Consider the following 105,674-nt stretch of genomic DNA (forward strand, 5'->3'; position numbering starts at 1 on the left):
GGGCTCCTAACTTTAAAATTGCTGGAAAAGTAAAAGTTCTTTCCTTTTGCTTCTAAGGCTTTTCCTGCAGCTGTCCTGGGTTTAGAGAAAGAAGTGGGTTTTTCCGGGACACAACTGGGTTCCAACACTGGCTCCGTCCTTAACGTGCTATGCCGGTCTCTTCCCGTCTCTGAGCCTCTATTACCACACCTACCACCACCAGCTGTGTGTCCCCGAGGTAATGACTGCCCCATTCTGTGTGTGTTTCCCCATCTTACACTGGAGGTCACCAGCTCTGACGTTCTACGAGCTGTGCAAACCCGCAACGCCAGGCCGACACAGCCTGACTCCTCCCCTCCTTCCCAAGGTCCTGTCCAGTCGGATCCAGCCGACGCACCCTTAAGGCCAAGGCCGCCGCCACACGAACTGCCCCTTCCCGGCCACCGTCCAGCTCCATAAGTACGGTCTCCTCCCCTGCCTTGCTCTTTAGGCCCCCGCTGGGACAATCTGCGCAAGCGCATTGGATCGCATGGCGACCCCGCCCCCTGAACCTCGGGTAACGGCGCGAGGGGCTTGAGTACGGCGCGCGGCGGGACCAAGGCCAAGTAGGTTGGGGGAGTGGCAACGGCGGCCGGCAAGGGTCACGATTCCTCCAGGGGAAGGATGTGAGGGAGGGGAGGGGGCTGGCGAGCGACTGGCACCCTGGAGGTCAGGAGATCCTGTAGATCAAACTCAATGGCAGGAACGGGGAAACTGGTGTCCAGTGAGGGGGTTGGGCTGGTGCGTGTCGATCTCACGATTCCCAGATCTTCTGACTTCAGATGGGGCCGCTGTCGGAAACATGGTGCCGGTGAGACTAGATCCCGAATTTTTAAAAAAGAAGTGGGAGCGATTAGGACCAAACTTTGTCCAGGGTGGGAGCCAGCGAGCCCGTGAAGTGGGGCAGGCCTGGGCAGGAGACCTTGTTGTTAACCCCGGGATTCACACAGGCACGGGCCCCGCCCTCGGGGTAAGGTCCAACCGGGTTTCAGTGTGGGCGTTGTAACGCTTTTGGTGATCTTGCCCCAGTCTGTCATTCATTCACCATTCTTTCATTTAACATCAATTGACTACAGTAGTAGGTGCTGGAGGTAGAGAAGTGAACAAGACAGACTCGGTGCAGGGAAAGTAGTGGGCTGTAGAAGCCCTGGGTGGAGAAGAACAAGGCTTCTAAAACAAAGTCAGGAACCTGATTAGGAGTGGCAGGGAGTGTTCCAAAGAGAGCGAACAGCACGTGCCAATACCTGGAGGCGGAACAAAGGCTGGTGTTTGCTCTTCACTGAAGCTATCTCCCTCGGAATCTATTTAGTGCTCAGGGTGTTTAGTGCTAGGCTCCTAATAGTCCACATGCAGAGAAATCAAGGAATTCAAAGGACTAATATTTAGATAGACTCCACAGGATTTGGGGAGAACAGGGTGTAGAAGTATATACAAAGCTTGGGTGCCTGGGTGGGGTTCATCAGAGGAGGAGCAGATTTGTGGGGAGGCAACAAATTCTACCCTAGTTCTGTGAAGACTCACAGTAAGGGTTTGGATATTGTATTTTGAAAGTCAGCAAAGCACTGCTGTAAAGGTACAGATTTGAGTGGCACCAGCAAAACAAATACAGCCACAAGAACGGTTGAGTCTATAGAAGGAGAAAAGCAAAGGGCCCAACTGGCACTTTTCATAGTGATTATTTTTATGCCTTATCTTTCTCTGTGTCTTCAATACCTACACAAGGGCCTGGCATTAGGTGCCAGTGAGTGTTTGCCAACTAAACAAAAGCCCAACAGCAGTCAGAGTTGATGGAATCCCAGAGTTGTAGAGAGATGAGGGATAACGGAGGGTTCCATTGCTCTAATGTCTAAGTCGCGGTTCCTAGTCCTGGCTCTGCGACCAGACTGCTGTGTTACCTCTGACAAGTCCCCCACCCGTAGAGTGGGTACAGCCAAAAAAGAAGCTCCCATGTCTAGAGTTCCAAATGCTGCTAAGGAATTGTACACAGATTTTTCTCATTAAAGCCACACTGACCTTATTTGTAAAGGGAGTAATATTATGGACTCAAACTCAGGTCGGACTAACCTCAGAGCTTTGTTCTTTACTGTGACAGCCCTTATCTGTCTCTCACCCAAGGCGGGTGTTGCCAGGACCCTCTTGAAATCACATGCCCATTCTTTCAAAACTTTGTGCTGAGGCTGGCAGACTTTCACAGTTGATCTAGCACCAGTCCTGTCATGGGGACGGGGTGGAGCTGAATGTGATAGAGGTTACTTGTCATTTTTTAGCTCTCTTCCTGGCGATCACTGAACTGGGCAGCCATGTTCTGTTCCTAAAATCAAATGACAGTCAGGCAGACCAAAATTAATGAGTGGTGTTTCTAGATTTTTATCCAGATCTTAAACCCTTAGGGCCTGATGCAAAATGAATGAATCTGAATCTACCTTCTCTGCATTTCATAGTATTTCACAAAGGCCTCCATCGCACCTTCCCACGCCCATGTAATTTACTTGAGAACTGCTGATGTGGATTGTTGGGGCTAGAAGGGAGATTATAATGTATTGCAGTGGCTCCCATCCCAGGAAAACTTGTTAAAGATACAGAGTTTCAGCCCCTTCCTCCTCAGACTTTTTGAATCAGAATCTCTGAGTAGGGCTCAGGAATTTGTGTTTTCTCCCAAGCCACTCGCCACCCCAAATATTCAGCCCGATTTAGAAACCACTGGTCTACTCCATCCCCCTTGTTTCATATGTAGAGAATCTGCAGTTTGGGAAGGGAAGGAACTTAACCCAGTCACATAGGACATTGGTGCCTCTTTCTCCAATGAAAAGCATTGAGTGGAGTCTAGAGACCTGGATTCAAATCCAGGTTTTACCAGTGATTAACTTGAACAAGTCATTTCACCTCTCAACCTCTGCTTCCTTACTGTGAGAACAATGCCATTATTCTAGGAATCAAAAGAGAAAGTGGCAGTGGAATTGCTTTGTCAATCTTTCTGTTTTGTGCTCCTGGAAGTTGATAAGAGCTGCCAGCCATTGTCTCCCCTGCACCACACTGCCAGTTTCAGTGGTTTCTGGCTATCTGTCACCAAGTTCTTCTCTTTCCTGTTTCAGGTTGGGATGGCCAACAGCTGGGGAAGCCTCTTGCAGGATGAGCAGCAGCTGGAGGAGCTGGCACGGCAGGCTGTGGACCGGGCCCTGGCTGAGGGAGTGTTGCTCAGGACCTCGCAAGAGCCCAGCTCCTCAGATGTAAGCCCCCAGCCCCTCCAAGAGAATATGATGAGTGCCATAGCACTGGGTCCTTCTACCCATTATCTGGCCTCTGCCAGGCTGGAGGCAACTTCTTTGAGTCAGAGATCACATTTTTCTCTATTTTATTTTTTTGTGTGTATTTTTAAAAATTTTATTTATTAATTTTATTTATTAATTTTTAGAGGGGGGGAGGGAGAGAGGGAGAGATGCACATATAATGCATATGTAAAAATGCATTTATATATAAAAATATAGTTTTTTAGAAACACAAGTCGGGTGATACATATTATCCTGTGATGTGTTTGTTTATTTTTAATTTAACAGTATGTCTTAGAACTCTTTCCAACTTCCTCTATTAGGGTCAGTTTCATTCTGCTGTATAGTATTCCAGGTTTAACTTTCACAGTTTAACTTTCTTCTACTGTTATTTAGGTGATTTCCAATGTTTTATGACTAAAAACAGTACGACAGGGAACATCACTCTACAGGCCTGTTTGGACACCTATATGAGTGCTTCTCTACGGTTGCTACATAATAGTATTATAGAGCTGTTGAGTCCAAACCACATCTATAAAAAAAAAAAAAATCATCCTTTAAAACAAAACAGAGCAAAACAAAAAACCCTTTTTATTTTGTGACTAGGTAAGACTTTTTCATGCTTCAAAATTTAAAGTGTATAAGAGTTTACACATTAACTCTGCCTCTCACATTCCTTAGCTACCCAGATCTCCTGCTTTGAAGGTAACCTCTGTTTTATACGCGTAAAGAAAACATTTATTCTTGTTTATTTTTTCAGATGGCTTAGTCATAAAGAAAAATATGTATGTATTCCTTTTTCCCACTTTTTACACAAAGAAGGATACTAGACAAGCTCTTCTGTGCTTTACTTTTTTTTACTTAACATTATTCTTATCACTATCCAGATTAGTAACTAAAGAGCTGCCACCGCCATATTTTACTAAGACACTCGTTTGTCTCTGTGCATCCAGAACCTAGTTAGGGGCCTGGTGGAGAGTCCAGACTTAATAAGTGTTTGCTGAGATCCGAGTCAATGAGAATGGCTCTCACCAAAAGTCACTTGATACTGTGAAAGGTATGCTTCTGGCTTTAGGAATCTCATTGCTTGGTTTGTGAAGCTGAGATTTTGTGAACTACTTGTCTGAACCCAAGGTGTAGCATTTTCTCTTCCAAGATTTTGTTTCTTCTATTAATCAACAGGTGTTACCTCGAAAAGGCATAGTCCTCAATTTTACAACCGAAGACTCGAAGTGTGTCTTTTTCACTTTGAAATCAGTGACTCATTTAATCATAGGCCCAGAGAGGCTATGTATATGTAGATGTATACATAGACATTTCCAAGGCCCAAAGAGGTTAAGTAACTTGCTCCAAATCATTTAGATGTGGTGTAATTGGCAGAGCCAGGATTCAAACTCAGAGTTTGCCTCCCCGAGTTCATTCTCTGAATTTCCATGTGTTAGTTACTGCCTCTCCCTGGATACTACAGAGGACACGTGGAGGAAGGAGCAGTTTATTAGTGGTATTTGAACTAGATCCTAAAAGACAAATGGAAGGCTATACTTTCAGGGATTATTTCTATAATTCGTTAAAAGACAGATGGGGGAAAGAAACAGCATAGCAAAGGCCCCAAAGCAGGAAAAGGCAAAAAAATGTTTAAAAGAATTCAGCTGACTGCAGGGCACGTAAGTGGATAGAGTGGGAAAGACGGCAGGCCAAAGTCAGACAGCACGAGGCTTTGAATACTGGGTGGAAGAAGAGTCTGAACTTTGTTCTGTAGATCAGGGCCGCAAACTAGCCATGTGCAGAGTGAATGCTTGGCTCCTACAGTGTTTAAGGTGCTAATTCCTTTTTTAAAAAATACACTTGAATAGGATACAAAGTCCAAAAAAGTATTCAGTATACAATGTCTCCTTCCTCCAGCTACTGTTTTCCCTCCCTAGAAGCAAGCATTGTGTACAGTTCTGGGGGTTTGTTGTTGTTGTTGTTGTTGTTGTTGTTGTTGTTTTTTATAAGAACATCTTTTAAAAAGCCAGAGCCAACATTTTTTTTTTAAATCACGAAATTAAAAGAGAAATCTAGATACCCAGCTTGTCTTAAAAAATCAAATCAGCTGTTAACCCTGGCTGACTTTCCTGCATGCCAACAATTTGCTAGAGCAGAGCTCTCCCTGCCCCCTTAAATAGGATGGGAGTTCTTCCCATCACTCTCTTGTTTCCCTGACTCTGAAGCAGAGTGTTAACTGTCAGGCATGTGCTATAGTTCTTACAGTAGAAGAATATTACTCTTTGTTTTTCTATCAAAAGTACAAAAACTGTGTTTCAGCCTTTAGACTATGGACAGCGAGGAATAGCCTTATACTGTTGATCCCAAATTCAAGTGGGCATAACAAGTCCTAGCAGAAAAACTTCTGGGGAGTTTTTCAGACCAAATGGGATTTGTTGGAAGAGGCAGAGTTGTGAGATTTAAAGCCAAGGAAATGCGCCTGTGGTCGTCACACGTGCACTCAGGGAATTAGGTCACCCCTTATGTAATCTTCAGTCATTCACACTCGTAAAAGCTTCAGGCTGAAAAAATCTGACTCTCACAAACACTGCCTCAGTTTCGTCTTAAAATAGATACTGAGGAGGGCAATTTGGGAATTATCTACCAAAATTTTCAATGGATTCACCCTAATTACCTGACATTTCCACTTTTAGAAACTTATCGTCTCGTGCACAAAATACCTAGAATGTGTATCATAGGATACTCATTGAAGCATTGATTATAATGGTGGGAAGAAGGAAACCCCTGAAATGTTCATAATAAAAGGCTAGATTCAATGAATCGTGGTCTATCCAAAGAATGGAATACTATACAGCCATTAAAAAGAATGAAAGTGCTCTATTTGGATGTATATGGAGGTGTCTCTGAAGTATTTATAAAGCAAAGGTCAGAACAATATATATATCATGTGTTTTGGTGCATGTAAAAAATGAGGAAATGTATATGTATACATCTACATTAGTCTTGGGGGATATGTGAGACACTAGCATACCATTTGCCTCTGGGAAGGAGAACTAGGTCATCGGGGTCAGGGTGGGAGTGAAACATACTTTTCACTATGTATCCTCCTGTTTCTTTTGACTTTTGTGTCATGTGTTTTTATTATCTATTCAAAACAATATTTTTAAAATAAGTATTTAAATGCGAAGTTCTAACACCATAAACTCATACTACCATTAACAGCAAACCGGTATTAATTCAGAGGTTATATTCAAGAATGTTTCATAAATAAGCCACCAGGTCGTGTTATCCTCTCTTACCCAAAGTCTAGTTTTTTTGTTGTTAGGAATCTCGGATGGTACATGGGTTTCCTGGCTCTGCCCAAGTTCAACGAATCGAGAATGCAGCTGAGCTCTAGGCCTGGCACCCTGAGTCACATCGCCAGCCCTGGGGGGACGCACTTTCCATGGGGTCACATTTAGAGGAAGACAGCCCACTCACAGGCATTCTACCCCCGCTCGCTCTCTCCTCCATCAGGTGGTGAGCTATGCCCCATTCACGCTCTTCCCCTCACTGGTCCCCGGTGCCCTGCTGGAGCAGGCCTATGCTGTGCAGATGGACTTCAACCTGCTGGTGGATGCCGTCAGCCAGAACGCTGCCTTTCTGGAGCAAACTCTCTCCAGGTGCTCGGTGCTGGGACATTGGGAGGCCGGGAATTGCTGGAACCAAGGGACTAGGAGACTGGGGAGCCATGAGGTGTTGCCCTGGCATCTGACTTGGTGGAGTGAGGCACAAGAAACCCCCAGAGAAACAAAAAGTAGTCGAATAGAAGTCAGGAGAGCTGGCTTCTAATCCTGGCTCCACCACTTATTGAAAAATATGGCCTCAAGCCATATGTATATTTTTTTAATCTGGGCCTCAATTTCTTCATCTGTAGAATGGGGAGGTTTGCCTAAATCTAAGGTCCCTTCCAATATTGATATTGTGTGATTCTCTGATTCATGATCCCCTGCTTTGAAGACTGAAATTTCCATTTGGAATTAGACAAGGTCGTCATGGTTTTAGAGAAAACAGGGGGCAAGTGAGGTTATTGGGTTTAAAGTCGTATTTCCTACTTCTCCTAACTAGTGACCCTTTCTTGTTCTTCAAGGTCTCTCATCTCTGGGTGGGATGGGGTGCAGACTGGCAACGAGGATAAAGAACACCTGAAATGACTTACCCCATCCACCCCTTTCTATCTCTTTTCCCTGGATCATTTTTTTCCTTTCGGGCCTTTGGGCAAGAGAATTACTTTAGAATTACATTCTTTATTTAGAATTAAATATATATAAATATATATTTCTGTGTGTGTGTGTAAGAGGAAGACTAAACATATATATGTAATTGCATGTCTGATTCATTTTTCAAAAGAAAACCCTTATTTTGTTAGAGACAAAATATTTTTAAAATGGGTACATTGGCGTGAGGATAAATATGACAAGGGATCATATGATAAGAAGTTTGGAAACTATTGGCTTGCAGCTAAAAGCACAATGAGTCATGAATGTACAAACCCTACCACTACTGTCTTTCTTGGGATGGGCCTGGCTTTTTTCCCTCTGCTTCTTGATTATGGGAAATACGAGCAGTCTGATTTATGACCTTCACCCTAAAGCAGCGATTATGTGGGGGACCTTCCCTGCAGCCTGTCTCTGCACCCCCGTTCTCCTCACCTCTGAAATACGTACAAACTCTAGCTTGAAGGGAGAAGAGCCCCAGGAGCGCATGTGGGAGTGTAGTCCCCTAGAGCCTGGGGTTGAAGGGAAGCACCTCTCTGGAAGTGGGAAAATGTGTCCCAGCTTTCCTGGAGGCTGAAGTCCAGCTGGGGACTCTACTCCTCTCCAAGGGCTGGGAAGCCCTATGAGAGAGCTGGCTGGGGAGCAGATGAACTTCAGGGCAGGCCTGAGCTGCTTGGGTTCAGTGGGGTCCCTGTAACAAGATGAGCCTGCAAGTCAGGCCTGGGCAGGCAGGCAGGCAGGCAGAGACTGTCCTGAATCTTAAGACACAGCAAGTGTGGTATTAGTTACCTGTGGGTGCCTCTTCCTGAGGCTCCAGAAAACATACTGGATGGGCTCCTACCATATGCCACAGCAGCACCCTGGGCCACGATGATGAGCCAGCACAGATGCGGTCTCCACCCTCATGTGGTTTATAGTCAAATAGGAGAGACAATGCTAATCATCACACAAATAAAATGGAAAACTGCACTGCAGTCAGTACAATAAAGGAGAGGTCCGCGGTGCTATGAAATCCCATAGCGGGGGGGGGGGGGGGGGCCAGACAGGGAAGGCTTTCCTGAGGAAATCACATCACATGAGGACGGGTTGAAGGAAAAATTAGGATATTTAGCTTGAGTTGAAAAACTCGGGGCCCAGGGTATAAGTGTTGTCTTCTAATATCTGAGAGCTTTCCTGGAAGAGGAAGAGAAGACCTGTTGTGGGAGGTCCCAGAGTGTAGGGGAAAGTACAGAGAGTTAATGTTAAGTCAACCAGAAAGCTTAGAACCGTCAGAGCTATTTAAGTATAGAATGGTTATATCATGCCATTTTTGAGTTCTTGGGACCAGATGCTACATTCAATTCTGTACATGAAATATTTTATTTACTCTTTACTGCAACCCTGTGATATAAATGTAATTGTTTTTCTCTTCATTTTACATTTGAGCAAACAGATACAGAGAGGTACAATGATTCTCTAAGGCTGCCTACTACTAAGTGGTAGAGCTGGGATTTCAACCCAGGTCACCTGGCTCTGGAGCTGGGTTCTAACCGCTGTTCTCTAGCAGGTGTTCAGGTTTGGGTCAGTAGAACCCAGAGAGGATTCAGGAATCAGTAGATGGGGATGGAACTCCTTGACCTTTAAGTTTCCATGTAACCTAGAAAATGTTGTTTCCTCCTCTAGCACCATCAAAAGGGACGCCTTTACTGCTCGTCTCTTTGACATCCACAAGCAAGTCCTGAAAGAGGGCATTGCCCAGGTAACCAACCACGCCTTACTTCACTCCAGTCTGGGACCTGCCCCTTCAGCCACCCCTCACCTTTTTTCTTTCTTTTTTTTTTTTAACCAGAAGAATTTAGCCCAGGTCCTGAACTCATGGGAGTCTGCCTCTCATTCATTCCCACTGGGTTTGAACCTCACTGGCCAATCCTGGGATGACCATAACAGTGTTTAGGAGTGTTAGCCAGCGCCTCTAATCTCTTTCTACGTAGTGTTCATGGCACCTGTCTGCTCTGTGGCTAGGCCCTCAGAGTCAGACCGTGGGCAAATGTCCTTAGCCTTTAGTTTCCCCCCACAGAGTGTGTTCCTGGGCCTGAATCGCTCAGACTACATGTTCCAGCGCAATGCAGATGGCTTCCCAGCCCTGAAGCAGATTGAAATCAACACCATCTCTGCTAGCTTTGGGGGCCTGGCCTCCCGGACCCCAGCTGTGCACCGGTAGGTCCCTTGGGCAGCCCAGTGGGTAACAGCCTGATTAGCCTATTTGTCAGGTGGGAACAGATATCTCCAACTCTTCAACTCACTATGCCTTCCTGGGCCCTGGGTCATGTGTCCTTCTCCCCACAACCCCCTGGGCCAGTAACACAGTTTCTGCTTGTAATTAGATCTTGGTATTTCAGGTAGAAAAGAGACCTCACAGTTCATCTAGTCCCACCCCCTTATTGTACAAGTTAGTATTCCAGGCAAGGGGAACAGTATCTGCAAGGGTCCTGAGCTGAGAAAGGGCTCATACGTTTGAAGGTCTGAAAGGAGGTCAGAATCCAAGGCAGAGAGGGATGCAGAGGCTTCCCATCTCAGGGTCGGACCCTAATAGCATCTACTTCTGGCCAGCAGTGACGTTCCCGGTTGCTGTAATTCAGATGTCTACAGCAGGGTTCCAGGAAGGGCCTGGAGCTCAAGGAAAGGGGTTGCAGTTCATTGGGAGGCTGGTGTGAAGTGGAAACACAGGGTCTCAGGGCTTCTCTGTGCATATATACCAGGGGCCAGGGTTAAGGCAGCCCAGCATATTCTAGCCTAAGGTGGGTCCTATAGGAATATGATGGTAAGATGCTTTTTAATGCTCAGCTGGTTCTCAGAATGAGGTTCCTATAAGTGTCTCTGAGTCACAGACAGAGGGGGTGTTTCAGGTCCATCCGATTACTTAACAGACATTTCTCCTCCAACAGACATGTTCTCAATGTGCTGGGTAAGACCAAAGAAGCTGCCAAGATCCTCTCCAATAATCCCAGCAAGGGACTGGCCCTGGGGATCGCCAAAGCCTGGGAGCTCTACGGCTCAGCCAAGTAAGGGGGAGGAAAAGTGGCAGACGAATCCTGCTTTTGATTCAGCCTTCATGGGTGCGGCAACTTCTTCATGAGACATTATTAGGGAATGAGCGAATTGTTCTAGAAATAGAGAAGCTTAACACTTTTAAGGGCCAAAATAATTGTAATGGAGGTTTGAACTTCCTTCTTAAATCAAAGATACTGGCGGTAATTTAATCTTTCCATGCAGGCTCAAGGTCATCATTATGATTGTCAGTGATTGCATCTTGATGTAATACAGGGTTAGAGGGAGGCTGCGAGGCTGTCTGCCTGCACTAATGGCCCCAACTCTTCAGCTCTGAGCTCTCCTTTTACTTCATAATTTTCCTCTCTATCTCACTGTTATCAGTGTGCTTGAACTGGGAAGCTGCCACCCCCATCGCTATACCTCCTTTCCGAATTGCTGTGGTTTGTTCAGAAAAGCAAATATTAAACGAGTGTGAGGGTTTCTTTGATGAATAAATGCATAGGCTTTGATTTACGGATTTTAGTGTCTGTTTTAACTGCTTAGAGGCCGTCTGTGCTTTCTTCCTATTTCTCAGCCATGTTCCAAATGTGTGAAGATGCTAGGTAAGTGGCTTCTGGGCGAGGGGCCGCCGTACCAACAGTTCCAGCAGTGTTAGTGAGCTCTCACTAGTGCCATACTTTGTGCTAGTGCTTTGCATACAAGGTCTCACTGAATCCTCATATCACACACTATGGGGTAGATACTCTTCCTCTCCCCCATTTTGCAGATGAAGAAAGTGAGGTTCAGAGAAGTTAAATAACTTAACTTTGAGAGTCGGTGATAGAGCCCAGAGTCCACCTTCCTCCAGAACCTGCATTCATAATCACTCTCTTGTCTCCAGGAGAGTCCCTCTGGGCTTGCTAAGCCTTGCTAAGACTCAAGAAACCACAGACTGTGGACGTTTAGGAGTCATCAGATGAGTACTTTGTCAAGTAGAACCCTTGGCTTGGTTGTATTTTAAGAGCGTAAAGCCAGGAGATGGATCAGCGGGGGGACTGATGTTGGACCAGTGCTACAGAGGGTTTCTCCAGCCCGGCTGTAAATAACATGGAGAGAGAAGACTTGTGTGCCCAAAACTGGGCGTTGGTGGGTAGGAGCTACGGGGCATCTGAGCTGAGGCTGTGTTCTCATTTCGAGAGTCAAATAGATACTTCTGCTGACCTAGCTCATGACCTTTGCTAAGTCTGTTCTTTTCTCTGTGTCAGTTTCTTCATTTGTAAAATGAGTGTAATGACAATACCTAAAAGGGTGGTAGTGAGAATTAAATGAAATCATGGATCTGAAAAATTCTTTTAAAAACTCAAGGATCCTTATGTGAGGCTTTTAATATTAATAATAATAACTAATTTTAAGGACTATTAGTTTTATTTTACAGAAGAGCAAACTGAGGGCTTCTCAGAGGTTGAATAACTTGCCCAAAGTCACACAGCTGGTAATTTTAGAATTCATGCCTATCTGCCTCTAAAGCCTGTGTTCTCTCTACTACCTTGTTCTGCCTCTAAGACGAATGGTCCCATTGTATAGATTGTAAAACTGAGGATTAAGCATTTGTAGAAGAGATGGATTTTCATCATTTACCTCATACTTTGCAAGAATTTTTTAAAAGGCAGGCTGGAAAATTATGATTTCAATTTAGACATGTATTCAAACTCTTTCAAAATATAGTATCTGTGACTGGAATGAATACAGATAGGAAAGGGGGATCTTTGGTATAAAAGGTTGGGAACTATGATCTATTTAACACCCTTACTTTATACGTGAGGAAATCAGGGCTCAAGGAAAGAAACTGACTTGCACAAGGCCTAGTGATACCGCAGGTCACTGACAGAGCCAGGACTGTGACTCAGGAGTCCTCACCCCCAGCCAGAATGTCACTGCTCCTTCACCTTCCTTAGCTGACAACTTTTCTAGTCCTTATCCTGATGGACTGCTCAGAACTGAAGGCAGGAGGAGGATCATATGGTGTCTGAGTCTGGCTCCGATTATTTAGCAGGGAGCAGGCTGACTTCATTAACCAGGGCATGTAGTTTCAGTTTAACCTACAGCCTCTGACCTCCTTTCTCTGCCTCTTCCTAGATGTGGGCCAGCCTGGGCCAAGGTGCCATCTTCCCACCTGTGACCAAGGCAGATCAGACTGCCAAGTGAAAAGCAAGATCATTGGCCCTTGGGACTCTCTCAGAGCAGAATGGCTTGCGGGAGCACCATTTCTAGCTTGACTCTCAGACACCAAGCTGAGCCAAGACTCTGGTTAATGTCAGGCAGCCCAGGAGAGGCTGTGTACTAGGACCTGTATTTCAGCTAAGTAGAAAGGAGCCAGGCGGAGGGAGGGAGAAGCAGAGAAAAACAGACAAGAGGCCAAGTGCAGGAGGTCAGGAATCCACACTTAGAACCCTGAGCCAAAGTCTGGCCGTCCAAGTGTCTTAGCAAGAAGCCATGGGCACAGAGCAGTACAGTTATAGCAAAAAGGGAGTTTGATAACTGCTGAACCTTGGCTCTAAGAGAGTCCTGTGGGGGTCTGGACCTGCCTTTGACAACCAAAAACAGCATGGTTGGTAGCCAAACAGGCAATTCTCTGGCATTAGCTTTTCGCTGAGCCCTTAAGGTCTTGTTTTGTTAAGAAACATGTGAATAAGTAGAGAGTAAGAGGCCAAGTAAACCCCAGTGGTTCCGTGAATACTGTGGGATCAAAAGTGGCCCTGTATATATCAAAAAAATGTTGGGAGGCCTCAGGAGGAGATAATGCCTTATTTATAGTTGGTGCTATAGTGTTTCTGTAGGATTCCATTCTATTCTAGTGTTTCATGCCAAGAATCAAAAACTATTTGATTATATACTTGACAGTCTAGTAATAGGGTCATTAGTCCCAATCCCCAGCATTGTACTATACAAAATATTCTTTAGTACTTTCGCCTGTTTGTTCTTTCAGAAAGATTTTAGAATCATGTTCTAAGAAAGAGTCCTCTTGGATTTTTGAGATTTTTTCATTGTTATTCTATTACAGTTGTCCCAATTTTCCCCCTTTGTCCTCCTCTGCCCAGCCCACCCCATAGAGATGGTTTTAAATCTGAATTTTAATTTGCACAGAAAGTTGACATCATTGCAATATTTCACCTGCCTGCTAGAGAAGGGGCGGAGACATCTTTATTTTTTCAAGTTTCCTATTTTCAGGAAATAATGTGCTGTAGCCTCAGGTATCATGTCCGAGGCAGTCCTGAATTGAGTAATAGCTACTCTTCCAGGGAAGCTGTGCTCTTTCTCACTCCTGAAGGGGGTGGCATGGTGGGAGTATAAGCTTTGTAGCCACTGCAGGCCACCTGTTCTCTTTCCCCAGAGCTCTGGTGCTACTGATTGCTCAGGAGAAGGAAAGGAACATATTTGACCAGCGTGCCATAGAGAATGAGCTACTGGCCAGGTAAGGAGGGGAGACCTCCAGATGTGGCCCCAGGATTGGCGAGAGCCACTCAGAACAGAGCATCCAATCCCTATGACTCTGGCCCATCTTTCCCAGGAACATTCATGTGATCCGGCGAAGGTTTGAAGATGTCTCTGAAAAGGGATCTTTGGACAAAGACCGAAAGCTGTTTGTGTAAGTGCTGAGGGAACATCCCCCACGGGTCCAATAGAGGGCTGGTTTTGGAAACTCATCCTTTCACCCACTCGCCCCACATGATCCTTTCTTCTGGGAGATGTGATAGCTTACTTCCTTCTCTCTGAATATTCGGGGTGAACTCTGAAATATCCCATCATTCCAGGAAATTTTGGAGAAGGCTAGCCAAGTTCCACTTCTAAAGGGCCATATCAGAGCTACTGATATCCTGGATAAGTGCCCTCTTAAAATAACCTTGGTTTTCATATGCTCTTGTGCTTCCAAAAGTTTCTTGTCCCTCTTGGTGGCTAGTCAAGTCAGGCCTGGGCAGTTGGGCTGGGCAGCCAGGGAAAGAGAGGAGTAGCTGGCTTATTCTGTGATTGATCTGGTACCTGCTCTCTGAGCTCAGGCAAGACCTTAAGGGGCCTGGATTTGTGCTCAAAGGCAGGCCCTGCAATTCCCTCCAGAAGCCACCATCAGGTGACTTTGGTACCTCATTTTTTGGATAGTACTGCTTGCAGCACACATACTTAGACCTGAAACTTTAAGATTCTTAAAATTAAGAACCTCCATGGAATTTTACTATTATTTATTATTTTCAAATATACTCCTATCATAACAAAGTCATCAATTTACCTTCCAGATAAACCAGAAAATATTAAATAAATCAAAGAAAAGGGGAAACAGTTCAAAAGTCAGTCTTTTTTCTATTAATTAATAAATTTTCATCCTCACTGAAGGACATGCTTTTTAGTTTTAGAGAGAGAGACAGGAATAGCCAAACCTGCAACCCAGTCATATGCCCTGACCAGGAATCAAATACCTGGGTTTACAGGCCATTGCTCCAACCAACTGAGCCACACCAGCCAGGGTGACAGTCTGTGTCTTAACTAGACACATACTGTCTAAATTACCTGAGTTAATTAACTCATAAATTAACTCATAATTTTGCATCTCCCCACCATCACTCCTGCCATTAAAAAAAAAAACAAAAAACTCAGTCTGCCCTGGCTGGTGTGGCCCAGTTGGCTGGAGTGTCATTTTGTTCATCAAAAGATCTCAGGTCGATTCCCTGTCAGGGTACATACCTAGGTTGTGGATTTGGTCCAACCCCAGTCACGGCAAGTGTGAGAGGTAACCAATCAATGTTTCTTTCTCACATTGATATTTCCCTCTCTCTCTAAAATCAATAAGTATATCCTTGGGAGAGGTGAGAGTTGAACCAGTGACCCTTCAGTTTGCAGGTGATGCCCAACCAACTGGGCCACACCAGTCACGGCACAAGTGGATTTTTCTAAGCATGGCAATATGATTCTGCTGCTTGGTAATTTTGAGCCCAGTTTTTAAAAATTTACCTAATTTGATTCTAGTTGCCTTCTTCTTTCCTTCTGGCCTTCCTAGAATGACTCTAGGTCTGAAATATTCTAAACCATTCCTTACTGAACACTGTGCTTTTAGTGGAAGCAGTGGTGTGTGGGTATCTACTCTCACTGGTTCCAATGAAACCCCGTCCAGGCTGCCCCTTTGGACTTTCAAAATAGCCCAATTCATTTTGATGCATCCTGAAGTAGATTGAACCACTGAACACATCAGCTATAATTTAACACAGCAGCTTTCTCCATCCTGTGTTCTAGGGATGGCCAGGAAATTGCTGTGGTTTACTTCCGGGATGGCTACATGCCGAGTCAGTACAATCTGCAGGTTGGTATTTTCTGTTCAGCCATTCTTCGCCTCCTGGGATGTACTGTCATTCCTTAGAGACCCAACTCAGGTGTCACAACAATATGGGTTTTTTTCCTTAACTCTGGATTCAGTACTCCCTTGGGGAACTTGCTGCTGGAACTTCCTATCCTATAAACTTTTTGCTCCCTCTCACTCTCTACAAACACACTGTCTTCTAGAATCTGAATCCTCAGGAACCTATAGTGCTTTAGACATGCATACTGTTTCTGAGGATATGCCGGTAATGTTTAACAATCATTTTTCTGGAGGGATAGTCCCAATATGTAGCATTTGCTGATTTCTATGGTGTAAATATTCCCCATTATGGCCAGTTTCAAGCTACCCAATTTAGTATCTCTAAACACAGAGTTGGGAAAAGATGAGTGCAGTCCCATCTTTTTTGTGTGTGTGGTGAACTAAACTGAGGCAGGCTGATGAAACTGATGCAAACCAGTTTCACCACACCACTGACTCTTTCCTTCCTGCCAACTCGGACTACTCCAATGTGCATCAGGAAGTTTTTATCACCCACCCATTCTTGTTAATGACAGTAATGATATCACCTTATCTTGTAATCTCTACCATGTACCTTCAAAATTATTTTTGACATCCATTATTTCATTGAATCCTTACAACAACCCTGTGAGGCATATAATTATTCCCACTATACAAATGGAGAAATGAAGGTTTGGAGACATGCAAGGGCTTGTTGAAGGTCCCATAGGGAGTTCCCAGGCTTTGTGACTCTCAGGCTAATGGCATTCCCAGTATGTCATTCCCCCAGCCCCTCACCCACAGCTTGGAGAAGCAAAAAAGCCTCGATTTCAGTTGGGAGAAGGTAAAGGAGGAAATAAGTTAGGAAATACCATTAGGGGTCATGAGACTTTGGCTCTGCCTCTGTGTCCTCATGGGTAGATTCCTGACCCTTTCTGGGCTGTTTCTATAAGCTGAGGGAACTACACTAGAAAACGGAGGAAGCTCCTTCTAGATCTGTTGTTCTTTGAATATAGGATTCTCCCTAAGGCCCAGGTGTATAGGGAGCAGCTTTACAAAAGGTCTATTCTTCTAAAAAGTGGTTAGCAGTGGTGGGAACTCACTGACTAGAAAAGGGAGAAACCGTCTATTTGGAAAATGAATCCAGGTTTCAGAACAGGAGGTTTGGGGGAAGGAGACAAATAAAACTTTAAAAAAGAAGGAAGTCAAGCTAATAAGGAAGGAGATTAGTGCATCAGGAGGATGTCTGAAGGGAACTGAGAAGCTCAGACCAGGTTTAGAACATAGAGGTAAGTCTGCAAGGCTTAGTAAATTGCTAAGTCGACCCTGAGCAGCCCCCTGCTCACAGCTGAGTTTTGCTTTCTGCTTCTGACATAACGGTACTTATCTGGGCTTATTTCTGATGTTCTGGGCACCTGTAACTGCCTGGAACACTGGCCTAGTCGTTAGGTGCCTTGGGTTATTGGTGAAGACCAGCCAAAGGTCCTGCAGGTGGATGACTATATCAAAGGAAGGAGAGCATTGGCAAGGGTTGGTGTGGGATGGGGAGGTAGGGGTATTGTTCCTCAGGCCGTAGCCTTGATCCTGCTGTGGGCGGTTTGATATTGTCTGGCATCAAGGACAGACTGTTTCACTAGTTCCTGAGAATGGGGGGACTAGAGCGGGGAGACATGACCCTCTGTCTTTCTCTGCCTCTCACACCTTAAACTCCTGGCACATTGGACCTTTTATCCTGTGATTAACCATCTGTAGGCCTTCACTTATATTATTCTGTTAACCTGAGTACAGCAGGTCCTTGAATAGTGTCATTTCATTATAATGTTGATGAAAAAAAATTTATTCCCAGCTGGGGGGACTGTCTCTGGAGTTTGCACATTCTCCCCATTGCTGCATGGGTTTTCTCCTGGTATTGCTGTTTCCTCCTGCATTCCAAAGATGTGCACATTAGGTAAACTGGCATGTCTAAGTTGTCCCAATCTGAATGAGAGTGAGGGTGTGTGCATGCCTTGTAATGGAAGGATGTGCTGTCCAGGATTAGTTCTGGCCTGGCACTCGGAGCTGCTGGGATAGGCTCCTCCACCCGCAACCCTGCACTGGACTAAGGCAGTTGGAAAGTCATTATCTTACTTGTTCTCATTAATCTTTCTTAAATGTATGCATAACTCACATTTATTTCAGTGTTTAATATTAGAAATGTTTGGGTCTTTATTTAGAAGTTTGGTGATGTTTTTGCAACCAGAAATATGCCAGAGGAACTTAACTCTTGTTTATATCAATTAGCCTATGCTAAAATTGGTTTTGTTATACATTGTTTTGCTTAGTCATGGTTTCCAAGACTATCAACAAGTTAAGTGGACGCTTGCTGTACTTCTTCCCTATGGAGTCTCACCTGTCTGACTCTACCTGTCACTCAGATTTCATATTATTAAACAACAATAACTCACAAAGTGCCAAGCACTGTGTTAGAACCCCTCAGAACTCTGCAAGAACTGTGTTAGACACTGGGGGTACAACAGGAAATAAAGACAGACAACAAGGGTCTGGTCCTTATGGAGTCACTGTCTGGTCAGGCAGATGAACATCAAAAAGGAAACAAAAATAGAAAAAATATTTCCTAGTTGGGAGAAACTCTCTGAATGAAAAAACAGGGTGAAAAGATAGAGAATTATGGGGAAACCTGTATTATATAGGGTGATTTGAGAAGATGACTTTGAGGCAAGACTTAGGGATGAGAAGGATCCAACCATTCTTTGGAAAAGTCAAAAGGAAGAGAATTGCAGGCAGAGGTAAAGGCAGCAAATGCAAAGGCCCTGAGACAGGAATGATGTTTGTGTGTCTGAGGGTGTGGCTAGAATGTGGGAGTGGGGTAGAGTGTTGGCATAGAATGAGGTTGAGGAGGGAGTTTGGATTTTATTTGGAGTGCAGTGGGAAACAAGTGTCCCATCCCTTTCAGACCTCTTCATCAATTTTTTTGCACCCTTAGACCTTTTGTCATTTTCCCTTTTAATTATAGTCGTGTATCATTGAGCTAAACTGTGAGCTCCCTGAGGGCAAGAATTCTGCAGATTGGGAGGGGCCACGCCTGCCTCACAAGGATGTTGCAGTGACCCTGGGAGACAATGAATGTGAGGATAGAAAGCACAGTACCTGGCACCTGCTGGACCCTTGATGTACTATAAAATAAAATTCCTCATTTCCTCTCTGCAGAACTGGGAAGCACGCCTCCTGCTGGAGAGGTCACGTGCTGTCAAGTGCCCAGATATTGCCACTCAGTTGGCCGGAACTAAGAAGGTGCAGCAGGAGCTGAGCAGAGTGGGCGTGCTGGAGGCGTTGCTCCCTGGCCAGCCTGAGGCTGTGGCCCGCCTCCGTGCCACTTTTGCTGGCCTCTACTCACTGGACATGGTGGGTAGGCAGCCCATTTCCTGTACCATAGGCCTCCTTGGTCGCAAGGACCCAGAGCCCAATGTGTTGGGGAGGCTGGAGCTGGTACTGGGCTGGACTTGGGTCAGTGATGCTCTGTGAGAACCCCTGCGGAGGAGGGCTGGAATCCACTGTAAACTCTCGGCAAAGGCAGACTTGGGAATGGTAGCCAGAGGGAGAGAATGAGGCAGAGAGCGAGAGTTAGGGAATATCTGTACCTGCTTTCCAGGCCTTCTGCTACAGACCCCTGAATTGTTGCCAGAGAAAGCTTGTTCTCTTGTACTTCCTGCTCCAGAGGTCTTTTGCAAGGCAGGGGTGCAGGGGGAGGATGGGGAGTTACATCCATATAGCTTATGGCTCTTCCCTCAATTGCACTTCTGATGCTGCTCTGCGCAACCTGCAGGATCTCAGCTCTTGCCTCTTTGGCCTAAAACTCCTGATAACTGCTTTTTTACTTCCTGCCAGGGTGAAGAAGGAGACCAGGCAATTGCTGAGGCCCTTGCTGCTCCTAGCCGGTTTGTGCTAAAGCCCCAGAGAGAAGGTGGAGGTAGGAGGATCCCCCTTTGCAGGGCTGCTCAGTAAAAAGGGACTAGCAGGCTATCACCAGTGCTGACCAGCACTTGCTATGGGCACAGTCCTAGGCTCTAAGAGATAAAAGAGAACTGACACAGGCCTTCACCTTGAACAGTGACCCAGGAGACTCTGTGATCCAGTGCTATGGAGCACAGGGAATCTGATTAGCCAGCATTTGAGAGTTTGGACAAGTTTAGTCTGCAGTGACTGTGGGTGGATTGTGGGGAAGTGGGATGAAGATACATCAGGACTTTGGATGTCTTCCTGCCTAGATTGAACTTCTTGAGAGCAAGGATCATTTCTGCCTCACAGACTGAGAGTAAATGGTTTTTGATCTTGGTCTGAAGGGATAGATAGGATTTTCCCAGAAGGAAAAGAGAAGAGCATACCATACAGAAGGAGCAACCTTAAGCAAAAGCACTGATCCGTGAAAATGTGGTATGTTTGCAGATTAATTAGTTACTAGTGAGCCTGGACTACAACATGGGAAATGAGAGAAAGCAAGGATTTGGGCTGGAAAAGATGGTTTGGGGCCTGATTATAAAGGATGTTGAAAATATTTAGGAAATTGGATTTTATCCTAAGGGTAGTGAGAAGTCATTAGAGAGTTTTAAGGCGGGAAGAGACACATGATTGTTTCAGGACCCATGTTTCAGCTATGGTGGAGCATGTCTTTAAATGAGGGGGAACATTAATAGCAGAAAGACCATAGAGGAGGCTGCTATAGTTGTCCAGGAGAGCAATTTGGAGGCCTGGGCTAGAGCTGTGACAGTGTAGAGTACAGACTGAATAAGCACGTCTGAGTGGGTAAGGTAATGGAGAGGAAGGAGTTAAATATGACTCAGGGATGCTTTTATCTGATTGGGAGTAGGAAGGTCTAAGATGGGCAGGTTCAGGCAGAAGTAATGAATTCTGTTTGGACATGTTAAGTTTGTTTTGGGGACCCATGATGTCTAGAGCAGGGAGCTTGAGTTAAAGATTTGGGGTTAATAAGTTACAGGATGTAGGTAGAGACTTGGAAGAGATCTTCCTGGAAAAAGTATGTACATGGAGGAGAGAACAAGGGTGGATGACCAATTCCTTGGGAATCCCAACATTCAAGAGGGGCAGGAGCCAGTCAGAGAGGCTGAGAAGTAATAGCCTAACAAAGGTAGGTGGAGAACCAGGGAAGGATGGTGTGGTGGAAGGAAGGTTCTCTTTTGTGGGTCAGGGCTCTTCTGTTAAGGTAACATTCCCTCCTCGGGAGTCAGGTCTACTCTGGCTTCTCTGAACTGGTGTCAGGAACAGAGACTGTTGACTTGCCCACATGGCCCCAGAAGTGGGAGCATGGGGTAGAGAAGGTGGGTACAGAGTCCAGGGTGACTGGCCAGTGGAATTGCAGGTAACAACCTTTACGGGGAGGAGATGGTGCAGGCCCTGGAGCGGCTCAAAGACAGTGAGGAGAGAGCCTCCTACATCCTCATGGAGAAGATTGAGCCTGAGCCTTTTGGAAACTGCCTACTACGGCCTGGAAGCCCTGCCCGAGTGTCCCAGTGCATCTCAGAGCTGGGCATCTTCGGGGTCTATGTCAGGTGAGCCAATCAGGAGGGGTCCCTACTTTCTGGAGGGCCAGTCAAGAAAGCCTGGAGGGAAGCACTGGACAGGGAGCAGATCTGCCAATCCCTAGCTACATTTCCTTATCTAGTAAATCAGCCAAGGACCCAAGATCTGCCCACCTCACAGGGCTATCAGACAAAGCCCAGATGTGAAGTGTTCTGCAACTACAAAGGAAATTTCAAGTAGTAGCAAGATGGATGAGAAAATCCCTGGACTAGAAGGAGACCCCAGGGAAGAAGAGTTTGGGTCCAGATCCCAGGCTACCAGGGGTTCTGGGAAAAGGCAGGATGGGCCAGCTAGAGGATACTCAATGGCTTTGACATTCTGAGTGGCCCCTGGGTTTGGATTTGAACACTAAAGAATCAGAAAGAGAGGAAGACTTGGAAATTTATAAGGAATGGTTCCTGGTCCCTCATACCACTTTCTTCAAAGTACTCAGGGCAAAGTAGGAATACCAGATGCTACTGTGCTCCCCACCAGATCCTGCCCTCTCTCTATAATCCCCTCTAGCCATTTGCAGCATCTCTGCCTGCCTCTCCCAATCCCTTCCCAACATCCCAAACCATTCTTACCATCCCAAACCCTCCTCACCACCATAGGCATCTTAAGAGAAGTAGAGAAGGAAATTTACAACTATAGAACATGAAATATGAGCTTAGCATCATGTTATACTAAGTGTTTTTCCTGCTTTATTTAATCCTGATAACCATCTTGCAAAGTGAGAAGCATTATCCCTATTTAAAAATGAAAGAAACATATTTAAAAAAGCTGAGTAACTTGCTCAAAAACACAGAACTAGTAATTTCCAAGATAGGAGGCAAACCCAAGTCTTATTCTAAAATCCTCACACTTTCTTGGGTGTAGTTAGTGACCCGTGTACTGGTCAGCTGGGACTAGGGAAGGTCCCGGGTTTGAGGGCTGAGTCTAGGTGACAGAGTTATGTGTCTCCTGTTCCCATTTCTATAGGCAAGGAGAGATACTTGTGATGAACAAGCACGTGGGACATCTGCTTCGAACCAAAGCCATCGAACATGCAGATGGTGGTGTGGCAGCAGGAGTGGCAGTCCTGGACAACCCATACCCTATGTGAGGGCGCAGCCAGGCCCGCCCAGACTTCGCTCAAGAGGCCTTCTATCCCTCATACTTGTCATTCCTCTCCTGAGAGGTGCTTTTCTTCCCCTACCTTGGGAGGGCTGGTCTATTCTAGAGACCCCCAGGGTCTTCAAGGAAGGGTGAATGCTGTGTACCTCCTATTTGAGGACCAGAAAAGCTGTGTTTCCCTTAGGTGAGATCTAGAAGCCCCTAAATCCTAAGTGTATGGGTACAGCTGAAAGGAAGCTGATCCGAGGTAAGAGTCCATAATACTGCCACCCTCCTGCTAGTCCCATGTCAGCCTTTTCAGCAGGTCTCTGTCTGACTTGGGATAGGACTTAGGGGTAGGAAGAGTGGGGTGGAAAGGCATAGCCCTTCTCCACCTCTGCCTTAAATAAAACTACATTTCTGATTCTGTGATTCCTTGGTTTGTGCCATTAGGGGAAGGAGAATCTTTCATCTGGGCCAGCCCACTGAAGGTGGATTGGAGCAGGGGAAGTGGCTTGGCTCTAATCAGCGTCTCCCTAGCTCCAGACCCAATGACTAGGACCCTGAAGAATCCTTGGTGTCTCACTAATGCTCTCAAGGGATCATAGGGAGGAGAGAGGTCCCCTAGCAGGAGCCAGAGGGAGCCAGAGGGAAGGCAGCTGTGATGGGACACCATAGTTGTGAACTGGCTTCAGTTGCTTTCTTGTTTAGCTCAGTAGCTTGTCAAAGGGCCTATGAGTGTAGCCCTGCCTAGCTTGTCCTAACCAAAAGTTTCAGAAGGAAGATATTAAGGTATTCCTGGGAAAACCACTCCCCTTACCACCCCCACACAAATCAGAGCAGCTAGCAAGTATAGAACCTGTAAGATACGTAAGAAAACAAGTCTTGAGGTCACAGACTTTATTCCGACAACCAAAGGGCTTGAGCACAGCTAAGGCAAGAAAAGAGTTTCATCTGAGAGTGTCTATCATGGGCAGGACTGTGTTCAGATGAAGTAAGAAAAGAAGACAAGTTCCTCTGGCCCAAAGAAGCAAATGATCTAAAAATCATCTAGAAACAGCCTGCCTTCACAATCCCTGGAGCAAATGGACAGGCAAGCACTGTCATCTGGCACAAAAGACCTGGAGCAGAAGAAGCAAGTGTTTAAAAAACAATAATTGTTCCAGGACTCACAGGCAGGCCTTTCTAAGGACAAGTGCATGCCCACGATAAGTGCTGGTGTTTCCTGAGAGAGTTGACATAGGATTACAGAGCTGCTTCCCTGCTGCTTGTCTAGGCTCTCACTCGTCCTCTGAACACTGAACTTGGGCTGGGAACATGACCTTCAGTTCCCTGTTCTGGGCTCCAAGGGCTCTTTGCCAGTACAACAACCTGAGGCTGACCTGGATCCTGTCCCATCTGTCTGGCAGACACAGGAAGTTACCTCCACCCAGGGGTAAAGCTGGTCCTCAGTCCTGGACACCTGGTTGAGGGAGGTGGTATGGGTCAGCCCTGACCCTCAGCACTCTTGGATGGGGGCAGGGAGAGTAGGCAAAACTTTGGAAAGCCAAGCAGGGAGGAATCCTGGGTAAAGGGCATCTTGTTCACTGGATGGTCCGGCAACGGTGGCTGAAGAGCTGGCTGATGACAGATGGGTCAGCCATAGTAGATGTGTCCCCCAGGTTGTGGTCATTCTGGGCAATCTTCCGAAGCACTCGCCTCATGATTTTCCCTGGGGGACCACAGGCTTCTGGTTACTGGTGAATGAATGCACTGACCAACTCCAGCCCTGCCAAAGGCTTTCATCCACTCACACCCACCACCACAGGGCCTTAGCCAATCCCATTCCCAAGCCTCGAGCCTCTGAACATACCTGAGCGGGTTTTAGGCAAGGCAGGTGCATTCTGGATGTAATCTGGTGTGGCAATGGGGCCGATCTTTTCTCTAACTGTAACCAACAAATCATTAAGCATTACTTCAGAACCTTTAGCAAGCTCCCCAAAACCAAAATAGAGATGGCTTTGTTCCCCACTTACTGCCTCTTCAAGGCCCGGTCCACAGAGTCATCCTCAGGCTCACTGCCTGTCTGTCTCTCTTTCTGAAACATTGCTTACTACCTCATTTATTTATTTTTTTATTGATTTTAGAGAGGGAGAGAGAGAAACAACAATTTGTTGTTCCACCTACTTATGCATTCATTTGTTGATTCTTGTATGCGCCTTGACCAGGGATTGAACCTGCAACCTTGACATATCGGGATGACGTTCTAACCAACTGAGCTACCCAGCCAGGGCCTATCTCATTTATCTTAATGCACCTTCATGGAACTCAGGCTCTAGAATCAACCCACTACAGTTGAAATCCCACTTTTCTAGCAGCATGGCCTTGGGCAAGTGATTTAATGTCTCTGAGCCTCAATTTCTTCATCTTTATAATAAGGGTAACAATAGGATTTATTTATGGGGAGATTATATGCATTTAAAGCACTTAGCCCAGTGGTGGCACAGAGAAAAAATTCTATACATGTCAGCCATTATTATCCTAGTGGAGAGACTAATGGAGACAGAATGGAAAGAGGGCAGTCAACCCCCTAGGATCTGTTTGTGGTTTGGGGAGCAGCTCGCTCCAGCTCCTCCCTAAGAACCTGCCGTGGAAACTGGGCTGGCAGGACAAACCCTGCAGTCCCTCCCTGTCCAGGGAGGCTTCTCACTCTGCTTCTTGAGCTCCTCGGTGAGAGTAGAACTGAAAGTATAGCCATCACACAGGGTGACAAAGCAGTAGAGGCATTCGCCCTTCACGGGATGAGGGTGGCTGACCACAGCTGCCTCTGCGACAGCCTGATGGTCCACAAGTGCTGACTCCACCTCTGCAGTGCTCAGCAGGTGACCTTGTAAGTGAAAGGAAGTGTCATGAGAAAGATCCCAGCCTCTACCCCAGCCCCTGCTCCATCTGTGCCCACAGGGCAGTCCTGGTCTGGTTAAATTAGAAAGGCCCTTCATTCATTCCTCATATGATATGCTTCAGTTGCCCCACCACCCCGTTCCCCTCCTCTAGGCACATTCCAGTGTTTGTCACTCTTCCTCCAAAACCTGGCCCAGAACTGGGTGCTTCACTCCAAACATGGTCTGGCCAAAGGACATCCTGGCTCTCTCAAAAGGCTTTAGCTGGGAGTGGCTGGGAGAGCAGTGCTAATGAGAAGGGAGAATGGTCCCTGGCCCTCACCAGATACATTTAGCATGTCATCGATCCTGCCAGTGATCCAGTAATAGCCATCCTTGTCCCGCCGGCAGCCTGGGAAGTGAAGAAATGCACAATGTAATAAATAACCCTATAGAAGGATACAGGATCCACATTATCAGACTTCCCAGCAAGTCTTCTTGCTTCTGTGCTTGCCCACTGTGGTGGCCAGGCTCCGAAATGGCCACACTGATCTCCACCTCCTGGTATTCATACCCCATTGTAGGCCTTTCTCATTGTACTAGAGTTAGTCTGTATGAGCAATATAATTTGGCAGAAGTGAGGGGATGTCATTTCTGAAATTAGAGTATAGAAGACACTGTGGCTTCTATCTTGCTTGCATTATCTTGGATCACTTGCTCTGGTGGAAACCAGCTGGCACGTCATGAGTAGCCCTATAGAGAGGCTGAAGTGGCAAGGAACTGAGGGTTCCTGCCAACAGCCACATGAGTAAGTTTGGAAGTGGGTCCTCCAGGTTCAGTCAATCCTTCAGATGACTGCAGCCCTGAACAACAGCTTGATTGCAACCCTCAAGAGACCTTGAATGAGAACCACCAGCTAAGCTACTCTGTTGCTGATCCCCTGATATTGTGTGAGATAATATATTTGTTCTTTTAAGCTGCCAAATTTGGAGGTAATTTGCTCCACAATAGATAACTAATACACCCACCAAAAGTTTATTCTCCATTAATTGGCAAAGTTATTTTCTTTTTAAAAAATATTTGTTTATTTTTTTAGAGAGAGGGGAAGGGAGGGAGAGCGAGAGGGAGAGAAACATCGATGTGAGAAACACTGATTGGTTGCCTCTTGCACGTGCCCCAGTAGAGGACCAAACCCATAACCCAGGCAGGTGCCCTGACCAGGAATCGAAATGGTGACCTTTCAGTTCACAGGCCAATGCTCAACCAACTGAGCCATGCTGGTGAGGCCAGGCAAAGTTATTTTCTAAACAGTAAGTCAGTCCTCATCACATCTCTGCTCAAAACCCCTAAAAGCCTCCCACTGTGCATTGGATAAAATCAAACTTCACTATGGCACACAAGGCCTTACACTATCTTCCTCTCCAACTTCATATAACACTCTTCCTTTGCTCATTACACTGGCCACACAGGCTTCCGTCTGTTCTCAGATATTTCAAGCATGTGTCTGCACAGAACACTTACTTCACATTTTCCCATGACTGGTTCCTTCTCACCTTTCAGTTCTGTGGTCAAATGTCACTTCAGAGAAGCCTTCTCTCATCATCCCATATATGGTCATGCCTTCAGACACTCTATCCCATTACTTTATTTAGAGCATTTTTTCTTCACAGCACTCACCGCTAAGACAAGCTTATTTACTTGTTTGCTGAATTTATTGTTCATATTCCTTTAATACAAAGTAAGCCCCATGAGAGCAGAGACCTTGCCTGCCTTATTCATGGTAATATCCCCCATGCTTAGATCAGTGCCTGGACGTAGTAGATGCTCATTACATATTTGTGGGTGAATGCAGTGGTGGATGGACACATGGGCAAACACAGACTCCAGGTATGGAGATACACATGGCATAATACCACCATATGTCCCATCTTTTTCAACAGAAGAGCAATGACAACAAAAATTCATATATCAAATCTCAGATGGCACCATGCTGAGACCCATTCTGCAATACTCATCATTCCTGCTCTTACAGTCTCTGTAGCTCTGCCTCAATATTAGACACTGATACATAGGACACACTTTCTCTCCCTGTGTTTCTTCACCCTTAGTCAACTCTTCCTGAAAATGGGAGAAGATACATGTTTTGATAGGAAGAAGGGGATTGCCACGGCTCACCATCTCCTGTCACGTAGTACCCAGGGAACTTCTTAAAGTAGGTGGTCTCAAAGCGTTCATGATTCCCATAGACTGTACGCATGATCCCCGGCCAGGGCTGCTTGAATACCTGGAGAGTGAGGAAGGCACAGTGGTCACATCTGTTACGCTGTCTTACTGAAAGATAATCAAAGCTTTGCCAAATATGAGGAGAAATGGCCTGAGTGCCATTCCTGAGAAGTAGTACAAAGTACAGGCTTTGGAGATAGACAATCCTGGCTTGGAATCCCGACTGTGCCACTTACTAACTGTGTGACCTCAGGTAAGTAATTTTACCTATCTGAGCTTCAAGATCCTCATCTGTAAATCACAAAAAATAATCTGAGGATTAAATTGATAGCAGGTAGAAGATGCCTAGCACAATGTTATGTTGATGATAAGCACTTAGTAAATTTTAGTCTCCTTTTGGGAAATCCCCTTTGGAAAGCAGGTGCAGTTTGATGCAAATGAAAACAATAAAAGTATGGGACCCACTTATGAGTAAATTATTTTCCCAATCAATAACATCCTGTGGCAGAGGGATGAGATGATGGCTAACAGGCAGAAGGCCTGGCTGGATTCAAATGTTGCCCTTGTTACTAATTTGTTCTTAGTAAAAATGAAGTTGGGTGGAGAATAGTAAAAGTGAAGTGGGGTGATGATATAAGTTCTAATACAACAAACATAACAACAGCTAACACAACAATGGTTAATCAACACTCTTAGGTTCTGTGCTAAACTTCACATGGATCATCTAATTTAATCAATCCAGCAACCATAGAAGACAAAGGTACTATTATAACCCTACTTTACAATTGAGGAAATTTAGGTTCATAAGGGTTAGGTAACTTATCTGAGGTCACAGAAGAGGCAGAGCCAAGATTTGAACCCAGGCAGGTTGACTCTGGAACCTATGTGTTTTCCCACTATGTTAGGAAGCTTCCTTTCACACTAGAATGTTTGTCAAAGGAAGAGTTGAGACTAAATCTTCCAGACCCAGAAAGGTACCATCAGGAATCCCTGAGCAGAGAGCCCTTAAGAGCCTCATGAGCCAAAATGCAGAGAGGCAGGCAAAGTATCCAAAACGACTCCCTGCAGTATCTCTGCAACGGATAAACACTCAACCATGGAACTTTAGTCACAGCAGCTACTGGGTTCTAAACTCCAAAGCAAAGTACAGTATCCCTTAGTGGACCCTTTCCCCCCAACTCCTCTAAGACCCCCAAGGGGCAGGGCCTCACCAGATAGCCTTCAGCTTCACCTTCCAACTCTTCTCCAGACTCATTCAGGATTGCAGGAGCTACACCAAAGAATGGGAAGGTCTAGAAGCAAAAAGGAGACAAAAACAGGAAGGAGAGAAATGAGGCAATTCTGACTTGCTCAACCTCTCCCAACGAGATGCAGAGCCCCAAATTCACCACACATCTCAGTCCAGTCCCCCACCCTCTACCTAGGCCAAATGCCCCAAGACTATCTCTGCCTAGCCCAGGACCAGCCAAGGGAGCCTCACTCACAGCAGAACCAGGCTTCATGGGTGTTGCACCAGGGAGGGGGGTCAGCATATGGCCACCCTGTGGAACACAGAGATCCGGGGTTTGAGTCAGTCTTCGCACACTCTCCCTGAGCCCCAAATTTCTTTACCCCTTACTCACTGTCTCTGTCTGCCAGAAGGTATCCACAATGGGGCAGCGCTTGGCACCTACTACCTGGTGGTACCACAGCCAGGCCTCAGGGTTGATGGGTTCACCTACTGTGCCTAACACCTGTAAGGATGCCCGGCTGTGCCTTGGGCAGGGGAGTGGGGAAAGAGGAATCAGGAAGACATACCCAGGCTCTTCTGCCTACTCACCCCCATTCCAGGCCAGGGAGTTAGAACAGTAGCATAGAAATAACTGCACAAAGGCCAGTTGTTCTAAGGGACACCCATGGGGTAGCAGCTGGGGAGGGGTCTCACTTGATGACAGGCTTATCTCCAAACTTCATGAGCAGGCGGATAGCCGTAGGTGCTGTGTAGAACTTGGTCACCTTGTACTTGTCCACAATGCTCCACATGCGGCTCACATCCGGGTATGTGGGGATACCCTCAAACTAACCCCAGTGAAGGCTGGTCATTTCTAGTCCTTCCCAATAGTCCCTCCATCCCCCTACCATATCCCCAGGCTCAGTAATTTGCTCTTTCTGACAAACCCATTACTTCATTCCCTTACCAGACAAGACAAAAGAACTTCCCTCTCAGGATTGACAATCACCTCAGAACTGTGCAAGAACTGCATAAGTCCTACTGCCTCTAGACACGTGGCCTTAGGAGGCAGTCATCCTGAATCACCTTGTCCATCCCCTAAGTAGGCCAGGTAGCCATGGGTCCCAGCTCCCTTCTCACCAAAACACTGGTGGCACCATTGGCCAGTGGCCCATAGGTGACATAGGAATGGCCAGTGATCCAGCCGATGTCTGCTGTGCACCAGAACACATCCTCTGGATGGAAGTCAAACACGTACTTGAAGCTTGTGGCCACATAGAGCATGTAGCCTCCAACTGTGTGTACCACACCCTGGGGGAAGAAGAAGGCCTCAGGATGGGGCTTGGGCTCACCCCCCCTGAACGGCAGCACTCCTGTCACACCACCCATCTCTCTTCCATCCCCTTTTCTCCGTGTTCCCGTATCACACCTCACACTCGTGTAAAGTCAGTCCATCATTCACATGCACACCCTAAGATGGTATTTCTGAGCCACCCGCATTACTCTTACACCTGAACACTGAGTACACTCACAGATGGTGTCTCTGTTGTGCATTTGTGTGCACGTACTCAATTACACATTGACAGAGTGAGAGTGGGGAAAAAAAGACCATCTTTTCTTATTCCATCAATATCCTATCCCTAGGAAAGAGAGACCAAAATTGTGTTTCTAAAAACCCATTGAGGTATATGCCAAGCATATGGAGAAAATAATTTAGGGACGGAGCAGGTGGAAGGCAGAGTGACATCTTTCAAGTCAATGGAACAGAGTTTTCTTAAGTATTTCTGACTCTCACTGTGCCCTGAGAGAGACTAGATGTTAAAGTGTGACATGTTGAAGAAACTGAACTCCAAAAGCTGTAGGCTAGGTGCCCAAGAGGGATCCCTGTGCCCAGCCTTGGCCTTGAGTTGACAGGGCAGCTCTCCTTCAACCAAGCCATGTAGGCTTGGGCAAAAAACATCAATATAAGCCACATGGACTGATACTTTTCTCATTGTCTGGGCAATATGAAAGCCCTCACCTAAATTATCTCACCCTGGGCTTCACAATCTAGCATCTTAATTTGATTTAGAAAAAGTAATGTGACATTTCTGAAATTCAGGGTTGTAGACTAAAATTGATGTCATTAAATGCTTCCTCAGAAACTCACTTCTCACCCTTACACAGTATACACACATGGGCCACACACACACATACTTGCCTTGGGTTTGCCTGTGGAGCCACTGGTGTACAGGATGAAGAGTGGGTCCTCAGCATCACACCACTCAGGCTCACACTCATCCCCTGTGTCCTGCATGAGTTCATGCCACCACAAGTCAACATCCTCATTCCAGGAGATCTGCAGGAGAAGAAACACAGGAATGGGCAGGAAAGAACTGTGAACAGCTCAAGATGGGAGCAGCAGATACCTGGCCCGTAGAGGGGCTGAGATGGGACTGGCGGGTGGGGGTTGTGGAAAGGAGGAAGGGCTCTGCAAGGGTGGAATAGAGCAGAGAGAACAGGAATGGGACAGCAGGCTTCCTGGGTGCTCCTGGCACCCTGCTCCAGAGTTCCCCCTCACCTGGCCCTCAGGCTGAGGGGGGCCCATTGGTTGGTCCCTTCAATCCTTCAATTATTAGTTTAAATGTCAGCTTGGAAAGGCTTTCCTTGAAGAGTATCTGGAAGATATCCACCCCTAGCATCACCCTTGCTATTATTCTTGATCACTGCACCATACTTCTTTCCCGCATAGCACCACCCATCTCTCTACATAACATATTTCTAGTTATTTTAGTTGTTTGCTTGATTACTGTCTCCCCAACTAGATAGTGACCTCTGTTAGTACAGTATTATATATCTCTTTTTTCCCCACCTATATCCCCAACACTTAGCAAAATGCCTGGCACTCAAAAGGTCCTCAATAAATTTTTGTTGGATGAATGAATATGCACACACAGGCCTGCATACACACATATGTACTTATGGAACTAGTGGCTTATCAGCAGGGATGCGAACACCGCACAATTCAGAAATGCAAAATTAGTCAGAGCCCGCAGATAAGGCAGGCATCTGGCCCTGTTAGTTAGTAGTGAAAGAAGTCAACAGATCTTGATCCAAGCACCTTTTCCTGAGTGTCCAGACCTCATTCTCTACCTGGAGGGGACTACCCTTGATCTCCCACTGCCTTTACATCACTAGTACCAATCAGTTTCCCATAAAGACATTTTCTTGAGATTTCATGCATCAGGAAGCCTTGTTTTAAGTTAGTGGAGAAGGACGAAAATGGACTTTTCCCAGTGGAGGGATATCTTCCTATAACAGAGTCCCTTTGATAGCTATTTTTGGATTTGTCACCTTAAATTCCTCTAAACTTTGCTTGAAACCATTTTACTTTCCTGGTTATATCACCTTTCAAACAAACAGTTTTGCTGAATGAAGTTGGATTCCCTGAATTTGTCCAAAATTTGCATTCAATTCCAGTTCTGCCACTTCCAAGCAAGTCACTTGGGCAAGTCACTTTACCTTGTTACCCCTTTTTAAAATGGGGATAGTCATTTTTATTCCAATGGTCTCACAGGATTTGGGGAATATCAAAAGAGAAAGGTATATCCAATAGTAAACATCAAGCTTCGGGTTATCCTGGGGGGTGTGGAAAACTGATGAATATCAGGCAAGATGGAAGTTAGTTCGGTTCCCCTGAACTCCTCTAAGAGATGAATTTAAGGTTATGATGGTGGGAACTGTTTGAGGGTTGCTTTAATTGTCACAAAGCCCTTTCATACTCATTAGCCTCTTGTATGTTCAATGGCCCTGACTGACAGGTAGACATGACAGTGTAAGAGAAACCCCCATACTCCTGTTGTATGCCTATATGCTAATCTACTGTGTACATATTTAGTTAAAAAAAACCAAACCCAAAGTGTTATACATATAACTTGATAAATTAGAAAATAACTCTCTCACCACTCTCCTCTTTCTCTACTATCTACGCCTTAATCTAGAGAATTTGAGGGTTTTGGCATAAGCATTGTAAGAATGACAAGCCCAGGCCAAGTGAGGCACCATTAAAAATTTAAAAAGATAAAGAAGAGAGAGAGCTGCCAATGAGCTCAAAAACACATTGTATTTTTTAGTGGAATAGCCATGTGGGTCTACACATGCCTTGTCACATGAACACTTTTTTTCTTGCCAAATGATCTATTTTAGATGAGGTCATTAATCTATTTAAGCAGAAGTGTGTCAATACGGCTTTGGGCAAATGGTGCTGGTCTACAATACTGATGTGAGTTGTCAGAGAAAAGGCACTAGGTACATGTAGGGCAAGTTATATTGTGCCCATGAGAGGACTCCTATAATCTTATAAAACTGTTTCCTTTGTGGATGTGTGATTAAGAAGGGGGCGGGGGAAGGGACATGCTTCACGTGTGGAGCTGATAACCAGTACCAGGAAGAAGGACGAGAGTTCAGTTAGTATTGTAAACATTATTTGTGAATTAGGTGTGTGCCTATGAGGACCCAGAGCTTTGAATCAGGAAAATGTTTGCATTTTCTTAAATAGACATTGAGGAGGTGAGTTAGCATTTGTCCTTGGACAAGGATAGCCTCAGGGAGGGTACCTGCCAGGTGTTAGAGAAACATGAGGAACCTCAGAGATGACAAAGTAGAGGAGGGCATATACAAATTGTGTAGGTCCACCTGTAAAGATTGCTTAAGGATGAGTGGGTTTGGAGCTCTGGAAAGAATTCTGCAGCTTTGACTGCAATTCTTAGGCCAAGAAACCTGGACTTTGTAAGCCCGTTTTTATGGTCTTTGATTTTTCGGTAACTGTTTTCACCTCCAAGAATCTGGGAGCGTATGGCCTGAAGATCTCTGTAATTCTTGTAATTAAAGAATTACAAGAATTTTTTTTTCTGGTTTCCCTCTTGGAAATGTCAGCCTGTCTATGTTAAAAACAATAAAAGCTAATATTTATGGAGTAGTTACGATATGCTGAACACCTTGCACATATTGACAAAACCCCATCAGGTAGGTACAACTATTATCCCTATTTTACACATGGGGAAATTGAAGCACAAGAGTTTACCTAACTTGAACAAGTTCCCATAGTAGCAGGTGAAAGAGCCAGGATTTAAACCCAAGTAGTTTAGCTTCAGAGCTTATGTTTTAATCACCAGGTTTGTTGTCTACTTCAAGAGAAAAAGTCTTAGGTTCCTGCCTGAGTATCAAAAGGAAATAGTGTTATTGAGCATTATTTCATATGTCTATTGGCCATCTGTATGTCCTCTTTGGAGAAGTGTCTATTCAGGTCCTTTGCCCATTTTTTAATTGGATGGTTTGTCTTCCTGGTGTTGAGGTATATAAGTACTATATATGTTTTGGAAATTAACTTCTTATCAGAAATATCATTAGCAAACACGTTCTCCCATATAGTGGGTTCCTTTTTCATTTTGATGATGGTTTCTTTTATTGTGCAGAAGCTTTTTAGTTTGATGTAGTCCAACCTGTTTATTTTTTTTTCCTTTGTTTCCCTAGCCCTAGGAGATATATCTGAAAAAATGTTGCTATGTGAGATGTCTGAGATTTTACTGCCTAAGTTTTCTTCTAGGGTTTTCATGGTTTTGCAATTTACATTTAAGTCTTTTATCAATTTTGAGTTTATTCTTGTGTATAGTGTAAGTTGGTGGTCTAGTTTTGTTTTGTTGTTTTTGTTTTTGCATGTACCTGTCCAATTTTCCCAATACCATTTATTGAAGAGATTGTTTTTACTCCATTGTATGTTCTTGTCTCCTTTGCCAAATATTAATTGACCATAAAGGCATGGGTTGATTTCTGGGCTCTCTGTGCTGTTCCATTGATCTATATGCCTGTTCTTGTGCCGGTACCAGATTGTTTTGATTACAATGGCTTTGTAGTATAGTTTGATATCCAGTATTGTGATCCCTCCAACTTTGTTGTTCTTTCTCAAGACAAAGAACGTACATGCATAGCCCATGGACACAGACAATAGTATGGTGAAGACCAGGGGAGGAAGGGACTGGGGTTAGGTGGGCTAGGCAAAGAGTGGAAAACAGGTGATATCTGTAATAGCGTCAACAATTTTAAAAACAAGGAAACAGTGTTCCCTAGGAACAAGATCTGTTTCTACCATACTAATGAGAATAAAGAAAAGGGGGATTATGTTTACCATTAGCCTAAGAGGTTATAATCATAACAGATTTAGAGTGAGACACCCTATGAGGATGGTAAAACTCAGAGGAATTGTGAGTTTTCTGCTTTATTTTAGTAAGGAAAGTGGTTTCCTTTTAAGCATGTATCATCATCTCTCCACTACTGATAACGGAACTAAAGCCCAGAGAGCAGAGGCAACTTCTTCAAGATCATACAGCTAAAAATTGGTCTCTGGACTCCAAACCCCGCCTCTCCTCTGCTTTGAGTCCCCACTTAGGGATTTCCCTTCTTAGAACCACTTACAATGTAACTTGTTTTCAATTTAGCACTTAATTTTATCAGACTTTATGTGCAGTTTATAAATCCCAAAGTAGTATAAAAATGTATTTAAGAATCTTCTCTGCTGTCCTATATAGAACTTAGGCTTTCATTTCTAATACATATGTTTTATACATATCTACATACCCAACTTGATGGTGAATTCCCAATGTTAAGGTCTATACCTCCTCTGCTTGCTTTCCTCCTGTCTCTCCTGGCTCTGCCCCAGCCAACTGCATAGTAAAAATTTTCTGATAGGTTTCTTATCCCTCTGTCCACAAAGGTCCTGAGCAGCAGAAGAAAAATGGGTCGTCTGTTGCTACCTCCCTGAGAGCCATGCTCTATGCCAGTTCAGAGAGGTAGCAACAGGCATTTGGTTTCACAACACTTCAAAATGACGTATATGGCAAAGGACCCCAGGGCAGAGAGAAGGGGGTTAGGTCTGGCAGTCACCTCAATGGGGCAAACAAGCAGAGAGCAAATGGACACACAGACAAGCACACAGGAAAACAGTGCCCAAGGCAGTGCAGAGGAGGATACCTGGGGCCAGATGCGCTTGGGTTTCTCTTTCGGCTTACCCTGTTAAGAGCCCATGGAAAGGATGGTGAGCAGGGTCCAAGAATAGGGAAGTGAGAGGGAAGGGACAGTGCGCCCCAAACCTCTGGCTGTCTTCTTTTCTAATGAGGACCATATCTTGAGGGCCAGATCCTAGTCCTTCCATGGTGGAACTCCACAGGTAGCCCACCCCAAGCCACAGCCTAGTAATCAAGATGACTGTATTTAGTCACCCAAGCCAGCCCATTTCTAACCCAAGTCTAAGCCTGAGGGTCCCTCGTGCCCATCAGGATACCCCACCCAGTCTCTCTCACAATATCTCATGCTAAGGTCCCAAGCTGAAAAGGGCTCCTTAACTACTTTCAAGTTCAAAGTCCCCCAGATCCCAGCCAGCCCTTCCAGGGGAGGCATTCCTAGCATGGCTCTTATATCCACAGCATTATAATGAAGAAGCAAAAAAGGACATCAGGAACTTCCTGGGCAAGAAGAGGGAGTCAATTTGAGCCAAGGGGAGGGTATAGCAGTAACAGACTCACCTGCACATCTGGACATGACCTCTTAATCGGTGGGGACTGGCTGAGAGAGTCACATGTGCCCAGCTCTGATCTCCTCAGGTGCTTGACCACAATGCAACATTTCACTGAGAAACCCCTGGAGGAAAAAAAAGCCTGAAGTGGTGGTATGGTTGGCTCAAAAGAGAATTTGTTAGAACCCATCCATGTCCATCTAGGGTAGGAGAGACAAAGGGAAAATGGCACTGGGAAAAGGCCCAGTTGACCCAGTGGAGTAGCCAACTGGCCAAAAACACTTACTTCTCCCGACACTTCTCCAGGGCCTCATCAGCCAGTTCCTTCAGGTTCACAAGCTTTTCCCCCCTGTAGAAGGCATCTTTGGGGAGCAATAGACATTCCAGGACTTAGGAGGGGACCACACTCCTTGCCCCTTATTCCTAGTGAGCACAATATTCACAGAATTCTTCCTGAGTGGACCTCTTAACTTTTCTGTCTGATTTGAGCAGACAGAGGGATGGCTGAGGTAGAACCAGGAGCTAAAGAGTCAGCAATCTCTACCCTTCATGCTGAGCAGTCCCAAACTCCAAATAGCGAATTCGAACAAAGAACTAGGGGAGAGGGGTTCTGGAGAAGGGGTGAGAAAATTAGTCACCTGCAGTGATGAGAAGGCTGCAACTGGAATCCAAGATCCGTTCACATAGAGACTCTGCAGAGAAGCCTGCAAACTAAGGAAGGAAAGAAAGACGGGGAGCCCTAGCTGGGTAGCTCAGTTGGTTAGAACATCAACCTGATGCATCAAGGTTGCAGGTCTGATTTCCAGTCAGGGCACATACAAGAAGCAACCAATGAAAGCATAAATAAGTTGAACACCAAATCAATGTCTGTCTGTCTGTCTCTCTGTCTGTCTCTCCTGTTGTCCCTCTCTCTCTCTCTCAAATCAATCAAGTTTTAAAAAGACAGAGGGAGTGGGGACCCAGGGGTTAAGTGAACAAGGAAAGGAGTCACTGAAAAAAACCTTTAGGGTCTCTAAGTTAGGGTCCTAGAAGAAACTGGATAACTGATATCCTATAACAAAAACATTTCAGCCCTGGTTGTTGTGGTTCAGGTGACTGGTACATCATTCCATAGACCGAAAGTTCTCAGGTTCAATTCCCAGTCAGGGGACAGGCCTAGGTTGTGGGTCTGGTTCCTGGTTGGGGGTTGTGCAAGAGGCAACCAATAGATGTTGCTCTCTCACACCAATGTTTCTCTTCCTCTCTCTCTCTCACTCCCTCCCTCCAAGCATGTCTTTGGGTAAGGATCAAAAATAAATAAATAAACACAAAAACAAAAATATTTTGAACTCCTTAGTCTGGTTCTTAAGATCCTCTCATCTAGGTCCAATCTACTTCTTCAGAGTCCCATCCCCCAACAGGCCCCTTTTTGAGCCCAAATTCCTACCACAATGGAATGCACAGCCCCAAGGCGAGCACATGCGAGCATTGCTACCAGAAGCTTCGGTATCATAGGCATGTAGATGGCCACTCGGTCGCCCTTCCGAATGCCTGCACATAAAAGATATAACCCATGGACCTTTCCTGATGTTATCCCCTCTCTCTCATCCAGCTGCCACCATCACCACCAACCACTACCCGAGCTGACCTCTTCTAGTCCCATTACCAGATTCCGTCCATCCATTGTCTACTTCCCCCAAGTCCTCAGATACCCCAAGGCCAGGTCCTCCAGTCCCCTTCCCCCACCTCTTCACTCACCCTGTTTTCGGAGAACATTGCTGAACTGACACACTTGGACCAGAAGTTCATGGTATGTGATCTGGGTGTTCTCCTCTGGCTCATTGCCCTCCCTGAAATACATCAGAAGAAAAAAAATAGTCATTAGGGAGTATGATTTCTTCCCCCTCAAAAAATAGAAACGGTCATAAAATCCATTCAGTAACACCAAGGCCTGGGAATGTCTTGTGAGGTCGACCCATCTATTACTACACCTTGAACTGACTGGTCAGATACTTTGGCCTTTCAAAGTATGCTTTATACACAAGCTGTCTATGTCATTGAAAAATGTGTTGTTAATCTCTGAGCCCATTTAGGTTCATAAAATGGGATGATGGTCCCTTATCTTCCATCCTAGGGATGTATTAAAGAGAAATTATATCACAGGTATAAAGTGGAGTCTCCAGACCACTTGCACCCAAGTCTCCTAGGGAATTTGTTAAAATGTATATTCCTGAGCCCCTACTTAGACCTACTGAATTAGAATCAGAGGGTCCAAGTGAGGCAGGAGATAATCAGGAAGGAGGAAACTCCAGAGGTGCCCCAGGGCTAAGATAAAGAACATGGATGAAGGCTGGAGACCCTATTTTAAGACTGGTAGTTTCTGCTTTCGGGAAAAGCATTGAATCCTAGTGAATCAGGAATGCACCTATGCAGAAGATGCTACCTGACCCCTGCTTCATTATAATAGCATTATAATAAGTTAGCATTGTGGGACCCCCTTCCCGGTAGGCAATCAAGGAAATTATGGGAGACCCACCCTAAAGGAATAAAAGCCCTCTAGCCGCTGAGTTCAGGGCTGCTGTTAGGCTGTTAGGCTCTGCTCTGCTCTTCTCTGCTCCGCTCTGCTCAGAGTTAGCCTGCTCCCACGTTCTGTGTGGCTTAATAAATCTGCTTTCTCTCACTTTCTGCTATAAACTCTGTGTGTTCAGTTCAATTTTTTGTCCACGATCACCAAGAACCTGGTTACCTGTGCCCACCTGTGACACAAGAATCTACTTCTTTATTACAAGCTGTTATAAAGAATCACCAGGTGATTCTGATATAAATTTAAAGTTTGAGAATGAACAGCCTCTATCAGCTGATTTCTGTCCTCAGCCTTGCCTCCCACTCCTCCCTAGGCTTCAGCCTGGTTTTCTTTGACCATTCCTACATCTGTTCACTTGCTTATTCAATGACTACTATGCACTATATACGCATACAGAAATAAGGCATTGATGGATAAGATAAGGAAGATTCCTGACAACATGACGATTATATTCCAATGATTGTGCAAGAAATACACAAGTAACAAATACAATCAAGACAATTTCAGATTATGATAAACATTACTTGAGGAGCAATACTTTTTAAAGAGACATCTTAAGGAATTTTCATGATTATATGTAAAGATTTAAATATAAAAATCTTCCCCCTCAGTGGTTTTAATTTTTCAATTTTATTTTTTGAATAAGTAATAAATATAAATGGTACTTCATAAAAAGATGTGTGATGAGAAGTTCCCTTCCCCACATCCCATTCATCCTGCCTACTGACAACCACTGCTACCCTATGTCGTATAACTTTCCAGAAATAGTCAATACGAAGATAAGGCCACTTCTTATAGGATGGAATAGATGGGGAAATTGAATTAGTGTGGAGTGACCAAGATAATCACTTCAGAAGAAGGCTACAATTTTATCATCTTTCATAAGGTCCTTGGGATATCAGTGAAGATGGAAATCTAAAAATTGAATTTAAAAAACTGAATTTTAATGATGTTCAAAAGAAAAATAAGCACCTCACAGTCTCCAACCAAGCACAGGGCAGGTAGATGTGGGAAAGAGCTGCTATAACTATAGGACAAGCATATCAGACAAGCATAAATACATGATTTTTACAAGAATAAACATACATGGGTTTATGTTTATATATTCTCACTGTTTTCTATACAATGGTGGCATACAGTACACACTATTTCGTATTTTATCTTTTATTGAGTACAATATACATCCAATAAACTGCACAAGTCTTAAGTGCAGAGCTCAATCATCCTGCTTTTAAAAAACTTAACAATATACATTGATATTATTCTCCATCAAGATTTACTGTGCAGTTTCATTTTCTTTGTCAGCCTCAAAATGTTCTACCATTTGTATGTACCATAATTTATTTAACAAATAAATGCTTCAATTAATATCTTTATTCATTTGTCATTGAATTCACTTTCAAATACATCTGTAGGATGAATTACTAGAAGTAAAATTATTGGGTCAAAGGATATGTGCATTTTAAATATTGATAAACAATAGAGGTCAATACTTTAAATAAGATAGGCAGAGAAGGCCTCTCTCTGGGGAGGTCATATTTGAGCTAAGACCTGAGTAATGAGAAGTAGAAAACTACATAAATTCTTAGGAAGAGTATCCTGGAAGAGAGAACATTGAAATTTGGAAAGGCACTGAGGTGATAAGAAGCTTAAACTATTCAAAGAGCAGAAAGGAAGGCAGCTCAGCTGAAGCATAGTGAGCAAGAAGGCAGGTAACAATATGAGGCAGAAAGCAGCCAGATCACATAGAGCCTTCTAGGCAATGGTAAGAAGTTTGAATTTTATTCTAAATGGGTTTCTCCTGGCCTCCCTTACACACAGAGACCCACCTACACACTTTTGATCATGCCATTGCCCCTGTTCAGAATGCACCAGGACCCCATGGCTCTCCCTAAATACTACACTACCCAGAGTACTTATGGAGAAGGTAACTGAAACCCAGAGAGATGTAATAGCTTGGCCAAGGTCACACAATAATTAAGTGGCAGAGCCAAGAATAGATCCTCAAGTCTTCTGATTTCAAGTCCAGGCTCTTTCCCATCATACTGTGAAGGACAGAGGCTAGCAGAGAAGCCAGGCCTTTGGATTATCAGCCTCTTCCCACCTCCTGGCTTGATGAGTCAGTTACTATCCTCTCCTTGGCTTAGCTCCCGTGGGGTGGAGAGGAGCCAAGCAGAGAGAGCTTTCTAAAGTGAGAAGGAACAGAGAGAGAGGAAGCTGGCAAATGGCCCTGAATGACAGAGGCAAAAAAGCCATTTCCTTAACTGACCCACTGACGGGTGCCATGGGAGCTTCAGAACATCTCCAGTTATGGCTAAAGGCAAGCATATACCACGTACCCATGCACACATTTCTACATGCATACCACATACCAGCTCACCTGTGTACACTGACACGCATAATATCACATATAATAATATAAAAATACTCCAAGTATAAAAGCTGCCCATGGCTCTGATTGGTGTGGCTCAATGGATTGAGCACCAGCCTGCAAATCTAAAGGTTGCTGGTTCTATTCCCTGTCAGGGTACATGCCTGGGTTGTGGGCCAGGTTCCCCATTAGGGGCATGCGAGAGGCAACTAACTAATGTTTCTCTTGCACATCGATGTTTCTCTCCCTCTCTTTCTCCCTCCCTTCCCCCTTCTCTGAAAATAAATAAATAAATAAATAAATGCTGCCGGTATATTGGGTTGGCCAAAAAGTCTGTTTAGTTTTTTTCTGTAAAATAAAAGACACATTTTTCATTTTCACAAATAATTTTATTGATTTGGATATTTTGAGTGTGTTGGCTATCTCCTGTGTGGTATAACATTGATTGTTGTCAGTATCTCAATTTAATCCATATCAACTTCAACTGGTTTACCTAACCATGAAGCATCGTCCAACAAGAAATCTCTAGCACAAAACTTTACAAAACACTTTTGATACATTCAGTCAGTCACGGCACCTTCTCCATACACTGTACAAATCTTTTTTTTGCACTTCAGTTGTGTTTTTACCTTTCTTGAAATAATAAAGCATAGCATGACAAAAATATTGCATACCTTTTTCCATCTTCAGTATTAAAATGGTTATACAAAAATTCACCAATTTTGATAAGTTTTTTAAATGCACACTGATATGACAGCTGGCACAATAAAATCTAACAAAACTCTTTCGAATGAAGTTAGACAATGAAGCGCTACTAGAGCCATCTTATGAAAAAAACAAATGAAATTTTTGGCTGACCCAATACATATATAGGCACAAATATGCATAAATATATGGACCCAGGACACAAACATGGGCCCCTCTGCAAGTACATGCACCATATTTATGTACCCACCTATGTGCACAGCTTGCCCCCCCAGAAACTCTCTATCAAATGTTTTTGTTTCATTTTCTTCATTATTTGAAATTATCTCATGTATTTTATCTACTTGTATATTATCTGTGTCTTTCACTGGAATATAAGCTCCATGATAATGGGGACCTTGTCTGTCTTGTTCATTGGTACATCCCTCACACCTAAAATAGAGCCTGGTACATAGAGTACACAAATAAGTACAGAGAAAAGCACAAACCTATGTAAGAACAGCTTATTTGAGCTAATTTCTAGTTACACAAACATACCACAGTGTACATTCCTCTCCCTGGCTCGGGGCTCAAGTTATACATTATTGATATAGGCACCTTATTCCTTTCAGTGTCTTCTTTCTCTGACATATATACTGGGCTGGGCCCCCTTGCTGTTTGGGAGGGGGAAGGGACAGAGTACTAGCCTACTGCAACTTCCCAAGCCCTCTAAGATGTTAGAATTTTTCAAAGAATACCTAATTTAATCTCCTAACTCTGAAGATATCCAGAGAGGCCATTTTTTGTGTTTGAGGTCACATGGTAGACTAAGGCAGAACAGGCACAAGGACTCAGGGGCTGGGCCTCTTTCCTCTACATTGGGAGTTGCACACTCGAAAATCAACAGAGTCCAGGAAGATAACATAAATGAGTGAAGTAGACCATATAAAAGAAAAATTTTGATAGCCGCAAGAAATAGTTCACTTTCTTTTCAACTTTTCTCTAAGAAAACAGCAGTGCACGTACAATGACAGTTAAATGTTTTGGGGGAGAAGGAAGAGAGGCAGGGACTACAAAACTGGAGAAGGAAGCACCTACTACTTAAACTTATCTCCTATCAACTTTTGCCCTCTGGGAACAAAGGCTCAATGTTGCCATTTGTTTTTTCCAGTTTTTAAGAGACAACTGGAATCTATTTCTGAAGTATTGATGACTAATTTTATAAAGTTTTAAACACTGTGGTCAAACAAAACTATTTATAAGAGCTCTGACTGGTGTGACTCAGTGGGATAGGCATCATACCACAAATTGAATGGTTGGTTGCTGGTTCGATTCCCAGTCAGGGTACATGCCTGGGTTGCAGTTCAGGTGCCTGGTTGGGGGTATGTGAGAGGCAACTGACCAATGTTTCTCTGGTACATCGATGTTTCTCTCCCTCTCTCTCTCCCCCTCCTTTCCTCTCTCTGTAAAATAAATAAATAAAATCTTTTTCTTTAAATCCTATTAATAAGAGACTTAGCCAGGAGGCCACCAATTGGGAACCCTTGCTGTAGACCAAACTAACTTCCCCTCTGCCGGGAGGCTATGTGGTATGGGACAACCCAAGGTACACAGTCTTCTCATCTTTCTCCTCCAGGGAACCTTCTCTATCTACCTTACCCTTACACTCTCCAAATTTACTGTAATCTATTATTGATTCAAAATATAGTTGGAATTAACTATAAGGTAGACTACGTCTCTTCATATATATTTGTACCACCCTAGTCCAAAATCACCATTGGTAAGTGAGATCGTGTCACTCCTCTACTCAAAATACTCAGATATCTTCCCATACCATTTTTTTATTAATTAATTTATTTTTTCAAATACATTTGTCTCCACCTTCCCACCCCCGTACCATTTTGAGTGAAAGTCAAAGTCCTCACGGTTGCCTACTAGCTCCTGTATAATCTAGATCCTCATTACCTGTCTATCCTCATATAACTCCTATTCTCTCTTCTTCTCCCCATCAATCTGCTCCCGCCACATGGCCTCCTGTTTGGCAAAATCACCAAGCATGCTTAACCTCAGAATTTTTGCCCTCTACTTGAAGCATTCTTCCCCCAGACAGCCATATGGTTTATTCCTTATCTTTGAGTTATTGTTCAAACATTGGCTCCTCGGTCAGTTCATCCTTGAGTACGCCATATAAAAATCATTCCTTGTCTCTGCTTCCCTCAAGCCTCAGATGTTCCAAATTAACATGTTTCATGAAGTCTTCCCTAGTCTCTGTTTTTCCTCACCTACCCCAAAGCTGAAAGTTCTTTCTTCCTCCCAAGGCCCTTTATCTCACCTTCCCTATGATCTATCAGTTCTGCCTCATATTACATTAATTGGGGCTTTATCTTTCCCATTGTATCCTCTGCCAGAGCAGGGGTCATCATGTCTTCTTACCATCTGTCCCCTCCGAGCACAGTTGGCACAATAGGTACTTAAGGTTCATAGTCATATCATTGAAAAACTGATAATTGGTTAATGAAAGGGAAGACTGGGGCTCCCCCTCTCTATATGATAGATAGTGATTAGATTGGAGATTTTAGTTCCCTAGACTAACAGAAAAGTAAGGAACAGGATAGGAGGAAAGAGCAGAGGAAAAAATATGTAGGAAAAACTGGGTTCTTCACAGGAGCTTCAGCAGGTAGGATCTATCCTGGTGAGATAGGCCTTCCAGAGGAGAAACACCCAGATAAGAGAAGTCAAACTTGTTATGAGAGGAACACTGGACAGAGCTGTGTGGCATGAAGAAGAGAGGAAATTGAGAGGCATGATAAGTTTTAAATATCTGTATATCTGTAGCCTCACTCTGATTCAAGCCGCCTTCAACTATTGCCTGGATGACCACAATGGCCCCAAACTGATCTCCCACTTCATTCTTAGTCCCTTCTCATACACATACATCACCCAAAATGATCTACCAAAAATATAAGCCAAACTACTGCTTAAAGCCCTTTAGTGGCTTCCATTTTATGTAAAAAAAAAAAAAAAAAAAAAAATTCCAAACTTTTCCTATGCCTTTTATCCTCTCCAACTCATCTGCCATTGTTTCATTTTGCTTAATAGGCTCCAAACACATTAGCCTTCTAAATGATAAAACATGTCATGTTCTTTTACTAGCTTTCCCCAACACTTTAAGTGGTTTGCTCTATCTCATGTTTCAGATCTCAGTGCAAATGTCACTCCTCTAGTGAGGCTTTCCCCAACCACCCTAAGTAGCATCAGCCCTTCATCACAACACTGTTTATTTTTTCATAGCGTTTTTCTCAAGCTATAATTTTTATTATTCATTTACTTACTTCTTTTGGCTAATTTTCTGTCTCCTATACTAGATGGTAAATTTTTGAAGGCAAAGACCAAGTTGGTCTTGTTTACTGCTGAATAATACCTAGTGCCTTGCAAAAAACCTTGTATATAATAGGTGCTCAAAAAATGTTTGTTCAATGAATGAATGAACCTGAAGGATTATTATGGAAGAGAATCAAACTTGTGTTATGTAATTCAAATGGGAGGGTTCAATATAAGAAAAGCCTCAGTGGAACAGAAGAGAGCCCAGAAATAAATCCATGTCTCTTTGGTCAATTATTATTTGACAAAGGGGACAGATGCAAAAAATGGAGTGAAAATAGCTTTTTCAACAAATGGTGTTGGAGATCTGGACAGGTACGTGCAAAAAAAATGAAACTAGACTACCAACTTACAAAAACAACAAACGTAAACTCAAGATGGATAAGATACTTAAATATACCATGATACCATAAAAGTCCTAGAGGAGAACATAGGCAGGAAATTTTCAGATATCCCACGCAGCAATGTTTTCTCCAATATGTCCCCTAGAGCAAGGGATATAAAGGAAAGAATAAACAAATGGAACTACATCAAATTAAAAAGCTTCTGCACAGCTAAAGAAAACATTAGCAAAATGAAAAGGGAACCAACCGTATGGGAGAACATATTTGCCAATGATACCTCAGACAAGGGTTTGATCTCTAAAATATATAAAGAACTCACAAAACTCCACACCAGGAAAACAAAGAATCCAATTAAAAAATGGGCAAAGGAACTGAACAGATACTTTCCCAAGGAGGACATACACAGGGCCCATAGACATATGAAAGGATTCTCAACATCACTAGCCATCAGGGAAATGCAAATTAAAACCTCAATGAGATACCACTTCACACCAGTCAGGATGGCCATCATAAACAAATCAACAAACAACAAATGTTGGTGAGGTTGTGAAGAAAAGGGTACCCTAGTGCACTGTTGGTGGGAATGCAGACTGGTGCAGCCACTGTAGGAAACAGTGTGGAATTTCCTCAAAAAACTAAAAATGGAACTGCCTTTTGACATAGCAATTCCACTGCTGGGGTTATACCCTAAAAATCCTGAAACACCAATTCAAAAGAATCTATACACTCCAATATTCATAGCAGCATTATTTACAATAGCCAAGTGCTGGAAACAGCCTATGTGCCCATCAGTAAATGAGTGGATCAAAAAACTGTGGTACATATTACACAATCGAATGCTACACAGAAGAAAGAAGGAGCTGCTACCCTTTGCAACAGCATGAACAGAACTGAAGAGTATTATGCTAAGTGAAATAAGCCAGGTGGTAAAAGACAAATACCATATGATCTCACCTATAAGTGGGACCTAATCAACAAAACAAGGGAGCAAAATAGAACCAGAGACATGGAAATGAAGAACAAACTGACAGTGACCAGCGGGGAGAGGGGAGGAGGATAACAGGGGAAAGAAGTGGAAGGGTCAAGTCAAGGAACATGCATAGAGGACCCATGGACAAGGACAATGGGGTGGGGAGGAGGATTGGATGTGGGAGAGGGGGTGTGTGGGCAGGGCAGGGAAGAGAAACGGGGACAACTGTAACTGAACAATAAGAATTTGTTTTTAAATCCTTTCTGTCAGAGCTGTCCAATGATGGAAAATAGTCCTTCAGGAGCTCCCTAACTCTAGAGATATCACACAGAATTTGGGACTTGCAGGGATACTAGAGAGCAGACTTCACAACATGGTTTGGACCAAGCAAGACCAGTGAATATCAAATTGTGGTCAGACAGTGTTAATAACACAAGTTCCACGGTCCAGCCCCACATGGCTGCAGCACAGGATTGTGTAGGCTGGGCCTGGGAAACTCTGACAACTACTAGATTATTTTCCAGGGAGTGGAGTCCTTGGAATTTCAATTTTATAAGCAACCCTTGTGATTCATGTTCACTGAAGTTTAAGATGATCTTTAAGACCCCTCCAACTTAGAGATCTTTGATTCTGTAAGATTAGGAAATAATGTGAAATAATGTGTTATATGATTCATAAAGCACTGCACAAATGTGAGGCATTTACATATAAGTACACCCTCAAGTCACTTTCCCTCTCACCAAGGGAGTAGGGAGTGGGAACAACGTAACTTGACCAATTAGCAGCCTAATGTTCTCTCTGGGTACTCCTGCCCTAGCTAAGAGAGAAGGGGGAAAGGCTGGAAAAAGAGGTGGGAAGAGGTACACCCCTAAGACTGAATCACAAATCACTTAAAATGCAAGAGGAAGATGGAGCTTTTGATGTCCACCATCCTTATTTACAGATGAGAAACCTATATGCACAGAAGAGACGTGATGGACTGGAGGTTACTTAGCACATTGGTAGCAGCATTATTCTAAAGTCACATATAGCTATTGAACACTTGAAATGTAAAATGTAGCAGAGGAACTCCATTTTTAACTTTATTTAATTTTAATTATTTAAAAAATTTTAATTCTCACCCAAGGATTTTATTTTATCTATTTATTTTATTTTATTTTATTTATTTTATAGAAAGGAATGGAGAGAGGGAGAGAGAAACATCAATGTGAGAGAAACACTGATTGGTTGCCTTCTTGTACAAACCCTCACCAGGGATTGAACCCATAACCTGGGTATGTGCCCTGACCAGGAATTGAAACTGTGATCTTCTGGTCTATGAGATGACAATCCAACCAAATAAGCCACACAAGCCAGGGATAATTATTTTAAATATTAAAAGTAGCCTGTGACTAGTTCTGGAATCTAGATATCTCCAGTTCAGGGCATTCTCCTCCTAAATGACCTGGCCCCCAAAGGGAGGATGTTGTTTGCAAAGCCAAAATTAGCATAAGGAAGAAAATAAAAATGTAGGAGTCCTGAGAACTGCAGGGTTGAAGTCCATTAAGGATGGGTTTTAGTGGAGCTGTGATTGCTCAACAAAATTGAAAACATGCATCTACACAAAAATTTGTACACAAATGTTCATAGCAGAATTATTCTAATTCATGATATCAAGAAGTGAAAACAACCCAAATGTCCATCAATTGAAGAATGGATGAATAAAATGTGGTATATTCATACAATGGATTATTATTTAGCATAAGAAGGAATGAAGTACTATACATGCTACAACATGGATAAACCTTGAAAAGATTATGCTAAGTGGTAGAAGCTAGTCACAAAAGGCCACATATTGCATGATTCCACTTACATGAAATTCCCAAAATAATGAAAGCTATAGAAACAGAAAGCAAATTAGTGGTTGCCTCAGGCTGAAGTGGGGAAAGTTAGAGGAAAAGGAGGAGTGACTGCTAATGAATGTGAGGGTTTTTTGGGGGGTGGTGAAACTGTTCTAAAATTAATTGGTTGTACAATTCTGAATATACCAGATAATCATTGAAATGTGCACTTTAAATGGGTAATTATAATAGATGAATTATATCTCAAATTTAAAGACACTAGTGATTTTTTTTATTGGAATTGCAATAAACATACAGGTTAATTTGGGAATAAAACAGACATCTTTACAAGTTTTCCCTTCCAGAAAGACTGTCTCTTAGCATTATCTACTCATTCATTTATTCATTCATTCACACTGTTCATTCATTTGTTCATTCATTCATTCATAATGTCCCTTTCTATTTGCCTAACTACTTGGCACTTACCTATTATATTTTTTAGCATTACAATCATATGTATGCATCTGTTTCCCTCACTGGATTGTGAGTTCCTTAAAGATAGACAGCATATCTTTTTTATCTGTTTCCTCTTCAGTGTCTAGCACAAAGTTTGACTCGCAGTCTGCACTTAATGAAATTAATGGATAAAAGAGTGAATAATTGAACAAACTTCTCTGCTCATATTATCAGCCAGACCCAGGCTAATCAGAGTGAGGAAACATAAAAGAAAAGGAGGACCCTGACTGGCATGGCTCAGTGGGTTTGGCATTGTTCCTCAAGCTGAAAGTTTACCAGTTTTATTCCTGGTCAAGGCATATGTCTGGGTTGTGGGCCAGGTACCTGGTTGGAGGCATGCAGAAGGTAACTGATCAATGTTTCTCTCACACATCGATGTTCTCTCCCTCTCTTTCTCCCTACCTCCCTGCTCTCTAAAAATAAATAAATGAAATATTAAAAAAAAAGAAGGAAAGGAGGGACTATTGAACACACAAAGAAAATAGGTGCTAGACCAGGACGGGAAAATGGTAGACACAGAGAGGAAAAAGAGTGCAAAACTTATGGAATGGGATTTGAAAGTGTATCAAAAAGCATTTCGTGAGCCTCAACAATGGGCTTAGTTCAGGACTCCGTGTCATGGGAGAGACTGGAAGAAGCCCCAGCATGTGAGGCTCAGGCTATGGGACTCCAGCTTTGCAACCTGGGCTATTGTTGTACCCTGTCCTCCTGCCAGCTGTTTGCTGGCCTTGATCCAGGGACTTCATGCCTATTACCCTTGGCCAAGGTGGCTTTAGTGCCAGTTGGATTCTGCACCTATTCTCTGTTGAGGAGGCAGACCTGAGCCAGTACAGACGGTAACCCTTTCCCCACTGCTTTCGTGCCTGTTACAGGAAAGAAATCAACACATTCGTTCTTACTATCATGTGCCCCTTGCTAGCCCTACCCAAAACAAGAGAATGAAGGCAGCCCTCTCAGATCCTTTATTGTCACAGCATTTGTAATGCTGCCTAAAACAGGAATATGCCTGGAACAGAAAAAGAAAGTAGGGACAACAGCAAGGGGCACCATTTTACATGTACATCAGGTCTCTCAAGTATAAGAGACACACTCAAAAATATTCATTACAATGGTTCATTATTATTTAGGTAGATGGCATGGTTTAAATCACTATATTTTCAAGCTAGGGTATTCTATTCTTGTGGGTACATGAACAGAAAAAGTTTTAAGAAAATAAATGTCCAGATTCTCAGTTTCCATATATAATCTTTCCTAACATTGATCTCTCAGGGTTGGGTCTCCTTTCCCACTTTCTCTTTTACAAATACCCTTTTTCCACTTCATATAAATATATTTTTAAAAAAGCCATCTCTCTCTCTCTCATGCAGAGTGCCAAACAAAGGGACAATTTGAAAAAGTATAACTTCACAAGGAGATCCCCAAGAAAGCAAATCATAGAGCTTCTATAAGAAATCAGTATTGAAAGGAGTAGTATCATAATTCCTTCAGGTGAGAAACTTATGACAAGACTATTTACCTTATTAGAATTATAATTCAGAAGTTAAATATGATAGTATTCACAGGGCCATATATTAATATATTTATTATAATTTAAAAAGAAGCCTTGGCTGGTGTGGCTTAGTGGATTGAGTACCAGACCGCAAACCAAAAGGTCACCAGTTAGATTCCTAGTCAGGGCACATGCCTGGGTTGCAGGCCAGGTCTGGAGTAGGGGTAGTGCAAGAGGCTACTGACAGATGTATCTCTTGCACATCGATGTTTCCCTCCCTCTCTTTCTCCCTTCCCTTCTCTCTAAGAATAAATAAATAAAATCTTATAGAAGAAAAAAGAAAAAGAAGTCAGGCATTTTCTAACAGAAAGTAAATCTGATTGGGTTGATTATATTGACAGGAAGAACTGGCTGTGCAAATTAGATTATATGGTAGACATTTTCTATAAATTATATAAGCTAAACTTGCAGTTCCAAGGTGTTGTGTTGTTTTTTTTTTTTTTTCTTTTATTGATTCTAGAGAGAGGGGAAGGGAAGGAGAAAGACAAGCAGAGAATCACTGATGTGAGAAACATTGATTTCTTGCCTTTGCATGCACCCTGACCGGGCATCAAACCCCACATCCCAGGTATTTGCCCTGACTGGGGGTTGAGCTGGCGACCTTTCCCTTTGTGGAATGATGTCCAACCAGCTGAGCCACACCAGTCATGGGCAGTTCCAAGGTTTTGAAAAATATATACAAAGTATATACATTTATACAATATAAAACCCATTGCACATTGCAATTATTTAATCTTATAATAAAATGTTTAAGTATGAACTTTAAAATGTGTGAAGAGTTACACAATTTTTCAAAATTCTTTTAGGTATACAATTTTTAAAGTTTAAAGCCACTGGTCTAAATAATTTTTCAAAGCTACCCTGTCACCACATCACTGTCCACTACATCAGACACACGTGAAGAAGTTATAAAAATACAAGACAGAAGTCTTATCCTTTGGAGATTCTGATTCAATAGGCTGGGTGAGGTCCAGGAATCTGGACTATAAGAAGATTCTCGGGTAATTATTTAGAGTCACCAGGCCTAGACTTATTTTTGACCCTTAATTTAATGTGTAAATTTGCATAAGTTTCTGTTATTCTCTGAGCCTTGGTTTCCTTCTCTGTAAAGCGTAAGATGAAAGGAGGGAGCTAAAAGGAGAAGGAAGGGTTGGTGTTAGACTAGATAATCTCTAATGTATCTTAGACTCCTTGATTCTCACTTCTCCCTTTCATAGGCAGGAAAATGCACCCTAGAAGTCAGTTTCAGAAAAAAGAGGTTTTACTTGTATGGGTTTAAAAAGAAGAAAAAGAACAAGAACAAGAACAAACTTAGATGAGGTAGAGACCAAATAAAAGTAATGAAACCCAACGTGCCTGTTGTATGTGGGTTTATGTAGGTTGAATAAAAATCATGCTAATTTCATGAGAATAGTATAAAATTGGTTTAGAGAATTCTCCCTCATATGATCCTCACAGCTACTTTAACAGCAGGTAAAGCAGGTATAATTATCCCCAATTAAAAGATGCAAGAAATCAGAGGGAGTGGCTTGCCAAGTCCACACAGGATGGTTATGGACAAATCTGTAACTAGGTCCCAAGTTTCTGACTTTCAAATTAGTGTTTGTTCTACTATACCAATTTGGAGTGTACTTAAATGAATAAGGAGAAGGCTATCTCCTAAGAATCTCCAGAAGGACTGTGAAAAGCAGAGGAAACTGCCATCCACTGTGAGCTTTAGCCTGCGGTCAACATTATAACCAACACAATCTCTTTAATATCCTGAGAACTTCCTGAAAGACCCAAAAGCTAAGGCAAGGAAGCCCACAAATGTCTACTTTCATAGTCCTTAGCAGTGCTAGGAGCATTTATTCATGCATTTGCTCATAGAGACATGACCCCACTCTCCCAAAACAAGGAAAAACACATTACCCCCAACATTTCCTTCCTAAATAAAATTCCCGCTGATTGGCAAAAATCTTGCTGCCACCAGATTGTGAGCTCCATGAGGACAAAGACCTGATTTCCCTTGTATATTGCTATATCCTAAGCACCTAGTACAGTACCTGGCCAATATCTATAAAATTATTTTTAAATCTGCTGCTGGAAGCTAGTAGGTTGTCCGTGGAGCAAGGCTATCTGTAAATCGGGTCCTTACCTAACATCATATACAAAAGTGAACTCAAAGTGGACAAGGACCTAAATGTAAGACCTAGAATAAGAAAATTCTTAGAGGGAAACATAGGGCAAAAGCTTCACAATATTGGATTTGCAATGATTTCTTGGATATGATATCAAAGACACAGATGTCAAAAGAAAAAAACAGACAAATGAACTAATGAAAACTTAAAAATTTTATAAATCAAAAGACACTATCCACAAAAAAACACAACCCACAACATGAGAGAAGATATTTGGATATTATGTATCTCATAGGTATTAATATATAAAATATATGGAGAATTTCTAAAACTCAACAACATCAACAAAAAACCCAAACCAACCTAATTCAAAATGGACAAAAGGCTTGAATAGACATTTCCCCAAAGAAGATATAGAAATAGCCAATTAGCAGATGAAAAGATATTCAACATTACTACTCATTGAGAAATTTCAAATCAAATGACACCACCTTACACACATTAGGACTATTACTATTTAAAAAACTAACAGAAAACAGCAATTGTTGGTGAGAGTGTAAAGAAACTGGAATTCTTGTGCACTGTTGGTTGGGATATAAAAATGGTACAGCTGCTGTGGGAAACAATATGGAGGTTCCTAAAAAAATTAAAAATAGAATTACCACATGATCCAATAATCTCATTTCTAGGTACACACACAAAAGAATTGAAAGCAGGGTGTCAAAGAGATATTTGTAAACTCATGTTCATAGCAGCATTATTCACAATAACTAAAATATGAAAGCAACCTATGTGTCTACCAACTAATGAATGGATAGGGAAAATATGGTATAGACATACAATAGAATATTACTCAGCCTTAAAAAGAAAAGAAATTCTGACACATTCTACAACATGGATGAACCTTGAGGATATCATACTAAGTAAAAAAAAAAACAACAACAACAACAACAAACCAGTCACAAAAAAGACAAATACTGTACATTTCCAATTATTTAAGGTACTTAGAGCAATCAAAGCCATAGAGACAGGAAGAAGGGTGATAGTTGCCTGTGGCTGGGGGGAGAGGAGAAGAAGGAGCTATTGTTTAATAGGTACTGTGTTTCAGATTTACAAGATGAAAAGAGTTCTGGGGATGGATGGTTGTGATGGCTGCACAACAATGTGAATGTACTTAGTACCACCAAACTGTACACTTAAAAATGGTTAAGATGATATATTTTATATTATTTGTATGTTAACACAATAAAAAAGAAGAAAACTCTAACAACAAAAACCTGCTGCTAGAAGCTAGTAGATTGTTTATGGAGGATGGCTATCCATATGAATAAAATTATGTTTTGCCAGTTTGGGATATCATATTTGGGTTCTCTGACTTAAAGTAGATAAAACAGTAATCCTTAAGAGAAGCTGAAACTAAGTTCAACAAGAGGTCTGTGTTACTGCTCATTTGGATAAATTTCCATGTACTAAAACATCATAGTCAAAAAGAAACAACAACTGGTTTCAAAAACAAGCCTTAGCCAAAAATCATACTCAGAAATTATGGTGTTAGTATGTTATAGAAAAGTTTCCTGCAAAAACAATTCTATGTTTTGTGTTCCAGGGTGAATAATTTCAGGATATGTATATGTTTTAATTTATAATCCTCACCCAAGGACATGTTTATTGATTTTAGAGAGAAGGGAAGGGTGGGGGGAGAGAGAGAAACATTGATCAGTTGCCTCTTGCACATGCCCCACCTGGGGATCAAACCTGCAACCCAAGTATGTGCCCTGACTGGGAATTGAACCTGCGACTTTTCAATGTAAGGGATGACACTCCAAACAACTGAGGCACACCAGCCAGGGCTTGTTTATTTTATTTAAATGAAATAATGATTCCCCCAGCTTTTAACTCTAAGAATGTAAAACTGTAAGACTTTTAATAAATAGAAGACACCTTAGAACCCTAGAAGAGAGTTGTTCTCAAAGACTTTCATCCCAAAAAAGATAACATATGATGTCTGAGACCCTCCTAGGCCTAAGATTCTGTAATATTCTCTTGTCCTTTCTCTGTTTCAAAATTCCAAGTTCTCTAATGCCTAATGCATAGAGTTCATATTGTTTAGCCCTGTGTCCTGGATTCCCCTAAGGGCTGGCGTTACTTTAACTGATCAACCTCAGCTTATGCTGTTGTTCTAAGCTCACCTTTTGCTCCAGCGGAAGCACTCTCAGCCCCTAGGCAGGAATGCTGTAATGACAGAGGTGAATGGACAGGGAAAGAGCTCTAGATTGGAAAGCAGGAAATCTGGATTTTAAGTCAAGCTTTGCTATTTCTCAGTGTGAGACATTTTACAAATTATTTCACTTTACAAAGCCTCAGTTGCCTCAATTGTAATTAAGGGGAAGATTTCATTAAATGTGTTTTCTAGGTCTTTTTATTATTTATTCTATCAGAGAGCAAGAAAGAAGACTGGAAAGTGAGACTCGGGAAAGGCTTCACAAAGAAGATGGCATTCCAGATGGTTCTTAAAGAATAAGCCAGATTCAGCACTGTCGGATGTGGCTCAGCAGGTTGAGCACCAGCCTGAAAGGAACAGAAAGGTCACTGGTTCAGTTCCCAATCAGGGCACATGCCTGGGTTGTGGGCCAGGCCCCTGATGGGGGTACATGAGAAGCAACTGATTGATGGCCTATCTTTTGCACAATGATGTTTCTCTCCCTCTCTTTCTCCATCCCTTCCCCTTTCTCTAAAAGTAAAATAAATAAAATCTTAAAAATAAAAAAAAGAATAAGCAGAATTCAGACTGGCTCAGATAAGGAAAAGACCAATTCAGGGAGAGGGGAACAATGTTAGCTTAGATTCAGATGTGGTAAAGCATAAAGCAGTCTACAAGGTAATGCCAATCCTAAATAATATTTTCATCTATCAGTGAGGGTTTTTTTTTTTTTACAAAGCTAAATTTATTTGACATAAAGGACTATACTTTGTGTTGTTATATCCTGGCTATTTTTTTTTCTTTTTTGCAGGATTTCCCTTTTTAAAAAGATATTATTTATTTATGTTTAGAGAAAGGGGAAGGGAGGGAGAAAGAGAGAGAAACATCAATGCACAAAAGATACATTATTGATCAGTTGCCTCTCACACACCCTCAGCTGGGGACCTGGCCCAAAACCCAGGCATGTGCCCTCACCAGGAATTGAACCGGCAACCTTTTGGTTCCTAGGCGGGCGCTCAGTCCACTGAGCCACATCAGCCAGGGCCTGGTTATCCTTACACAATTGAATTTTTTTTATTTTTTTAATTGAATGGTAGTGATATAAGTTAATATTTACAGTTTCAAAAATATTCTTTCTTCATAAAAATTTAAACTGGTAACTCTTTGGGGGGTCCCAGATGAAATATTCATGAAAAATTTTAAAAATCTCAAGGACATGGACAAGAGTGTGGTAATTGCTGGGGGTAGGAGAGTATAAGGGGCCTAAATGGTAATGGAAAAAAAATACAATAAAGATTAAATTTTTAAAAATCTCAGTCATTGGTAGAAAACAAAATAGTAGCCAATTCAGTTTAGAACTTATGCTATATTTTGTTGGCTGTAAGACTGAAAAGACAGAATGTTAAGGCCATAAAAGTCAAGTAAAGACTAAGAGACTGAGAAAGACAAATACTATATGATTTCACTCATATATGGAACAAACTGACTAACAAGCAAAACAGAGACAGACTCGGAGAGCAGGATGACAGCTATGGGGGTCAGGTTAGGGGTTGGAGGGATCGAGCAAAAAAGGAAAAAGGACTCATGGACTTGGACAACAATGGGGTGATTGTGGGGGTAGGGATTTAAGGGGGATAAATGGTAATGGGGAAAAAACAATAAAAGAAAGACTAAGGGACTATTCTAGATTGAAGAAGACTAAAAAGGTATAATAACTACATGTCATGTGTGATTTGACTGGATCCTTCTGCTATAGAGGACATTATTGAGACAATTGGCAAAACCTTCAATGGAGTCTGAGGACTAGAAGGTGGTGGTATATCATTATTGATTTCCTGATTTTGATAGTTGTATTATGGCCACATAGGAGAAAGTCTGTTGGAAATACTAAAGTATTCAGGGGTCTGCATCTTACTCTCAGGAAAAAGTTATTTGTATTGTACTTGCAACTTGTATTTTCTTCTTCTTTTATGTTGATCCTGTTTTATTGTCTGACTGGAAAATTAGACAATCCACCAGTCCAGAAGGGGATGGGTGGGCTTACTCCTCCACGACATTGCAAGTTCCAGCCTTACCTTGGCCCTTCTTGGCATTCTTTTTTCTTTTTTTAAAAGATTTTATTTCTTTTTAGAGAAAGGGGAAAGGAGGAAGACAGAGAGGGAGAAAAATATCAATTGGTTGCCTCTCACACGCCCTCAACTGGGGACCTGGTCCACAACCCAGGTATGTGCCATGACTGGGACTCAAACCTGCAACCTCTCGGTTCGCAGGGTGGTGCTGAATCCACTGAGTCACACCAGCCAGAGACCTTCCTGACGTTCTTCTTCTTCTTCACGAGGCCTCCCTGTAAGGAAAGTGGAGGTGGGGGCGGGTATCATAGATGTGCTTCTGGGAATCCAGGAGGACAAGGAAGAACTGGATATTCACTATATTCACTACCTGTTCGTAGACACTGATACCGAGCTTGCAGATCAGCATTCAGGCATGATGGGTAAACTTGGCTACATCAAGTTTGAAGACATCTCCAAAAAAATTCTTATCTATAGGACCAGGATTTATTCCAACTCATATTGCCCTTGTCCAGCAGATGAGTCAATGCAGCAGTGTGTTGCCTTCAAATGAAGGCATCCACCAGCAGCTCCTGGGCACCTTATGATACTTGCCAGAGTAATGCTGATCCTCCAGACCTCATGTTTGTTCCATATTTGTCAATCAGCTCCAGCTCTTGGTCCAGCTGGGATCTGAAGGGTCTCTGTGGGGGGTTGCGTAGGTTTTGTCACAAACCCAGCTCTGGGCCACTTGTGTGTTGGCCCCATTCTCCCATCTGCACTAATCACAGGCTCCAGTAACTGAGAAAGAGCTGTATTTGTAACTTTTCCATAAATTTAAGAAATGTTTCAAAACATTAAAGATTGATAATATACTAGGGAGGGCTCATATAAAGTGTCCTAAATACTTAGTTTAAATTTTATTCTGTGGCTTAAAAAGCCAGAGAGGATCCTAGACTAAATGCCCCTCCTCCTCAGAAGTTTTTACCTACTAAAATCCTGAGCTATGGAGGAACTGAAATGGATGATCTTTGCTAGAGTGACCGCCCAACAACCAATGCCAACTGCTTGCTAAATCGCAAAAGGAAGGGAATGAAAGGCTAGTCCTTACTTTCATAAGCTCAAATCTTTAATTAGAGGGATCTAAATCACCCACCACATAAAGGCAATCTTGGGAGACAGTGATCAGGAACAGGAAAATGTGAAATAAATAACGTCAGTGTCGTCAATTGTGAGCTACTTCCTAGAAATGAAGGATTTTGAGCCAAATTTGAGAAAAGAGGCCAAGTGTTCATCAGAGGAAAGAAGGGCATTTTGGAAAAGACAGAAGAGTCATATGTGGCTGTCAGTCTTGAATCCCTCTGCCTAACAATGCCCTTAGGCATATGTGATACATGTGAGTATTAGAACCACCTCAGTAGTAACTCTTTTCAGTGTGTTTTCTTATCTTTCATCTCAGCTAGTCCTTGTAGCAATCTTTTGAGATTGGCAGGATGAGATTTGCTATTCCCATTTGAAAGGTTGGGAAACTGAGGCTCAGAGGATATTATCAGATGCTGAAGGTCACAAAGCAGCAGTTAGGAACTCTGCCAGCAGAGCCTCAGGCTAAGCTTCTATATATACATGATCAAGGGAATGACTGTCTTAAAAAAGCTAAGCCTGATATGTCATACCTCTACTTGAAATTCTTTATTGGCTCCCTAACACTTGTTATGGCTGCAATTTTACATTTCTGTGTATGAAACACAAATTCCTCATCCTTCGTTAAAGTTTCTAATCCCAGGTTTTTCTCCAACTGAAGTAATGAAAATTCCATTTTCCAGTTGCACAAACAAAAAATCCCTCTGAGATATTCTTGATTCCATTATCATACCACACATCAAGTTCATTAGCAAATTCTATTGGCTCTGCCTTCAAAATATTCCAAAAGCTGACTATTTTTCATGACCTCTACCACTATCTTCATTTTCGTATCCTGCCTGAACAACTGTCAGTGCCTCCTTACTGGTTCCCTTGTTACTGCCCTGTGTCCCACCCACTATTTTCAAGGTGGTATTCAGACTATATATAGTAGATATTCAGTTTTTAAAAAAAGTTTAACGAATGCATGAATGAGCACATCTCAGCTAAGGAAAGGGTATTATTTCTTTGAGGTTTGCTCTAAGTAAACTGCTGGCTAGACAAGTCACAAACTGTCAAAGAAGCTAAAGCTGTGTAAGTAGAAACATAGTGTCTACAACTGGGAATGTAGGTGTTCCTCTGTCCAGAACAAGTTACATCAGCTATTTGACTCTAGGCAAGTCACTTCCACTCTCAAGCATTCAGTTCCTCATCTATCAAGTGTTGTTGTGAACCAGGTTCAAAAAAACAATGTAACAAGTATACAACACAGAGAAACACAGTTTGTTTTTAGAATAAATATAAAGTCTTAGGTATTTTTTTTTTAAGTCTTAGGTATTATGGGAGATTGTAAATTGAGTGGTAGTGTGGTTGTCAATGGGGCTAATGTAATCTAAATATGTAAAGTCAAAGCAAAGAAGGTTAATAGTTCCCTGTCCAAGGCAGACCTACTTCTAGAATACTTAATGAGAGATATTGGCCAACTAGAGTATGTCTAGAGGAGACTGACATGGATGATTGAGTTGTTCAGGAAACCATATTATACAAGGAACCTGGAATGTTGATTCAGTACTACCTCATTGATAAAACAAGAACACTGGACTAGATCAGGGGTTTTCAAACTGAGCTTTATGAATCCCTAAAGGTTTCTAACACATGCATCAAGACGACCAGTGAAATCAACAGAATGTGGTCCTCCCATCCTTGCTTCAACCAGGTCAGCTCTGCTCTTACCTGTCTTAGGTGTGGGGCTTTGGCACATTGATGAAAAGAGTTAACACACTGTTTGCCAAGCACTAAGCTCTTTATACAAATTATTCCAATTATTCCTCACAACAATCTATATCATAGGAACTGTTATTATTCTCACTTTACAGATGGAAAAAATGAGGTTTAATGAGGTGAGTCAACTTGCCCAACTAATAAGTATAAGGATTAAAACCCAAGAAGAGTCCAAGCCTACTCTTGTTAATCACTATACATATAATATTGTATTTGAATAAAAGGATTATAATGCTTTTTAAAAAATTAAAGTTATTAGATGATCTTTAAGGCATCTTGTGTATTTAAACTTCTATAATTCTGTCAGCCTGGCAAAGGGATATAATAACTGCTCTCAAATACCTGAAGGGATGTCTATGAAAAAAAAAAAAAAAGGATTACTCTATGTGGCTCCAGAACACAGAACCAACACCAAGGGAAGAGAACAGAGTGGGGAGAAAGTTATGGAGAGGGAATAAATCTAAGAACTTTGTAACAGAGCTGCCCAACATTGGGACAGGTAGTGAGTAAACTCTGTGGTCTTGATAGTCGTCCAGAACCAGAATGATCACTTATGGGGATTGTTGGAAAATGGAGATAATTGGGACTACAATTCCTGCTTTGTATAGGAAGTGGACTAAATGACCTCAAAAGACAGGAACTGAGAATCTCAAATTCTTAATGGTTCAAGGTATCAAACACTGGGGATCATTACCAGTGCCCAATCTCTCCCATACCAAATCCAGGAATATGGAGAAGACCCATAACCAGTTCTGTGCCTTCTGTATTTACTGTTGTAAATGTGAATCTGTCCTATAAGGCAAGAGCCCATGCTCCCACCTGATTACCTGCTATCTTTAAAGAACAGGACAGTACTGGGTTCCTCCCTTCCTCCAACATATCCCAGCTGCCTTGTCACTGCAAGTTCCCTACTTTTGTGACAGAAATTCTGAAAGTGAGTGCCAGAAATAACTTCAGCAAGTATCCTGTTTACCCCGTCCCCCACATACACAGTTTACAGGTGGTAAAAAGTTTCAGAAAAGGGCATTATCTGAAGCCATTCTCCTCATTAAATATTTACTGAACACACTGGTATAAAAAGTCAGCCTAGACACAAACTCAGGTATCTGACATGGAGCTCAGAACACTGAGTCAAGTCCCAAGTTAGTCTCCATTTTTTATATATTTATTATTACAAATGTTAGTATATATAATATTAATATGTAACATAGTATTGTTATTATTACTACACATTTATTATTGCTATCCCACCTACTTCCAAAAAGTGACTATTAATTTGGATAGCACAGCCTACTTATTTTATTTTCATTAATTTAGGGAGGGGTTCTTTAAGGCATCAAAGGTCATGAAACTCAACAAGAAGTGAGAAAGCAGCTTAGAGATCCATCTTAAACATGAAATCATCCAGCCCTCCTCCACAAGCTGCCCATCTGAATCAAGTGAAGAAAGACTATTCCCAAGAACAATTATTTCCTTACTTATCTCCCATTAGCTTCAAATGCTTATGCTACCAGCAACAGTATTTCCCCAGGAAAGGGGACCAGACTTTCTAACTCAGCTCCTTTACCACAAACCTTCTAAACCCTTCCCTTTCTTTCACAATCTCAACAGAAGTCCAGCCTTCCTACCGAATCACCACAGAGTTACTACTGGTTGCAACAGAAGAGTAAAACCACTTCCTCTTCAGAAACAATCATAGAGTCCTGAAGTATTAGAGCTGGAAGGAACTTTACAGAGAATCTATAGTTCATCTCCTACCACTCCCACAAAAAGAAGGCTCAGGGAGGGGAAGAGAATGGTCTGATTTAAGTGTATTTCCTTACTAAGTATATTTTAATCAGTACATACTCTGTTATAAAACCAGCAAAGATACAGAGGACAAAAATGTCCCTCCATTCCCATATCACTGAAATAAACTTGAGAGTGGACCTAGATAATTAAGAGAGTCCTTGTATATGAATGCCAAGACAATATACTCTAGAACGCTAGGTTTCCATGTTACCTTGACAAGCTAATCCTTGTCAGAATGTGGGTTTGCCTCACCTTCCCAACCATCCCACCTTCTCAAATACACACACTTATACATTCCCCACAGGGATCTGGAGAACTCTAAATATCATACTCTGTAATTCATAGTGAGGAGCATACAGAGATCCTGAGAGCAGAGCCTCTATTGTAAGGTCAATCCTAAAGTCACCTGCTTTACAGAAGCTTCTGTTTCTACGGAAGGATTGCATAATATTCAAAGCTGTGGAGAGAGAGCAGTAATTTCAGTTAAGAATGATGACAGCCATAGGCAACCAAAAGCAAACAGCAAAAGGAATGAACTATATACTAAATGTCTTGGGCTTTGGAGATTGGGATCATCTCCCAGAAAAAATATAGATATTGAGCAGCTATTACAGCCATTAACCACTCTTTCCACCCTCTCCCCATAAACCCACTGACCACCTTCTCACATATTTACACACAAATCCTCACTAACACTTCTACCTGTCGTTTTAGGGGGAAGAAAGCGCAATACAGAGGCTAAAACATTTTTTTGAGGGCAAATTAAGCCTTTGGATCAGAAGAATGTGCGCCTTTGAAAGAGGCAAAGTATTATACAGACTAAAGGAACCCCTGACTCTTCTCTCTTATTTTCTCCCCCTGTCTCCCCACCATCTATACACTCAGTTATGTGGGTTTTGCTCCTTTAAATCACTCTATAATTTCATCTTTCCATTCCATTCCCACCAGCAGCATCCCAGTTCAGGCAAATCTACCCTGAATAACAAACTCTCAGCTCTCTGATGTCACACTCCCACTTCCATATGTATCCAGATTGATCTTCTTAGGCCCAGCTGTAACCACATCATTCCCTGCATAAAATCCTTTCAGAGGTCTCCAAAAATAGTCAAGATCTCCCATTCCTGGACTTCATCCACTGCTGAAAACAACCTTGATTCCTCTTTTTCTCACTCCCCACATCCAGTCCAAGTTAGCAACTTTCATGGGCTCTTCACCCAAAATAGATACAGATCTAGACTAATAACCTTCAAGCTACTACTATGGTGGCCTAAACCACCATCATTGCCCACCTGGATTTCTATAGTAGCCTCCTAATTGGTCTTCTCACTTCTCCTCTTGACTTTGTATTCTCAACACACACACACACACACACACACACACACACACACACACACACACACATCTATTATTGCCCTTTTAGTCTCAAGAAAGTTTATTCTCAACATAAAAGACAGATTCTAAATATAAGTCAAATCACTGTCTCACTATGCTCAAGATTGTATCGTGGTCCCCATTTCACTATGAATAAAACCCAAAAGTCCATATTGACTTTCAAGATTTCATATGATCTAGTGTCCTGCTGACCTCATCCCCTACTACTCTTTTTCTCTGGTTCACACTGCTTTAGCTACACAAACTTCCCAGCTACCCTTCAAACACACCAAGCAGCAGCATACTCCCACCTCTGGGCCTTTATACTTGGCTCTTCCACACACCTGGAATATTTCCCCTTCCCAACCTAACTATCTGCATGATATACTCCATTTCCTTCAGATCTCTGCTCCTATGTCATCTTTATCAGAGTCCTTCCCTTATCAATGCCTACTCTTCACTGCCATTCTCCTTTCCCTTATGCTGCTCTGTAATTTTCCATAGCGCTTATCACTACTTGTCATGTATTTATTGGTTTGTTTGTTTATTGTCTGTAACCTCAAACTGTAATATAACCTTCTCGAGGGGAGGAACTTTGTCTGTTTGCTCAGAATAGTGCTTGGTACACAGCAATTTTTCATTAAGTATATTAAATGAATAAATTGTTCTCTGCATAAACCCTTTACTCTAGAGAGACTTGGTCTTCTCTCTGTCTCAGTATAATAATTATGGTAGCTAATTTTATTGAGTACTTTCAATGTGCCAGGAGTCAGACACATGAGTTTTTTTAATCCTATTCAGTTGACAACTTCATGAGATAAAAACTATTTTTATCCACATTTACAGTTGAGAAAACTGAGGTACAACTAGGTTAAGTAACTTGGACACAATCATACAGTTACTTAGTGGCAGAAAAAGGACTCAAATTAAGTTAGTTTGGCACCAGAATCTACCCTCCTAATTTGTGTTATATTGCCTCCCTACATGCTTTCTCCCTTACGTGAACTATGTGTGTAAATGGCTTTTTGCAGTTTGGCCCACAATTGCTTTCAGGCTGTTTTATGTAGGCCTATTCTTCTCAAGTAGAATGTAAATTCCATTAACCAGGGTCTGGGCAATTTAAACCTAATAACACATTTTATCTGACATATTTTTAAAAATTAATTTAAATTCATGTCTAACATGACTAATTTCTCTTTTCATTGTCGAAGCCAAGTGTTGGACAACTAGAATAAGGAAGTAGTATCATATGGTGAAAAAGTAGTTAACTAGGAGTGAGAATATCTGCAGATTGGTCTCAGCTCTGTCTCTAAGCAGTATATGATCTTTAAGCAAATCACTTACCCTTTCTGGCCTCAAACTACCCATCTGTAAAGAGAGTTGGCTTAGATGGGCTCTAAGCAGTTGCTTCAAGTTCTAAAAACATTATTATTCCCTGAATATTTACAATGTGTAAAGCCAAAAATAAAACTCCATATTCTTCCTTAACACGGTTCTATTTTGGCTAATTGGAGTATGTTCCTAAGAGCCCTATTTCCTTTGTGGATTATTTCAGTATGTGTATAAGACATGCCCCAAAACAAGGAATGAGCTACAAAAATTGTTTGCTAATGGCACTACAGCTATCTAAATGACACAGTTTAGGTTGAAAAAAAAGTCATACTGTGGCTCCAAAAGAAGTGTATCAACTGGAGCAAATAATTAAAAAGATGTCATTTGAAAAAAAACACATCAACTTCTGGTCAAGATGGTGACATAGGTAAACACATTTCATCTCCTCACACAACCACATCAAAATTGCAATTAAAATATAGAACAACTACCACTCAGAACCATCAGAAATTGAGTTGAATGGAAGTCTGACAACTATGGAATTAAGGAAACCACATCCATCCAGACTGGTACGAGGGGCAGAGATGTGGAATGGGCTCGTCCCACATCCATGTGTGGTGGATAAAAACTTGGGAGGGACATCTCGGGAGTGAGGAGTCCCGAGAGCCATACACCAGTCCCCCCAGCCCAGGGTTCCAGTGCCAGGAAGATAAATCCCCATAACTTCTGGCTGCAAAAACTAGGAGGGACTGAGACACTGGAAGAAACTTCTAAAGGTCCAAGCAGCTCCTTCTAAAGGATCCCCACACAGACTTAATCAGACTCACTCCCTCTGAGCTCCAGCACCAGGGTAGCAGCTTGAAGGCACCAGTGGCATCCAGGGAGAAATGGAAGTGTCTGGCATCAAGCAAGAGCTGGGGGACAGCCTTCTCCCAGACAGAAAGGCGATCCATTGTTCCTTCTCTGAACCCTCCCCCTACATAACCACAGAGCCAGTAGGCTGGTACCATATCTGAGACTCCATTAATCTGGGTAACACTGTTTGCCCTACCCTCAAGATCCCCAGAGACTCCACCCCACCCAACTTATGGACATACCTAAGCTGTTTTTCAATATGAAAGGCTAATCTTGGCTCATGCTTCACAAATTCCTAAATCCTCTCAAACAAGCAGGAGTCAACATCAATGAGTACCCAGCCCCTATACCTCTTGCTAAGTGGCCCCAGATCCCACACTATCATCAGCCAGCCTAGGTTCACAGCTTGGCTTCACCTGAGAATCTCTAAGCCCAGATTAGTTTTTTCTTGTCTGGGAAGCTCTTTATCTTCTCTTTGATTCTAATTGATATCTTTGCTAGGTACAGCAATCTTGTGTTGGACTAAAACAAATCTAAGCCCAGCACAAGTAGGAGCCATCTCAGATTGCTTTACAGCTCAGGCAGTATGGCCCCAGGCAAAACACAGGTAGGGGCTGACCTTGGCCTTCACCAGCCAGGAAACCCCAGAGACTGGGCACCCAGTGGACAGCTATGGACCATGTTGGAGCCCCATCACCCTGCCCCTGCATAGCTGATCTGCCATGGAGAGCAGAGGTTGGTGTCAGTGGTCAGCCAGTCCTTGCAGCTGACTGGCCTGGGTAAATCCCTTCTATCGACCTGCCAACAGTAATCAAGGTTCAACTACAAGAGGAGAGTATACTCAGCCCACACAAAGGGCGCACCTCAAGTACCCAGTTAGCTGATAGGGGCAGCTGTGCCACTGGACCCTACAGGACACACCTACTACATTAGGCTATGCTACCAAGACAAAGAGTCATAGCAGTTCTACCTAAAACATAGAACACACACAGGGAGGCAGCCAAAATGAGGAGACAAAGAAATGTGGCCCAAATGAAAGAACAAATCAAAACTCCAGAAAAAGAACTAAACAAAATGGGGAGAAGCAATCTATCAGATGCGGAGCTCAAAACACTGGTTATAAGGATGCAACAAGAACTTAGTGAGGACCTCAACAGGATAAAAAAGATCCAGTCGGAAATGAAGGATACACTAATTAAAATAAAGAACAGTTTACAGGGAAACAACAGAAGAGTAGATGAAGCCAAGAATAAAATCAATGATTTGGAACATAAGGAAGCAAAAAACAACTGATTAGAACAAGAAAAAATAATCTGAAAAAAAATGAAGATAGTGTAAGCAGCCTCTGGGACATCTTCAAGTGTTCCAACATTCACATCATAGGGGTGCCAGAAGGAGAAGAGAAAGAGCAAGAAATTGAAAATCTATTTGAAAGAATAATGAGAGAAAACTTTCCTAATTTGGTGAAGGAAATAAACATGCAAGCCCAGAAAGCACGGAGAGTCCCAGTCAAGATGGATGCAAAGAGGCCCACTCTAAGACATACCATCATTAAAATGCAAAAGGTTAAAGATAAAGAGAAAATCTTAAAAGCAGCAAAAGAAAAGAAGTTAGTAATCTACAGGGGAATTCCCATAAGACTGTCAGCTGATTTCTCAAAAGAAACTTTGCAGGCTAGAAGGGATTGGCAAGAAATATTCCAAGTCATGAAAAGCAGGGACCTACAGCCAAGATTGCTGCAGCAAAATATCATTTAGAATCAAAGAGCAGATAAAGAGCTTCCCAGACAAGAAAAAACTAAAGGAATTCACCATCACCAAACCATTATGATGTGAAATGTTAAAGGGACTTTTTTTAAGAAAAAGAAGATCAAAACTATGAACAATTAAATGGCAACAAATACATATCAACAATTGAATCTAAAAGGCAAACTAAGCAAACAAGAAGAACAGAGACAGAATCATGGACACAGAGAGCATTTTGATGGTTGCAAGATGAGAGCAGGGTATGGAGGAATGGGTAAAGAGGGGAGGGGATTAAGAAGTACAAATAGGCAGTTACAAAATAGCCATGGGGATGTAAAATACAGTATAGGAAATGGAGTGGCCAAAGGGCTTATGTGAATGATCCATGGACATAAACAATGGTGTAGGGATTGCCTGAGGAAGTTGGGGGTGCTTAGTGGAGGGGGGCAAAAGGGGAAAAATTGGGACAACTATAACAGCATAATCAGTAAAATATAATTAAAAAAATACAATAAAATAAAGCCATAATGACCAGCTTAAAAAAAATTAATAAAAGCTAGAGAAGGAAGAAGTGGGCTCCATGGTAAAGGACTTTGGAGGAAAAGGAAGACTTCATGGAATACAAAGGCTATGATAGAGAGTTTGAAAAATATTGAATATATGATAAGGACAAATTGTGCAAGAAAAATGGCAGGCAATTTTTAACTTCAGAAAAAAAATCTGTACTTCAAAGGTAATGCAATCATAATATTACTCTTATGTAAACATTGATTTTAAATTAACTCAGAAACAGAGCTATAATTATATTAGGAAGATGAAAAAAGTTGGAAGAATATACAAGAATTAAATTTTCATCTGTCATAATAAGAAGTCAATACTTTCTAAAAAAAGATGAAGGAATAGCAGTATAAGTATATTACATAAAAATATGGAGGTAACAAGGGGAAGTAACCAAACATGTTGCATATTTGTACTTTCCTTTCTTATAACAAATGTGATTTATTTGTACTTTGCTTTTGCTTTACTGTAAACATAAAAGAATTGAATAATAATGGCCTATATAGAACTTGTCTCCCATTCCTCTACCCCTGTATCCATAACTCTACTAGGGCTAAGTGCCCAATGACTTTAACAATTCCTGTTGTTTGAATGACCAATGTAAAATAAAATGAAATGAAGATGGCTTATGGAGTTGCAGAATTTTGCACTGGAAGTAAATAGAGAGATTTTCTAATCTAATGCTTCCCTAATGGGTGTTCCATGGAATATTTCTTCTTTTTTTAAAGATTTTATTTATTTACATTTAGAGAGGGGGAAGGAAGGGAGAAAGAGAGGAAGAGAAACACCAATGTACAAGAGAAACATCAATCAGTTGTCTCTTGCACACCTCCAACAGGGGAGCAGGCTCACAACCCAAGTTTGTCCCTGACCAGGAATCGAACCAACAACTTTTCAGTTCACAGGCTGGTGTTCAATCCACTGAGCCACACCAGCCAGGGTGGAATATTTCCCCTTATTATGTTAATAGCATGCTTCAAAAAAAATGTTTGACGTTTGAATAAGTTTGGAAATCCCATGTTAAATAAAATTAATCAGATGTGTTTACTGTAGGACTTCTTAGAAACTTTACTATGTTAATACAGATTGGGAATCCCACAAAAGGCAATTTATTACGTGTGTTTCTCAGATTCATTTGTTTCATGAATTAAGAAGCCCCTACTAATATTTCTAGTACTCAGTAGTTTCTGGAGCATTCTTTGGAAAACATAGATCTGGTTCACTCTTCTCATTTTACAAATGGGGAAGAGAGGCTCTCTGGAGCCTGTTCGGGTATGGATGGTGGGAAACTAGAAAGAAGGGACTCAGAATTTTGGAGCAGTCTCCAGCTCTGGTCTGTGTTTTTTCAGTCTTTCACCATGCACTCGAATTATTTCAAACCAGGGGGGAAAATTCAGACACAAGCATCGCCTGTGCAGATATTTAAAGGTTTTCTGATGCTTAAGGAACATAGTGGTGGGCCCAAGCATTGGCAGGAGTTAAAGAAAATGTAAACCGATATACAGACCATGAGTTTCAGTGGCATAGTGACCCCAAATTGAGCAATGGCAATGTGATAATACACCCACTCACATTTGCACAGTATTTTCCAATAAATAAATAAGTGTTTTCACATTGTCTTATTTGGTTCTCATAACAACCTAAGAAGAAATACAAGGGTAGAATTATTATCCCCATTTTATGGAAGAGGAAACTGACTCTTCAGAGAATTGTCTGTAGTTACACAGCAGGTGAATGGCAGAGATAGAATGAGACTCTAAATTTCCTATCTCTCAGGTTAGGGCTTTTCTCAATATATCACATAACCTGGGCAAATTTTTACTAAGTACCAATTTAATTCTTCAATGAAACATCCAATCTGCTCCAAATGGCTCACTTAAAAATAGGATCAGTTCTCAAAGTGCTCACAGGTGGTGGCAGAAGCAACACCCCAGTTACTGGAACTTCAAGGTCCTATTTGGGTTCAGTATATTAATACCTTTTGTACAGCTATGTTGTCAGGAAGAGGGGGTCTTAGGAAATTCCTGCTGGGGAGGCAGGATGGCCTAGTTTTACAAGCAAGGAGTCAGACATATTTGGTTTTTAATTCTGGCTCTGCCACTTACTCTATGACCTTATTCACTGTGTAACCATTCTGCTCTTCACTTCATCACCTGTAAAATGGAGCTAAGAATATCTATTTTGCAAGGCTGTTGAGAGGCTAGTATAAGGAATTAGAAGGATAGCACAGTGTCACAGTCAAGAGTGTAAGCTCTGGTCCTGGATGGTGTGGCTCAGTGGATTGGATGCTGGCCTGTGAACCGAAAGATTGCCAGTTCAATCCCTGGTCAGGCCACATGCTTGGGTTGCAGGCCAGGTCCCAGGTTGGGGATATGTGAGTGGCAACCAATAGATATTTCTCGTGCACAGTGATGTTTCCCTCCCTCTCTCTCTCCCTACCTTCTCCTCTCTCTCTGAAAATACATAAATAAAATCTTTTAAAAATTAAAAAAAAGAGTGTAAGCTCTGGAATTATACTATGTGGGTTTGAATCTCAGTCCTCCATCTTGCCAGCTGTATGACTTTGGATAAGTCACTTAACATCTCAGACTTTAAGTTTTCACATATATAAAATGAGGAACATAAATAGTGCATTCTTGGTTGTTATAAGCATCAAATGAAATAATATTTGTTAAACACTTGAGCATAGTATCTGGCATATAGTTCAATAAAAGGTAATAACAGTCGTAAGGGCAGTGAAAAGTCCAATACCAATTTTTCTCCCAAAACAAGAATGAGAAAGAAAGCTACTAGGTCCTGTTCTCTTCCATTTACCCTTCCTCCTCTTTCTTCTCCAACTATAGGCCAAGAAAACTAGACTAGAAGTCAGAACACTTGGCTTTGAATATCAGTTCTGTCACATGCTATTTATGTGATTTTAAAGAAGTCATTTAACTTCCTTGAGGTATTTTTCCTCACCTGAAACATTAAACTAAGTATATTTTGCTTACTCTACTAGGTTGTTGTAATGAATTCATAGATTTTACAGTACTTCATGAACTACGAAACACTATATAACGTGAAGGATGACTTTTTATCTACCACAGACAATAAGATAAATGCTTTTACCAGTAAAAAGCAATTTTATCACCAAGTTTTTTCTCATGGACAATTCGATCCAATACGTTGTAGCAGATGTTGGTAGTTGCTCCTTTCATCCACTCAATGAATATTTTCCCTTTAGTCACATCAAAGTTGTACTTGAGGAATGGGCCAGGACATGCAGTCTTCCAGTAAAATTCCTTGGCAATGTCTCCCCAAAACTCTGCAACAGAAAGGGAAGCCCAGCATCATTAAGCTTTTCAGACATATTTATCCTCAGATGCCCTACTAGTCTATGCACAGGACCAAGTCACAACTTCCCTGCCTTGTACTCTAGACCTACTTACCTGAGTTCTCTCCTCTACCTGTCTAATTACCCACCACTCTCCTAATCCACTTTCTGTTCCCATGAGCTGAATCTTGGCTCAAATTTCTTCCTTCTCTCCTCAAAATTCCCACTCTATTTTTCACCTTCTATTCAAATTGCAGCTACCCAGAGCCTATGACAGTGCCTCATACAGGGTATGCAATCTTTAAAGATGTTATTTATTTACTTTTATAGAGAGGGGAAGGGACAGAGAAAGAAAAGGAGAGAAACAGATTTGTTGCGTCCCACACACCCTCAACCAGGGACCTGGCCCGCAACCGAGGCATTTGCCCTGATTGGGAATCAGACCTGCAAACGTTCAGTTTGCGGGACAATGTTCAACCCACTGAGCTACATCAGTCAGGGCCAGGGTAGGCAATTTTTAAATAAATTAATTAGTGAAAATAGAAATCCTTTACCCACAGAGCCTTCCATGACCATGCCTTTCTCTTAATTTGTTCATCCACTCTCAGCAATTATTTAGTGAGCAGCTCTTTCTTCCACTACTAACTGCCCAAGTGCTACATGCTCGGTGCCAGATGTTGCTTTATATGTTTTGTTTTTTTTTTCATTTAGTCCTTACCACAATCCTAGGAGGTAGGCTTTATCTTCATTCTCATTTTACTGATTTGAAAATCAAGGCTGAGAGAAGTTAAATAATTTGCCCAAGGTTATACAGTTACTAAGCCAACACTTGAACTTCCCTGAGGAAGATATGTTTGTTGGAATCTGAAATATGAATACAAGTTTTTCTTTACTTCCTCAACCGGAAAGAAAGTACTATGGAATGGGAAGGAGCCAAGGGTATATGTTAAAATGAACTCCTTAAGACTGAGACACTGAGAATATTTATCCTAAGTGCAAAAGAAAGCCATTGTAGGATTTTAAGCAGGAGAGGGACATGATAAGAATTACAATCTTAAAATATTTTCCTGAACCTCTGGAGAAAATGTAATCAACAGGTAAAATATGCAATTGCAGAGCACTTAGGATATTCTTAGTATCGAGTCAGGAGACAGGGGAGAAAGACACTTAGAATCATAATGGAAGGAACTGTAGAGATTATAACCCCCTCATTTTAGTGATAAGAAACCAAATTCATAAAGGTAAAGTGACTTGCTCAAGCTTATATGATTTAGTTTATATAATGGAGTTGGAGAGATAACACTAACACATAAGTAGTTGTGAACATACAAGATAATATAATTGAAAGCTAAATCACATGGTGTACCATTTGCAATCAATTAAAGAAATCCAAATCAAATCATCCCAAGATGCCATTATATACCTATAAAAACGAGCAAAAATTAAAAAAATTAAACCTAATGCCTGAATGGCCTTAGGAAACAGATAATCTTATATAATAATGTTATTGTAAGAAATTGGCACAGTCTTAGTGGATGGCAGTGCAATGCCTGACAAAAGCCATAAAAATTTGTTTATCCTTTCACCTGCTAACTCAACTTTGGGGAACACACTCGAAGAAAATAATCCCAAAGGAAAAAAAGTGATTACTAAAGAGACGTTTATAGACTACTATATACACTAGTGAAATGGAAACAACCCAAAAGCCCAACAATAAAAAAAAAACAACCCTGGTGAAAACTAGTAATACCAGCAGTAATACAAAGGAATGCTAAATGGCCATTAAGGAGAAAATAAATGGAAACTGGCATTTTAGTGAACGTTATTCATGTACCAGGGACTAGGCTAATCTCATTTAATCTTTACATGGCCCTATGAAATAATCATTAATTATCCTAATTTTATAGATGAGAAAACTTAAGTTCAGGAAATATAGGAAACTCTCCCAAGGACCACACAGCCCAGAATGCAAAATCAGATCTGACTCTGAAGTCCATTTGTTACAACTACATTGAGTATGTGTGTATATTCAAAAATATTTTTAAGTGATAATAGTAGACATGGAATATGAAAAACCATTTAAGAACCGTATTTGTGTCCATCAACAAGAAGTGAAGAAAACTGAGTTTTATAATCACTTAGTTTTGTTTTTTGGTTGTTTTGGGGTTTTTCTTGAGGGGGTTAGGAGTCTGGATGTTTCGTTGGTATACATTCTGAGTACTGAAGGAGTTCAGGGGAGGAAAATGAACATGGACTCAGAGGATCAAGGAATGCTTTGTGGAATTGCTGGGATTTAACTAAAGGAGCGGAAAGAAATGGACAAGGAGATGGGAAAGGAACTTGGGTGTATTCAGTATATCAGTGAGAATGACCTGTCTAGAATGAGGTGTGTGGTAGAAAATAGTAGGAAATAAGGATCAAGAAGTGGAGTGGGGCTAGTTATCCAGAGACCTTGAACAAAAGGCAGAATTTTAATTTGAAACTATAGGAAATAGGAAACTATTGAAAGTTTTTGAAGTGTCATAAGCAAGCAGTGTTTTCAGAATATTGATCTAATAGTGTTTACATAAATATATCAGAGATTGAAAGTGGGTGAGACTAGGGGAGAGAACCAATTAGGAGGCTGCTTCCTTGAGCTAAAAGGGTCTATGGGAATGGAAATAAAAGTAATCTGAGAGACATTTTGAAATAGTATTTGACAGAATTTGGTGAAAGCTGTGGAGTCAGGAAAGAGGAATAACATAGCTATTAGGAGCATATAGTCTTCAGTCAACACTACCTTGGTTTATAAGGACATAAAAGACCTGTACTCAGAAAATTATAAGACACTGAAGGAAGAAACTGAAGAAGATACAAGTAAGTGGAAGCATATACCATGTTCATGGATGGGAAGAATTAACATCATTAAAATGTCTATACTACCCAAAGCAATCTCTAGATTCAATGCAATTCCTATCAAGATACCAATGGTGTATTTCACAGAACTAGGACAAATATGACAAAAATTTATATAGAACCACAAAAGATCCTGAATAACCTCAGCAATCTTGAGAAAAAAGAACAAAGTTGGAGGAATCACGCGGCCTGTTCTCAAACTACACTACAAGGCTATAGTAATCAAAATGGCATGCTACTGGCATAAAAATAGACATATAGATCAATGGAACAAAATAGAGAACCCGGAAATCAAACCATGCTTTTATGGTCAATTAATATTTGACAAAGGAGGCAAGAATATACAATGGGGTGAAGATAGTCTATTCAACAGATGGTGTTGGGAAAATTGGATAGATATGTACAATAAAATGAAACTAGATGACCTTCTTACACCATATACAACAATAAACTAAAAATGGATTAAAGACTTAAATGTTAGACTTGAAACCATAAAAATCTTAGAAGAAAACAAAGACAGTAAAATCTCAGACAGTTCTCAGAGCAGTATTTTTTTCTGATATATCTACTCAGACAACCCACTGAAAAGGAGAACATATTCGCCAATGATGCATGTGATAAGGAGTTAATATCCAAAGTTTATAACAAACTTATACAACTCAACACCAAAAAAAGACAAACAATCCAATTAAAAAATGGCAAAAGGCCCTAGCTGGCGTGGCTCAGTGGATTGAGTGCTGTCCTGCAAACCAAAAGGTTGCTGGTTCGATTCCCAGTGTAGGGCGCATGCCTGGATTACAGGCCAGGTCCCCAGCGGGGGGCACATGAAATATAACCACACATTGATGTTTCTCTCCCTCTTTCTCCCTCTCTTTCCCTCTCTAATAATAAATAAATAAAATCTTTAAAAAAAAATGGCAAAGGATCTGATTAAACACTTCTCCAAAGAGGACATACAGATGGCCAATAGACATATGAAAAGATGCTTAACATCACTAATCATCAGAAAAATACACGTTAAAACCACAATGAGATATAACCTCACATCTGTCAGAATGTCTATCATCAATAAATCAACAAACAAGTGTTGGCAAGGATGTGAAGAAAAGGGGCCCCTTGCGCACTACTGGTGGGAATGCTGATCAGTGCAGCAACTATGAAAAGCAGTATGAAGCTACTTCTCAAAAATTAAAATGGAACTGCCTTATGACACAGCAATTACACTTCTGGGAATATAGCTGAAGAAACTCTAATTCAAAAGAGTATAAGCCCTGGCTAGGTAGTTCAGTTAGTTTAGGGAGTCCTCCCAATATACCAAGGTTGTGGGTTCAATCCCCAGTAGTGCACATATAACCCAATGAATGCACAAATAAGTGGAAAAACAAATTGAAGTCTCTTTCTCTCTCTCCCCTCCCTCCCTCTAAAATCAATAAAAAAAACTTTAAAGAATGAATGTACACAACACTATGTTCATTGTGGCATTATTTACAACAGCCAATATTTGGAAGCAGCCCAAATGCCCATCAGTAGATGAATGGATAAAAAAACTGTGATACATTTATACAGTGAAATACTACTCAGCCATAAAAAAGAAGAAAAAAATCTTACTTTTGGTGACAGCATGGGTGGACCTGGAGAGTATTATGCTAAGTAAAATAAGCCAGTCAGAGAAAGACAAGTACCACATGATTTCATCTATATGTGGAATCTAATGAACAAAATAAACTATCAAACAAAATATAAAGTCTCATACATACAGAGAACAGACTGACAGCTGTCACAAGGGAGAGAGTTGGAGGGCTGGGTGAAAAAGATGAAAGGATTAGGGGGAAAAACTCACTGACAACAGTATGGTGATTACCAGAGGGAAAGGAGGTTGAGAGGAAGTAGATGAGGGCAAAGGAGGCATAAATGATGATGGAAGAAGACTTGACTTGGGGTGGTGAACACATAATACAATATACAGATGATATATTATAGAGTTGTACACTGAAACCTATATAATTTTATTAACCAATGTCACCCCAATAATTTTTTTTAAAAGACTACCTTGGTTCACATCCCAGCTCCACCACTAAGTAGATTTGTCACCTTGTCCAAATTAAGTTCTCTAAGCTTCATTTTCCTTCTCTGTAAATGTGGATGATAATAGTTTCTATATCAAATCAAACAGGATTTGTTGTCAATGAGCAGTAAGCAACCTATAAATAAATAAAGCATATAGATAAGCCTTATTAGAGGAGAAGATGATGAGAGGTTTATAGATTGGCATAAAGCCATTGACAGATATTAGAAAATTAGGTAGGAGAGCAGGTTTGGGAGGGAAAACTGGTAAATCCCAGTCACAGTCATGTTAAATGTGGTATAGCGAAAGTGTGTGAATAAAATGGTCTACAGACCATCTGGCCCCACAAATTTGGGGCCAGAGTGTAAGTGAGATCTTGGGTACAGAACTAAGTGTATAGAATAGGAGTTATTATTGTGACAGTTATAGCTTCTCCCTAGAAAACAGATGAATTCAGATGGAGAAAATATAAAGAGGAAGAGAAGTGAAAAGAAGTCTGAGGACTCAAACTTGGCCACTGCCTGCTGCAATCAATGACTACATTTGACTCAATCCTAACTTGCATTAGTAACTGTTTCACCCATGTCGTTAATGTTATCAAACTAATCATTTTTTGAATGTCTACTGTGCACCAGGCACTCTATACTGCACACTTTCTTTACTACCCACTTTCGTCATCATGCAAAACTACCAGACAAGTATTATCCCTATCTTACAGATAAAAGGAATCTCAGACAAGTTTAAAAATTTACCTAAGGCTACTCAGTAAATGAGTGGTAGAGCCAGGATATGAATCTAGATTTTTCTGGGTTGGATTCCTGGCCCATGCTAACATCACGCTGCCTTCCAACAGTTTTGATCCCTACCTGACCCAGGCTGAGGGACAAGGGCAGGGAATGTTCCTCATACTTTTTTCAAAGGTTTTATTTATTTATTTTTAGAGAGAGGGGAAGGAAGGGAGAAAGAGGAGAGAAATATCGATGTGCGAGAGAAACATCGAGCAGTCGCCTCTGCCCCAAACAGGACCTACCCGGCAACCCAGGCATGTGGCCTGACCGGGGACCGCACCAGACACCCGTCAGTTTGCGGAACAGACGACCGACCAAGCCACACCGGTCCGGGTTTCTCACACATTCCTAAAGAGATGAACTACCTATCAGAATTTCTGAGTTATTACCATCCCGGCACATTTTTTAAAAAAATGCACGAAAAACTCAACTAATATGTGACTTGTTTGGTCTTATATTGGGCAATTTTAATATTTTCCGAAATATTAAAAATAGATCTGGGACTTAATTACTAATTGTGGGAACTGCAGGTTGGTAACCAGGCAAGTTCCTGCCCCTCAACAGTGGAGACCAACTCACTTGTTAAAGGTGTCAGGAGGCAACGGCTGAGTTGGTGTGAAAGGGGACCAGGAATGTTCCCCTCAGGGCCCTCTCGTCCTCAAGGTGTCCCCTCGTCCCTGGGAACCCCTTTTCACCCTAGGAATACTCCTCGTCTCATGAAACTTCCATTCTCCTCACAGACCCCCAATTCCCTCACAGAAACCCCATCTCATGAAATCCCCAAGTCGCCAGGGAACTCCCCAACTCCTAGGGAACCCTCATCTCCTTACAGAACCCTCCTCATAGAATCCCCATCTCTTCCTGAACCCCCCGTCTCCATCTCCTCCGCAGCTCTCACAGAACCTGCATCTATGGCCTCAAGGACCCCTCAACTTCCCAAGGGAACCGCCAACACCTCCAGGAAACGCCTATCTCCTTACGGAACCCCCATTTGCCCCATGGAACGCCCCCCAATTCCTCACTTCCCGGGGAGTCCCCGCTCCTCTTCTCACTGACGTCCCGAGGCACGCCCGGGCCCGGCCTCACCTTGCGGCTCCTCCACAGAGCGTCGGTGCAGCTCGCGGTAGCGCTGCAGCGAGGGGACGTGCGCGGAACGGCTGATCTCGGGCGGTGGAGACCAACTCCGCACCCGGACCCGCGCTCCAGCCTCCTCCTGGCCCCCACTCCCACTGCCACTCCGGCCCCGCTCCTCTGGAAGCCCCATAGCGTCAAGTTCTGAGCACGGTAACCACCTTTGAGGTCTCCCGGGGAGCTCTGGCGGGGGCCGGGGGGGGACAAAAATAAAAACAGGCCGCCGTGGGCGGGGCCTTAGGGAAGGGGTGGAGCCTGGAGAGTGGGACGGAGCCTTACCGTCTTGGGGGCCGGACTAGGGTTAGCTCGATAAAAATAGGGAAATGAAGAGCACTGCTTGGGGGATAGGGGAGGAGCTGGTTCGCGGAAGGGGTGGGGCCATGGAATAAAAGTAGATGTGGCTGGGTCAGGCGTGACAGGAGGGGAGGCGGGCCCGTGGAGTGAGCAGTTTGGGGGTGGGGTCTTGGAATGACTAATAAGGGTTGGGTTAAGGCGGGGTTGGAGCGGGAAAGCACTTAGCTAACGAGAAGAGTTGTGTCTAGTCCAAGAGGAGCCGCTCCTTAGTCTGATTGCACAAGCCTGTCACCCCACTGAGCTGGAAGGCCAGGTGGAGTAGGGTTCTTTCTCGGAACCCTTTTCCTCAAAGAACTATTCTTCCATTCCGAGTTAAATCCTCCCCTCTGCCCTCGGGGTGGGGGGGGTGATTCCTCCCACGACGTTTAGTGCACGTTTCTGCCAGTTTCTGCCAGCTCAGATTTTTTCCCACCCCTGAGGATATGTCTTCACTCTCCCTGCCTCCACAAATTTCCATCCAGCTCTAAAGTACAAGATTTACTGAGGGGGAGGAGTTGTGTTCAGGTCTTTGCTAATAAAGCCACCTCCTTATTGCACAGGGAAAGGAGGAAAATTGGCAAGGTCGCCGAGCAAACACCAACCGCGTCAGGGCCAAACCTAAGTTCCCAGCTCCAAGCCTTTTTACCCCCTCATCAGGTTGAAGCTAAGGCTGGTGAAATACTAGACCAATATGTATGCAAATAGGAGGAAACACTCCTACCTTTTTTTACTTCCCCAGTCTCTTTTAAAGAAACCACCCCCACCTGCCACACTTGGGTTCCATTACTTCTGGCTTTCCTCTGTCCCTTCCACTCCAGAAAGGAGGGGCCAGGCAGGACCCTTGTCTGCAACCGGCACTCACAACCAGGACAGGCCCACCCTACCCATCAGTTCACAGAATGGCTGTCAAGGCAAGAAGAAACCTTAAATATTTAATTCCAAGAGTGATTCTGAGGTCCAGAGCAGATAGTCTGCTCTGCTCCTGCAAGCCTGCACAGCGTTTGTGACCACATCAGGCCCAGCCTCTCTTCTCACCTGCACCTTTGTTCTTTTCCCAGCTAACCACAAGCCCAACATACCCTAAACTGAAAAAAATCTTTCCATGGTCAAACTTATGATCAGAGCCTTCTCCTTAATCCTGAGGGGAATGTCTCACACCTCATGGAGTGAACATGGACCCCACAGAGTAGACAGAAACTTCATTGAGGAGACATTAACTACACCGAATGGGCACAAACTTCCCTGAAGGTACATGGACTCCACTAAGGGAACACAGACCTTGCTGACGGGCCTCAAATGTCACTTAAATTCTGTGGACCCTTGTAATAGGATATGAGTGGCATTGAAAGTCACTGGCCTACTGAGGGGACATGGACTTCCCTCTAGGAGGTATGGAAGATATACATATAAAAAGATATTGACACCACTGAGGGGACTCAAATCCCACTGAAGGGAACAGATACCAATGAGGGAGCACAGACCTCATTTAGCTGGGACAGGCCCTATTGGAGGAATCATATTTCATTGAAGCATAATAAACCCTACGGACCTCACTGAGAAAAATACTAGCCTCCCTGTAAGGAGGAAGGCACAAATAATGGGTACACAGTTCTAGGTATCGACAGTCATTTATGCATCCCAGACCCAAAGCTCTGGCAGCCCTCTTCCTCTCCCCTTTCCCCAACTCGTTCTCCCAAGTCATGGAGCTGTTTCCAACACATTGCTGCCCTCTCCTGTCAACAGGTGGCACTGCATGTTCTGGGACCCATAGAAGATTTTCAAGCTCTGCTGAGGTTGAAAGAGGGGATGTACCAGGGGCTTGACCAGCCTCCTCCCTCCAACTGTGAAATGTACAAAGAAAGTTTGGACAAGAGGCCTCATAAAGAGTGAACCCCTCGCTCTTACTGGTGTAGCTTAGTGGGTTGGGTGTCCTCCCACAAACTGAAAGGTCGCCTGTTGATCAGGGCACATGCCTGGCACATGCCTGGGTTGTGGGCCAGGTCCCCGGTTGTTTCTCTTCTTCTCTTTCTCACTCCTTTCCCCTCTCTCTACAAATAAATAACCTTTAAAAAAAAGTGAACCTGTCACCCTCGGAGATGGGAAAGTAGTGCAGTCTATAGCCTAGCTGGAATTCCTAAGAATGGGAAGAGGATGGATAGGATTGGATGAAATGAGAATCCACAAGATTAAGGATATGAAAATAATTATAATAATGGCATTTATCGAGTAGGGCCAAGACCTATACTAAGAGCTTTTTAAGTGTTATTTAATCCTCACAACAACCCCCTGAGATGGATACTATTATTCTCTCCAGTTTTCAGAAGAGGAAACTGATATACTCAAGGAGATTGAGTGTCTTGCCCAAGATCACATGGTTTGTAAGTGGTAGCACAGGAAATAGAACACAGACACCTAAAATACAGAGACCCACTCCCCACTCCCCCCACCCTGTCCCACTCCTGCTATACCATAATGCCCATTATTTCCTTCTTAACCACATAAAAAACTCTTAAAATGATGGTAAATATTCAGGTCCCAAAGACCCCATCCAAGAGTACTAAATCATGATTTCTATAATGGAATCTGGGGATCTGCTCTTAAGGATCCTAACAACACACTCAAGTTTGGGTCAGGAGTCCCAGAAGGAGTTGGGCTTGAAAGAGGAGTCTGAGAAGTGTCGGGGGTACAGTGAGGGATCTGACGTCTGAGAAGAGATGTCCAAGGAGAGATCTCCAAGTGAAGAAGCAGTCTGAGGATGAAGCAGGTGCTGGGGAGGGGTTGGGGGGTGAGGGGTGAAGGCAGAGTCTGAGGTTGAAATAGGAATCTGGGGCCGGACAAGTCTGAGATCGGAGGATCTTGGAATCCAAGAAAGGGTCTGGGGCCTGAGGAGTTTGGGATCTGAGGAAGATCTGAGGTCGTGAAGAAGTTTGCGGTCAGTAGAAGAGTCTGTGGGCCGAGGGAGGAATCTGAGGTCTGAGAAGGATTCTAGCTCAAACTGGAAGAAGAGATTTGGCCCCTGGGCTGCATAAGATGTCCTTAACCACTACGGTCGCGCTTGTAGCTTGCTCTTCCTCCCGACCCCCCTACTTCGCGACCGGATCTTGCCCTCGGTCCCCTGCATTCACAACCCCATCTCCACCTGCACACCAACTGCAGGCTGGCAACAACACTAAGCAGGCAGAAGCGAGCCCGACCCTGACAGGGGTTAGTGTGGGGGTGAGGCGCCCCCTCCCGGCAGCCCCGGAGATCAGGCCCCGCCTTACCCACCCCACCCCCCCAACCCCGATGCCACCCGGCCCCCTCCGCACCACTTCCGGCAGGCGCTGCGCTGCTTGGGGGGGGCGCGGGCGAGGATGGCGGCGGAGAACCAGGCCAGTCAGGAGAGCTCCCTGGGCGCCTACTCGCCCGTGGACTACATGAGCATCACCAGCTTCCCGCGGCTGCCAGAGGACGAGCCGGCGCCCGCGGTCCCTCTGAGGGGCCGCAAGGACGAGGACGCCTTCCTGGGAGACCCCGATACAGGTGAGCCCCGCTGACCCCGTCCCTGCCCCCTGGGACGCCCCCGGTCCTCCATCTACGCGGAGCATCACCTCCAGCCTCCATCTCCTTAATTCATTTCCTTCCTCCTGGACCTTTCTCTCCTCCCTTTTCTCTGTTAATTATCTGATGGGGTTGGGAATGCATTTCTGCCTTAGAGTCCTAGGATGCGACAAGGGAGAATGATGCCAGGGACTGCAGTAGGAGGGATGGGGGGTTACCTTTTGGAAAGAACCAACTAACAAAGAAGGAATGTTGGAGGGGAGATCCTGAGGAATAGCTATGATCACCCAGAAAAGGCTTTTCTCTAGTCACAGAGAAGAGGATAGGAGAAACGAAGTCAGAGATTGCAGCAGGACGAATAGAGGCTAGGTCTTGAGAAGAACTTCCCCCACAGTTAGGGACTGTGGGAAGGAGAGACCATGGGGAGAAGCTGAGAATCTCTTCATGTCCAGGGAGGGGTAAAGAGAGTATGATTCCTTTTGTATGTGCTGGGTATTAGGAGACAGGGATGGACTGAATGACCTCTCAAAGTCCTTGGGGACTAGAGTGCCTTTGCTGCCCTGTGGATTACCTCACCCGTACCAGAGCCATGGATCAGGCCAGGATGTTAGTAAGGTACCCTGGAAGCAGGCTCCAGAATTATACTGTGTTCTCAGCCCTCTGCAGGGGCGGCAAGGGGTGGGAGTAAGGAGACCTGAGGGCCAAAGCTCTCAAAGCATTTCTTCCCTAGTGCTCTCTCTGCTATCCATGTGGCTTAGCTCTGTTCTCCCCATCCATTCTTCATCCTCCATCCCCCATCCCTCTTTCCCCTCAACGTCACTTCCTGGCATTAGAGCACCCTTCTGCTTCACTCTCTCTTCCTCCCAGGGCCTGCATTTGAATCCTAGCCCTTACCAGCCTGACAGAACCTGTTTCTAGGGCTCAGCCCTCACTAGCTTGGCCCTTCTGTAGCCACTCCCATTATTACAGTCCCAAATTTTTCCCCCTCCATAACTTTCTGATCATCTGGCCTTGACCACCAGCCCCTGCCAACCTGGCTAGACTATACTCTACCTGGAGGCTGTGTGATGCTGATGATGGGGAGCCTTACGGACATCAAAAGTCAAAGCTGCAGATCACAACTTTTTTTCCAGAGGGAGTAGCCCTGGAATCAGAAGGTAGCAGGAAGAAGAGTGGGAAGATGTGTTCTGGGAGATACTAGCCTGAACCCGGTCCTTTATTCAGGGGCAGGAGTGCCAGTTCTGGGCTCAGATTGCCCTGACTCACTGTGTGACAATGGGCCTACCTACCCTTAGCTTCCTTAGCTTCCTCTTCCAGTTTAACTGGGAATACCTATCTCTCCCAACCTAGAAATTGGAAATGCCTGATATGTCTTCTCCTGGTCCCATGTAACTGCACTTACCAAAACCTGTATTATTTATTTGTGTGATTGTGTAATTACTTGATGCCTGCAAACCCTGAGGGTAGGATCATGACTGTTTTGTTCACCATCCTTTCTTCACCATTCAGCACAGTGCTCAGTAAAAATCATTGAATGAATAAATGAATGAGAAAGATCTCAGGATAAAAGGAGGCAGCAGAAGGAGTTCTAAAAACTCAGGGAGTACCGTGGGGAGTTAATACAGACTCTGCCCTAATCTGTACAAAAATCCAGCCAAGATCCCCATCGCCTGAGTTTCTGGGAACCTGCATTTTATGCCAGAGTTGTGCACTAAGGTTCCAAGTACCTTACCATCATATCTGTGTATTCATTTCAGTGCCATGTCTCCCAGCACTGCTTCCAAGCTCAAAGCCTCCTTTGGCCCAGCTGGACCAGCCTGCTGGCTAACATGGCCTCCTATGTTCTCACCCTGGTGGTGCCACCTAGTGGCACTACCCCATCCTCTTATCCAGGACCCTCTAGCCTGCCACGCCCTAGAACCAAGTGCTAGGCACCCCTCTGCAGACCCTGTGGAAAACAGAACTAGGTGATGACCACTCCAACTTTGAAGTAATACTTTCCTCTTTTCTGACTTCCAGGCCCATATGTGTTCCTCTCTCTCCCAGCCATCTGCCTCACCTTCAGCATGTTCTATGCTGAACTCATCGTCTCTTCCCTACACACCTGCTCTTCTCCCAGTGTCATTCTCAATGATACTGCTGTTCATCCAGTCTCCCAGGTAGAAACCGAGGAGCTACCAATCATCCAGTCCCTTCCTCTCACTTCCAAATGGTGATCAGATGCTCTCTGTCCCCCTCCTAAGTATTTTTCAAATTCCATCACACCATCCCTGTTGTCATCACTCTGGACTAAGCCACCATTCTCTTTTATCTATATTACCCATAGGCTTCTGCTATTCTTCCTGCCTTCTACCTCTCCCTGCCTCGCACCCAATCCCAACCCATCTACTACCCTGCACTTCTCATCATGCCACTCCCTGGTGTAACAAGCTTTAGTGATTTTCCAAGCAAGCCAGAGAGAACCTCAGTCTCCAGCCAAGATCTCTCTCCTGAGCCCTAGACTTGACAAGTAGACTCTACTCAGGGTTCTTTAGTCATAAACTCATTTAAAACTGAGCTATATCTAAAAAGATAATTTTATTGGGTAGCATAACTGAAAAGTTCGGGATTATGGGGCTTTAGGCATAGCTGCATTGAGGTTCCTAAAAAGGAATGGGCTTTTCTCCATCTTTTGCTTGCCTTTCATATTTATGGGCTTCATCTTCAGAAAGCCTCCCATCCCCAATTTGTGGAGGCAAGTTGCCCCCAGCATCAACAGGCTTACATCTTATCACCTTAGTAGCCTAGATAGAAAGAAAGCCTTTCTCTTTCCCAATAGTTCCAGCAAAAGAACAAAGTTTGAATCTAATTGGTCTGGCGCTGGTCATATGCCTGTCCCTGAACTAATCGCTGTACAGAGGTGCCTTTTCTGATTGGCTAGGCCTACGTCTTATACTTACTAGAGTCAGGAATGAGGGAATGAGGAGTGGGGGCAGGGGGAGATAGTATTTTCTAAAGAAGCTTGAATGGGGAATGGTGTCTAAACAAATAAAGATTAGATGCCTACTAGGTCAGCTGCCTCCAGACAACTGCTGGTGTTTTGCAAATTCAAAATAGCTAAAATTAGACTCACCTTTCTTCCAAAAGAAAGAAAGTCTTTTTGGGTAGTCAGTAAATATTTTGTTGAATAGATAACTTAATAATTGGTGGAATAAAAAGTCTTGAATAGATCCATCTCTGATATTACCATCATCTCCTGGCTTCTCATATGTGATTAGAGAAAACAGATATAAGGACAAGTATCTGGAAATATCAACTAGAATTAGCTTGTAAGGTTGGTTTTTGAGGGGGGAAATGGTTCCTGATGATATGTGGAGGAATAGAAAGGAGTTTTTGAGTTACAGAGACTCTTGGTCCTGCCATTTATGTATTTGTGATCTTAAGCAGGCAGTATCACCTTTTTCAGCCCTAGTTTCCCCATCTTTAAAATGGAGAGTAGGCCTTGAGCACTAGCCTGTGAACCAAAGGGTCTCCAGTTTGATTCCCAGTCAAGAGCGCATGCCTGGGCTGCGGGCCCAGGTCTCCAGTTGCGAGCACGCGAGAGGCAACCACACACTGATGTTTCTCTTCCTCTCTTTCTCCCTCCCTTCCTCTTTCTCTAAAAATAAATAAATAAATAAATAAATAAATATATAAAAATAAAATAAAATGGAGAGTGGGCCTATCTCATAACATTATGGGAACACTTAAATGAGGAAATGTGTGTGAAGTGCCTGGTATATAGCCAGTGTCGGTAAATATAAGTTCAAAACCCTTCCCTGCAGTTCTTTTGAAACCCCTAGGGGCCAAAGAGAATTTTGTGCCCACAATGAATTCTAGTTTTATTTACAGTCTCGGTGGTGCTAGTGCTGAGCATTAAATGCAAGCATGATCAGCTGAAGACGGCTTCTGGAAGACAATCTTTTTTAAATGAAAATTTAAAAATAAATTACATATTCAAGGTAAAAATAAATAAACAAATGAGTAAACAAGGAATAATGAGGAAAAGTAAAAATTTCCTTCTCCATTGTTATCGCCCTGAAATTTTTCCTTTTTATTTAAAAATATATGATTCACTTTTTAAAAAATGAAAAAAAAATATATATGTAGTAAAAATTTCAAACAAAATATTCTTCCACACCATCTCATTCCCACCTTCAGGATCTTTTCCCAAAAGTAACCATGATAAATAATTTCTAAAAATTATCTATATATATAAATCATCTATATATGTGGTTTCTTATTTACATAAGAGAGTATAGATTACTCAGGGCCTTAAATACCAGGTCAAGGAGCTTAGATTTTTATCATGTTGGCTTTGGTGAACCAATTTTAAATAGGAAAATACAACAGTCAATATTTAACATTACCCCACAGACTTTTAAAGAGGTTATACTCCTTGTGCACAGTAGCAGGTACTCAAAAAATGTTTATTGAATGAACTTTTTTTAAAAAAGATTTTATTTATTTACTTTTAGAGAAAAGGTAAGGGAAGGAGACAGAGAAGGAGAGAAACACCATTGTGTGAGAGAGAAATAGCTGTCTCTCACACGCCCCAAACTGGGGATCTGGCCCAAAACCCAGGCACTTGCCCTGACTGCGAATTGAACTGGTGACCTTGCAGTTTGCAGGCCAGCACTTAATCCACTGAGTCATACCAACCAGGGCATGAATGAATGAACTTTTAAAACACATTGTAAGTACAGCAAGGTATTAAGGTCAAGGTACCAAGCTATTTCTTTGCTGTTCACAAACACCCATTACCTTTAGGCCATTTAGAGGCCTGGATTCAAGGCTGGTAGCACCCAGGGGAGGGAACTATGGGATAGAAAAGGGCCTCTCAGCCGTGACCAATGTTGAAAAAGAATGGAAAAAACTTTGAGTGAGCACCTATAGGGCACCTGATAGACATCACTTCATGGAATTTTCATACCCATCCAGCCAGTTAGGGATTAATTCCATTATTAGGATAAGGAAAAGTGAGGCTCATAACTTGAAGTGACTTATCCATAGATACTCAGCAAGTAAGTGGCTTTCAGGTCTCCCTGCCTCCACTCCTACATCCTCAGATCCATTCTCCAGATAGCAGCCAGAGGGACCTTTTTAAAACAAAACAGATGGCTTTGTGTTTTCACTTAAAACTCTTCAGTGGCCTCCCATTGCTCTTAAGGTAAAATCGAAGCTTCTCACTAAGCCAAGAAGTCCCAAGTGACCTGGCCTATAGCTGCCACCCCACTGCTCACTACACTGGAACAACCCAGGGCTTGGTTATTTTTTTCTAGTGTGCCTTTTCATTCCTACCTTAGGGCCTTTGCACCTAATGTTCCTTGTTTCTAGAACACTACCTACTCACCACTTGCTGTACATATGGTTGGCTCCTTCTCATCCCTTAGTTCTCAACTTAAAAGTCACTTCTGCTGTGAGGCCGAGGCTGATTCCCCCAGCTATGCAGCCCCCAACACACACCACTATTGTCTTATTTCATCCTTTCTCTTCATAGCACCTGCCATAACTTGTAATTATATACTCCTTTGTTTACCTGATTATTGCCTTTTTCCTCCACTAGTCTGTGAACCCCAGAGGGCAGGAACTGTCTGTACCTTTCCCCTAGCATATAGCATAGGGCCAAAAACATAGCAGACCCTCCATATTTGTTGAATGAATGAATGAAAGAATGAAAGAATGAAAGAATGAAAGAATGAATGAATGAATGAATGAAGCGAGCAGGATTGGAAGCCAGGGTCCCTCCATTCAGGTTAGGTAGCTGTCTCCTCGCATAGAAAGCTGGGCCTAACTCAGGCAGTATCGGGTTTCCAGGGAGGGTCCAACCCCCGCCTCTCCAAGGAAGTGTTCTCAGCCCTTGGTCCGGGGAAGTTTGGCTTTGAGGCTGAAAACAAGCCGCCTTGCTTCCCAGCTGGTGGTCCCTGTCTCTTCCCAGCCCTGACTGCCACCCCCACCAGCCCTGGGTAGGGGACACGCTGAAAGGCGGTGCTATCTAGTGGGGCTTGTTTGATCAGAGTGGGGAGAGGGGGCACGGGGAATAGCCCCGCCTGGAGGGCGGGCAGCGCGAGGTAAGAAGCGTTCAGACCGACCCCCGGCCACCCGCAGACCCGGACTCCTTCCTGAAGTCAGCGCGGCTGCAGCGGCTGCCGTCGTCATCCTCGGAGATGGGCAGCCATGACGGGTCGCCTTTGCGGGAGACGCGCAAAGACCCGTTCTCAGCTGCCGCGGCGGAGTGCTCCTGCCGTCAGGACGGGCTCACGGTTATCGTCACAGCCTGCCTCACCTTTGCCACGGGTGTCACTGTGGCGCTCATCATGCAGATTTATTTCGGGGACCCTCAGGTGAGAAATCGCTTGAGGAGAGCATGGGAATTGGGGAATGGGTGAGTGGTGAAAGAGGACCAAAAATTGGAAAAGGGGGAGGAGGGAGGTGGCATGGGAGACGAAGGTCCCAAAGGGAGGGGCTGTGGACCTGGAGGGACAGAGCAAGGAAGGGACCTGAGCAGGTAGGAGGCACTTGAGGTAACAAGGGAAGAGAAGGTAAATAGGGGAGAATTAAGGAGACAAGAAAACAAGGCTCCCACCAGCACCACCACCCCCTGCGGAGATTCTGGGTTTAGTCGAGGTACCCTAGGAAAGCAGGGGGCTCCTACTGTCTCCACTTTGTCCCCTTTCCCCTCCCAGATCTTCCACCAGGGTGCCGTGGTGACTGATGCCGCCCGTTGCACATCACTGGGCATCGAGGTGCTCAGTAAACAGGGATCTTCTGTGGATGCCGCGGTGGCAGCAGCCCTGTGTTTGGGAATCGTGGCTCCGCACAGTTCTGGCCTGGGCGGGTAAGGAACTCCCGGCTGCGGGGGTTGGGGTCCCCTAGGCCTAATTCCTGGTCCTGATGTGTAGACCTCATATAGGGGTCTCCAAGTTTCAGCAGAGAGATGGATTGGCCCTAACTCCTTGCATTTGCTCTTTCTACACCCAATTTCATCTCCTTCTCCTTACATGGAGTTAGAGGGGTGTTTTCAAAAGCTTTTTTTTTTTTAACTTGGAAAAGGATTTTGTAAATTATAAGGTGAGATGCACAGGTGGGAGTATACTGTCATTAGGCAGTTGATATGTAAACTTTTAGGTGCACGAATCCCTGTGACTGTGATGAAAACTGGACCCTCTATCCTCCAAAAATACCCCCCAGGGTAAGAATTCTTAAGACAGAGTTGACAAACTGGCCAACCATTGGCCAACCCAGAACACAGACTGGTTTGGTTTGCAGAGTTACATTTTTTAAAATGTGTTTCCTACTGTTAGAAAATTGAGAATTTCCAACACCTCTTGAACCTGGAGAGACCTGGTAACACTAGGCTCACAGTTCTACATGACTGCAGTGATCTGGATCTGAATAGAAGCTGCTTCCCATTCTGTGCCTGTATACTTTGCCACAGTTCCTACCACTCCCTATTGTTTACCTGTCCTGCATTTTTTATTATGTTACTTGGCTACCGGCCAGCCGTCTCAGATGCAACCACCATCTCAGATGGAAACAAGCCACAGAAAAGGGACAAGCTGACAAAGTTCATGTCTTGGTTCCTGTAAGACCAGCCCTTGCAAAGAAATCCCCCTTTTGGTTTTGCACAATCTGTTCTTACATAATTCAGTCCTGGGAGAGGGAGCGAGGGCATATAAAGGAGGCAGGTGCAGGAAGCTGGCAGGGGTCCAGCTGTGGTCTAGGGTGGGAGTGGGGCAGAACGCCCTGCTCTCCCACTCTCTGTGTTTTCCCTAATCTGGGATTAAAGTCTCCAGTGACAGGCTGGAAGAGGTCCATAAACTCTGGGTCCCTACCTTGATTTCACTCCCTACCCTTGTGCTGTGGCTGTTTCTGAGTCCCTCCCTGTTGGGGAGGGAGCTCAAACACCTGACTCCTGATGACAAACTGAACCTATAGCCATCACCATTGGGGGTTGAGGGGTAGCAGGTGAACTGTTTGGAGGGATGGCATCTTTTCATCACCCTCCCCTTTCTGTGTTTCTTCCAGTGGGGGCGTGATGCTGGTACATGACATCCGACGAAACGAGAGCCACCTCATTGATTTCCGGGAGTCTGCACCAGGGGCCCTCAGGGAAGAGGCCTTGCAGAGATCCTGGGAAACCAAGGTGGGGACCCTGGTGAAAAAAGAGTATGGGTTGTGGGGGGGGGGGTGTCTCCCTTCACTGCCCTTCTGCTAACCCAAGCATTACTTTGCTAAGTATTTACCATAGAGGTGAGAAAGTAAGTTGAGCAGGATGCTCTTAGTCTACGAGGGAGACAGGCAACGCCGCAAATTAAATAACGAACAACAAAAATCTGGGTGGCAAATAACAGGCAATACAATGACACCTTAACTTCTCTGGTGACCTTCCCTATCTGGCACATAGAAAGAAGAAAAAAGAGCACTCGGCAGCCTGTGATGTCAAACTTGCCTATTACTCACACATTCCACTCTGAGCCTGGTGGCTGTAACCTTCCCAGCCCATGACATGTTGGAAGATTAGGGAGGAACTGCTAGAGGAAAACCCACTCTTCACTGAGAGCAAAGGCAGAAATAGAATAACTTGGAAAAACAGATACTTAGTGCAGAGGCAAAAGCCCACCACACTCCTGAATTATCATAGCGCGTAGCAATGGCGGCGTGATAATGAAAAGGTGAAATGAAAGTTCCTTGCCCACTATTTTAAAAAAACAGGAATAGGTATAATCCCCTGTAGACAGATTTCCATCTAAATTAGTTATGTCCTGGCTCTTAAAAGGGTTTGCTTAATTTATAAGGCCCTCAACAATGATAGATAAAGCAGGCCTTTCTGCATTTGCTGATAGGAAGTCAGGGAGATGGGAGGGAAGATGCCTGCTGGGACAGCTTGTCCCTCCTCTGGGATACTTGGCCTGTGTCTCTCCCCTGTGCCAGCCCCCATCCCTGGCTTGGGGCTCTGCAGAGTTCAGCCCAGCCCCCCCCTTCCAGTGACCTGGTCTCCTCTCTCCCTCGCCTGCCCGCCTCGCCCAGCCTGGGCTCTTGGTGGGGGTTCCTGGAATGGTGAAAGGGCTGCATGAAGCTCACCAGCTCTATGGCAGGTAAAGACCCTCTCCCTGGGGACCAGGGGCTCCCTGCTGCACCCTTCCTTTGGTGGCCTCCTACCTTCCTGGATTCTTCCCTTCCAAATTCCCCCTCCTAATATCCCCTTCCCTTGCCAGGACTCTCCTTCCCAGGAACCCCCCTTCCCCCAGGACCCCTCCTCCTCCCCCCAGGACTTCCTCCACCCCCTGCTCTCCGGCCCCCCCAGGCTGCCATGGTACCAAGTCCTGGCCTTCGCAGCAGCTGTGGCCCAAGATGGCTTCAACGTGACCCATGATCTAGGTCAGTGGGGCCTGGGGGTGGGGGGAAAGGCATGAGGTTGATGAAGAGGGGAGAGGAAACCTCTGAGACTCGGAGTACAAACCAGAAAGCACCTTGTTTCTAGTTTGCTCCTCAGAATTCCCCATCCCCACCCTCATCAGGAGGCAGACTGAAATGAGATCTGGAGGGGCCCATATACACCCCTGCTTCCCCCATAACAGGCTCCCGGGGGGCCAGAGCTCTTAGGGCCAGACACTCAGCCCTCATCCACCCCACCTATTATACATCTCAGCCATTGGGTCCAGCTCTGGCGTCCCATGCCCAGCCTCCCATCCCTGCCCCACAGCGCGTGCCCTGGCAGAACAGCCACCACCTGATGCGTCCGAGCGCTTCCATGAGACGTTCCTGCCATCGGGCCGCCCACCCCTACCTGGTTCGCTGATGCATCGGCCTGACCTGGCCGCGGTACTGGATGTACTTGGCACCTATGGCCCTGCCGCCTTCTATGCTGGTGGTAACCTCACACTGGAGATGGTGGCTGAGGTGAGTATGTGGGGAGCCCCTCTACCGTAAAGGACCCTACTGCAGGAACATCCTCTTCCCCCTTCCATCCTGCCCTTTCTCCCTAAATATATTTACTGGGATTCTATTTACTTGAAATTCTAGAATAGGCAAAACTAACTTCTGATACTAGGAATCGGATCAGTGGTTGTTGGAGTGGGAGGGCTTGATTGGGATGCATCAAGAAGAACCTGCTGGGGATGGAAATGTCCTGTCTTGATTGAGAGTCATAACTTTGGGCTCCCCAGGGCTGGTGCCAACCTGAACAGGAGCCCGTCCTGTTCCTCCCAGGCCTGGTAGAGACCCAGGATCAGCTTCAACTTCCCTGAATCCACAATCCCACCCTGCCCTTGGGTTTTCTAGGGACTGAGGGAAGTGCCTCCTCCATTGGGACTGGGGGGGATTAACATAAGGGCCTACCAACCAACCTCAAAGAGCATTAGTCTGGGGCACTAATGAATTCTGAGAACTGTTGTCAAGATTTGAAAGTTCCTAATGGGAGATTATATTCAAGGTAAGGATGCACCGACCAACTTAGTGGTTCTCTCATTTGTGCAATGGGGGTGATTATACCTATCTCTGCCATACAGTTGTGGGAATTGAATAGGTCTATCATTCATTCTACATTTATGAAGTGCCCACTCTGTGCCAGGCCCTGTACTGGGCACTGGAGTTATAGTTGCGGTGATCGAAGTCCACCTCAAATGGACTTACCTGGAAAGTCCAGCAGAGTGCTGGCTTTAGGTCTGCTGGATCCAGGGGCTCCATCCATGTTGTCGAGACTTGGTCCATCTCTCATTCTGTCTCATGACTCTACTTTCCTCTGTTTCAATTCATTCTCTGTTGGATCCTTTCCACACCTGCTCCCCATCAGCCATCTTTCTAGCAAGCTATTCTAGAGAAAGAGCATTTCTTATTCCAGTAGTTCCAGCAGAAGCCTCGAGGTTATAGCTCGCTGGCTTGTCGAAGTCTCATGACTATTCCCAAACCAATCACTGCCGTGAAAAGAAATGCTCTGATTAGCCAGACCTGGGTTATGTATCCTTTCCTGGAGGTGGAGAGAGGGATGAAGGAGACTCTAACAAAGACCATCAGAGCTTTAAAAGAAAAAAAAAATCTGAAGTTGAATTTATTACTTGTCAGACAAAGGAATACACACCAGCCAAGAAATTCAATGTATAGTTCCCTGAGGGTGGATTAGAAGTCAGAAGTTTGAAGTACTAAAAAAGGAGAGGATTCCTAGTGTTATCCTAATCTAGGGTTGAAAATTAGCCTGCTGAGTAGTATGAAATGAGCCCATTGGTTTGTACAAGACTAGATCGTTGGTCAGTAGAGTACTCAATTACATAATTCCTACCAGGGTCATCGTGGTTTTATAGTGGCTTTAGTTGGTTGCAGTGAAATACAGAATTCAGTTCTGATATCTCTCAGGCCAAGTGCTGTTTTAAGTGAAATATCTTTCTTTTCCTAGACAAAGAGGGCAGTATGTGTAAAGATATGGAGTCATGAGTTCAGGAACTGCAGGTCACTGGGGAATAGCAGGAGATGAGGCAGAAATGTAGGCAAGCACCAGATCAGAAGGGGCCTTGAATACCGAGCTAAGAAGGTCATTCATAGAATGTACCCAAAACAATATCTTGCACATAGTATGTTCTCAATGTTAGTGCTTTTTCCCCATTTTCTGGGGTACCCAGGGCTGATAGGTCCCTAAAGGACATGATGGGAATTGCAGAAGGCACAAAAATCATGAGCATCTGATCCATCTGTGATCCAAACATATCATAGGTCAAACATATATCACATGCTCACTCAGTGGTGTGTGGCTTACAGTGGTGATGGGGCCATTCTCTCCCTTGCAGGCTCAGCATGCAGGGGGTGTTATAACTGAGGAGGACTTCAGCAACTACAGTGCCCTCGTGGAGAAGCCTGTGTGTGGCGTGTACAGAGGTGACCTCTCCCCCAGCTCCCAGGGTCCCCACTCAGGAGAAGCGTCCCAGTCCATGGCTATATGCTTTTGGCTGAAAGACTCCTCCCCATTTCACAGGATATAAACTGAGGCATTGAGCTCCTGGACAGCTATCTAATGAAGCAAGCCAAAGCCAGTCTACCTTCTGAAGCAGTCATCGAGTCAATTACCCCAAGTATTTAGGATATGGTCAAAGGTTCAGGCCTAGAAGATGGGGTTTTGGCCACAGGTTTTCTTGATTTGGGCTCTGTGTTGCCTCGTCCCATCCCCAATCTCACCCTCAATGCCCTGTACTTCATAAGACCAAAGTTCATCTAAGCTGCTAGTTATAACAAACTTTTCAAGACATTCATACACCTGCTCCCTAATTGTGCCAAAAGGAAACTGAGGGCCTGGGGAAGGAATAGAACTTAACCTGTCAAACTCAAAACCAATGACAATCCTGGAAAGCCAAGTTAATGGCATGAGTGAAGTCCATGTTTGCTGAATCCAAAGTGGTGGGTTCCTAGGTCCCTAAAGAGGTTTGCACATTCACTTTCCTCTAGGAGGCCCAGATTACCTCAAGCCCCAGCAGAGGTCGCCTCTGAGTTCAGTTTTCCAGGCCTCAATCTCTGGCCTGATTCCTACCAGAGGCAGTGGTATATGGATGAAGCAGGGGAAGAGCATAGCTAGGGAGCCAGGAAGACCTGGGTCTGAGTACCAGCAATGCCATTCACCTTGAACGAGTCACTTCCCACTCTAAGCCTTGGTTCCCTCCTTAAAATGGAGAAAATATTGCCTACTTCTCAGGGTGGCCATGTTGGAAGTTGCTCTGGTTGGAATGGGCACTGAATTTGATTTTCCATTTCCCCTCCCCAGCCTGGGCTCTCTTGGCAATGCCAGTACCTTGGGTACTCTGGGTTCCACTTGTCTCCTATAACCTTGGACCAGTTGCCTCTCTGTGCCTCAGTTTTCTTACCTGCAAAATGGGGGTGACAGCAGTACCCATTTTTGAAGACTAAATGAGTTAATTAGTTAATGTTTGTGTGATGTCAGGTATTATTCCTTTGATGTTCAAATCAAAAGACCTTGGGAGGTTACTGCTCCCAAGGGGTTTCAGGGATAGGACCTGAGGGACCCTGACTAGTATCCTGGCCTGAGGGAGGAGCTAAAAGGAGACACATGGTAGACCAGGAATCTGAAAATCTGGACATGCTCTGCCAATGGGACTCTGGGCAGTCCTTTTAAGCCTTAGTTTGCTCATATGGAAGAGGAAACTGAAGACCAGTGTTCTGGGTTGGGGTCCTGGCCCTGTCTTTGACTTGCCATGTGACCTCGGGTGGGTCCCTTTGCCTGTCAACACTTTTCCCCTATATGATGAGGGAGTTCAGTGCAGTAGTCTCAGTCTGTGAGATGGCGGGATGTGGAGATGCCTTGACCTGTCCCCTGCCATCTGGTCATTCCCTGTCCTTTCAGGCCACCTGGTTCTCAGTCCCCCACCCCCGCACACAGGCCCCGCCCTCATCAGTGCTCTCAACATCCTCGAGGGCTTCAACCTCACCAGCCTGGTATCCCGGGAACAGGCTCTTCATTGGGTGGCAGAGGTAAGACCAACCCCTCCATCCTACCCTGCAGTGGGGACACTGGGAGTGGGGGCATAGGGTACTGCCATGGGGTGAGACTAAATCCCCTTTAAGTTTTCTCACACACAAGGACCCTGGGTGTGGGTGCTGGGAAGGGCCTGGAAGCCTCTGTCACACCTCTGCTCTGTTTTCAGACCCTGAAGATTGCATTAGCCCTGGCCAGCAGACTGGGAGACCCCATCTATGATTCTACCATCACTGAGAGCATGGATGACATGCTAAGGTGGGGGCTGTGGTAGGAGCCTGGGGACTGATGAGGTGGTGGTGGGTGTGGAGAAGAGATCAGGTAAAAAGCAGCCAGTGGAGTAATAGGCCTGAAGTCCCATGTCAATTTCAGCTCAACCTCAGCTCATAATGTGACTATGGTTGCCTCTCCTTGTACCTCAGTTTTGCCATCTGTACAATGAGTTGCTCTGTTTCTTACGGCTCTCAAAATTTTTTGACCCTAGCAGGGCACATATGTGGACCCATCTGTTCCCCGTTTTGAGAGGGGAAAAAAAAAGCCTAAAAATAATGAATGGAGTCTCTAAGAAAATATTGCAAGTGGTAGAGATTTTGATTATCATGTATCTACATTAGCAGCCTAACATAGTAGTATGATTGTGGGCTCTTGTCAGATTGACTCAGTTCAAATCCCAGATTCTCCATCCATTAGCTATGCAGCCATAAACTCTCTAAATCTCAGTTTCTACAAGGAGGCCTGAAAATAATGGGGCCAACCTGATGAGGTTGTGGTGAGGACCAAGCAAGATCATACATGCAAAGCACTTAGCATGTTGTCTGACACAGCATAAATATTTAACAAATATCATCATTTTTATTAATTGGCAATAGGGGTTAGAATAGTTACTATTTTACTGCTACTATAACTGACTGAAAGGCTAGCTAAGGAAAAATCAGAAATTAAAAATATAGTTAATGCAAATTTGTATTTTCATAATTTCATAAATTTATTTTCAAGACTAATGCAAAGTACACACATGTACCTATATTAAATCCATTCAACTAATTCATCCAATAAATATTTATTAAGGCCTTACTATGTGTTACGTCTTTCTGTGTCTTCAAAAAAAATTCTAATAGCAAGTGAAGATTCCTGTATAAAATCACCCCCTACACAAATACTAAACTCTTAATGAAACTTAATTTCTAGACTACAAATATTAGGTTAAGTGAATTCAGTTTGTTCATGTCAAAACAAATACTTTCTGAGCATCCACTATGCCCCAGGTACTTTCATAGAAAGGATTAAATGAGTAAAGTCAAGGAGTAACTATAAGACTCTTGATTTAAGCGCTAAATAAATTAAAAGTTAGCTCTAGAAGGAAATCTGAATAACACCCAAATAAATTCATTCAGTTCAACAACTCTTTCCTATATGCTAGGAATAAGTAATCTGCTCTCGTGGACCTAATAGTCTAATGGGGGAGGCCAATATTAAGTCAAATAATTGCATGGGCATCAGAAAGAGTGCTGGGTGGAATGTAATGAGAACTTGATGTGTGTTCATCTCTTACCTACCCCATGTCTTTTCAGCAAGGTAGAGGCTGCCTACCTCCGGGGCCACATCAATGACTCCCAGGCGGCCCCTGCCCCACTGCTGCCTGTGTATGAGCTGGATGGGGCTCCCACAGCTGCCCAGGTGCTGATCATGGGTCCTGACGACTTCATTGTGGCCATGGTCAGGTATGCCAGCCCAGACTCAGAACCTGGCACAAGAGATCATCTAGACCAGCAAGGAGGTGGGGGCTGAGCAGGAGTGAGGGTGGGCTCAGGGTTCACCTGGCCCAATCTCGGCTCCCAGCTCCCTGAACCGGCCCTTTGGCAGTGGCCTCATCACCCCCTCGGGGATCCTGCTCAACAGCCAGATGCTGGATTTCTCCTGGCCCAACAGAACTGCTAACCACTCTGCGCCCAGCCTGGTAGGGTCTTGCTTCCCTCCTACCCTGGGGGTCCCAAGGCTGGGGAGGGTGTACTATAGTCCCTCCCTACTACCTCTAGGATATTCTATTATAAAGAAAAGGAGCCCAAGTCTAGGGCCTGGAGCCGGGTGGATCCAAAGAAACCTTGTCCCATTCTGTCACTGTCTCACTGTGTGACGTGGGGAAAGTGCTGTCCCCTCTCTGGGCCTCAGTTTCTTCACCTGTACAGTGAGGATATTGGCCTCTGATTTTATGTTTTGGGTACTTTTTTATCACCCAATGGTCTAAAATGGTCTATGGTCTATGACTCGACATGAACAAAGCATAATGGTCTATGACTGTGATACTGAGCTGATGGAGCTCAGCCCTATTATTGGGCACCAAAGGAGGAAGGAGATAGGAATTATTGTGTAGTTGGAGGCCAGCATTCTTACACCCTGCTGGCTGGGGCCCTCGCAGGACAAAGACAGAAATGACCAGGATAGAGATTATCCTGTTCTTCCCTATAGCCATCTTTTTTGGTTTGGCCTCTCCCCTGCCACCCATGGTAGCCCCAGAACTTAATGTGTTCACTCTCAACCTCAGTTATCCAAGGACCCTGCCCATTTCACGTATAGCAAACTGTGGCCTGAGGAAAGACGAGTCTCCCCTGAAAACAGGGCCCATGGAAAATGCAGAAGGAGAGAGGCTGAAAGAGTGGTGAAGTACCCCATCTCGCCCCACCTCTCACCCGCCTTGTGGTCTCCATCCTCTGACAACAGGAGAATTCGGTACAGCCAGGGAAGCGGCCACTGTCTTTCCTGCTGCCCACTGTGGTCCGGCCAGCGGAGGGTCTCTGTGGAACTTACCTTGCCTTGGGGGCCAATGGAGCTGCCCGGGGCCTCAGCGGCCTGACCCAGGTGAGGTTTTCTCCATGGTAGGCCTTCTGTGGCCAGGAGCCAAGTTGTGGCCTGGCCTGCAAATGCCCTTGTCTCTCTTGCTTGTACTCATCCTTTACTCACAGTAAACGTGGCTGGACTTCTTTGTGCTAGGTTCCTCCTGAACACTAGGGACATGGGCTGTGCTGAGTTTCTTAGTGAAAATGCAGCCCTGAAATCCCTTTTCTTCCTAGGTTGCAGAAATTGAAGGGTCAGTAGAACAGAGAGGTGATAACATCTGGGCTGCCTGGGTGCTGTCGATCTAAAGTCTCATCACGCTCTACTCAGCATCTGAATAGACAAGCACCCCTCTTTAGGGTCTGATTTTGAAAGGAAGGGTCTGCTACTCTCCAGAATGCCTTGCAACAATTCCACAAATGTCTTGAGCACCAGATATATGTGTCAGACACATAATTGGGCAGGTAGTGAGTTAACCGATCTGATCTTTAGAATAAGATGCCCATGAGTTCCAACCCAAGGGCTACCAATTTCCAACTGTGTGATTTTAGAGAATCCACTTAACCTCTCTGAACCCCTCTCCTTATCTTTAAAATGGAGATAACAATAGCTAACATATAGAGAGTTCTTACTAAGTGCTGGGCATGGCATTATGTATGTTAACCCTTTTAACCTTCCTTATTTCTATTTCATATATCAGGAAACTGAGGCCCAGAGAGGTTACGAAGTTAGATCCAGTTTAGTAAGAATGGGCAGGCAGTTGGTTCCAGAGCCTACCCACACTCCAAACCAAAAAGCTGAAAGTACCCATACAGTAACCTAAACCATCCCTAGCCATTAACCCTGCCCTGGCCAGGGAGAAGAGACATCAGTTCTGGGCTGGATTAAAGGAGACTGGGTGGTAGCGATGCCTCTTCCCTGGCTCTCTCTAAACTCTGGAGTGAATCACTTTTATTCTCTGGCCCTCGGATTCCTCCTCTGTGAAATGGAGCCAGTCACCAAAGGCCTGCCTGTCTTCTGGGGCTGTTGAGAGGCTCCAATGACACCTCTGGTGCAAGGAATCTAAAGACTAAGGAGTCTGGATCAGGGGTAAGGACTGTGGAATCCTGAACCCCCATCTCTGGGACAGCCCTGACTTCTGTCCTTTGGCTTCCCACAGGTTCTGCTGAATGTCCTGACTTTGAACCGGAACCTGAGTGACAGCCTAGCCCGTGGCCGCCTACACCCAGACCTGCAGTCCAACCTCCTGCAGGTGGACAGTGAGTGTTCCCATGGGGTGGGCACAGACCCTAGTTGAGAAAGAGGCTCTTCCCAAGGGTACCCCTGCTTCAACCAGCACCAACTCCCTGCTATTGAAAGTTTGGTTTCCCTCAACTAACTCCTAATAATAAAAGATCTGGGATATTAGAACTATTCTGCCATTTCCTGGCTGTGTGGCCTTGGGAAATGTATATCTCCACTCTGAGCCTCAGTTTTCTCAATTGTTCATTCTGCAAACCATTCATTTAGCAGTGTGTAGTGAATATCTCCTATGTGCCAGGCACTATCCTAGGTGCTGGGAACACTGCATTTATAGGCAGGCAGAAAAATAAATAATAAACAATTTGAGAAAGCAAAATAAATGCTCTGTAGAGCATTAAATCAAGATAATATATGTACAGGACTAACTCAATGATTGAGGAAGGCTTCTGTTTGGTAACATTTAAGCAGTGATCTGAAGAGTGAGAAAGAGCCCACCATGTAAAGAACTGGGGCAAGCTTTGTAGGCCAAGCGGACAAATGCAAAGAACTCAGGGCAGGGATAGGCTTGGTGTGTTTTAGGAGTAGAAAGGAAATAAGGGTGAGTAAGGATGAGATGAGCTCAGAGAGGTAGGCAGGGGTCAGATCATGGACCTTATAGATTATGGTGAGGAGAGAAACTTTCCCCTAAGAAGGAGAGGTGCTCAATTTTGGACACAGCTTAATTTTGTAAATGGGAAAGTATGTGCACCTTTGAGGAGTTTTTATTATAACAGACACTGTATTATACAGGTCCAAAGGAGATATACATTGAATGAGACCTGGTCCTTGCCTACTCAGTGTTATTATCCCAGTTTTACAGAGAAAGAAACTAATGCCCATGGAGGTTATAAACTAGTCAAAGATCAACCACTAAGTAGCGGAATTGAGAATAGAACATCCTGGTACACCTGGCTGATACCAAAGACCCAGTTCTTTACTGCATAGCTCTAGATATCTCCTGAACTGAAGCATGTTAGAAGCCATACCATCTAGATCCTCAGCAGTAACACCTTATAGTTGGCCGGTGATTCTTTGGATTCCCAACTTATGGATGATGAGGCTGAGTCCTTGAAAATGAATTCTGCTCAACCAGTATCTTCTGGTTTCTATCAAATGTGAGGCTTTATGCTAAGTTACTTGCAGGTGAGGGGGCTCATCCTAACCCTCCCTTGAGGGGCTTACAGTCTAAGACAGGGGCATGAGGAGCAGAGACTTGGTAGAGGGAATGTTCCTCTGGGAGGCTTTATGGAAGAGGTGACAACTGGCTGGGCCTTATGTATGAGCAAGAGGTTGGCATGTGGAGATAGAGAACATTCTGGACAGGGGAACAGCCTGGGCAAAAGCCAGAAAGAATGGCTCAGAGAGCAGCCAAGAGGCTAGCTGGACTAGAGACGTTGTTTCCCAAATTTCAGAATTCATCCATCAACATTGTGACTTTTGCCACATTTGCACATCTAAACCATTATTTACATAATATGTCTATAAATATATTTTAAAGCCAATCTTATAATCCCAAATAAAAAAAATGGCATTATTTGCCACACATTGGCAAAAAATAACTATAAAAAGTCAAATATTTTTAGGTTTTGGTTAGATATTGTTGCCCCAAGAAGGCTCTGAGGGCTGCTCTATCTGTTCAGGATGATTAGAAATGTTACAGACCAACTTAAATACGGTCCTTGCTATTATCAAACAGATGGAAAGTGAACCACAACACTTGGTGTTTTAATGCTATCCAATATTGTGTCTTTATCTCAAGAACTACCCAAAATCATCCCCGTTGAGAAAATAAGACCATGTATTTTTAAAAATAAATTTTTTCAATCACCATTTATCCTCAAGACCATATTTTTGTTGAGGAGCAGTGGGGGGTGAGGTTACAGGGCTTATCATGGAGGCCCATGTTCAGAAGCATGGATTTCATCCAGTTGAGTAGGGTAGGGATAGGGCCTGATGTGTTATATAGGGGAGATGGATTGAAGGGAAGAGAGTTTAAGTTTGGGAAATATAGGGAGCACCTGGGATAATGCAAGAGATGCAGGCCTGAATTTATACAGGAAGATGGGAATTTGTTCAATTACCCGGTAAATACTTGTTTAACATTTACTATGTCTTTACCCTGTTCTAGGCACTGAGGATTGATAGTGAACAAGACAACATCCCTATCTTTAAAAAGTTTATAATCTAGTGGAGGAAAACACAATAAATAAATAAACAAGTACAGGCAACATTAAGTACTTTGAAAGAAAACAAAGCAAGGTAAAGATAATAAGAGCTGATATTTCATATAGTGATCAGGGAAGTTCTTGGATGTTGGAATGAAGGGAGGGAGGCAGTTTTGTCACTCTCTAGGAGGAGAGAAAGCAAGTGCAAAGTCCTGAAGTAGAAGCATATTTGGCCTCCTTGATGGACAGCAAGGAGCCTAGAGCAGACTTAAAGGGGCGAGTAGAAGGAAGTGAAGAAAGGAGTTCAGAGAGGTGGTGAAGTCCCAGATAATGTTGGGCCTTACAGGCCTTGGTAAGGACTTTGGATTTTATTCTAAGAGTCACCAAAGCTGTTAGAGGGCTTTAAGTGGGGAGAAGTGATGTGTCTAATGGTTTAAAAGGACCATTTGACTGCTGGGTGAACAGGCTGTAAGGAAGGCAGGTCTGAAAGCAGAAAGACCAGTTAGTGGCCTATGCAGTAATCGTAGCAAGTTATGATGGCAGCTTGGCCTAGACTGGTGGAGATGAGACCCCACAACTCCTTTTCCAATATTAAGAATGACTGCATATTATTGATCACTTACTATATGTAAGGCTCTGAGCTCAGTGCTTTCTGTTTATTATCTCCTTTAATCCTTGCGACAACTTCATGTAGTGAGTTCTCGTATAGTCCCTATTTTATGCATAAAGAGACTGAGGCTCAGAGAGGTAATTTTCCTAAGGTCATACAGCTCCTCAGTGGAGCATCCAGGACCAGGACTCAGTTCTGACCAAAGTACTCCTGAACTAGTGCTCTAAACACTCTGAACATGTATATGTTGGGGGATGGTTTTCAGGTGAGTTCACAGAGGAAGAGATTGAGTTCCTGGAAGCCAGGGGTCACCACGTGGAGAAGGTAGATGTCTTATCCTGGGTCCATGGCAGCCGGAGAACCAACAACTTCATCATCGGTGTGAAGGACCCTCGGAGCCCAGATGCAGCTGGAGCCACCATCGTGTAGAGCAGCGGGATCGGGTGGGGGTCTCTGTTCCCCCCCTTTGCATGTTCCTAGAGTCCCTCCTTCTCCCAGGTTTGGTCTCAGGGGGACCCCAGGGATGCCCCAAATCAGGGGCCAGAGGGGATGCTTAGCAAACCCTTTCCCAGAGTAACTGGAAAACCCTCCATCCGGAGGCCTGTGGTGGTGGTGGTGGTGAATGTCAGTGTTCATAACCAGGCAGGCAGGACCTTGAAGAGTCAGACTATGTGTCTGTCTCCTTTCCCTCAGCCACGCTGGCCCTGAGCTTAGGGATGTGCTTGCAAACCCTTCTCAAGGGTCCTCACAACTCCAACATCTCCAGTCTGGCCTTTCCTGGGCCTTGTCTTCCAGCTCCCTCGTCCTGTCCTCAGCCTCATTTCTTAAATGACTAGGATTTTTTTAATGGAGCATCCTGGGGAGGGGGTGTTCCTCTCTTCCTCCCACCAGGTTGAGGCTGGGGCATTGCATCTGGGGCCCAGGGTGTGGAATAGTGGTGGGGGTGGGGACAAGCTCAGGGGCTTCCATTTGCAAAGGGGAATTAAAGAAAGAATATTGCTTAACCATGGCTCTGGCTTGATTTATGTTTGGCAGTGTTGTGAGTGGAGTGAGAGAAGAGACCGTGGCTTACCTTGTCCCAGTAGCCCTGACTCTAGGGCAAACTGGAATGAATTTTGTGGGGGCCACAATAATATCTGCCATCTATCTAAGACTTGCATTATAAAAATTATAAAGTAATTAATAATAGCCCCAGGTGGTATGGCTCAGTGGATCAAATGCCAGCCTGAGAACCAAAGGGTTGCCGGTTCGACTCCCAGTCAGGGCACATGCCTGGGTTGCAGGCCAGGTCCCTGGTAGGAGGAGCGTGAGAGGCAACCACACCTTGATGTTTCTCTCCCTCTCTTTCTCACTCCCTTCCCCCTCTCTAAAAATAGATGTGTGGGATCTTTAAAAAAAAGGTAAGTAGTAATAATTATAATTATAGATAGCATCTGTTGAACACTTAATGTATGCCAGGCTCTATGCTAAATACTTTATGTGGATAATTTTATTTCATCTTCATTACAAACCTCATGAGATAGGTACTAATATTATGTCCATTTTTACAGATGGGAAGCTAGTAAAAAAGAGATTAAGGGGCTTGTCTAAGGTTCTTCATATATTAAATGGAAAAACTGGGATTCATCTCAGCAATGCTCAACTCTTAAGTTGTGCTCTTAATCATTTGCACATCTACTAGGTAAACTATTTGTTATAAAGTCCATTGTATACAATATACATCCTATAAGTAGTTTTTAAACATTATGGCATTCATGCATGCATGTAACCCTCCATTGTGGTCCAGGCACTTTGTTAGGCACTGGAGATTCGCATTGAACAAGAATTTTTTTATGGGTTTGCAGTGTACAGGAGGAATGAAACATTAAAGAAATAAGGACACAGGTAATCAGAGTAATTGCCATCACAGTGAGCTCTGTGAGGGATGCTATGAGAATGTATAACAGCAAAGTTAATCTAACTCAGGGGTGGGGTGGGACCAGCAAAGGCCTCCCAAAGAGGATGATGAGGGCGAGTAAGGTTGAAAGAAAAAAATTAAATGTGAGATGTGAGAATGTCATTTTAGGCAAAGGGAATACTGGTGAACAAGACAGACAAGGTCCTTGCTCTCCTAGACTTTATATTCTTAATCACTTTTACTGTATTTAGACTGTACTATCTTGAGCTATCACAAAACAAAACACCATAAAATTCACCTCATATTGAGAACTGAATTTTTGCTATGAATTGAAGAGATGCTTGAAAACTTAAAAAGTTTTTATGATATTCTCTCAGGTCTCAAATAGCTCCAAGATAAAACACTTTGCTTTTTAAATTGGATATTTTGGTATTTCCTTCAAATCTTGGTTAAGAGATGAAGCTTCCTGATTTCAAAATTTACTACAAGGTTATAGCAATCAAAATATTGTGGTGCCAGCATAAGAATAAACACATCAATGGAATAGAATTGAGAGTCCAGAAATAAACCCATATATTTATGGTCAATGGATTTTTGACAAGAGTGCCAACATTATTCAATAGAGAAAGAATAGTCTCTTCAACAAATGGTGCTGTTACAGCTGGATAGAGCACATAAAAAGGATGAAATTTGACCCTTACTTCACATCACAAAAACTAACAATGGTTCACAGCCCTAAATATAAGAGCTAAAGCTATAAAACGCTGAGAAACATACAGGTAAATTTTCACAACCTTGACTTTGGTGCTGGTTTTTTTTAACTATAAGACCAAAATTTGTTTTAGCTGTTAGACCAAAAGCACAAGCAACAAAATAAAAAATAAATTGGACTGCATCATAATTAAAAAGTTTTATGCATCATAGAACCTCAAGAAAGTGAAAAGGCAACCCCCACCAAACTGAGAAAAATATTCGTAATCACATACCTGATAAGGGTCTAGTACCCAGAATATATAAAGAACTTACAGTTCAACAAACCAAATAAAAAATGGGCAAAGGACTTGAACAGATATAGCTCCAAAGAAAAGATACAAATGGTCAATAAGTCTATGACAACATACTCAATTAATACAATAATTCACTAGGGAAATGCAGATCAAAACCATAATAGGACATCATTCTACATTATTATAGTTTGGCTATAATAATTTTTTTAAAAATTATTTTTAAGAAAGAAGTACTGGCAAAGGTATGGAGAACTTGGAACCCTCATACATTACTAATGGGAATGTAAAATGGTGCAGCCACTGTGGAAAACAGTTTGGAATTTCTTTGATAAGATAAACATAGAATTACCATCGTACCCAGGAATCCCATTTCCAGATATATACGCCAAAGAATTGAAAACAGGTATTCAAACAAGAACTTGTACATGAATAGCAGGACTATTCACAAAAGCCAAAAGGTGAAAACAACACATGTTTATCAGTGAATGAATGGGATAAACAAAATGCGATATACTCATTCAATGGAATGTTATTCAGCCATAAAAACAAATGAAACGACCAACACGTTACAAAATGGATGAACATTGAAAGCATGCTAAATGAAAGAAGCAAGACATATTTATATGAAATATCCAGTATAGGCAAATCTATAGTGACAAAAAGCAAATGAGTAGTTGCTTAGGAATAGGGAAGTGGAGGGAGGGAAATTGGAAGGAGGGCAATATCTAAAGGGTACAGAGTTTCTTTTTGAGGTGATGAAAATGTTCTAAAAAATTGTGGTGATGGTTGCACCTGTCTGGCCAT

At 43.4% G+C, this 105,674-nt stretch overlaps 3 protein-coding genes across 6 annotated transcripts; 2 read left to right on the forward strand and 1 right to left on the reverse strand.

Moving 5' to 3' along the window:
- Window positions 1-502: 502 nt before the first annotated feature.
- On the forward strand, window positions 503-23,043 carry GSS (glutathione synthetase). Of its 2 annotated transcripts, XM_054573852.1 has the most exons (13): window positions 503-584; window positions 3,111-3,245; window positions 6,786-6,931; window positions 9,188-9,263; window positions 9,582-9,721; window positions 10,450-10,566; window positions 13,926-14,006; window positions 14,103-14,180; window positions 15,815-15,881; window positions 19,104-19,298; window positions 19,782-19,863; window positions 21,271-21,460; window positions 22,452-23,043. In XM_054573852.1, the coding sequence occupies exons 2-13, from the start codon at window positions 3,117-3,119 to the stop codon at window positions 22,573-22,575; spliced, it is 1,425 nt and encodes a 474-aa protein (XP_054429827.1). In that variant the 5' UTR covers window positions 503-584; window positions 3,111-3,116; the 3' UTR covers window positions 22,576-23,043. The 2 variants fall into 2 exon arrangements, with proteins under 2 accessions (XP_054429827.1, XP_054429828.1); XM_054573853.1 differs by lacking the exon at window positions 19,104-19,298.
- A 407-nt stretch (window positions 23,044-23,450) lies between these two features.
- Window positions 23,451-77,899, reverse strand: ACSS2 (acyl-CoA synthetase short chain family member 2). Of its 2 annotated transcripts, XM_054573850.1 has the most exons (19): window positions 77,669-77,899; window positions 70,630-70,825; window positions 38,140-38,231; window positions 37,829-37,932; window positions 37,041-37,113; window positions 36,689-36,764; window positions 36,413-36,527; window positions 35,862-35,900; window positions 31,057-31,194; window positions 29,997-30,167; window positions 29,571-29,704; window positions 29,269-29,401; window positions 29,131-29,187; window positions 28,858-28,938; window positions 27,599-27,707; window positions 25,767-25,835; window positions 25,255-25,431; window positions 24,418-24,492; window positions 23,451-24,276 (listed from the first exon to the last, which is right to left on the reverse strand). In XM_054573850.1, exons 1-19 carry the CDS (start codon window positions 77,844-77,846, stop codon window positions 24,149-24,151), a joined length of 2,145 nt encoding a protein of 714 aa, XP_054429825.1. In that variant the 5' UTR covers window positions 77,847-77,899; the 3' UTR covers window positions 23,451-24,148. The 2 variants fall into 2 exon arrangements, with proteins under 2 accessions (XP_054429825.1, XP_054429826.1); XM_054573851.1 differs by lacking the exon at window positions 35,862-35,900.
- Window positions 77,900-81,390: 3,491 nt separating this feature from the next.
- GGT7 (gamma-glutamyltransferase 7) lies at window positions 81,391-103,095 on the forward strand. 2 transcript variants are annotated; one of them, XM_054573856.1, is made up of 15 exons: window positions 81,391-81,568; window positions 87,713-87,948; window positions 88,291-88,442; window positions 89,633-89,750; window positions 90,635-90,702; window positions 90,912-90,985; window positions 91,311-91,507; window positions 93,385-93,472; window positions 94,947-95,074; window positions 95,248-95,336; window positions 96,650-96,799; window positions 96,918-97,035; window positions 97,797-97,934; window positions 99,070-99,162; window positions 102,232-103,095. In XM_054573856.1, the coding sequence occupies exons 1-15, from the start codon at window positions 81,400-81,402 to the stop codon at window positions 102,292-102,294; spliced, it is 1,881 nt and encodes a 626-aa protein (XP_054429831.1). In that variant the 5' UTR covers window positions 81,391-81,399; the 3' UTR covers window positions 102,295-103,095. The 2 variants fall into 2 exon arrangements, with proteins under 2 accessions (XP_054429831.1, XP_054429830.1); XM_054573855.1 differs by having other exon boundaries at window positions 99,070-99,169; window positions 102,232-103,090.
- Window positions 103,096-105,674: the final 2,579 nt, after the last annotated feature.

This window comes from Pteronotus mesoamericanus, unplaced genomic scaffold (genome assembly GCF_021234165.1).
Source record: "Pteronotus mesoamericanus isolate MK-2021 breed Mesoamerican mustached bat unplaced genomic scaffold, CSHL_Meso_final contig_25, whole genome shotgun sequence".
In the NCBI taxonomy this organism is placed as follows: Eukaryota; Metazoa; Chordata; class Mammalia; order Chiroptera; family Mormoopidae; genus Pteronotus; species Pteronotus mesoamericanus.

Coding starts and splice junctions, on each gene's coding strand:
- GSS (XM_054573852.1), top strand. CDS start 3,117: ATGGCCAACAGCTGGGGAAGCCTCTTGCAGGATGAGCAGCAGCTGGAG. Junction 9,264..9,581: donor TGAAAGAGGGCATTGCCCAG/GTAACCAACCAC, acceptor TTCCCCCCACAG/AGTGTGTTCCTGGGCCTGAA. Junction 14,181..15,814: donor AAAGACCGAAAGCTGTTTGT/GTAAGTGCTGAG, acceptor CCTGTGTTCTAG/GGATGGCCAGGAAATTGCTG.
- ACSS2 (XM_054573850.1), bottom strand. CDS start 77,846: ATGGGGCTTCCAGAGGAGCGGGGCCGGAGTGGCAGTGGGAGTGGGGGC. Junction 36,528..36,688: donor CTGGAGAAGTGTCGGGAGAA/GTAAGTGTTTTT, acceptor TTTTTCCTCCAG/GGGTTTCTCAGTGAAATGTT. Junction 31,195..35,861: donor CCAAGCGCATCTGGCCCCAG/GTATCCTCCTCT, acceptor CTTCTCCTGCAG/ATCTCCTGGAATGAGGATGT.
- GGT7 (XM_054573855.1), top strand. CDS start 81,400: ATGGCGGCGGAGAACCAGGCCAGTCAGGAGAGCTCCCTGGGCGCCTAC. Junction 89,751..90,634: donor AGAGATCCTGGGAAACCAAG/GTGGGGACCCTG, acceptor CGCCTCGCCCAG/CCTGGGCTCTTGGTGGGGGT. Junction 91,508..93,384: donor CACTGGAGATGGTGGCTGAG/GTGAGTATGTGG, acceptor TCTCCCTTGCAG/GCTCAGCATGCAGGGGGTGT.